This window comes from Podarcis vaucheri (assembly GCF_965113315.1).
Source record: "Podarcis vaucheri genome assembly, chromosome: 10".
Lineage (NCBI taxonomy): Eukaryota > Metazoa > Chordata > Lepidosauria > Squamata > Lacertidae > Podarcis > Podarcis vaucheri.
Genome location: NC_138748.1, coordinates 8,728,434 through 8,850,329, shown reverse-complemented (window position 1 = coordinate 8,850,329; position 121,896 = coordinate 8,728,434). Strand labels below are relative to the sequence as shown.

Genomic DNA, 121,896 nt, shown 5'->3' with positions numbered 1-121,896 from the left:
GTCCATCTGTGGCATGGCCATCTGTGTTCTATGGGGAGGGAGTTCCATAGCTGGGGGGCCACCACGGAGAAGGCCTTGCTCCAGGTTCCCGGTCACACCACTTGGTGATACTACAAGCAGCCTTCCACCCTACCTCCCAATACTAGGACTTGGACTGGTGGATATGGAGAGAGGCATTTCAAGAAATATGTAAGGGGATAATAATAATGTTTAAATTACATCTTTTTCTAGGCTGTGTGTGTGTGGAGGACCAGTTTGCCCACGGGAAAAATAAGGAAAGGAATGGACATACATAAGCGACACACTGGTGAGAGAAAAGGAGAGGCACATGGAGGGAGAATTAAGCTCTAAGAGAATGCATAACTGCAAGCCATGTCCAGACTTTCACACAGTGCCCACACTTGGATAACCATAAATCAGCTTAATAAGATACAAAAGAGCATCTTAGCCCTGCACAGAGCCCCTTTGCACCTCTCTCTGCACAAATCAGCATACAAAACAGGAAGTCTTTCATTAACAAAAAAATTTGGTCCACACAACTGGAAACAATTCAGTTTTATTTATTTGTATAAAATAGCATACTGCTTGTCATTTATACATACATACATACATTCACACATACAAACATTGCATACATAATTTGGTTAACAACTTTGGAACAAGCCAGAATATTAAACCATAGATTGCATTGGTCTTAATATCCCGCCTTGTTCCAAAACTGCTAACCATAGTTTCTTGGAACGGATGAACTAGGAAAGTATTGTCTTTGTAAAACCTAGACTGCTAGCTCCCACTCTGAAGGGAGAAGTCCAAGAGACTTATTAATAACTTGGTTTATTAAGCTTAGACATGACCCTCTGAACTCTCACAGTACAGAGTGCCTTTGTGGCTGTGATCTTACAGTTGCCACTAATTCAGTGTAGCAGCTCTTCCACCACCAGACCAATTAAACTAAAAATGACATTAAATATAATTTTGGCTGATGTCTGCCTAGTTTATCTGGTGCAGTTTTAGACCTACATTTTTGTTCCATCAATGCCTGCCTTTAGCAACAAAAAGGCAGGCATTGATGGAACTAAAATGTAGATCTAAAACTGCACCAGATAAAGTTAGAATCTGATGAAAATTAATTCTTAGTGTCACATTTCATATTTAGAAACACTAATAAGAGATTACTTTGTTTTGAAAGCACAGAAGTTGCTGTAGGAGTACAGAGAATTTTCAATGCCTGGAGGCAGAGAGCTGCTGTTTTCCCCAGTTATGTGAAACTGACTAAGTTCATTCATAAGTGATCTTTATAAATACTTAAAAGAGGATTTTTACTGCTTATGAACGCACAATAGTTAGATGTTTTCCATTCTAAAGTTTAGTTGCAAGGCCTCCTCATTTATATACTAGATGTAGCTGCAGTCACTGTCATGAATGGCATGTTAATTGACTGCTCCTGTTTGTTTATACATGTATCACAGTAACTGGTTTATATTTGAGTTAAATAAGGTTGCCCTGATTTGATAAGCCAAAAGTAGACTTTGAGAGCCAAACTGTTGGACACGTGTAGGAGGAAAAGCATCAGTATCCAGACTGTTCAGTAAATTAGCTTGAGATCTTGATGCTACAAGGGCCTCTTAGCTACATGAAATGGGAAACTATTTGATAGGTGAAGTTTTAATGAGAAGTACCGGTAATCTTGTATTTCTCTGAGCAAATGCAAGGTTTGTTTCTTTTACTACTGTTATACCAGCAGCAACACTATAGCCAGATAAAGTAGGCTGAAACCCAGGAATTAAGAATACTTCATCATTTGTCTCTGAAAGCTGAACCTACAGTTCAATTCTATGCATTGTAGTTACCATGGCTAATGCCCCCTTTTTGAAATGAGGAAATGTGGGCTCTCTGTGTGGGTGCTCCACCCTTTTGCATCCATCCACTCCTGCTTAAAATAAGATAAAACCTTAGTCTGCAATTGTATGCTCACTTATTTGAGAGTATGGGCTGTGTTACTTAGCACAGGCAGCAGTTGAAACCAGTTACGCAGATCCCATTAAAAACTCGTGCTAGTTTTTGAAGAAAACGCAACTCATAAAAGTTACTTGTGATGTAACATTGATGCTGTTATTTTAGGGAGAAGGTTGTATAGTTGAGAATTCGCATGCATCTAGATCGTGTAGCTGCTGCACACATTTCTTCTATATATCTTCTTATATATTGGCTTAACTTTTATGGTTTAATTTTGATGTGGTTTAAACACTGGAAAACATATAAGCAGTCTTTAACCTTAACACTTGCATTGCAACACGTAAGGTTGCTAACAAGACTATATTTAAGTGCCCTCAACCATAACTGATATACCACTTTTATTTCCGGAAAAATGCCAAATGTTGAGAATTAGGACATGTTTTCTTCATACTGCACGCTACATTACAGGTCACGTTCTGCAGAGATTACTCTTTTTTTAAAGGATCTACCGCTAGATCACTGTATAAAGCAGCAATTTTAATTGTACAGCGTCTCCACCTCCATCGTTCTACCCGGACACTGAGGTCCAGCACCAAGGGCCTTCTGGCGGTTCCCTCACTGCGAGAAGCCAAGTTACAGGGAACCAGGCAGAGGGCCTTCTCGGTAGTGGCACCCTCCCTGTGGAACGCCCTCCCACCAGATGTCAAAGAGAACAACAACTACCAGGCTTTTAGAAGACATCTGAAGGCAGCCCTGTTTAGGGAAGCTTTTAATGTTTGATGTATCACAGTATTTTAATATTCTTTTGGAAGCCGCCCAGAGTGGCTGGGGAAACCCAGCCAGATGGGCGGGGTATAAATAATAAATTATTATTATTATTACAGCATAGCACTTGAGCCACAGTAGCAAGCGTTGTTGTGCCCCCTTACTTACAAGTAGGCCCCATCTATTTATCTACTTCCATTTTATTTGTTCTTTAAAAACATTACTATAACCTGTAAGCAGCACTAAATAATTAGGAGCACATGTCTCTCATCATAATACATTTTTCCAAAATCATCCAAGTAGCCTTTCAGAAGAGCCACAATACCACCAGCAAGCCACTGTAAGCTTTTTTTAAAACAAAACAAAACAATGTATTGTTTTACTATGGTGACATCTCATTAGAATCCCAATTCTGACTCTTTTCATGCCTGCACAGATACAATATGTTACATATGTGCAATGGAGTAACAAAGTCTGTCTCAGTGCCAAGTACAAACGGATTTTTAAATTGTTATATTAATTGCAGCCTTTCACCAAACTTGTTGCAAGAGTTCTTCAAGCCAGGTTGACATAGAGTAACTGCAGGCATGGAGCTAGTCACTGGGAATGAAAAACTGCCAACTCTTTGTACATATAGAAGCTCTTTGTCACCACAGATGCATACAATAGGCATGGAAATGAGCAAAGAGGGAGGCTGTGGAAGAGAAGGGTGTTGGACTGGCATGCTAATGAGGATTTTCATTCCTTCATTTAGGAAACTCACATTTGTACTTCACATCTGATCACCTAGTAAATAAATACTGTGGTCAAGATCCAAGCAGTCCCTTGATGTTTGCCCAAGGATTTGCGCAGAGTTTCTCTCTTTGCTTTTAGCCGCAGCCCCTTCGGAAAGTCTCCTGGGGCTCAAAAACAGTTTCCTAAAGGCAGGATACATGGAGTCATGTGACTCTTTGGATCGGGACTGGCATCAACAAAGTTTTGGTCAGGCCAGGCAACAGTTGAAAATGCATTTGGGCAGCATTTTCCATGGGCAAAGTATTCGCTAGTCACCAAAGTCAAGTTAGGCAACACTTGAGACTACAGTGGTACCTCGGGTTACAGACGCTTCAGGTTACAGACGCTTCAGGTTACAGACTCCGCTAACCCAGAAATAGTACCTCGGGTTAAGAACTTTGCTTCAGGATGAGAACAGAAATCGCGCAGCGGCAGCAGGAGGCCCCATTAGCTAAAGTGGTGCTTCAGGTTAAGAACAGTTTCTTTAAAAAAAATAAATGAATATTTATTAGCGTTCTCATAAAGAACAAAACATATAACAACAAACACAAAAATAAACAGAAAAAACAAGAAAAATACAAAAATCTAAAACATAAAAAAGAACAATTAAAAACACCTGATGGTTCATATACCTATTCTCTTTTACCCTGTTTCTCAGACCTCCTCACACCTCCCCTTCCTGTATTCCAATTTGAATTATTGGTTCAGCAAATCCTTGATCTACTTCTCCATTTTAACTTAATTTAATTTTATTATTATTTAACTTTTCTTCTTTCCTCCAATTCCTCAATTTATATTTACTCACTTTATTTTCATTTAATTTAGACCATTTTAAAAATAAAACAATTTCAACTTATTCAATTTTACCCATCATTTTCCTAAGATCAACCAAAAGTTACCCTTCCACGTCTTTCCCCATTTCCATGTCAGTAGCAAAACAAAATAAAAATAAAACAAACTATATTTATATACCCTTTGGATTCCCAAACTCCACCCACCCTTTTCCCAGTTTCAGTCCCCAGGTTAAGAACAGTTTCAGGTTAAGAACGGACCTCCGGAACGAATTAAGTTCTAAACCCGAGGTACCACTGTATTACTTTTGATAGGCTTTAAACATGTTGGATGTTGGCCCGTTATGTTGTAACTCCTCACAAATCCTGTGCACTTTACTGAAGACAAGGAGTGGATGTTGATATTTATACAGTTTCAGCCACACAATGCAGTAAACCGTGACAGTAAAAAACAGTGGAAAACAAGGACACACTAGTTGGCATTACAAGCAGATTGCAAACCAATTTAACAGTTGTGGTTGTCCCTAAGGAACTTAGGACACTATAGTTTTGTAGATGTTAAACATCTGTTAGACATCCCAGGGCCTCACATATAATAGTGATTAAACTGCTTTAAATATGCAGTGTCTTCAGGTTCTTACAGAGTAAACAGGGTCATTATTGTAAATGAAGAAAAGCAGTGTGTGGGAGGAGCAATCTTATTCATCATGATGCTTTAAATTTTAAATGTTGGACTGCAGTTATCAGTTCACAAATCCAGGAAGGATCTACTGAATTTTGAATTTAATGGGGCAAGCCTGAGTTACTTAGTTTGAGGATTATGCTTTAGTTTCTAGCCTTCATGGATCTAGAAAAAAGTGCTGACCCATAACCTAAAAACTAGGTTAATGATCCTGTGGGGGTTTTTTGGTAGCACTAGTTTGAAATAGTACAACTTTAAAGTTGGAGAGAATCTAGGACAGTCTTAAGACAATTTAGATCCTTTAAGAATAAAGAAAAATGTGTTCTTAATTGGACTGTCCTGTGATAGTGGATTTAGGATAACTTGGTTGTTCTGGCAGCTGTGGCCAGGCTGCTTATATATTCAATGTGGCCTTTTGATGTGTCCTGTTTTAATCACTATGGCAGACCATAGCTATGTATTACAGTTCAGTTAAATATGTGCTAATGTGGCTTGTATTATATGTATTATATGACACCAAAGTAACTGAAAGTGTTTAGTTCAGGTTCAAACCTCACCTCCACTATTAGCTCACTGGATGACCCCAGGCAAATCACAAGTGTTTCAGCTCCTGAGTCCTCACTCCTCATATGGGGACAATTTATTATATGTTTGTTGTAAGAACCAAAATAATGCATCTTAAGCATGTTGAACACTTTACACGTGCTGCATAAATGCAGGGTATGATCACACTGTATTAGTACCTATTTTGGGATACCAATAGGGTTGCCACTTGTCCCTAGAAAAATGGGATTGTTCCTTTTTTGGACAAAAGTGTCCCCTTTTCCATCTAGACTTCAAACAGAATGCCTTTCCCACATTTTTTAGGTCCTCCTCCTCAAAACTGCAAAGGCAGAAGGTGGGTTGGACAGCTCTTGCCCTTTTCATGGTTGTGATGAGTTGACAGACCCTCCCTAAACTCTACAGCACTACTTGTCTTCCTTTTATCCTTGCAGTGGTGCCAGCCTTCCTTTGTAGGTGGGCCATCATGAGCCCTGAGAGAGGCGAAGACTGAGAGAGAAACGTGGGGCTACCAGGACCCCTCCTCTTCCACCATGCAAAGTCCACTCCTTAGAACATTAAAATTGCTTCTTGTGTTTTCAAAATTCAATTTTCAGCTGTCTTAGAAGGATGTAGGATGTAAAAACAACTTATGGAGCTCTTCGGTCATTCCAATTAAGCCTTGGGCCAATGTTGGTATTGTATATTGATGTCCAAACTAGACTAGATGATGGGAAATGGGTGACTTGATCTCCTGTGGGTTTCCCCAAAGCTAACAGGGAACATGGGGGTGGGGAGTTGGAATGACAATTCAGATCAGACCACACATAATTAGGGAGAGAAGCCAACCCTTTCCTCACATGTAACTTCCCCTCATGGGGCAAACAGCAGCTCTAGGAGGCAATTTATTTTGGGGAAATGGCATTGGTGATTCCTAACCTTCGTACTGTGGTCCAAAACCAAATCAAGACATCTGCACCTGCTGTTGTACCTTTGACAAAACTCACAAAGAGACCCAGGACACTTCCAGGTGATCTCTTTATTGAATAATCAACCTGGTTTGTTTGTAGGGAGGTTGGATGATGTGGCATCAAAGCAAATGTTATTTCACACTTTACACTGCATTTCCCCGTCATTGCACAAGACCTGCCAATCAACTGTATATGAGCAAACTTACTTTGCCAGCATATAATGGAATACCACCTGAAAATAGCAACAATCTTGAAGTACCTGTATTCCCACTCATGGATCTTCTGGCATCTTAACTATTTTGACCCTCATGCAGGCGACAGCTGAGACTGGGGCCCTACTGCCATCAGGCAGGGTGGCATTCCTCAGGTAGTATGTTTTGGGGTACAATTAAATTGCAGCAAATTATGGTAATGTTCCATCCACATCCACTATTAGTGGCAGCAGACCTCTGAATACCAGTTGGGCAGATTGCTGTTGTGTTCAGATTTTGCTTGTGGGTTGACCACTTTGAGAAAAGGTTGCCGGACTAAATGGGCCATTGACCTGACCCAGCCGACTCTTATGTTCTTACGTATTTTAGTCTATTATTATTTTCTACCACTATGATGGGCGCCATTTGGATTTTGTCCTGGCACAAAATATGTTGTGGCAGTGACTCCTTCACCAAGGCAAGAGATCTTTATCTAGGGTGTCTGTACACGCTGGATTTTACTGTTTACAAGCCACAGGAAACTCAGTGACATTAGGTATTGCAATGGTGTGCAAAACGTATGCAGCTGTTCCATGCTTTTCACAACTAGGAGAAATTGCCACATGAATGGTTATGGCCCCAGAGTTCATCTACTACCATAGGAAGCTGCCTTGTGTCAGACCATGCTCTTGTCTGCCTCAGTGCTGACTGTTTTGTCTATTGGTAAGGGAGTCTAAGCAGAGATCATCTCAATCCTGCTACCTGAGATCTCTTTAAAACTGAAGGTAATGAAACCAAGGATCACAGGAATCGAAGCTGAGACCTTCTGCATCCAAGGCATATGCTCTGCCCACTGAACTATGAACCTTCTGTAAAGCCAAACATAATCCACCTGCAAACTAATAACTCTGCATATGTGAAAGCAGTGTTATAATTAAATGGAAGACCTACTCTCTGTTTTGCAGGGCTTTTTTATACCTGACATGGGAAGGCAGGACCCTGACTGACTTCAGCAATGGGCTGGGGTGTTATTTGAGCTGTTGTTTGTTGCTGTTGGCTTTTTGCATTTTCGATCATGTCGCGATATACAGTGGTACCTCGGGTTAAGTACTTAATTCATTCTGGAGGTCCGTTCTTAACCTGAAACTCTTCTTAACCTGAAGCACCACTTTAGCTAATGGGGCCTCCCGCTGACGTCGTGCCACCAGAGCAGGATTTCTGTTCTCATCCTGAAGCAAAGTTCTTAACCTGAAGCACTATTTCTGGGTTAGCGGAGTCTGTAACCTGAAGCGTCTGTAACCCGAGGTACCGCTGTATGTGGAACTTCTTCTGTTTGGCTGTGTTCTTTAAAATGTTTTTTTACCGTTCAGTCAGTAGATCAGAAGACTCCTAATCTCAGGGTGGTGGGTTCGAGCCCCGCCTTGGGCAAAAAGATTCCTGCATTGCACGGGGTCGACTAGATGACTCTCGTGGTCCTTTCCCAACTTCACGATTCCGTGATGTTGTCACGTTACTTTCCTTCCCCGTTGTGAGCCGCCTCGAGCATGCTCTGAGCAGTGGAAAGGCGGCAAACGAAACGAAACCATGCGCGCATATTCTTAAGCCAGTGGCGTAGCGTGGGGGGTGCAGGGGGGGGCCGGCCGCACCGGGCGCAACATCTGGGGGTTAGGGGGCGCCAGTGGCGTAGCGTGGGTTGTCAGGACCCGGGGCAAGGCAAGTAATTTGCGCCCCCTAACCCGTGCACTTGCGCCCCCTAACCCTAACCCCCAGATGTTGCGCCCGGTGCGGCCGGCCCCCCTGCACCCCCACGCTACGCCACTGGGGGCGCAAATCCACGGGTTAGAGGGCACATATTATTTGCCTTGCCCCGGGTGCTGACAACCCACGCTACGCCACTGTCTTAAGCGACTGCTTTCAAGAAAGGAGGACTGCCAACTTTTGCTCATTCCTGTCACTCAGCCCACGTGCTCAGGCACACCAGCGACAGAAGCAGCGCAGGTTTAATAATAAGCCAGCAGCGGCCGCCAACGCCTTTGCAAGGCGGGACGGCGGCGGGAAGGAAACCTCGGGGTTCCCTGGCAGGCACCTGCCGCCCTCTCTAGGCCTCCCTCCGGTTGCCTAGCGACCATCCCCCTCCGCCTCCCGCTCGCCCGCCCGCCCGGCGCGGGCCAACTGCGCATGTGCGCCGAGTCCGAGAGCTCCTGCTCCTCAGCCGGCGAGGAGCAGCAGCAGCAGCAGCAGCAGCAGCGGGGCCGATGTGCCGTGAGGCGCTCGGCGCGGCGGCCCCACGACGACGACGGCGGTGTCCTCGGCGATGAGCTCCCGGAGAGGTACCGTGGGCGGGCGGTCGTCTTGGTCCCCAGAGGACGCGGGGTTGGCGAGGCGGGTGGGTGGGTGGGTGGCCGGGGGTCTCCCCGTCCTTTACCTCACGGGGAGCGTGAGGCGCCGCCGCCGCCTCTCCGCTCACCGGCCTCTCTCTCTCCCTCTCTCGCCCCGCAGTGCTGGCCCTGCAGGCCCGGAGGCGCCGCGCCAAGCACCCTGCGCCGCCCGGCAGGAAAGAGAAGCACCCGCCGCCGCCGCCGCCACACAAAAAGTGAGTTTCTTCTCCCCGCGGGGGGAGCGCGCCTTTTGCGCGGCTGCGCGGCCCCGTCGCCTCCTCCGGGAAGCTGGGCAAACTCTTCTCCCGCCTCGCGGTGGGAGCCCGTACTTTTTTATTTTCTCGTTGACACGCGTTTTCCTTTTCCTGGCGCTGTTGGGGATCTTTGCGTGTTTGCGCCGTTTCTCGTCCGGGCGGCCGGATCTCAACGAGGATTTTCTGTGTTTGTGGGTCAGGCTAGCTAGACGAGTTGATGCTGGGATTTCCAGAACAAACCCTTTCTCCCTCTTCTATACATATTGGCTCTTGCAAATTGTGCATGCATGTTCCTTTCTTGCCCCGGACAACTACTTTTCTCATGCTGCTCCTTACAATCGGATGCTACCCTTCCTGATACAGATAGGTAGCCGTGTTGGTCTGCCATAGTCAAAATAAAAAAAATTCCTTCCAGTAGCACCTTAAAGACCAACTAAGTTAGTTCTTGGTATGAGCTTTCGTGTGCATGCACACTTCTTCAGATACACACTAGCTAATGGCGTGTATCTGAAGAAGTGTGCATGCACACGAAAGCCCATACCAAGAACTAACTTAGTTGGTCTTTAAGGTGCTACTGGAATGATTTTTTTTTTTTTTACCCTTCCTGATGTTATTGCATATATGCATTAAGGATTGATGCATATGCCACCCTGCATCTGAAATCCTAGGGTGGTTCATAGCACAAAGTACAAAATGGGAAAACAAAATACATAATAAAACAAAAACAAAGCAATAACACCCCCCTTCGGACATCATGCTGTACTTATACCCAGCCCTAAGGCTGATGACCGGTTACAGCACTTCCTTATTTCAGTCTGAAAACAATTCTATGAATTAGGTCACTGTTTTTGTGGTGAACTAAGATGGAGCAAGAATGGCTAGCCTTCCAAAACAATCTGTTGTTGTGCTTGAGACTTCCCAGTTTTGAAGTCTAGCTCTATATCCCATTAGTCAAGTGGTTCCAAAACTTCTTTCCCATGGACCACTGTGTGAGCTGTGTTAGATACAGTATAATTTTTGATTATGTTTTTACTGCTTTTAGTATATATGTATTTTATTGCATTGCATTTACTGCATTATAAATTGAATTCTATAGAATAAATAAAATAGAAGACACAGAAGAAGCAATAAAATACAATTAAAATCAGTATTTTATATATATATATATATATATATATATATATATATGCAGGTTTTGGTGTCTTCGGGTGTCTTCCCGTGTAAGACACCCGAAGACACCAAAACCTGCATTCCTGTACCCGTGAAAATCTACGAAAGCATATATATATATATATATATATATATATATATATATATATATATATTGCAATAGATGTGCTGTCTTCAAGCAGAATTAAGCTTGTGGAGCATTCGGAATCAGTTTAGGAACTCCTTTTCAAGTGCATGTTTACCACACAGCTGGCTGTACTGCGCAAATTTTTTAGTCTGCTTTAATTTTTGTATCTTTTGTATTTGGATAGAGGTGTTTCATAGTTATTTTCAGTAGTATGTATTTATACACTAATTGCTACATTATCTATGTACCTTTCAGTCAAATAATTCAAATAAGATACTCATTTTACTAATAGGATAACTTTTCATATTGCTGTGGCCTAGTTCTTGCTGAAGTTGTCAAGTTGTATCCCGGCTGCACAACTTCAGACACTATTGAAGGGATTCAATTACTGATTGCTTTTTCTCCACAGAGGGAGAGGTGCTGTAGCCTAAGTCTTCTCGTTGACATTATAGCTTTTGAGATCAATCTTCCTTTTGTCTATAGAAGCATTCAGTAACATCACCCCTTTCCTGCAGTTTTTGTTTATTTCCTGATGGTGCTGGTAGAATTTCTTTTTTGATACTGGGTGTTGCCTCTTGGTATCCCGTCTTGTTGTTTCAGGCAAGTCAACATTTGCATGAAACTTCTGTCTCTCCTGTGCATCTCAATCCAGGGAGATTGTTGTAATTGTGTGCCTGGAGCTGATAATGGACTGGATGTGAGCAAACAAATTGAAGTTTATCCAGACTACCAGAACTTTGAAATCTTCCATATAGGCCTTTCTCTGACCTGCCAAAAACATGAAAGGGCCTTTTCAGTGGCTGCACCTGATATTTTAAACTTTCTTCTTTCAATAGGTTCTTTAAGCTCTCTCTCTTTTGTTGATTCCCAACCGAGCAAGGTCATTTTTATACAGACAAGCCTATGGCCTAAGGTTAGAATGGTAGAGTTGGAAGGGACTCCAAGGGTCATCTAGTCTAACCAGGTTAATCTGCCAGCTGTACTGTTCCAATTTTAGCTGCTGTTTTATGTCTTGATTTTTAATGTTTTGACTTTTTGGATGGCTTGCGCTTATGTTAAATTTTATTCTTTTAAGCTTTGTACACCCAGTTAATATGTACATAGTGTACTTCTATCTCTGGTTGGGGGAGTGCTGTATACACATTAGGCACAATCCATATCTATCCTGTATCATTTCTATTTGTTTCTTATGAAATATGGCATTCTTACGCTTCCCCCTCAGCTTCAATCTGAATTGAGAAATAGAACATTTTATGTGCATTTTAACCTAGTAATGTGTACACAGCTTTTCTATACTGTTGAGTGCTATTTCCAGAAATCAGAATAAATAAATCTCTGTCTTATTTTATAAGGAAACTTTATTTTACATAGATGCCTGATGTACCGTCTCTCCTTCTGGTTATTCTTTACCATCTTTCTATCCCTTGTCTCTAGGGTTCTTTTGAGATATTTCTATATTTGTATGAAATATATTGTCTCCCTCTTAATATAAGAGGACTTCTGCTTTTAGGAAAGAGTCATTCCTCTTGAGTGCGTCATTTTTACATGATTGACGTTTTTGTTAATTTATAATCCTCCACTACTCCACATCAGAATGTTTACAACTTGTTCTTTGGGGAAATTTACTTGTCCTCAATGTAACTGTGTTTTCCCAGGACAAATTCTGCTGATTAATTCTTCCTTGTTAGATGTTCCACAAGATTTGGAGTCCATTGGGTGGTCACCTTATAGATTAGTGCAATATGTTATCACAAAATTTGTATTCTAGACAGTTGCATTTTGCTTTTTGAAGTTGTAGTTATTATCCGTTATGCTATAAACAGTACACATATTATCTTGGATTTCTTTCCTTTTTCTCATTGTCCCAGTATATAGCATTTGTTTTTGTTGTCTTAGAGTACCATATCTGGCTATACTACCCTTGCCAGTGCAACTGTGGCATAGAATTGGCCCTAAATGTTTTGCTCAGCATAAGTTACAAGAAGGCTGACTCCCATCTTCTAGTGAGTATTGCTGCTGAACTAAAGAGGCTTTGCAAAACACATTTTTTTCCTGAGAAAAAAATGTATTGATATTTAGAGAAAGACTCTTGCTATTGAATACACAGGACTAGCTTATTTCTTGCAAACAAAATATAGTTGTTGTCTAGAGGTCCCTGTCACAAGATCCATAGTAGGTTTTTTGCTTGTATTACATTTTCATTTAAGAGATTCCCTCTACATGATCCTTAGTTTGAAAAATCACATTAGCAGATTGAATCTGACCCAGTATTATACCAGTATAAATGTTTTGACCACAAAGCAAAATACAGTGGTGCCCCGCAAGACGAATGCCTCGCAAGACGAAAAACTCGCTAGACGAAAGGGTTTTGCGGTTTTTGAGCTGCTTCGCAAGACGAATTTCCCTATGGGCTTGCTTCGCAAGACAAAAACGTCTTGCGTTTTTTGCAAGTTTGTTTCCTTTTTCTTAACACCGTTAATACAGTTGCGACTTGACTTCGAGGAGCAACTCATAGAACGCGGTGTGGTAGCCTTTTTTGAGGTTTTTGGTGATTTTTGAAGCTTTTCCAAAACTTTTCCGACACCGTGCTTCGCAAGACAAAAAATTCGCTAGACGAAAAAACTCGCGGAACGAAGTAATTTCGTCCTGCGAGGCACCACTGTAATAGCAACACTAATGTCCAAAACAAGTTTTCTTGTGCAGTTTTGTTACCATGTGTCTCCCGCAACATGTTCCGTTAATAATGCCTCTCAGCTTCTGTGACCTTGCCAGAGAATGTATAATTCTAAGGCTCACTCATATAATGCTAAATTATGGCAGTACATGTGAACATGGCTATTAAATATCTGTGCATTGTCAATTATTTTATACATTTGCCTACTCATTTAATACATTTAGTTGTGTAATTTGTTTTCTTGGATGCCCTTCTATGGAATGTTATGAGGTTTCATTGGAATACTTACAATGTTTATTTTTTAAAATTCTTTTATTTTAATGTAATAACTCCCTTTATGAAAATTCATATACCCCTTTTAATATGAACTATCTTAATAGTGTTTGCCATGTTTTGAGATAAATTATTATTCTCAATAATCAGTTCCATTTTATTGACTGAAAATCACTTTAAATTATTTACCTGTATTTCAAGAACTGAATTGTACTTTGTCACTGCTTTGTTCAACCAGTTAAGTTCCTAGGGCTTGTTCCTGTGTTCTGTTTTGCAGAAGCGGAAAGCACGTACACGCAGGTCCTGCTATCTGCACACTATCAGAAAATTCACTTATTCATACTTATAGAATTCTGCCCAAACTTCGCTATAAACTCCACTGATTCACTTATCTGAACAGCTGATTTCCTTACTCCCTTTTTTTGTGCTTCGCTAGTTGGCAGCAGCCATTTTTGGACAGAAACCACAGAGTGGGGGAGCAAGATTGGACAAATCAGAGAGCAGGAAAAATCAAACAAATCAGGGAGCAGTAGAGAGAGGACAAATCAGTTTCCCCCTCTGTTGCCTCTCTTTTGCTGATTTGCTGCAGCCATTTCAGGAAGCAACCATGGAGAGAGGGGGAAAGAGAGCAGACAAATCCCCGATTAGAAAATTTTTCATAGGAAATAATGGAAATCACGGACTTGTTATGTGAACGCTTGCCTAACAAAATCATTTCCAGGGAAAACATTGTATTTGGTAAGCGAGATCTATGTGTATTACCAATAGGAAACTTTGCAGTTTTTCTGCAGTGTTGGCAGGTATTACTGTGTGTGTTCATGGTTCAGGGCTCAGTATGCCTACAAATCTTTAAACATTCATCAGAGGCAATAATAGATTACGTGTATATTGAGCTCCCATGTGATATATATCAAGCAATAGTGAACATAAATTGAGATACGTGCGATCAAATCCTTTTCTCCCTTGCTCCAAATGTTGTGAGAGTGCATAGAAAATGAGGCAAGGATTAGTGGTGAGGATTCCTGCTGGGTGTATTAGTGGAAGGATTAAACTGCAAATGAGTTGATTCAACATATATTAGTATTTTTTCTTCCTGCCTCATCTGCACAGAAGGTGCTGCCTGTCTACTGGAAAACTGTTATTCATGGGTCTGACACTTGGTTTCTCCATCTGAATTCTAATGCTGTGTGTAAACAGAAAAGTCACTTTCTATGTTTGTTTACACCACTGTTTAAATAATGCTGGATGTCTCAATTTTGTGGTATTGCTCTGTAGTGACTGAGAAGATTCTGGGTCTTGGACAATGTTTAAATAAATTTCTGGTTTAAACACTAGAAATTCAATGTAATAAAAATCTGAAGAGATGTGATTTTTAACATGCATATATATAACTGTTGCTTGCATCTTGAAATCTTGTCGAATCACTTTGATTGCTTTGTATTAGCTAACAGGTTTAAATTAAAATTCTGATTAAATGGGTTGAGCAGTAAACATTAAGGAAATAAGTGTTTTAGTTACATGGGGAAAGATTGAATGGGTCCTTTCTTAATGGAATGAGAGTGAGCTCTGTTGGCCCAGTTTACACTAAAAGGTTGGTGAACTGCTGTTAAGTATATTTTTCTTGAACTATGCCAAAATAGTTTAATTCAGCATAAAACAATGTTTTTATGTATTTGTTAGCTATTTAGAAGCCAAATGGAATACTTTAATATATTCAGTAACAAGAAGAAACAGCTCTCTGTAGCTGTTTGAGACTTTCTTTTAACATGAATTTATTTTTAAATATCCTATTCCTTTCACATTACAGTTTGGGTTTTAAAGTGAAACCTGTTATTTATAACATTGGCTTACTCCTGCTGAGTACTGACACATTTCTTAGAGTGCATTTGTATTAATGCTATTACATTGCACTTTTCTTGTTTCACATTAACTCATTACTAATAATGCTATGGCTTCTGCGTAGGATTGAAGATTTATTCTTAATAAATACTGCATTGGGGCAAATACCCACAGGCATTCTAGAAGTTTGAGCAGATCAAGTTTCCACCGTCTATGCTACTATCTGTGTAAATGATCTAACTCTGTGGCATTTCTCCTCTAATGCAGGTCAGCATTTTAAATAATTAGGCAGTTATACATCCTCTCTCCTGTTTACCCCCATTCTCTTAGACAACACTACTGGAGACTCAACTTCTTCTCTGTTTACTGACCTTTAAAAAACAAAGAGGGAAGGAGTTAAAAAGAGGGTCTGATGCACTTTGTGCTTCTGTGGAATATAGTAATCCAGATTTCTAGTACCTCTTTAAAGCTAGAAAAGAGAATGAAAGGGTGCTGTGTGCCACTTTTATTTAATACAGGTCAACCGTAAAGAGCAGTGCCATAGGTGTGAGTGTGTACATTTAACACTTCCTACTGCCAGCCTGGGACGCGGGTGGCGCTGTGGGCTAAAGCCTCAGCGCCTAGGGCTTGCCGATCGAAAGGTCGGCGGTTCGAATCCCCGCGGCGGGGTGCGCTCCCGTTGCTCGGTCCCAGCGCCTGCCCACCTAGCAGTTCGAAAGCACCCCCGGGTGCAAGTAGATAAATAGGTACCGCTTACCAGCGGGAAGGTAAACGGCGTTCCGTGTGCGGCTCTGGCTCGCCAGAGCAGCGTTGTCACGCTGGCCACGTGACCCGGAAGTGTCTGCGGACAGCGCTGGCCCCCGGCCAATAGATGTGAGATGGGCGCACAAACCCCAGAGTCTGTCAAGACTGGCCCGTTCGGGCAGGGGTACCTTTACCTTTACCTTTACTGCCAGCCTACGGGGTCAATAGGGCAGCCTTGTCATTTGCAGGGTAAGTGACTAGTTGAGTGTTACATTAAAGTTAAAATTTTTTAGAAACCTGCAAGGTAATTCAGACTTCACCTGGCTATCTTGAGATGTATTTGCTTTAAAAGCAGTTATGGTCCCCTTCCAGCCATTTTATTGAGACAAGTAGTATCAAGAAGTCCACTGAATTTTCTCTCTCTCTAAATAGTTCTAACATTAAGGTTAGATTTTAATTTATATTATGATAGTTTAAGCAAGTTCTCATTCTGTTTAGATCTGTTTATGTATGGAGTAAACAAAGCATTTATTGTCATTGCATATACTTTTGGAACATCTTCCAGGAGTGTAAATGTGGTTTTTCTTTTGAAAGGCAGTAAAGTGAGAAATGTAAGACATACATGCTGGAACTGGATTGCCTTAAGCCACTAAAGCATTGGTCTTAGACTTGCATGGTGTTGGACCAGAATGATCAAATTATTATTATTAAAAAACCTATCAATTTATCAATAGCTATCAATCAGTCAATATACCCATATATTGTTGAAGTCAGGCTGGAAAGATGAATCCTTCTTTGGTACTTCATAAAATGCTGCAGTTTCCTGTTTTCACAATTTGTTTTATGGTTCTGACAACAATGAAGGCAATTGAGGCCTGTTGGGCTAATATAAATATTTTATCCAATTAGTATGGGAGGTGTTCAGCAAAGTGCTTTTTCTTGTGCAAGGATTTCCACTTGCACAGTGGAACTGCCCCTCCCTCTCCTCTCTTCATGTGTCCCACCCCCTGGCACCTCCCCAAATGTGCTTCATAGGATTGGGGAAAGCCAATGATTTTAGGCGATGCATGAGGAGAGGGAAGGGAAATTCCATCACTCAGCCAAAAGTCCTTGCACTGGTTGAAACACTTCATTGGATATTGCCCAATATTTATCTTCATCTTCCCTGTTTGGCATACAGATTAACAACTTTTGTTAACAACAACAACAACAACAATTTTATTTGTACCCTACCTAGTTGACTGGCTTACCCCAGCCACTCTGGGTGGCTTCTAGCATATACAGAAACATAATAAAATATCAAACTTCAAAAACATCTCTATACAGGGCCACCTTCAAAAGTCTTCTAAAGGTTGTACTGTTATGTACTGAGAACAATAGGATCCAAATTGCAGCAGTCTGATTAGTCCTAGAACAATAGGATTCAGAATGCAGCAGTCTGATTGGTCCTAGAACAATGCAGCAGTATGATTGGTCGGCAGGAACCACCCAATCCTGCTGCAGATTGAAGTGAATCCACAACCTGATTGGCTTACAGTAGAATTCCGGAATTAGCCAATCATGTGCAGCCCATTGTGTAAATAATGTATATAAAGCAGATACTGTGAGGGGACATTCATTCCTCCTCACCACTATGAGCTGAATAAAGAGCATGAAATCACTTGCGACTCTGAGTATATTTCATTACCTATCTCCTTGATGTCTGATGGGAGGGCATTCCACAGGGTGGGTGCCACTATTGAGAAAGTTTGTGAAGTTGATTATGTGTAATCAAATGAAGTAAATATATTGAAAATGAAATGCTTGTGCCAAGAGAGTCTGCTTATAAGAATTATTTCCTGATACGCTTTTGTTTTAAAGAATAATGAGCAGCTTAATCTGCTTATTTCTCATTTAAAATAATACACTATATAAAAGTGGTTCTGAAAACTAGGCTTTCACTGCAACTACCGTACAGATTCACATCTCATTCAGGTAAGTAAAGAAAGCCAATATTTCACTTGTTGTATTAGGAATCTCTGGTGGCAGTACAGTGGACGTTTGGGTTGCTAATGTGATCCATGCGGGATGCACGTTCACAACCCGCAGCGGTGCGTCTGCGCACATGCGAGTTGCAATTCAGTACATGCGCAAAGCACGATTTAGTGCTTCTGCGCATGTGCGACCGCCAAAACCTGGAAATAACCCGTTCCGGTACTTCTGGGTTTCGGTGCGTCCGTAACCCAAAATAACACAACCTGAAGCTTCTGTAACCCTAGGTATGACTGTATGTGAAAAACGCTTTGGTGCATATGTAATGGATTGCCACCATAGTGCTTTTGGATACACAGACACCCACAGAGGTTTTTCCTGGAATCTGCAGGGTCCCATTTTCCCCACTCTTCCCCACACTGAAATTAGGCTTGGAAATAAGGCTTGTGCTGTTTCCACTAGAAGTCTTTTTTTCAAAGCTTAATTGTTGTGATGTGGGCTGATCTTCATAGAGATTGCAACTGGGAGGGAAGGTTAACTCTTGCCTCTCCAGCTGCATTCTCTAGGAATATTTCCCTATGTCCCAAAATTAGGCTTGAAAAAGCAATTCAAGAGAGAGAGAGAAAACATTTGCTGGTGGGGTGAAAATGTGTGCATATGTATGGTTGTTGTAAGTGTGTGCACAATCGCAGAGGGTGCAGGATACGCACAACCGTTTCCCCAGGTTTCAAATGACTTCAACAGGTTGGCAACTTCCGGCATATTAGCATGTTTGGGATTATAGGAGCCACCTTCCGAAGAAGAATGGGGGGCTGGAAGCGCGTAGCATGCGAAGTTGTGTGCATGATGTCCTGACGTGTGTATGACGTCAGGGCATCTGAGGAGCTGGGGGCGGAGCCAAACGTGGCAACAGCACAGCAGCAGCACAGCTTTAAAGACTGTGGCTCTGCCTCCTTTTGCTGCTGCCACCGGCCTAGGGCTGCTTCCCACCTGCTTCCCCTCTGTGGCAGTAGGAGGAGGAAAAGGAGCCTTGGCTCAGCTTGGCCTCCTCTGAAGGATCGAGCCCTTCAGCAGCCCCATGCCGCCTCCTCCTTCCTCCACTGGCCCGGGGCTGCTTTCACCACCATTTAACTTTTTTGTGGGGAGGGCTCCTCCCAGAAACTACAGTGGTACCTTTAGATGCGAATGGGATCCGTTCCGGAGCCCCGTTCACATCTAGAAGCAAACGTAACCTGTGTCTGCGCGTGCACGGGTCACGTTTTGGTGCATCTGCGCATGCACGTGACGTCATTTTGAGCGTCTGCACGTATGCAAGCGGTGAAACCTGGAAGTAACACACTTGCAGATTGCCTCGGAGCGCAACTCGAACGTGCTCATCCCGAAGCACATTCAACCCGAGGTATGACTGTATTGGAGCCCCAAAAAGGATCAGCCCCTAGGAGATGGTGTCCCTGTTTGGAAGAAAGGTATGTTGGCAACCAGTATGTTGTTGTCCCCACCCCCTGTAATATGTTGTAGTGTGTAATTGGATGTAAGTACTTATTTTTCTTGCTTTAATTTATTTTTAACTGGGATTCAGGGAAGGCTTGCTGTCTGGAAGGCAATCACTTGTGATGGATCTGGTAGTAAAACTGGCAAGCTTTTTTTCTGTGGTGATTTTTTAAATCTGGGAAACAAGCTCAAGTGTCAAGTATTGATTATATTGGTCATACTGTCTTAGTGATGCTTTTGATTTCCTAACTTACATATTAGCCTTCCTTATGAGCTACTGTTTTTCATTCAAGACCTTAGAAAGAAAGTAACCCCCAAGCGCTTAATGTATTTGAAATCTATATGCTATCATATATTGGGGATTTTTAAAATGCTAGGTTCAAAGACACTTATTTAATCCCCACATTGGTCTGATGCAGCAGGACCAAAAATAAATTGATTTGAGGAGTAGCAGTGTAAAGATTTGAAGACTTCGAATAGGCATTCTGTCTGTAAATAGGCACTGTCCTGCTTGTTTGGATAGTAGATGTCAAAACAAGCCACTAGGTGGCAACATATTAATTTGAAAGTCACTGAATGAGATTGAAAAACTATTAAATAAAACTAAGCCAAACCCTCTTGGAATGTATTATCAAATCCCTGGTCACAACAAGACTTTTGCAGCATGCTCCTGCATTACCAAATCTCTGAGAGAGAGATTGGGGGGTGGGGGTGGGATTGGCATTAGGTTACCAGATTTTTTTCAATGAATCCGGGGAACACTTTAAATAAATAAATAAATACATACATACTACACGTTTGTTCGATGGTAGAGGGGCAGCCACCGCCTTGACCTCAACTGCCACGTTTCCCCTTCCTCCGAGGCTTCTATCTCCTTTCTCCGTGAGCCTGGGCATCGCCTGAGTTGTTCGTTCTTCGGTGGTGGTGGTGGTGGGGAAGCGGTTTGGTGGGTCAGGCATGGAAGGCGGAGAGAAGGAGGGTCGAGAGCAGCGGCAGCGACGAGGCTTGGGCAGCGCAATGCCTCCCTTCCCATCAGAGCAGCCCCAATCCCATTCCTACTTGCGTGCAAGCAGCAGGGGGGCAGGGATCCCTCATCTGGGAAGGGAGGCTTCCCCTTGCCTAACTGAGACATTCCCGCCCCGCTGCTGCTTGCATGCAAGTAGGAGTTGGGAGGCTGCTCCGATAGGCAGCATGAAGCCTCCCTTCACAGCTTAGTTGCTGGGGTCAGGGAAGGCAGAGGCAGCTTGGAAGCTGTATCTTAGAGTCCCTGCACCGCCATCATATGGGGACTTCAGAGCAGCTTCTGAAGTCAGCCAGAGCCAACTGCTCTGGGATGCTGAGACTGCCGCTGCTGCGTTTCCCGGGGACGTTAGATGAAATCCGGGGACATTTCGGGGATGGAATTTGTCCGGGGACTTATTCGCAAATCTGGAGACTGTCCCCGGTAAACGGGGACGTCTGGTAACCCTAAAGTATCATCAGTGTTCTAATTTGGTTATTCATGTGCAAAGTTTTTTATTTTTTTTCCAAAATAGTGCATCCCTCTGCATGTATGTAAATGAGCAATCAGTCTTCTGAGTGCAATTGAGGGATTGATTTGGTCCAGGAGGAGGTCTGATGGGTCACTTTGAATGAATTGACCTTTGCTGCAACCTGAAAAGCATGAGGGATATTTTATAATCCAAACTAGCCTCAGCCTCACCTCTAACCTGCAAAATTAACAGTGGCATGTGCTGCAAGGCTACTTTCTCTCAGCACAACCCTCCAAATTTCCATAGGGGTATAATACTGAGTAACACTACAGGAGTGTTCTGGACTACTCTCATCCCAGGATTGCAGGCTGGGCTAAAAGCAATGGATAATATTCCAGGGTTGTTGTACTCCCTAATCTTCAGGCCAATCCCCATTGTAATAGGAGTTTGTTACCACTGAACAAAAACAAAGTGCTGTAAACTACCCAGAGCCAGACTTGCAGTATTCTCTGTAATTTATACTACACGGTTGCCTGAAGACACTCTTTCTGAAGCCACAGTGTCTTTCAGCCCGCTGTTCAGGGACAATTAATTGCACTTGCTTTAAAATTAGCAGTATTTCATTTTCAGGTGTTTCACACAAAAAAGATAAATGAGTTAGAAAGAGCAGGAACTCTTTTCTTTGCTTGCTACCTTTTAGGGTCCTCCACCCTGGGGTACTCAATTCCAGCAACATTAAAATATTGGATTTCTTTAGTGGTGTCTCTAGGCAGCTCTCACTGTTGTCTCTGGGGATGTATTAGGAACTGACCTGTACAGACAATGGTTCTTTCAGCTCTGAGTGCTGCCCTCTTGTTCCAATCCAACCACTTGTTCTCATTCATTCTCTCTCTTCTCTCTCTCTCTCCCTCTCTCTCTCTCTCCCCCCATTCCCATTCAAGTTGTCAGTTTTCTCCCCACTTAGCCTCACACCTCATGGTGCAGAGATCTTAATTGGGGTATTCATGCTTTTTTGTAAGACGCTTTGTACCTTGCAAACTTTGGGGTTCCCTCCAGTTTAACAGTCCCTTCCTGTTCTGGGCTGGTGCTGCCATTTTGGCTACTTAATGGGAGGCATTACCTCCTGAAGGTCAGAAAAGTGAACAGTGAAGGATTTTTAGGGGAAGACTTTAATCACGTTAAATTCATTACCAGGTAGTTAAGATGACAAATAAATATGCTTTCTTAATGTGTAGTAGCGAGTCTAAACACAGTTGAATGAGCTTGAGAATGCCATCAAATAGATGTTCAGGGTGGTATTCAACTAAATAGTTGCACCAGCACAAGGATTAGTGCTAGCATAATGGGGCTTCCCCCTTTTGCATACATCATGTGCTGTCTCTAAATCAGTTACAAAGGGTTGGGAGAATCCTAGAACAGATTTAGGGGGTGCATAGGAGAGGAGAGGAGAAGTATGCTCTGTTGCACAAGGAGAAATTCTTGCGTTGAAAGAATGATCTGCTTAACCCTACATTTAATATAACTCAGTTTATATAAAGTTATTTCTTAGTATAACATTAATGTGCCTTCTGATAAAAAGACACTTCTGATTATAGTAAAACACACACACACACACACAGAGAGAGAGAGAGAGAGAGAGAGAGAGAGAATTACATTCCGTGATATTATGGCAGTGAACAAAGCTGTATTGTAACTTTTGAATAAATGATTTAATTTTTTTTTAAAAAAATTTACAATAGGGTATCTGTTTTCAGTCCAGTTCAAGACAGAAAAAAGATCCATTTCAAAATATATTGAGTGCAATAGCTAACCTCAAATCCATAGACGTTATAACCTTACCTAGTTTTTTACTAGCATTCTTGTCAAAACATGCCAGTATCAGTCATTTGCAGACTTTAAACAACAACAAAAGTCCTGCTTTCCGTAAATTTTCTTTAGCTGATCATCTGGAAGTGACTGGATAGGTTGAATCTCTTGAACAGATAAATAGTCTATAAAATGTAAAGTGATTTTAATTCTTATTAGTGCCTGAAAGCTGATTGGGTGATATTTATTATAGATTTCTGAATATGAAAAGACTAGAGAATGATCTCAAAATGCTGCCCCATAGAGAGAGTGTGTACCTCTGATTACAGAAGTCCTTACAGTGTTCTACAGTGTGATCCTCCACATGTCTGCTCAGAAGTAAGCCCCCAAGTTGAATGGGACATGCTCTTGGATTGCTGTATATAGGATTGCAATAATAAGCTTGGTTTTCCTTAACTAACTGGAGCTTCATTTGTGCTGCTTATAACTGGTATTTCCATTGAAACATCTCTTTAAGCCTTTCTGGTTTCTGCTTGTGCTGCAGAGGAAAGTGAGGGTCAGGATTTCTTGTCAACCTGGGAAGGCAGCCCATCTGATCCTAAACCTCTGCCGTCTTTTGGGAAATCACCAGGAGTACTAGTCTAGGTATCAAGTGGTACAGAATAGCACCTGTTCCAATGTGTGATCTCTCATCATTGTTCAAAATACAGTGGTACCTCGGGTTACATACGCTTCAGGTTACAGACGCTTCAGGTTACAGACTCTGCTAACCCAGAAATAGTACCTCGGGTTAAGAACTTTGCTTCAGGATGAGAACAGAAATCGTGCTCCGGCGGCGCAGCGGCAGCAGGAGGCCACCATTAGCTAAAGTGGTGCTTCAGGTTAAGAACAGTTTCAGGTTAAGAACGAACCTCCAGAATGAATTAAGTACTTAACCCGAGGTACCACTGTATAACATTTCTTTCTTTCTTCAGACTGTAATCTGTCTCATTCCTACTTTATTAAGCTTCACAGTAAAGGAAGAAATGCTAGATTTTGTGCTCTTGCTTTAAAGTAAATGCACAGTATGGGGTTTTCTTTGGGTGTGTTCTGTTTGTTACTCCCCTCTTTGAAATACAAAGGGGGTGAGGTTTTGCTGATTTCATTATCTTGAAGGACCAGTTTGATGAGTCAGATGTGAGATTAACTGAAATATGAACTTAAAAATAGCTGCAGAAAAGCCAGGGCAAGAAACCTCTCCCCTCCATACTTTTGCTTTGTGATTTACAAAAGCCCATGTTTTGATTTAATTATTTGTAATTGTTTGATTCAGAACTCATTCCAGTATTATGTTTGGTAAAATGTTTACCTGTTTGCCAGTTTGCCATGTTTCCCTGTGAAACATGACTTGGCTGTTTTTGGAATGGGGTTTTCTACGAGAGAAGCCTCAGAGCTGGCCTATGCATTACTTCCCTGATAGTAATGGTCAGACCTCACCTGGAGTACTGTGTCCAGTTCTGGGCACCACAATTCAAGAAGGACACTGACAAACTGGAACGTGTCCAGAGGAGGGCAACCAGAATGGTCAAAGGCCTGGAAACGATGCCTTATGAGGAACGGCTAAGGGAGCTGGGCATGTTTAGCCCGGAGAAGAGGAGGTTAAGGGGTGATATGATAGCCATGTTCAAATATATAAAAGGATGTCACATAGAGGAGGGAGAAAGGTTGTTTTCTGCTGCTCCAGAGAAGCGGACACGGAGCAATGGATCCAAACTACAAGAAAGAAGATTCCACCTAAACATTAGGAAGAACTTCCTGACAGTAAGAGCTGTTCGACAGTGGAATTTGCTGCCAAGGAGTGTGGTGGAGTCTCCTACTTTGGAGGTCTTTAAGCAGAGGCTTGACAACCATATGTCAGGAGTGCTCTGATGGTGTTTCCTGCTTGGCAGGGGGTTGGACTCGATGGCCCTTGTGGTCTCTTCCAACTCTATGATTCTATGATAGGTTATCACAATATGTCATATTGGGGCTCATCCTAGCCTTTTCTAGTGGGAGATCATATCCAAGGTTTTTACCCGAGACTTCTTGCATCTCAGACTTGTGGTATTCTACAGATCTAGGGTCTCTTGTGGAAATCACTTATGATCTAAGTGACACAGTGTTTGTCTGTCTGCTATCATGGCTGAAGGGTTAGAAATCTATGTGAAGTGTGGGTTCTAGTCCTGCTTGCCCATCTTCTTCTGACTCAGACTTTGATGTTGCTTGACAGGTAGTGAAGTGGGACAGAACATTTTCTGTTTATAAAAATGCATTGTTTCAGTAAATTAATTAGTAACAATAGATAAAATACCACTCAGATTGGGCTGTTTCAAAGTTGTAATTACATGTTTTCAGGTAAATTACCTGTATCAAACATGCAAGACTAGCTGAGTGGATTGTGGGAGTGGTAAATGCCTCCTTATGAGAAGGTGAGGTCTCAGCAAGTTTGAAAGAGGTTATGATGATAAATTTATTGTAGAAACTCCCTGAATTCCACTGTATTGGAGAATTTCTGGCCTGTCTCTTAACATTCTATTTTTGGGCAAGGTCTTTGAACATGTCGTGGTCTTTGAACTGCAGGTTTTTCTGGAATGATATGGACTATATATCAATTTCAATCTACGGGTGACTCCCTGTTTATGCTGGGGTTCCGTTCTGAGCCCCTGTGCGCATACGTGAAATTGCAAAAAAATGGGGAGCACCCTGGAGAGTCTTCCTCAAACAAACCCTGCTGTCTCACGGGATGGGAATGCAAGCAAATATACACCTTTATGCAGTGGGACGTGTTCCCGAAGGGAATGACAGGCAGGCAAGCCTTTGTACACCAAAATGCACTAAAGAAGAAGCAGGAGGGGGTAGCAAGGCCATTCCTACTATAGTGATGGGAAGCCTGTGCCCCCACCAGATGCTGTTGGACTTTAGTTCCCAGCAGCCTCTGACAGCAGGAATGATGGGAGTGGTAGTTCAGTAACATCTGGATGGTCACAGCTTCCCCATCCTTCCAGTAAGGGAACCTGCCCTTCTGCTTCCTCCTATTGCTTCTTTAGTTGCTGGGCTAAAGAACAGAATTTCCCTCCTAACCTGACCCCATCCTATTTGCATACTGAGAAAACCCCTTCTCCCCTTTAAAAAAGATTACCCTGCCTGCTTCCACCCCTTGCTTCCTTTGCTGGAGCATTAAGAAGCAGAATAACACGCACACACTCCCCGCTTTCTATATGCACAGCAAATTGTTCCATTTGAGGTCTCTCTATCTCTGTTCATCTTCTTCCTGTTACTGCCTTGGGAAGCACAGCTTCCTTCTCAGTGCACCGTTCAGGCTGTTTTTGCTGCTGTGGTAGCAGCTGATAGTATGAATAATTAGGTGTGCCAAGAGAGAGTTTAGGCATATCTAACTTTGTATGCGATCTGGCTGCAAGTCTCGCAAAATATAAGCCATCTGATCGCCAGACATTTTTACTTGCTTGGATGAAAGGCATTCTCTGCCATCAGAGGCTGTGGAAGGTTGGTTAGAGGGCACTATAGTGTATCACAGCCTGGCAGTTTGTTCTTTGTGTGGCTGCCCAGAGCAATTCAGAGGTTTTTTCCCCTATCGCCATATGTGAATTGTCTCTCTCTATGCTAATGTGGGGGTGCTATCAGCATAGTGCTATATCATTGATGGGAGTTTTAAAATAAGTAGGCCAGAGGAGCATAAATGTCTCCCTAGAGATTACCATGGCAGTGCAGTGACATCATGCAGTGTCCCATGGCAACTACAACCTTTACTTATCTTAGCTAATCTGTTGTTATTTGAGATTAAGTTGTTGGTTCAGGCTTTCTCTTCGAAAATTTTATGCAATACAGATGGCAGGTTTATTTAGTTGAAATATTGTATGAACCACACGTTCTTTTCCTGAAGGCAGCTGAGATGTTTTACTACTTTTTAAAATGCGATGCAGATATGAAGAGAATAAAAAACACCCAATAAAAATCCAATAAATCAGTGGTGAAAAATGTTAACATCAATAGTCCCCGATAGTCAGCTCCTGAAATTACTATCTGGCACATTTCCACTCAAGCCTTGGCAAAGCTTTTTATTTTTAAACTTGACTGATAAAGTAATGCCAGGGAAGTAACTAGGCTGAGCTCCCTTGGGGAGTACAGTGCGAGTGTAGCAACAGACAGTGAAGTGACGTATGGGAGAAAATGTCTCCCAGATATGCCAGATGTGGGTTTTAAAGCAGAGGTGGGGAAGCTGTCATTCCCCCCCCCCCATGTTGTTGGCCATGCTGGCAGGATTTTACAGATGTTGCATGACATCTAGATAGCCTGGTGGATAGTGCTAGGAAGGAGTCAGTGGTCATGGTGCATTTTAGCACCAATGATGTGGGGAATTATAAAGTCCTGGAAGTGAAATTTTGACTATTAGGAAGGATGTTGAAAGCCAGGACCTTCAATGTGGCTTTCTCTGAAATGCTAGCAATACCATGTGCAGGGCCAGCTAGACAGGCACAGCTGTGTCATCTTAGTATATGGATGAAATGGTGCCAGGAGGAGTGGTTTGGATTTCTTAGAAGCAGGGGAACATTTTGGGACAAGCTAGGTCTGTAGAAAAATGACAGGTTCTGCTCAAACAGGGTTGGAACTGGAACGTTGATGCTGATTTATTTATTTTTTAAGTTAGAGCAACTATTAAACTGATTGCAGGGGGTAGGCAATGGGAACTAAGGAGCAACCAGTTTAGAACAAATGATCCCCCAAGAATTAGAGGGGAAATGAAAAGTGGAGAGGGGTAAAACTGGGCATGGAGGGTGCAGGAGCACATTGTAGCAATTATACCTTAGGGTAAAACATATGTGCTGAAAATGTTTGGCGAAAGAGGCTGTTTATATAAGCCACAGAGCCAAGACAGGTGAGCTGGAGTGCTTGGTCTTAGAGGAGAGTATATCTATCGTCAACATAATGGAAACCTAGTGGAATGGAAAGAACTAGTAGGACATTGCTATCTCTGTAAATCCAAAGGCTTTTTCTAAACTGTCAATCATCTTGAGTGACTGCGTCACAATTTTTGGTGTGAACTAGCTGGGCTAGGTTGTCCCCTCCCATTTTGCCATCTGAGGTGAAATGGAAATTGCTTCCTCCTGTGCCCCACTGCTGCCACACTCTGGCTCTTGCTGAATCCAGCAGGAGCCAGGTGCTCCTCAGAGTGTTGCCACTCACTTGGCTTTTCCTCCCGAGGGTGAGGAAGATGAGCAGCAATGACACACCTGGGAATGCCTCCCTCTCAGTGGCAGAAGCAGTGGAATGGGCAGAGTGCTGCCTCTTACACTTCTGCCACCTGAGCGGGTGCTTCATCCCAATTGTCGTGGGTGGCCTGGTAAGTTAAAATTGGTTTACTTACAAACTCTTTAAAGGTCAGGTTCATGTGCTTTTTTAAAACAGCATTTGGAAAAAGTTACACAGGCAGTAAAACTTGAGAAAAAATTATTGTATATATGAGATGGATGTCTAAATACTTGGGGTTCTGTAGGGTTGCTAAAAGAAAAAAAAGTCACTTGTGGCTATAAACAGGACTTTATTAACTTCCTTCTTTGGAAGAAGAAGAAATATCATGTTTCTGGATGGTTGTGTCCATTTGCGTAAAGGTACCCTGATAAGGTAAGACATAATAGCCTTCACAATCGAAAAGGAACCCTACAGCCAACACATCAGTCGAAAGGACAGAGAGAATATAAGAACTTTGGGGTGAAGACCTCTGCAGCACCGCAAGGACCAATGTGAAGCTTCACTATCACCCTGCTTCATCCCTCTGCTACTAGACTGGCCATCTAGTTAAGACAGAGCAACTATCTTTGGTAGCTGTATCCCTGCAGAGTGTGTGTGGACATGTTGTATGATTGAGAAGTTGTGAATAGATGAAATTAAAAAGGCACTTTTGAAAACTGGTGCCATGGCCCTCTTTGCCCTCCTCTGGTTCTGGTTTGCATTCTTGACACTACAAGCCACAGTAGCTGAGTTCTACTTCTTCTGTTGGAGGTAGTGTGCCTCTGAATACCAGTTGCTGGGAACTGCAAGTGGGGAAAGCGCTGTTGCACCCAGACCTTGCTTGTGGGAATCGCATAGGCAACTAGCTGGCCACTGTGAGAACAGGATGGGCTAGATGGGCCTTTGTTCTGATGGAGCAGGGCTCTTCTTATGGAACCCTAAGCAAGCGAATTTACCAATTTTTTCCGTGTATAAGACTAGTTCTTTTAAACCAAAAAAAAAGCTTTAAAATTGAGGCTCGTCTTATACACGGGCAGTCATGAGGGGTGTTTTCTTAATTTGGAGTCCCCCCAAATAGGGGGTGTCTTATACATGGGGGTGTCTTATACACAGAAAAATACGGTATTTTAGAAGGAATATACTGCAACTTTTTGTTTCAGTTCACACTATTTATGAGGTAGAAAAGGTCAGTATTTCTTACTGCATGTTACACATAGCAAGATGCCATATATCACACATCTTAAAATACAGACATCTCCAAGAACTAATGATAAATGATTGGCAGAGAGAGAGAGAGAGAGAGAGAGAGAAGTCACTGTGAAAAACATAGAGGGAGAAGTGAAGGGTAGGCCAGTCTAGATTTAATAGAAATACACAAGCTTCATTACTGGAACAAATCCAGAGATCCCCACCCCCCAAATAAATATGTTTTAGGAATTTTATTTCTATTATATGAACTTTCTCTTGCATGCTGAGTTCCAGAATTCCTTTTACTCTCTTCTGATCAAAGTAGGAAACAGGCAAGACACCCTATGTTAAAAGTATCATTTCCTTTGACACCAGTGGAGCTTGCTGAATCCATAAAATAACTTTTAAAGAGACCTTCCATAAGGACGTAGCCGAACAATGAGAGAAAAATGATATAGAGCTAGACTCACCAATATTAATACAATGCTCCAATTCATACAGAAATCAGCAACCTTAGGGTAGCTTTAATACATATGCAAAAAGCCTGCATGTGAGGGCCTACATCTTCATAAACTGCCCCCAGCACCTTCTGATGTCACAATATGTCCAGTGAACAAAAGGGTAGTTTGTCAGTTAAGTATTCAGGCAAGGTAGTAAGTTCAGGAAGAATTCACATGGTTACAGAACAGTGAGAGAGAAAATACATGGAAAGAGGGAGGAAGATCGAAGGAAGAAATGGCTGGGGAGAAGGACACCCACAACAATACAGACGCACGTTGAATCCTCAGAGCCCAGGAATCATGGAAAATTCACAAAACAGCTCTGTATTCCTTGATATGTTCTTAGGTAAAGCTAATTATCATTATCAAAATGTATATCATCAGCAACAAGGACTCAAACTCTCCCAAGTTCTCCTATAACCTCACTACATATTACGTATGTTTCTCCATCTGGAGATAACCTTGGATGCTGATCTAGTTACTTTTTTTAGCTCTTACAGACATTTGAATGCTTTATTCTGTGCTTGTTACTCTTCACTATTGAAAGAATGGTTCATGCATGCACACGTTAATTATTTGGGTGGTGAATTATATGTGTAAATCAGCTATCAAAGTTCAGACACGATTATAAATTTGTACAGTATAGCCCCATGTTCGCAGCCTTTCCCAAAAACCCACAAGAACCCTGTTGGATCAGACCAAGATTCCACTTAGTGTAGCATTCATTTTCCAACAGTGGAAGCTATTTATGACCACTGATGTAGTTTCACTGTTAGGTGAAGGACACGCTTCTTTGCCCAGACTTTTTGAGCAGGGTGAGGTGTACAGTGGTGCCCCGCAAGACGAATGCCTCGCAAGACGGAAAACTCGTTAGACGAAAGAGTTTTCCATTTTGGAGGTGCTTCGCAAAACGAATCTCCTATGGGCTTGCTTCGCAAGACAAAAATGTATTGCGAGTTCCTGCGGGTTTCTTTTCCTTTCCTCCCCTTTTTCTAAGCCGCTAAGCCGCTTATCAGCTGATCCGATAAGCCGCTAATAGCGCTAATAGCGCTAATCCACTAATCCGTCAATGGGCTTGCTTCGCAAGAAGAAAAAAGCGCTAGACGAAGAGAATCACAGAACGGATTCTTTTCGTCTTGTGAGGCACCACTGTATTGTTATGCATTTGAATTTCTGTCACTGCTGCTACTTTATGTCTGAATTTTGTTTTATGCTGTTTTAGCTTTACTGTTTAATTGTGGTTTAGATCAGGGGTAGCCAATTGGATGGTTTCCATGTGTTTTGGAGTATGTCTCCTGTAACTTCTGAGCATTAGCTGTGCTGGCTGGGACTGATGGATCTTAGAAGGGCACCTCGTTGCCTACTTTGGTTTACACTGTGTATATTCTGGAACTTGCATGTTAAGGGTAGACCCTCCTCCTATTGTTTTTATTTATTTGTGCATTCAATTGCTTTCCCAACCCTTCCTCTTGCTCAGGGGAGCAAGCAGTGAAATAGTCAAACTATACAAATAAAAACAAACAGTAAATCAAACAAAATATATATTTTTAATGCACCTCAGTGCCATGTTGCATGGAGCTGCATTATAAACAAGGGACTTACAGTGTGGTGTTCCATACATTGGACTTCATGAGCATCATTAGCTTTTGCACCAGCTTGCAAATGTAAGAGGCTGTAATGTGGGTCCAGTCCTTGAGATCATTGCTTTGTCTTCTATCTTGATTATGTCTATTAGGTACTTTTCCAATTTGAAGGGCAGGGAACAGGAAGTGGTTCCTGGGATGGTGGTGACACTGGGAAAGAGATGTGAGGGTTCTGAAAGGATCCTAGAGCTCTTCTACCTCCTTTCTAAAGCTGGAAAAGTGCTAAGTAGCCTTTGGGAAAGAGGTGAGAGGACTCTGGGACCCTTTCAGAGCCTTGATGCTTCCTTCCCAATGCCACCACCATCCTAGGAACCACTATTTCCTGTTCCCTGCCATGTCTGGGGCTACCAAGAAAAGGCCATGTGAGGTTGGACCACCCTGTTTTATTATATGACATGAACGTGACAGCCTATGTCCCCATAAGTAAACCCTACTTTTTTCATTGTGTTACTCCCAAGTAAGTTTGTTTAGGAATGCAGCCACAGTCTTGAAAACCAATAATAATTTCTCTTGGGTCTTCATTCTGCTTGAAGGAGAAATGAGAACACATAGGGGCTCGGCCAACCAATGTTAATGCAAGCATTGTGTTCTGTCTCTTTTCCCTGCATGCATCACCTAAATTTTATTCTGAAAGAAGCCACAATTCGTTCACATGAGCAGCCTTATCCATATGGCATTGTGCTCTCTACCTATTCATTCTCAGCATAGTCTCCTCCTTAGATTTAATTTTCACAACATTGTTCTTATCACAAACTTTTTTGAATTGTTTTCTGTACCCAAGTGTTTGACTTACCAATAGATCTCAATTTTACTCAAGAGCTCCATAACTAGCATTATTTTCCTCATCCATTTTTAAGGTGCTTCAGTAAGAAAATGAGCATGATTGTGACAGGCTAACCTCTGCTTATTTCTACCTTTGCCAACTCTAAAAACGTGTGGATCTTATCTAATGATAAATGCTTTTAGTAAAAGCAGTCGCTTCTTCATCTATTCCATATTGCTTCAGGATATACCTTTTTGGAAGTTGGAATGCTTCTTTCCAACATGTTATTTTCTTCTTTATTTTTCTGTATCTGTTCCTTAAATATCAGTGCCCCTTCTCTTCAGATTGTTTTAGCTGAATGTGTTACAGAACCATAAACAGCACCTTACAAAAAATGAGTCACCATCACCTTTTCCTTACGGATAAGTCCTTATTTTCAGATCTTATTGCAGAATTGTTGAAACTGTTAAGCATGTAAGAAACTTCTGGGTGTGATATGCATGAGGTGTATTTAAAAATAAATAAATCATGATCCTGATAATTTGCTAAATGCTTATTTTGAAGTTTTAACTTTCTAATTTCCCCCCAATTCTGTTGGAGTTGTGGACCATTATCTAGCCAAAATTGAATACCCTTAAATTCTAAGCATACTCACCTGGGTTTGAAGCCCATTAAATTGTGGTATTTCCAAGTAAACATAGATCATGGATCATAGAATTGTAGAGTTGGAAGGGACCCCAAGGGTCATGTAGACCAACCCCCTGCAATGCAGGAATTTCAACACACAGTCCCCCATCCAATTTGAAACCATGCCAAACGCTGCTTAGCTTTGCAAACATGCTAGCAGTTTTACTGCTGCACCACTAGGGTTATTATGGTTGTGATTGTGCTGGTTCCAATTGGAGAGGTGAGGTGAGAATTAAATAGATGAGATTTTAAGGAGTTTTAGGTGAACCATGGAAATTGTTTGCGACTCCAAGCAACTGCTACCTCATATCTAGCTGAACCACCAAAACAGTAGCTGCAATTTTTCCTCTGGCATTTTCTTGCTATTAAAAAAAATAGTTTTAATTAAAAAGGGTAGCTAAGATCAGGAAGTCTATAATGAGATGATATAATTATGAACTCAATATACACAGTTTTTTGTTTTTGTTTTACTTCTTAGACATTCTGTTTGGGTTAACTATGCACAATCGATTGCTTAAGAGGAATAACAAGGACTATACAAAATGCCCTGTGGGTTTGCTCCAGTTACAGTTTTTGGTCTGCTTACTAGAGAAGCTAAACCAGAGAGGCAGAGGCACGATGCAACCCAAAGCTCTTGGGAGGTGAAGGGCAAATTAGTTTTTCTGCATGGAAAAATGTCTCAAACTTTTATGACATTTCAGTGTCGTATTAAGCCAGCATGTGTTGCCGCTTTTTGTAGTTAATTCAAATGAATAATTTTGTAGGAGCCAGGCTTGTAATCCAAACAAACATCTGCTTCCAATAAAACATTGACATTGTCAGATATTTCCTATTTGTTTATCTAAATAGTATTTATTAATTAATTTATTAAATTTCTATACTGCCCTTCATCCAAGGAACACAGGGTGGTTTACAATATAAAAACAATAAATACATACCATAGGAATAAACAATGTCTGTACAGTTTTAATTAGCCAAAACCTGCAAGAATAGGAATGTTTTCTTTCTGGAGGTTGTTTATGTGTTCTTCTTGTAACTTTTCTCTCTCTCTCCAGAGTGGAGAATAGGAGCGTTTTTTTCCTGTTTAATGTTTAATATATATATCTTTAGGTAAAGTACTTACTACTTACTTACTAATGCTGTCAGGAGCTTTCTGTGGCCATTTCCTGTTTGATTTGTGGTCTCATGTATAAACAGAAGCTGCAAAACAGGTCCAGGCATGGTTATCAGTCATTATTTTCTAATAGCCTGCTGGAAATCCTAATTCCACTACAGTATGGCATGCAGCAATAAAATTGGGTAGACCTTATTGTCAGAAGCAAAAGCCAAACCCACAACTTCATATGCAGAGTTTGGTTTGTACCAGAAAATGTACATATATTTTTGTATTTGAATTTTATTAAAAGCTATATAATTACTGTACAAAAGGCCAGAATGATGACTTTAAAAAAGTGAATCTGCAGTAAAACGTTGCTGTGTAGAATTCTGCTACTCAGGTTTATGTCTGTCAGTATTTCATGTCCACTGAGTGTTTTCAGTGCTCGTTGTGGTGTTTTGGGCACAGGGGTTGTACTTCTACAAACCAGGTTTCCTTGTGTCTTCTGATACCTATGCAGAGTTACATAAACCCTGTTAAATCAGTGGGACTTTCTTCAGAGTCCATATGCACAGGATCCCGATCAACCTGTTTCTAATTTAAGGGAGCTTGCTGATTAGGAACATAAGACTCATGTTGCTGATTAGACCAGAGACCCTCCAGATGATAATAGACTCCAGTTGCTATCAACTCTAGCCAGCATGGTTGATTCATTCTTGAGAATGATGAGAGCAACAAATCAAGAGTCTTAGTCCTACCTTCACAGTAGCCAACCAGATGTCTATGGGAAGCCCATGAGCAGGACATTTGTATAAAGTAGACCTAATATTTGCAGATAACCTGCAAATGATCTACCATAGTCAATGCTACTGTTCAGAGATTTAGGCTTTTTCCTTGTGGTTGCTTATTTGGGAGCAAGTACCATTAAACAAGACCCTGATGTTGGGAAAGATGGAGGGCAGAAGGAGAAGGGGACGACAGAGGACGAGATGGTTGGGTAGTGTTCTCGAAGCTACCAGCATGAGTTTGACCAAACTGCAGGAGGCAGTGGAAGACAGGAGTGCCTGGCGTGCTCTGGTCCATGGGGTCACGAAGAGTCGGACACGACTAAACAACTAAACAACAACAACAAACCATTAAGCTCATCTGGGTATCCAGTTGTACAATTGAACTGTATGTGAATTAAAAATCTACACCAGATTTGTTATTCAGGAATTATTCAGGACACCAGCTAAGTGGCATGCTATAGCCCTCCTGATAACTTTTTGGCTGTCCCCTGTGCCAGACATGCAGGCAGCTTCTTGTAGTGGGCCTGCTCTTCTAAAGAGCATTATGGGTTAGCAACCATATGTGTTCTGTGACACTTCATTCTCAGGGTTTTGCTTCCTGCCGGCCAGTGCTGGGATAAATGGCACAACCTGTCTCCTCAGAGGACCCATCTCAACTCTGAGCATGCTGCAAAACCCTCAGTTATAATATATAACTTATACTTATAATATATATGGCTTTGTAGTCTCAGATTATGCTGAAAAAATAGCTTCCATCAGCATTTTGTATAACTATCAACCACTTTCAAACTATTTTCTGCTATTCACTGATATTCCTGTTATCTTAAATAGTACAATTTGTAGATAATTCATAATCTACATTATGTATTCATTTATCTCATTCTCTATTTGGACTCTTAAAAAGCAGTCACACTGTATATCAAACCATATAACATGTTTGAGTTCAGTATTTAATGGATTCAAATAATCATTGCAGAAGGTAGTAGCTTGTAAAGTAACAACTTGAGTTCAACCACTGATAGGGTACATAAGACATTGACTTATTTTGGTGTTCCCTTGAATGATAGCTGCAGTTTGAGTTGTTTCAGGAAGTGTGAATTTCTCCCCTACTCTTTAAGATACCTACCACAATGCTTTCTTCTTTTTTTATTTTTTAAATGCATCCTAAAACCTTTTCAACCTATCTCTGAAAACTAAGAGAAAGTTAGATATGTTACCCGTCTTTCTTTCTTGGTTCTCCTACTGTTAGATTGTTTTGCCTTGATCTTGAGACTGAAAACTGGTTTTTACATGCATGTTACTACTAGGTAAATAAAATGCCTTTGTAGGTTTCCAGAACACATGTATAATGGGACTACGGAGCAAGTTACTGTATAGGTATTACTTTTTCTACAGTGTTGCTCCGGGGGTGTTTAGATGATATGATCAGTAATGACCAAAAGTTAGGGATGAGCAATGAGGTTGCCAGGTTTTATGATCCCCCCAAATTGTTCAAGGTTGTTGAAAGAAAAAGAGATTGTGAGGAGGTAAATGGGCAGTAAAATGGCAAATGAGATTCAGTGTAAACAAGAATGAAGGGTTGCACACTGTGTGTGTGTGTGTGTGTGGTGAAGATCCTCACTTCACATATACACTCGTGGTGTCTGAACTGGGGGTGACTGACCAGAAACAGGACCTTGGGGTCATAGTGGATAGCTCAATGTAGTTGGAACAGCTGTGGAAAAAGGTGAATTCCATATTAGGGATCATTAGGAAAGTGATTGAAAATAGACCTGCCAATATAATAATGCTGTGATAAAAAATCTATGTTAAGACCACTCTTGGGAATGTCTCATCTCATAAAGGACATTGTAAAGTTGGGCAGAGTTCAGAAAAGGGCAACCTAAATTGTAGTGGAACAAATTTCTTGTGAGTAAAATTGAAAACATTTGGGTTGTTTTCTAATAGAAAAAAGGCAAATAACATGGTAGAGGTGTAAGATTATGCATGCTGTGAAGAAAGTGGATAGGGAGATGTATTTTCTCCCTTTTTCGTAAAACTAGAACCTGAGACCATCCAATAAAGCTTATTTCTTGAAGATTCAGAAGAGGCAAAGTGAAGTATTTCTTCACACAGTACATAGCAAAAGTATGGGATTCATTCCCATAACATGAACTTGGGTCCACTAACCTGGATGGCTTTAAAAGAGGATGAGCCTATCAGACGCTTCTAGTTACGATGGCTATATTCTGTCTCCACTGTTGGAGGCCTTATGGTGCTAAATGCCAGTTTCTGGGAATCACTAGTGGGGGAAATGCTTTTAAACAGGACCTGCTTATAGTCTTCCCACAAACTTCTGATTGGCTACTGTGAGAACAGAATGCTTGACTAGCTGGGCCCTTGATCTGATCCAATGGGGTCTCCTTATGCTCGTTCCTTTATTAGGTTAGAAATCCACTTTTGATTAGCAGTTCATAGATTAGGGGAGGGCAGACCAGACCTCCAGGACCTGCTTTGTGTGGTGTTAAACCCTCAGGAGCCATCAGCTGGGCCGAGGCACAAAATAAATTTCGGCAAGAGAATAATAATCGATAATTTCGGGAAGAGAACCCATGGTTTCTTGACTGCTGGGATAGCTCAATCCGTATAGAATGAGACTCTTAATCTCAGGGTCGTGGTTTATGTATATGCATTGTAGGGGTTTGGACTAGATGATTCGCACGGTCCCTTCGAATTCTATGATTCTATTTTTAGTTGCCCTTGAGGAATAAAATTCAAAATGTAAAGGGTAGTGTCAGGGAACTGACATCAGAGGAAAGGGAGGTGGTAGGGCTCCCAGAGACTGGGAGAGAGTCAGCAGCTAAAGCAGGGACAAGGAGGGGGAGCGAGGGGTCTCTGGAGGAGGATCTCAGTAATGCTGAGAGAGACGCAGCAGCCCAGGCAGGAAACAGCAGGGGAGAGAAAGGGGTGAGAGACACTTCCAGCGAAAATAGCGGGGAGGTGTCAGAAGCAACTGCAGGGAGACCCATGCTTCGCCGGAAGCTGCCACGTCGTGAGTCCAGGAGACGCGTTTCCGTTAAGGAACTTCTTTGCTGGAAGCGCTTCCGCAGGCAGCCACTGTCAGACTCTACTAGTGACTAGAGCAGACATGTCTGAGGAGCTCTGTCACACACAGAGGTTTGTGGGGCCGCACAAACTCTGAAGGGGCACAATTTTAAGCACAAGCAGCTAATCATCCCCTGACAGCAGTCTGACAGTCTTTGTACGCTGCCTGTGCAGGAGAAAGCATCATGAGCAACCCAGCCGGAACCGGAGAGGCAGGGGTTGGAGCTGGTCCAAGCTTGGAAGAAAGGTATCAAGCTCTGGAGGTCCAACTTGCGCTGCAGACGGCGAGGCTCGAGGAGAGAAGGGCTCAGGATGCTGACAAAAAGGGGAGAACCACTCAGTTCCCCAGAAAGGTACCAGGATTGGTGCAGAAGTTTGGGGGGGACCCCAAGGATTACCATGCCTTTAGGATTGAGATGCAATATGCCCTGAATGTGCAGTTTGATGAGTTCCCTGATGAGGAATCGCGAGTTGCTTTCGTAATTGGGCATCTTGAGAAGGGGGCGCGGGACTGGGTTCGACCCCTGATGGCAACGCACAACGATATCCTAAAGGACACTATGAAATTCTTTCGTGCAATGGATATCATGTTTTCCAGCGATATTGAGGAAGGGGTGGTGCGCAGACAGATAATGGCTTGCAAGCAGGGAAGCAGATCTGTCCGTGAGTACTGGACTGAATTTACCATGCTGATTCACAGATTGGGGTGGGATTTATCGGCAGCACCCATTCAGATGCTATTTGAAGAAGGTCTTTCTTCAGCTGTGAAAGACGAGCTGGCCAGGAGCCCCAGGGCGGTGTCTATGGATCAGCTGACCAAATCTGCGCTGACCATTGGAGCGCGCCAGGAGGCAAGAGCCTTGGAGAGGCGGGAAGGGAGAGGGGAACGTTGGAAGGAGCTACGCATTCCAGACATTCCTGAGCCAGCTTTCCCGCCGGCAGAGCCGATGGAAATCGGAACAGCCCGCGCGCGCGCAGTTTCAAAGCCCAGTGAGGGGGCGAAGAAGGAGGGAAAGGGAGCCCGGAAATGCTATCTCTGCCAACAGCCAGGCCACTTTGTCAGAGTCTGCCCCCAGAGGAAGGAATGGCAAGGGATGGTGGGAGCAGTTGAGGGGGGAGAGCAGGGAGAAACGGAGCAGGTAAAAGCCAACGCCTGGTTGCCAACGTCAGGGCACTGCAGCCAGGCCAAAGAGCAGTGAAAGTGCCCGTGCCAGAAGCTCCTCGACCTGCTCTAGTGATTGAAGTGTCGCTAGAGCTGCAAAATGGACACCCCCTAAAAATAAAGGCGCTGTTGGACTCAGGCAGCTCCTGCAATTTTATGAGCAAGGAGTTTGCTGCTGAACATCAGATACAGACTATCCCTTTAAGCAACCCCCTGCAGGTGACCACGATCGATGGCAGGGAACTGTTGGGAGGAGGAGTTAGCTTGCAGACCGTCCCAATGATAATGAGGGTGGCAAGGCACACAGAACTGATAGCGTTTAATGTGGCCACCTTGGGAGGCGCTCCCATTATTTTGGGAATGAGCTGGCTAGCCTTACATGATCCGCTGGTGGGCTGGCATCAAAGAGTGGTTTCCTTCGGTTCAGCACATTGCTTAGAACACTGCAGGGGGGAAAAGGGGTCAGCAGGGGCCCAAGCCACCCTAGCAGGGACTGAAGTAATGGGGAAGGGGAAGGTGCCACCACAGTATGCTGATCTCAGCGAAGTGTTCAGCGAGAAGGAAGCTGACCAACTACCCCCGCATAGGCCCTTTGATTGCCAGATCAATTTACTCCCTGGAGCACAGCTTCCTGTAGGCAAGTTGTATGCCATGTCAGACAGGGAAATGCAGGAGTTGCGAGCGTTCATTGACAAGAACCTGAAGAGAGGCTTCATCAGAGAGTCCAAGGCAGCGGGGGGTAGCCCAGTGTTTTTTGTGGATAAAAAAAACACGGACAAGCCGAGGCTGGTATGTGACTTTCGGCGCCTAAATGCAGTGACAGAGCCGGCGGCTTTTCCTATGCCCAGGATTGATGATATTTTGACCAGGGTGTGAAAAGGAAAGATTTTTACAAAGCTGGACCTAAGGGGGGCGTACAACCTGATACGTATAAGGAAAGGGGATGAATGGAAGACCACCATGTTCACCCCTTTGGGGGCATTTGAATACCTCGTTATGCCTTTTGGATTACAAACAGGCTCCGCGTGTTTTCAAGCCTTCATGAACCACGTACTGGGGCCTTTGCTCTACAAGAATTGCGTGGCCTTCTTAGATGACGTGTTGGTGTATTCGGAGAATGAGGAGCAACATGTGAGAGACGTCAGAGAAGTGTTGAGCAGGCTGCAAGCCAACAGACTGTGGGTGAAACTGGAGAAGTGTCAGTTTCATACCAAGGAGGTGGAATTCCTGGGGTACCGCTTGTCAGACAAGGGGTTGGCCATGGACCCCGGCAAGGTTCAAGCGGTGCTGGAATGGAAAACACCCAAGACCAAGAAGGATGTGCAGAGGTTCCTAGGGTTTGGAAACTTTTATCGTAAGTTCATCCGAAACTTCGCCCACCTGACGGCGCCCATCACGGACTGTCTCAGCAGTAAAAAAAAGTTTGTTTGGACGGGGGAGGCGGAGCGAGCGTTTGAGGAACTGAAAAGGGCCTTCGCCTCTGATGAACAACTTCTACATGTGGATTTACAAAAAAAGCTGAGGGTCGAAACAGACGCTTCTGACAGAGCCATAGGGGCGGTGCTTCTTCTGCAGCCGGGGAAGGAGGGGTCAGAGTGGCGACCGTGTGCCTTCTTTTCGCGAAAGCTGAACAAATCTGAGAGGAACTACACGGTGTACGACCGGGAACTTCTTGCGATTCATGAGGCCTTCCGGAGATGGAGGCACCTGCTAATTGGTGCACAACAGAAGGTGCAAGTGTGCACGGACCATAAGAATCTAGAGTATTGGAGAACTGCGCGAGTGCTCAACCAAAGGCAGTTGAGATGGGCCCAGGAGTTCTCCAAATTTAACTTTGAGATTTGTTACGTACCAGGCCCGGAGAACGTTAGGGCGGACGCTCTCTCACGCAAACCTGAATATTTGGAGGGAGAGGGTGCACCCGAAGAGACCCATGTCATTCCCGAGGACCGCTGGGTGTGTGGGGCGGCATTGGTGGGGCAAAGGGAACTGGTAGAGGGAACGGTGCAGGATGAATACGCCCAGGACAAACTCAGGGGTCTCAGGAGGGAGGGAGACAAACCCGGGGGTTTTGAGGAGAGAAATGGGGCGTTGTACTACAAAGGAGCGTTATACATACCTGAAGGGGAATTGAGGGAAAAGGTACTCAAGCAACTGCACGATAGCCCCACAGCAGGGCATTTTGGGCAACACAAAACCATGTGGCTGGTTACCAGGGAATTCTGGTGGCCCAAGGTCAGGGAAGATGTGCGGGAATATGTGAGAGGGTGTGACCGATGCCAACGAGCCAAGGGGGAGAGGCGGGCACCGGCAGGTTTATTAGAACCACTACCCACGCCGGAAAGGCCATGGGAGGCAGTGGCAATAGATTTCATGACTGATCTGCCCAGGTCCAAAGGGAAAACAGCCATCATGGTTGTGGTAGACCTGTTAACCAAGATGGCCCACTTTATAGCCTGCTCACATGCGGTCACAGCGGAAGAAACCGCTAAATTGTTTGTGGAAAATGTGTTTAGGCTGCATGGTGCCCCCTTGAGGGTGGTTTCTGACCGAGGGAAACAATTTACTTCCAGGTTCTGGAGGAAGCTCATGAGCTTATTGCATGTAGAGGTGAATTTCTCTACTGCCCGTCATCCAGAAACCAACGGGCAGGCGGAAAGAGCTAATGGTGTCCTCCAGCAATATTTGAGGTGTTATGTGAATGACAGAGAGAATGATTGGGTGGAGAAGCTGGCGTTGGCAGAATTTGCCTACAACAATGCAGAGAACGTGTCCACGGGGATGAGCCCTTTTTTGGCTAATCACGGGTGTCATCCCCGAGCCTTCCCAGGGGGGGAAGGGGAGAACTGGAGCGTTCCAGCCGCAGAACAGTTCGTTGAAGAAATGGAAGCGATCCATCGCCAGCTCCAACTTAATTTAAACAGGGCGAAGGAGGAATATAAGAGGCAGGCAGACAAAACCAGAAGGGAAGGGGAAAGCATTAGGGTGGGGGACCAGGTGTGGCTGTCCACCCAAGGGTTACCATTTAAAGGAGGTTGTAAGAAGTTAAGACCCAAAAGACTGGGCCCATTTGAAGTCACGCAACAGGTCAACCCAGTGGCTTTCAGACTCCGGTTACCGAACCACATGAAGTTGCACCCAGTGTTCCACAGGTCGTTGCTGTCACCGTATATAGGGGACAGAGAGGGGAGGGTCAATAGGGGACCAGCTATGGAGGAAAAAGAACACAGCTACCATGTAGCGGAGATTCTCGATTCCAGGTGGAAGGGAGAGCAAGTAGAGTATTTGGTAATGTGGGAAGGGGAGCCGGAGTCGGAAAACACCTGGGTCAGGGCAGAGGATGTAGATGACGAGGTTTTGATTGAAACTTTTCATCAGAGATTCCCTCGTAAACCCCAGCCAGTGGCGAGGTTCCGGAGGGAATACTTCGCCACCACCGACGAAGAAGAAGAGTTGGAGGGGTTCTCTGATTCCGAGGTGGAGGAGGATTCAGCGAGTCGGAACGAAGACCGATGGAGGGAAATGTTCGAGACGTCTGAAGATGAAGAGGATTCTTTTCGGGGTTTCAGCTCCTCACCGCCCAGAGGAGAGAGTAGGGGCGGGGGAGAAGGGGGCCCTGGAGGGGAGGTGGATGTCAGGGAACTGACATCAGAGGAAAGGGAGGTGGTAGGGCTCCCAGAGACTGGGAGAGAGTCAGCAGCTAAAGCAGGGACAAGGAGGGGGAGCGAGGGGTCTCTGGAGGAGGATCTCAGTAATGCTGAGAGAGACGCAGCAGCCCAGGCAGGAAACAGCAGGGGAGAGAAAGGGGTGAGAGACACTTCCAGCGAAAATAGCGGGGAGGTGTCAGAAGCAACTGCAGGGAGACCCATGCTTCGCCGGAAGCTGCCACGTCGTGAGTCCAGGAGACGCGTTTCCGTTAAGGAACTTCTTTGCTGGAAGCGCTTCCGCAGGCAGCCACTGTCAGACTCTACTAGTGACTAGAGCAGACATGTCTGAGGAGCTCTGTCACACACAGAGGTTTGTGGGGCCGCACAAACTCTGAAGGGGCACAATTTTAAGCACAAGCAGCTAATCATCCCCTGACAGGTAGTTTCCTGTCTTTTACTGAATGGAATAAATTATTATTACCTCTTTATTTCTCCCTCATTTCTCCTTCTTAAATATTTCTGAGCTGACAGAATTCCTCCCCCCCTCAAGTTGGATCAGCAGACTTTGTTCATTCAACTTTTGCTTGAGTGGATTGAAGCTAAACCCATATGTGTAGCTTTTCTATTAGTGTTTTCCAGCTGTCTATCATTTTAAATGTAGCACTTGAAAGTGAACACAGTAGAGTGGTAACTTGGTTTAAGAGCAGCTTAGTTTATGAACTACTTGGATTAAGAATGCTTCAAATCCGTAAAGTGTTTTGGTTTGTGAACTTTGCCTTGGAATAAGAACATGTTTCGCTTCCTGTTGAGTGTGTTCCATTTGTAAATTGAGTCCCCCGCTGCTGTGGGAAAGCACGCCTCAGTTTAAGAACACTTGGGTTTAAGAACGGACTTCCAGAACGGATTAAGTTTGTAAACCAAGGTACCACTGTTCTCACAATGAGGCTTGATAACTGTTGAGTTGAACAGTGCTTTTTGCTGAATCTTCGGAACTGTACTTCTTTGAATGTAATCTAAAATGTCTTTGAACTTTTGCACGTCAACAATTAGTTGGTGCCTACTAGATTTCTTAAATTTTCTTTAGAACTGTTGCTACCTAGTCATTTATTCCCCATCTTTGGTCCAAACTGAATCTTACCTTAAACAGATAGGTTACTGTATGAATGTTTTTAACTTTTAGAAAAGGGGCTGTGGGGGGAATCAGGAGTGGCTTGAAAACTCTGATCCTAATAGATTCCCCCGCCCCGTGGGAGGGATGATGCCAGTGGCACCAGTAGCGTTCCCTTCTAGGCTAAGTAACTTCAGGGTTGCAGAGGGGTGTGTGTGTGTGTGTGTGATTATTTGTTGGGACTACCACACAGGAGAAAATAATGGACCTCGAGCCCTAGAGTCCTAATCCCAATTGTCCTCCCTCGGGCTTCCATTTTAAAAGTAAAAAAGAATTGTGCCATGTCAAACTTATGTGCTTAACATAGGTCACAATCATACCATGCATTTAAAGCTCTTTAAACAGTCATGGGTTTCCCCAAAGAATTCTGGGAGCTGTAGTTTAAGTGTGCATAGAGCTGTTAAAGGTAAAAGTAAAGGGACCCCTGACCACTAGGTCTAGTTATGGACGACTCTGGGGTTGCGGCGCTCATCTCGCTTTACTGGCTGAGGGAGCTGGCGTACAGCTTCTGGGTCATGTGGCCAGCATGACTAAGCCGCTTCTGGCGAACCAGAGCAGCGCACAGAAACGCCGTTTACCTTCCCGCCGGAGCGGTACCTATTTATCTACTTGCACTTTGACGTGCCTTTGAACTGCTAGGTTGGTAGGAGCAGGGACCGAGCAATGGAAGCTCACGCCTTTGCGGGGATTCGAACCGCTGACCTTCTCATCGGCAAGCTGTAGGCTCTTTGGTTTAACCCACAGTGCCACCCGCATCCTCTTAGAGCTGTTAGGAGACCCCTATTCCCCTCACAGAGTTCAAGTCCTAGAGGGGTTTAATAAACAATCTCTCTTTGCAAGGAATCACAGCTCTGTAAGGCAAATAATGGTCTCTTAACAGCTATCACCCCAGTTACAAAATACAACTCCCAGAATTATTTGGGAGAAGCCATGACTGTTCAAAGGGGTATCACTTCCAATAAATGTATGGTCTCAATGTGGCCATAGTTGGCACTAAGATTGGTTCTCTTCCTCGCTGAAATTCATTTTTAGTTGTTATTTTTCTAGATATCTAGCATATTGAGATGTTGCTGAATGTTTCCGTATGTTTTGCAGGAAACCTGTTAACATTTGAAGCATATTTCATACATATTAAGTGTGTAGTTCAATGCTGCAATTTTCATACAGTTGACATAAAACTAATGAGAAACCGCTTAGAAAATAGAACATTTGAAAACATTAAATGTATAAGCTTTGATTTTGACATGGAAATCACAGATGGTATGGCAGTTCCCTTCCCCACCCTTCCCAGAAAAGAGAGTAAAATTGATTATCCTTTTAACATCTAGTTGGTGTTCTCAGGCAATTTCAGCTTGGGGAAATATAATATGCCAGCCCAGGTCTGAGGGTGTTGCTGTTCGTTGGTTGAGAGCATTAGAAGGGGGAAGCTTCAGAAGGGAGAAAATACTTCTTTTTACTTTCATGATTTGGTGCCCTGTGAATCTGGAAATGCAGGTTATTTAATACTGCTCATATTTCCAATCCATATATTAACATGTAAACATCTTGCTTGTGACAGCGATTCAGTCCCCCTCCCCCAACCTGGAATCTCTAGAAGCGATGGCATATTTCAACAAAAAGATTTCTTGCTGTCTCGCTGTGTATCTCAATAAACCATTTGTTGGATTTTTCGTAGTAGCTGGTATGTGCCTCTGCATGCAGTCTGTTCTCAGAATCATCTGGTAAATGTCTGTTCAACCTCAAAAGAGGAAACACCCCTCTGTGTAAAAGAAATGGTACTTCCTGCTTTCATAAACAGTCATGTGCATAGTTTAGCAAGGCCTGATGCCTCTGGAGCTTTTTCTTTTATAGCACCATAGAATCTGCCTCTGCAGAAGTACAGTGAATCTTGTGGCTTCATTTGGAACAAAGGGGATTATTAGGGGGAAAGATCTCTCTCGAATAAGGCATTGGAAAACAAGGGCAGGCAGTCTTTGGTTGTGAATATTTTCTGATTTTTCCAGAAATCAAGCAGAAGATTGAGCTGCTGATGTCAGTTAACTCTGAGAAGTCGTCCTCTTCAGAAAGGTACAGCTACATCTCCTGCATGAACAATTAATGGTGTAGTAATGCTAAGACGCAGTATAGGGTATTTTTCCTGTCCAGTGTGCCAATTGTGTTGATGTATTGCATGCTTGCCATTGTAATCTATTAAATGAATCTGTTGCTGGTTAAGCTTTGCGACAGTGGCAAATGCTTATTATTTCATGTTTTTTTTAAAATGAGGGCTAATCTGTGCAGCATGCAAATCCATAATACATCGTCTGGTACATACGTGTTTATACTGTTGCTGCAGTGTGTGTGTGTGTGTGTGTGTGTGTTTCCGTGTGTGTTTCCACCCATGAAAGCATCTTGATTTTTAAATCTAGATTGAGAGATGTTGCACACACACACACACACACACACACACACACACACACACGTACATACATACATACATACACACACATGCATATATCAGATAATGTCACTTAAAAATAGGATTGTACTTGAATTTAGGCTAGGAGAAAATAAATTCTGTTAAAAGCAGTATGTTAGGTTGAAAGGGAGTGTCCTTTGCTAATAGCTTAGGAATTGCAAACCTATGAATTAGTCACATTCCGTGTGAGAGATGTGATGCTGCTTCAAGTCTGTGCTAGGAAATGGAGCAGTCACTGCATGCAGTAATGGTTCATGCCTGCAGGTAAGGACAAAATGACTCAGAAGTGTTTTTAGAACAATCATTTTGTCTGTCAATCTGCTTCTAATATCCATTAGTAGTTTAATTTTGCATTATTTATGTAACCTTTTGGTTTTCTTGGTATGTAGCCGGGGTATCAAGCCTGTTCAACCATCTTTGCTGTAAGATTAATTTTTGACGCTAGAATGTATACTAAATAAATTATGTTTCATATGTAGCAACACTAGTTCTGTTACTAAACCTACATTAATCTTTCCATCTCAGATCTATATTGTGATATCCATTTCTTTTATAGGAGACGATGGCATAATTACTGATTCAGTAAACCTAAATTCTGATTTTATGTTGAATATTCATCAAAATAGGCATAAGAGAGCACAGTTCCAATGCAGTAGATGTATCTCAGCTAATCAGGAGGATATAGGGCATATAATTAAAACAGAGCCTCTACTGTATGCTTTGTATAGCTTTACAATAATAGGCATTTAATTGGATTTGTAAATTTTAAAAGGGAGAGCAAGCTACTGTAATCAACCAGGATTGCTTTAATTTTATCATAGAGATGCAAGATATTCTCAGCAAAGAAAAATGCATAAAATGGTGTGTGGGGTGGAGTAGGGGATCAAGGAAGGCACATTTTCATTTTGGTGATTTTTTTTTTAAAGGTGTATTTTCAGAATTGAGAAATGTAATGAAAGGGTTTAGTCGTTTTGCTGTAGAAATAGAAACTCGGAATTAAAATGCTAATTGGGTTGTGTTCAGTTTTTCCATCCCTAACCTGGTTCTATATGAGCTATAAATGTTATGCCAATAAAATGGAGGTGATGACGTTAGAGAAGAGGATGGAGATGAAAATAGCACAGGCAAAGAATGCCAACTATGATTTTAGGTTTTCTCTTAAAAAGAATGGCACTAATACTGGGGTGAAATCAATGAGAACATTGTTGTGTTTGATATTTATGTGTGTGTATATATAATATATATATACACATACATATACATAATGAAGGAGCTGATAGCTCATGCTGTTCAGAAATACATTTTAACTGTGAGATGAAACTGGCATCTAATTGGAATTAATCTTCTTCCTTAATGCATAAATGCACATAATAAGATAGGGAGGAAGTAAATTTAAGGGCAGACATTGTGCTAATGGACCATGAGAAATGTCCTTGATTGGCAAGGAAAGCAACAGCATATATCATAATATGAATATAAATGAATGTACAGTATAGATATATTTTTACAAACTGTAAATTTTAAAAACCACATTGTGGATTAGCACATGGTCAGACAGGAAGTCCTAGATATTTTAGCCTTTTGATATAATTTCATAGACATGTACTTTATAAAAACCACGGAACTGCAGAAGTATGTCTTTCTTGCATTGCTCCCAATGTAGGGAGACTTAGTTACACCTAAACGAGACCAACTTTTTCTAGATTGGTCCTGTGTAAGTTAAAAATATATATTTTTATGTTACTGACTACAGGAGATAATAGTATTTCAGAATCTCTGTGTCATTTTTTAAATCAATTACTTAGGAAATGTAGATTAGCACTATTATTACTATTATTTATTTATTTTGCTAGCAGGTAGGAAATCTAAAGTTTGGGATTAGTGTAAAGCGAACATAAGCCCTGAAAGCTGCAAGCTCAAATGAAGGTGTGTGGAGACTCTGTACAAACTGACAGCATCAATAAGGATAATATTTGTGGTCTGTGTGTCAGAACTCACATGGAAAACCCTGCTCCTGCACTGAACATCTTCAGAGCATTCCAGAGCGTGGTTGAGGAACCTGTGGCCCTCTAGACCAGGGTGGTCCAGTGAGCCGCCATGGAGACCTTTTTAGCTGGTCCTCGACAGCATTTTATGCCCCCTGCCAAGCCCTCATTTTGGCTACCCAAAGATAGATATGTGAGCCACTGGGGTTTAGGAAGGCAGTGTGAGGGTCATGACAGGGTCCTAGAGTCCCTCCAACTCCTTTCCAAAGCCTAGTTACTGCTTTCCCAGCTTTGGGAAGAATGTGGGAGGGCTCCAGAATGCTGCCAGAGCCTCAGTTCTCCTTCCAAAGGCCAGTTATTTGGCTTTTGGAAGGCAGCACAAAAGCTGGGTGTGTGTGCGTCAAATTTTGGCCTTCCCCGTGCCTGCATGACAAGGCAGTGTATGACGCACAGGTTCCATGTTGAAGTACTCTTGCGACCCACTTAGTATGAAAAATTGGATGCCCTGCTCTAGATATTGTTGGACTTAACATCCGCCTTCATCCATAACCATGGATCATGGTGTTTGAGGGCCGCAGGTCCCTCACCCTTGTTCTAGACCTAGAGCTAAAAATCTTTGACTTATGCACATTCACGACTATTGGACAATGTGTGAAAACCCGCTCATGCTGTTCACACTGCTAGTTTGTGCATACTCTCCATTCTTTCATGTGAATGCTTGCAGTCATTGGTGTTGTTCACACATTTATTTAAACTCTCATGAATTGGAACAGTATACAGATGTCTGATCATACAGTGATGGGGTTTTCCAGACGTGCCTTTGATTTCCTAAATCAATTGTGTTTTAGGCTCTGATTTAGCATGTTTCGCTTATATTTAGTAAACAAAATGTTAAAATACACCACGTTAATTTTACACGCTGTATAAATATCTCAAAGGTTTTTCTAATAGCTGACATTGAACTGATATTTTTCATTTGGATTTTTTTTTAAAAAATAAAGCACATATAGGCCCAATTCACATATCTTGTTAAAATTGTGTCCATACTTCTATTCCCAAGTGGGTGGAAACCTACAAACCAGTGCTTGTGGTTCATTTATCTCCAAATTAACTATGATAAGAAGCTGCATTTGATAGTTCACATGTGTGAAACCAACACTCTGGTTTTCTCTGCACTCTGGGAAAAGATATGCTTGCTTGTTCACAGTAAGCCAGAGTTTGACTTACCTGTGCTGTGCAAATCAGGCCCTGATGTGATTTATTTTGAACAAATTGATACTATCTTAATTGGAATATTTGGTAATAGTTCAAGAAATGCAGATAAATAACATACACATCTCAAACACATTCTAATTTTTAACAACAACGAGTACATGAATTTTAGCGTGTACTCAAAGCGGTAATGTAAATGCATGCTTCATAGGGATAGTCAGCTGAAATTGCCTGGTTTTACTGGGATTGTGTCCATTATGTTACCTTTATAAAACAACACATTTTTTAGAAATGGATTTTTTTCTGTGGAATATAGTGTTGGGAAAATTTCCATCTTGAAAAATGTTCTGCCCAATATCACTGCACACATGGTTGCCACTTTGCAAGCTTTCACATTTAGGCTGCGTTTCTATGCATACTTTCCTTGAATTAAACTCCATGAAACACACTTGGATTTTCTTCTGAGTGAACATGCATAGGATTATGCTATTAGTTATGCCGTAATAGGAAAGGGACCTAGTAGAGTAATGATAAGAAGAGCATTGGATTTGGAAGGCTTCGAATTTGTTAGAGTTGAAGATTGTAGTGCTGGAAAGCAACTAATCCATGTCATCCAAAATGTTGATAAACACTCTGACAGCACCTATGTTCCTAGAGAAAATGACTCATCAGGATTGGCTCTCTAAGAGTCCCTTCTCCATCTATCTATTTAATTTTTTTGAAAGCCATGTTTACACTTACACTCTAGTGTTTAACTTGCATGATACTCTTCGCTTCATTTGATCATGCTATATTCTGGTTTTAAAACTGGGCTTGATCTGTTTGTCAATAATGGGTTTTGCTTCCTTGTTTTGCATCAGCTTTTTGTTTGGTTGATAGACTTAGTGAAATGAATTATATATTTTTTTAAAAAATTGAAAATACAGACCTTTGGACTCTTGCCTGCCAGCCATTCTATAAAAGGTGTCCACAAAAGATGATTAATACCTTAGTGAGAATTGATTTAGTTGAGATTCCTGCATTGCATGGGGTTGGACTAGATGACCCTTGGGGACCCTTCTATGATTATATGAAATAGAGGATGAATGCTTCAGATAATGGGGTGGGTGGGTGTCCAATACAGTGGTGCCTCGCAAGACGAAATTAATTCGTTCCGTGAGTTTTTTCGTCTAGCGAATTTTTCGTCTTGCGAAGCACGAAATCCCATAGGAATGCATTGAAATTCAATTAATGCGTTCCTATGGTCAAAAGAAGTCCAGACAAAGCCAAATTTGGCACAACAAGAGTTTATTAAGTGCTCTTTAAAGTCACACATACTGTAAAGAGCATTTCAAAAATTGAAGGAACAATAAATTAAGTTTCTAAACATGACAGAAAAACATTTAAAAATCAACAAAGTGTACAGTACATTTTCTAAGACTCTGGGGGACAACTCGAAGAAGGTTCCTCTTCCACTCTTTGCTTCTTGCTGAAGAACCCCCTCCTCAACTGTTCCCCCAGCCACCCACCACACAGAAATTCAAATCCAGATTTTTTTTAAAAAAACAGCAGAGTGGCCCAATGGTCACAGAAAATCATAAAAATGCAGAAAAAGCCACACAAGCTTCCAGATTCTTGCAAACCCCTCCTCAACTGTTCCCCCAGCCACCCACCACACAGAAATTCAAATCCAGAATTTTTTTAAAAAAACAGCAGAGTGGCCCAATGGTAACAGAAAATCATAAGAATGCAGAAAAAAACCACACAAGCTTCCATATTCTTGCAAACCCCTCCCCAACACCAAGTCCTTGAATTCCAAACACCCCAACCCAAAATCCCAAAACCCCCCAAAAAGTTTTAAAAGTTTTAACTTACCAAATGGCTGCAAAAGAAGTTTTGGAAAAGCTTCAAAAATCACCAGTCTTCAAAAACCTCAAAAAAGGCTACCACACCGCGTTCTATGAGTTGCTCCTTGAAGTCAAGTCGCAACTGTATTAACGGTGTCAAGAAAAAGGAAACAAACCTAGCAAGCCCATAGGGAAATTCGTCTTGCGAAGCAGCTCAAAAAACGCAAAACCCTTTCGTCTAGCGAGTTTTTCGTCTTGCGAGGCATTCGTCTTGCGGGGCACCACTGTATGTTTCTGTATTTGGGATTATTGTGGTGGAGTTTTCTTTTGGCATTTCTGTTGGAAGTTAGTAGTAAATCATCCCTTCAGATAAATACAGACTTCCCAGCTCCCCCAAAACTTTACCAGTTGGCATTCATGCATGTACCTAAATATGGCAAGACACCTTGAGCAGTGATCTGGAAAACGCTTGCAGTTACTCACTCGCCCCCAGGGAGTAGCACAGCTAGAAGCAGCCTTAATGTCGTCCTCTCTATGCAAATAGATTATGATGTTGGCTCCCTGAAGAATGCACCCATCGTAGATCTGCCTCCTCCAAACATAGGGAAGAGGATTTCTGGCTGTTAATGTGGCTTGTTGCTTTCCCAGGGCGGGTAAGAGTGAACCAGTGTGGTGTAGTGCTTTGAGTGGGAAAGAGTTATGTACAATACCGTGAGCTCCTTGGAGGAAGGGTAGAATATAAATGTAATTGACTGACTGACTGCCCTGGGAGAAAACATCTAAGTAGCATGCAACTTCCTCTTCCTGATATTGCTACCACCCACCCTCTTACTGTTGCTGGGACCATTGCCTGTCTCTGCACTGCTGTTACTTTCCCCACTGTTTCTTAACAGAAAGGTATGATAAAATGGCAAGGGATGGATGATGGCTGCAGCAGGAGGCTGTGGAGTTGTAGAGAAAGGAGAGTATGGAGAACAGGGAATGTGAATTGCCTGCACCAAGGGAGCATTCATTTTGTTTTCCCATCCCAAGTTATTTAGAATTCCAAATTATTGCTGAATCAAACATAAAAATAGGCTGAGTAGGGATTTGCACCTGGATCTCCCAGATAAAAAACCAAATAGGGACCACTACACTATCCTGGGTCACAGAGTGCTTTGATGTTGTGCTACAAAACTAATTGGTGGTTCAGACCTGAAAAAATACTCAGACCAGTACTCAAAATGAGCAAAAAGGTAGGGATTTCATGGTGCAGGACGGGCTATAACTACATATAAATGAATAATAATAAAAAGGAGTTTGAGAGAGTACTTTTTCTCTGCTATATACATTTACTTACTGTCAGTGTTCCCTATATGTTCCATATTTTCCCCCATTGGAAGTACAGTGGTGCCCCGCAAGACGAAATTAATTCGTTCCGCAATTTTTGCTGTCTAGCGAATTTTTCTTCTTGCGAAGCACGGTTTAAACGGTTTAACAAAGTCGCAAGACGTTTTCGTCTTGCGAAGCAAGCCCATAGGGGAATTCGTCTTGCGAGGCAAATCGCGAATGAAAAAACCTTTCGTCTAGCGAGTTTTTTGTCTTGCGAGGCATTCGTCTTGCGGGGCACCACTGTAATTGATCTTTCAGAGCAAACGAGATGCTTGCTTTCCTTCCTGCTTCTACAACTCAAGTGATTGCCCCATCTTGGGGCTCAAGTTAAGAAAGAGCTAATAAAAATGATGCTAAAAGAACTCTGAGGCAGTTACTTCAAGATGCCCTGTCCGTGGTCCAGTGTCCATGTGTTCTTATTAGTATCTAGAGCTCCACTGTTGAACCTTGTGTTGCAGGAGTTGTAGAGTTGTAGCTGCTGACCATTCTCCAACATGGAAGCAAGTGGAGCAGCTCTTCTTATGCAAAGTTTCCTCTGCATTTAGGAGCTCCTGTGTGGTGTGCAAGTGCATGCACCAGAATTACTGGTTTAGGATATGCTTTTGAAACCAAGAAGGCATTTCATACCCTAAAAAGGTAAAAGTACCCCTGCCCCTATGGGCCAGTCGTCTCCGACTCTGGGGTTGTGCACCCATCTCACTTAAGAGGTCTGAAGACACTTCCAGGTCACGTGGCCAGCGTGACAAGCTGCATCTGGCGAGCCAGCGCAGCACACAGAAACGCCATTTACCTTCCCGCTAGTAAGTGGTCCCTATTTATCTACTTGCACCCGGGGGTACTTTCAAACTGCTAGGTTTGCAGGCGCTGGGACCGAACGACGGGAGCGCACCCCGCCGCGGGGATTCGAACCACCGACCTGACGATCGGCAAGTCCTAGGCACTGAGGTTTTACCTACAGCGCCACCCACGTTCCTTTCATACCCTACTTCTTCATTAAATTGTCTTTTAGGTAAATATACATAATCTTTAATCCTGTAGCAGCAGGCATAATTTAGTTACACTATATATTTGGGAAGTATGGTATAGGTGTATGAATATAACTGTGGCGGAAGGGATGCAAATGCACCCACAGATTTGGGTGGTTTTCAAATGTACAGATCCAATTGCCAAATAAGCAGCTTTCAAAACTGAGCAGCACCTCGCTTTGCAGTCTGCTGTGGGCACCCCAACTGGTTAAACTGCCAGTAGTCCCAGCTGCATGTCTCTTGCTCGATTCGATTGTGGCTTGAAAGAGCAAAATACATTTTTAGAAAATAATGGCCTGTTACTTTTTTCTTTACATTTTACATGATTTAGCCTAGCTTACTTTCATTATTCCCTTGGCCAGTAAAGCGAGATGAGTGCCGCAACCCCAGAGTCGTCCACGACTGGACCTAATGGTCAGTAGTCCCTTTACCTTTACTTTCATTACTTTGACTGGATGACACTTGGGGTCCCTTCCAGCTCTACTTTCCTTGATTCCCCCCCCCCCAGCCCCCAATTTCCCCCCTCAGCATTTATAGTAGAAGATAAATTCACCTTTTCAAAACAGCTTTCTATCTTCTGTGTTTATTTCCACTTTGTTTTGGGTGGCTTTTTAGTACAGTACTGCTTATTTTTGTAATTTGTATAATTATCAGCGCTGAAGAAAATACCTACTTTAGATATACAGCTATCTTCTTGTTTTTTATTTCTCCTTTTTAAAATGGCCATATTAACAGAAATTTTCATTCCTTTCTGACTTTCTGCTCTGTTTAATGCTAACATAGAAGCTACTGTGAAGATTTTGATGAATGAAAAGGAGTAATTAGTATCTCTGAACCCAAATTCAGAATCTGCAGGATCTCTTCCATTGAAAGGAGTGGGGTGGTACACATTCACACATGAAGCCTTAACAATATTAGGGATTCACCTCCTTGAAACAAGTGATATGAACATATCCATATTTGAAGTGTTTCCAATCAATTAAATATGCAAATATAAGCAGTATGGTGTGTATATTCAAAATAAAAATTTACATGGAAAATACTAAAGTTTTGGTGATTAATGGTGTAATCCTATGCACATTTGTTTGTGAATAAATTGTATTGAACTTAGTCGGATGTCTGAGTAAATCTGCATAAGATTGGACTCCCTATGTAATTCTACCCTCAGGAGCATAATTTCTTGCCATCTTTCCCTCCAATTTAGGTAGAGAAAGTTCCCCAAGTGTGAGAAATTGAAGCAATGTCTTTCACTCCTTTCTCCCTCCTGAGACTTACCTGTTCCATGAGTACTTAGCACTCGAAAACTACAAAACCCTGAGCCAGAGCACGCCTGCTAAGGACTAGGAATAACACTGCAACATTTTGTTGTGGGGAACAGGTTCCTGTTCAAAAACTCCTGTTCTCCTTGGTATTTGAACAGCCAGACTTAAAGGGTTGCATGATGTAATAAACTTAGATTTTCTGTAAACATTTAACACTCCCTAAAATGGAAATAGTTCATGTAATCAGTTGGCATATAAGTTAACCATTATTTCCAAAATGATATTTTAAAAGAAGTGAACATTTAAGCAGGGTCTTCAGCAATTGTGTCTACACCGTCAGCTTCTATTAATAGTATTCATGAGAATCCACAATGTGAGGTGGATTCTTGCTCTTTCCTTCTGTGAAGGAGAAATTACACAGATGATTCTCCCATTATTATCACAGTCATTTCCCTGGTACATTTATTCTTGAGCAGCTGCTGAGTAAGTGATGTTTTCACAGTTACTTATGGATGCAGCAATTACTGAACCAGGACTAGTACTAATACTTGCCGCATATTGTCATATGTTGGGATTTGCATTGATGGTCTTCTTCCTGGCCTCTGTGTGGTAGTCCCACAGTTGAGTTCTGCTTGTAGTAATTTGTATGTGTGTATACAAGGACTGGCTTTGATAACTTTTATGTTGCTGCTATCAGTTACTTGTAGTGTTTAAGGTGTTCATTTTACGTTGACAAATATCAAATGCCTTGTTGGCCTAAAGTGAAACAATACGAGAATTAGAAGTTGCGGTGTTGGTTGGCATTATATTAAATTTAAAAGGCAGTCATTTTCAAAGTGTCATGTGGATCTTCTTAAGGCACCATGGCCTGTCTATCACGGTTTTCAGTTGACCAGCTTAGAATTCTTATCTCAGGGCCAGACTAGAAATAAATAAATGACGCAGGATATTGATCCGCAGTCTCTCCCATAATAGCAGCTGCATGAACTGGGGTTGGGAGAGATCTTGACTGGGGCTGAAGGAAGGTTTTTGATCCCTTCAGGGGAGCCGAGCCGACTTGGGTGCCCGGTGTGCATGACGTCATGATGCCACTTTGTGTCGTGATGTTAAATGCACCCGCCCCCCCCCCCAGCCTTAGAACCCAACTTCTGGTACCACTGAAAGTTCCAAGGTCTCGGAAGGTCTTAGACAGCATCTCCAATGCCTTGTGACACCTCGGACAGAATCTCCGAGGCCTCGGAGATGTTGTCAGAGGCCTTGAGAGACCTTGGAAATTGCATTGGGCGCCCTGCGGTGTGGGGGCTGAGCACCCACAACAAATTTTTATGGGTGCTCAGGCACCCAGAGCCTCCTATAGTTTGAGGCCCTGGACCTCTTCCTGTCCCATGTTCCAAATTTAAATCTCTCATCAGTTGCTGTTTACTTGCTTATTGAGGAAAAGAGTTACAGATAGGTAGCCGTGTTGGTCTGCCATAGTCAAAATAAAAAAAATCCTTCCAGTAGCACCTTAAAGACCAACTAAGTTAGTTCTTGGTATGAGCTTTCGTATGAGCTTTCTCATCTCAGCTATCTGCCAATCTCCCATTCCCACCACCCTTCTGAGTAATACCCCTCCCCACCTTCTCACTATATAGAAGGATCTGGCAACTTCTGTTTCAGTGTATCTGAAGAAGTGTGCATGCACACGAAAGCTCATACCAAGAACTAACGTAGTTGGTCTTTAAGGTGCTACTGGAAGGAATTTTTTTATTTTGAGGAAAAGAGATAATCCAAGGGGGGCCACTTTCACTTTCACTTAAGACACGGTAGAAACGCTGCGGGGTGCTACCCAAAGTGCCGCAATGCGAAATCCTGATTTGTATTGAATGCACAGAAGTTCATTGGAAAGAGAGCCTCAGTTTCTCATACATGTATAAACTCTTGCGTATCTGGCAATGGCCAGGGGACAACTGAACAGTATCTTTGGTTCCTTAACATTTGCCTTGATTGGGTTCAGGGGCATAGGAAGGCGGGTGCAGGGGGTGCGGTCTGCCCCAGGTGTCATCCTTGATGGGGGGGTGACAAAATGGCACCCTGTGGGGGTCGGCACTTATTGCAGGGCCTGGCCTGCAGCGCACCCGAGCCACGCATCTCTCCTGGGAGTGTTGTGGCGGCTTGGGACCCCGCACTGCCTGAAACGGCAGCATGGGGCTTGCATCTGCCAGCGGACTCCGTGGGCAGCTCACCACGCTGCCACCCCGGGCAGATCGCCACCCCCATGGGTGGCTCGTCCTGCCCCTGCCACTCTGGGTGCTGGAGCAGCTAGCTATGCCCCTGATTGGGTTAGGCAGAATACTCTGTCATTACTTCTAAAGAGGTACACTGTACAAGGCGGCCTGTCTCATCTTCTTGATTGAGTACTGGGGTCAATGAAGCAACTACTTATTTTTCCAATAGCTTTGCTTTTGTAGGATTCTTTCCTCCAGCACTTCATGCAATGCATTCATGTGTCCTGACTTCTTCTTTTTCGTTTTTCTATTTAATTGCTTGCCATGTAGCTGGGGGATGAAAATGAACAATGACAGCTCAGTTGTCTTCTTCTGCTTTAAAGTCAGTGTTCACTTTAAATTTTGCAGCTGAACGCTTAATAGAAGGCTTCCTGTGTAGTATATAGGGAGCAAATATTTTGAGATGCCTCACTTAAAAATACTTAGAAACTAAGGGTCAATTCCTCAATACTCTAATAAAGTATTTCAAAGGGGTGTGTACACACTACCTTCATACTGGATAGCTGACTCCTATATCATGTACTCCAGGATCCAAATACAGAATATAAAGTGAAGTGAACTTACTTTAATTTAATAGAAGCTTCAAAGTTACTTCCTGGTTTGGGGAGGCCTGATGTGAGACAGCTTTAAGAACATCTGCATTAAAATGTAGTAGTTTGAAGACCTTCCATATTGTAAACCCAAGAGCAAGGACTGTCTGGTTTGTAATGATCTGCATGCCATTCTGGGAGCCCTTCTTTGTGGAAGAAAAAAATGAATAAATCTGATTAGCTTGGTTGGTTAGACATTGGTACTGCTAATGCCAAGGTCACAGGTTTGATTCCTGTCTGGGTGCATATTCCTGCGTGGCAGGGGTTGGACTAGATGATGCACGGGGTCCCTTCCAACATAGACTCATAGTCTATGAAAGAAGCACAGATTTCTGAATTAGCACAATTACAATGAGCTCAGTTTCCAAACTCAAAAGAAATAGCACAAATGGAGAATGGAAGGAGGAAACAAGCAAACTCAGGTATGAGATATAGAGCACTAAAATAAATATAGCTGCTTAGAATTGTGGCTGTTAAATCTGGGTGAAAGCAAGTCACCAGCTTTGACTGTTTCAAATAAAATAGCAAAGTAATTGTTCAGAGGGAGGGTTTGATGGGCACATGAAAACAGTTGAGAAATGAAAGTAGGTTGGCCATGCTCGATATTGATCAAGGTCAAATAGCTATTTACAGTTATGATATAACTTTTGTTTGTGCAAGCTACATTTAAACCTCTCATCAAGGAAACTGCTTAATTTTGAGGGACTAGGAAGTAGTGATTGTAAAATAAAGTATAATCAAGATGTTCAGAGGTCAGTTCGTATGAGTTGTCTTGGTTGGCTGATTTCCAAGATGTTTTACTGAAATGTTTTATTTGTTTATTGAATTTATTTATTGCATCTTTAGACTGCCTTTCTTTCCATGGAATCCCAGGGCAGTGTAGAAAATATATAAAAACAATCCTCTGTATCCCAAGACACATACAACACAATTTAAACCCTGCTTGCAATGCCTGGATAAAGAAGATGTGTCTTTAGATGATGCTAGAAAGTCAGTACAGTCATACCTTGGGTTGAAGTAGCTTCAGGATAAGTATTTTCGGGTTCCGCTCTGCGGCGACTCAGAAGTAACAGAGCGTGTTACTTCCGGGTTTCGCTGCTCGCTCATGCGCAGATGGCCAAAATGACGGCATGCGCAGAAGCAGCGAATTGCGACCCATGCATGCACAGACGCAGGGTGTGTTTGGTTCTGGATGTGAATGGGGCTCCGGAACGGATCCCGTTCGCATCCAGAAGTACCACTGTAAAGTTGGATTCAGCTGTACTTTCATGTTGCAGTCCTTGTGATCTTACAATGTTCGCATTACTATGCTTAGAAAACAGTGCAGTGAAAACAATTAATGGGCTTTCAGTGTGCCACTCAGGGCACAAGTTTTCCAAAGGTCAGAAATGTTGGCTATAAAAACAAATGTGCATTTTTTTGCTTAGTGCTCAAACATTCACGCTTGAAATTTTCTGTGCACATTGTAAGTTCTTAGGAGAGGGTTTACAGAAAAGTGAATTATAAATTATTATGAAACATAACAACATCCTGACATCCTAGGGCAGATGAACTCACATAAATTTAGGGTTGGCATTTTAATTTGGAACTTTCTAAACCAACTCTAACCAGCTGTAAATGTAGCAAACATACTGCATTTAATAGTTCTGTACCAGAGTGTGATTGATTTTTTTATTTTATTTGCTCATTATATTCCGCTCACCGTAAAGGCAGTGAATCACTGTCCAACGTAGTGCTGGGTTGTTCCCTCTGGAGCTTATCAGTGCTGTGTTTGAATTGTCTTGAGGGCTTTCTCTAGTGCAACACAGACCTGCTCTCCGTACCTGACATCCCAGGAGCTGTGTTTGATTGGAATATTGTCTATTGTAAGCTATGTTGTGATGTTTTTGTTTTTGAGGAGTTAACGTGAGTTGGGGTAGCTGACGCCATTAAACAAATGAGACAAAAACATGAAACTTAATTGATTAAAAATAAATTAATCAGCTGCAAAGGGGTTTTCCCAGTACTTCTGCAGGATGTTTAAGATTGGGCAAGCTCCTCTAGGAGAAGGGAGTTCAGTAGTTGTGGAGTGGCTACTGGGAATGCCTTCTTTGCCTATATTGGCTTAAGGCTCATTGAAGTTCAGATGTCATTTCCCACTGTCGTTACTGTGTATTTGGTCTATCCTTGGGTTGGGGTCTAGGATGGTGGTGTCGGATAGAGTCTGGGGCACCCACATTTTTAGGAGAGTTGTTAGGTCTTGAAGAGAATCAACCAAGTAAGAGTGGGTGGGACAGAAGACAGTTGAGCAGAATCATGGAGAGCTCCCTGTAGGCCCCAACTCACCAGGAGTGAATTGTTGCCTTGGCAGCATGGTTCAGTCTTATGAGAGCTAGCTGACCTGACTCCCTACCCTCTCTAAGGAGCTTTGTCTTGTTTTAACAGGCCGTTGCCCAACTTTGGCTTGAGGATGAGTGCTGCCTAGAAGCAGTGCCTTCTGAACTAGAGGAGTCAAGGAAGGGCACTCCTTTTGGCCTGGATAGTCTGGGCATATGGCTCCCCAGGCACTGGCTCCTCTTCCTCTGAGCTGGATTGTGGCCCAAGAAAACGACACTGTGATGAGGAATATAAGAACCGATGGTGTTCCAGATAGTCTTGCTCAGGTCATTGCTACCAAGAAAGCAATTGAAAGCCAGTGCAGTCATGTAACATACATATATGTGTGCCAAGATAGCTATCCCTTAATGTTAATGTTTGACATGTTTGTGTAAAAGCCTTAACTAAAATGTTCAGAGGTGCAGGCGGGGGGTGGGATACTCACCCCAGTAGCAGGTAGCTGTTAACATTCTGCACTAGTCACATTTTACAAAGCTTTGGAAGACAGTCCTATGTACTGTGAACCAGGATAGTCAAGAATCAAGGTTTAGAATCCATAAATAGCAATTGCTAGATAGGCCTTCATGCCAGAAAGTACTGTTGAGAAATAATGTTAATGCGCTGATGAGCTGGCTCCCAATAGTTTTTAACTTATTGTATCTCCTGTGACATTCTGGAATGTATGGGTTATCATCCCAAGCCTGGATAGGAGGCTGGTGTGTAGAAAAGAAGAAAAACTGTTTGTTTGTTTGTTTGTTTGTTTGTTTGTTTGTTTTAGAGAATTCCCAAGCCACCTTTCAGCAGAAACTTCCAGGGTGGTCTGCAGGTTCAATAATGAGAGATCGATTCATTCCTACAGTTTCCTAGCTGACTTTTAATGAAGCATACTATAACATTCTCTACCTGCAGAATGCACCTGTGCTGCTTCTAATCCGACATATTCCTTAAAATCTGTCCTGGAGCTGAGGACCTGAAATGGCTTGGCCAGGCCATAGGATGAGCATCAATTTGATCCCATGTGTCCTTGTCTACACAAATATTCTGCTTCAAATGTATACCCAAGGAATGTGTGTTAAGTATTAAAACCAAGAATTATGATGTGCCATGTCAAAACCTATATTTTCCAAGACACTATTTTATTTATTTATTAAGTTTATATCCCCCCCCAAAAAGCCCAAGGAGATGATGAATCAGAGTTTAAAGTACCGTATTTTTCGCTCTATAACACGCACCAGACCATAACACGCACGTAGTTTTTAGAGGAGGAAAACAAGAAAAAAAATCTTCTAAATGAAACAGTGGATGTATGATTTTTGTGGTTCATGCTGTGGCCACAGACATGTGATCTGACAGTGAGTTTGGAGTAGCCCAATGCAAAAATCCTGAGGATCCATGTGGATCCATGCTTTGTAACCACGTTTTAAGTGGGAAGGGAAGGAAAAGCACTCAAGGGACAAGGAGCACGCATGGGGTGTGTGGAGAAGGATGCTGCTAATAATGCTATTTAGCGAGCTGAGTGGGGAGGAGAGAGGGACAGAGAGCCTGCTTGCTTTAAAGGAGTCAACCGGACAGAAGCCGCTTACACTCATGTAAGCGGCTCCCCTCCCCTCCCGCTTTGCTCCTTTAAAGAAGCAGGCTCTCTGTCCCTCTCTCCTCCCCACTCAGCGGCTCTTCTCCCGCTTTACTATTTTAAAGCGAGCCACGGAGGAGGGAAGGAAGGGGAACCATGGATCCTCTGCTCACGACTGCAGCAGATCCCCCTGCCACCCGTAGGCATTCGCTCCATAACACGCACAGACATTTCCCCTTACTTTCTAGGAGGAAAAAAGTGAGTGTTATGGTGCAAAAAATACGGTAATTAAATATTCATTTTATTACAAAATACACATATTAGATACATGCACAGCAATCATATTGGACTGATAATTGCTTCACTAAATCTATAGAAGGAGGAGATGGAAAGGACTGAGACAGAGCAGCAGGTGAAGAAAGGAGATGGGAAATTAATGTTAAGCAAGAAAATCTGAAGGCAGTGGGCACCACATACACATATGGAGAGCTGACTCAGGTTAGAGAAAGAAGCCAAATATAAATGACACTGCCTGGGGCAGTGTTTGTGACATGCTTGCCTGGAGAGTTAGAAAGTGACAGGAGGCCCGAGTGGCAACATGATCTATTTCTGGGTTCTGCTTAGATCTTGAGATCTTCCTTTGCGCTGGGGCACTATAGTTGCTTGGGTTGTTCCATATGACTTCTCAAAGGTGTAGGCGCCCTTAGATTACAAAGTGTAGCATGCTGTCAAGAAATATCAAGGAAAATACTGTGATGGAGAAACGGGGCTAGGCAAATCCTTCCCTTGAGCTTCATAACGTTTGGAACTTTCCTTGGGAGAAAGTCATGGAGGTTGAACAAAAGCACTGGTAGGATACAAGGTCCCTCAGAGACCTTGGACAACAGAATACAAAAATAATGAAGATGGAGGAGTGGGAAAACCAAGGTAAATGAAGGCCACATGCAAAAGACTAGAATAAAATAGAACCTTTGCTCTAGCATGAGGAGTCCTCTTAAAGCTTCAATTAACTGGGAGGGGGCTTTTTCCTAAGACAAAAGAGGAGAAAGGTATTGATAGCCCTTTCCTACCACACCTACAGCAAGCAGTGAATGCTCAAGTGCGATTGGGACGCCAAAGGGTTTTCGTGCACATCCTTTTAGGTGTGAGTCCTAACCTTAATGGATGCTCATGCATTTATTGTATTAGCGGTATTCTACGGTTGGGTTGCTCAGTGTTTCCTGTACGGTTCCCCCTCTCCTGCCCTCTTAAGGGCTGTAAATCAACAGGTATGTCATCAGGCTGAATTGATTGGAATCAGTTAGAGAGTAGGGTGTGTACACACTCCAGAGGTCTCAGGCCTGCTGACTAGAGGATAGGAACACTACCCTTGTCCATGTTAATTATATGGGAGGTTGAGAAATTCAATCCAGTTTGCATTTAAAGGTGAACCAGACTTTACAAAACAGTATGTGAACTGAAACAAGGACATCACAGTCCCATATATTGTGCTTCCTCTCTCCTTTTTATGCTCACAACAACCCTGTGAGGTAGGTTATGCTGAGATTGCTTTACTGGTCCAAGGTCACCCAGTGAGCTTCATGGCTGAGTGGCGATCTGAACCCTGGTATCTCAGGCCCTACATCAGCACCACACTGGCTCTCTGCCCATGAATAATTTTACCCTTGACATCCACAAAACAAAGGAAGCCATGTAGATCCATGCAAAAAACCCCTATGGTCTGATTTTTTTATGGTCCAACACAGCTTACTTGCTTTTTGTGTCCTTAAGAATACAAAGTTTAGGCATTCAGGATTGAGTTCCTAAAATGGACTGATGATCTGTTACTTCAAGATGTTATTTTTATTTTTTTGATGATTTTGTTATCTCCAGCCACAGGGTATTGCTACTTGGCTTCTGTCAACCTTACTTTTTACCTTGTTCTCTGCATAAAATTTAATTCCTAGCTTTGCTGCTATAAAATACCTCCGTGTTTCTCTTTGTTTTTGTTCTCTTTCTTACAGGGAACCTGACTTCTTTGGTTAAGGCTAGAGACAGATCTGTGAAACTGCTGGATTTTATAATTTCAGCAATTTATTTCTTTACTGAATTTATATCCTACTGTTCCTCCCGAAGGAGCCATGTGGGATCAGCTGTTTTTTCTTCTTTGTCCCATCAGTCCCAGGTGCAACTTGAAACCTGCATGACACCCACTAAGTTCTCTCTCTTCCTACATACATGCCACACTATAATTGTGATTAAATGCAGCTTTTTTCACCCAGCCAATTTTTCTCAGTGCCTCTTTTGCATACTATTAATTGTCGTGTAGGTGCTGTTTGATTACTGGTTGAGCCAGTACAACTGGGGTGTGGGTGTGGTCCAGACCTTGCCCTAGGTGGTGGGATCATCCTAAAGGGTTCATTGCTTTAGGTCAACACTTCATGGAGTCACAGGGCAGGGGCTCCCCCCCCCCCCGAGTCAGGATGTAGAATTGTAGGCAGGGGAGACAGGTCTCTGACTCTCACCTGGGGTGAGTTTGGTTTGGTGAGGTTTGGTTTGGTTTGCGTATAGGAGTAGTGTAATGCATTCTGTTGTCATGATTGGACCATTATCTGGTGAGGCTTGGACTGTTCAGAATCCATATGTCTTTGAGGAGTATTTCCCATTCCAAGGGAAATCTGTGTAGCCTGCCTCCCACTAGGCTTGTCGAAGGAAGCGGGCCTGTGCACAAGTCAGTTGTTGAAAGAGCATTGAAACAGCATTGCCCCTCTGGGGTTCTTGTGACACTAATAAGTAAAGCAACTGGAGGAGCAGTAGCTATCTGGCCTATTAGGGGCACAAAAGGAAGGGGCCTTTTATTTTCTTCTTTTCATCTAGCATCTTTGGGGGTTTAACTAAAGGATCCTTAAGCAACTACTTGCCTGTTTATGCTGTCCAAAATGGAACAGGCAGTCTGAACCAGGAGAGCATCCTAGCCAAAATACCTACACAAACATTGCATGAGTAATCTAACAGAATGCTAGCCAGTGTAGGAACATGTAAACAGCAGCCAATAATAATTTTGTCTCTTTGAAAGTAAGCTTTGGCAAAATAACGGTTAGCTGTAGCACTTTGAATGAAGAAAAGATGCTCATCTTGTCGCTAGAGAAGGGGGAGAGATTGAGTAGATTTACAGATCCTGAGAGATTTAGCTAGTTTTTTTTTCCTTTTTCCTTTTAGTGACCGTCTCAGCAGGGTCAAGCGGAAAGCCAGTTCATGTTTGGAAGTATACAATTCCTTGTTTCTGCTTGGGAGCAAAAGGAAATATTTCAATCCTTTGAAGTATGCAACATGTTATTATTATACTCACACATTCTTGTTCCATAAATTCTCCCAAATGCCCCTGGAACTAAAAAGTTCATTATTAAGATCAGAACGAACTGTTTATTGGCAACAGGTAGAACACATTGGCAAATTTAATGTAAAGATAAGTATGCCCTGCATTGGGGTATCAGACTAATATACAAGGGTTTTAATTAAGCTGAAGTAGGTATTTGAGGATGCAAGAAGATCCAAGATTATAGACAAAGTGAGCAAGCATTTAACCAAAACTAATTAGAGCATTTTTTGTTGTTGGTGTTTTTCTGTTAATCACAAGAATAGCTGGAGGGGGGAGTTTTTAATGTTTGTAAACAGTGATAATAGTGTGGGAGTATGATAATTAAAGCCCACTAAAAGGCTGAAGTATTAAGTGCAGCTTAACACTAATGCAATGTAGTGAAGAATTAATTCTGAAGAAAGTAGTCACTGTAAAGTAAAACTGAAAAGTAAAACTGAAAAACCAAGGGAAAGGGTTATTTTCACCCATAAATTTTATGGTTACTAATACAAAGTGGCAAGCTCTAAAGATGTCCACCTATATGAGCAGTGAAAATCAGCTTGTACAGCAGAACTTACCATTTCTCTATTTCCTCCTTCAGTCCATTGTGCATGCCCTTATCCCCCAGAGCAGGTTTTGGAGTCCACTGGGCTGTAGGAATAGGAGAGAAAAGGAAGGGAAAGTGCCATTGCGCTAGCAAGTGCCTGCATATGCTGTGCTGGATGTCACCCAGTGAAGCTGAATTACATTGTCCTGTTTGCTCCTTAAAACATCCATTTATGAGATGGTTGGCTGCAGTGACTGACATTTCTCCTGCAGACATGTACTTATGCTTGCAATGTGTGCTTTGGTTTTGAAATGTAGTTTAGATTCAATTTCCCTAGAGAATAAGGCTTTTCCTAGTCTTATTTTAATGCAATTCAGATTCCAGCATGTATTTACACTACCTGATGTGTTTGTTTGTTTGTTTGTGTGCGTCTGTCTGCACTGGTGGAAAAAATCATTACATTTTAAAATGTTTTTAATATTGTGTTTTAATGTTGTAACCCACCCTGATGATAATGGTCAAAAATCCTGTAACATGTCAATTTTTTTGATTTGGAGTTTGATGATAACAAAATACATGGGAACTTCAGAAAAGTCCTTTATCTTTCAAGACCCAAAATTCCAGAGCTTTCATTTTTAACTTTGCCTGGTAAAGTTTTTCTGAACAGACACACTTAAAGCCATTTTTCTCCTTACATAGAGTTGTCTTTGGCAGTTGGTGATGGGAATAGAAATCTCAGCCAGTTGCCATAGGAACACTGGAGTATAGCAGGCAATATTAATACGGTATTGCTATTTGGATATACTATTACTCCTGCTTTTGTGCACAGAAAAAATTCACACCTTCTTAAAATACATGGAACAGCAACTTACTGAAATATATTAGCATTATTATGTAAAAAGCATTTTAAATATGGCATTATATATTCTTGTGAAAATTTAAGTTTGTGAGGTTGTCTCCTGTGTTATGCAAGATTGATTAAATCTGAAACTGAGTTTTTATTTATTGGTGGGCTGGGAAGAATTGTTGAGCATTTTTTTCATGTAGTCATTTTGTTGGTTGGTGGGATTTTATGAATGGGTGTGTACATTATTAATGAGTTGATTGCTTCCATAATCTATGGGAAGTTGCTGCCATTGTGCTGTTTTGGCTATATCTTCCTTCTAACAAACTGATCACTTCAGATCCTTCCTCAGGCATGAGATGCTAAGATGGAAGTGGAGTAGGTAGTTGAATGAAGAGAGATTTGTTCTGTACTCAGCTGTGATTTGCCCACAGTTGTAGCATCAATGAGAAAGAAAGGTGTTTCGCACTAGTCTGCTCCAGGCCTATATAAAGAAGAACAGGCATAGGCAAACTCGGCCCTCCAGATGTTTTGGGACTACCCATCATCCCTAGCTAACAGGGCCAGTGATCAGGGATGATGGGAATTGTAGTCTCAAAGCATCTGGAGGGCCGAGTTTGCCTCTGCCTGAGGAAGAACTTCCCCCCAAAAGAGTCTTCAACTATAGTTTGCCCCAAACTAGGATTAGAGTGAAGGCATCATTGGTAACATAGGTGGCGTCAGTCAAAGGCTCCTTGTCATCTTGCTTTGTGTGACATCTGAAACATAACTGGCCTGAGCATCAAGATTCCTTCTGTGCTTTCTACCCTCTGTCCAAATTTAAGAAGGAACCAAGTTGTGAATTTATTAGAAGGCTACAGTTGCAATTGAAATCATTCAAGCCCCATTGCAAATCAGGTTTAAGTTGCCGTATAAGTTGCATTTTCAGCTGAATTTGAGGAAACCACTTGAAGCATCCTTTGGGTTGACCTATTTCAATTGCTTTTGCTTGATTTGCTCATTGCAAACAGCTGAAAGTCTGTAAATTTTGATAATAAACCTGATTTGTATTGGGGGTTGAATAATTTTCATTGCAACTGTATACTAACATAGATTGTCTTTAATCCATTGTCATAACTGAAGAATAAGATTTGGATACTCTAATTCAATTGCAATGTGTTTATATTCTAACATGCTCCTCAAGTCCTCATCAGGTTTGTCAGGCAACACCATAGAATATGCTTTACTTTCTAAAATGTATAGTTAATTGTACAAAATAGCCTTCAGTACCACTCAGCAAGTTTTGTTAGTGTTGCTTAATTGCTTTTTAAGGAGATCCTTGTTTTGAACATTATCTAAGAAAGCAAGTTTGACTTGGCTTTATCTTTTTCATCACAAAACTTACTGAAACTTACTGTATAAACAATATAGGAAATCTAACATGTTTTGCATATGGGGTGCAGTAGGTCCATTTGAAAACATGACTTGCTGTAGATTTCTTCTCATATAAATATTTGGCTGATTTAATAAAGAATTCTGTATTTGAAACATTGCACAGAAATCTTGAGTCTACAAAAAAAATCTTGAGGGTTTTGTTTCTTTTTTGCTGCTGTCTTAAATATTTGGCTTATTTGGTTTTCATTTTGCTGGATGAATCTCTTAATTTGCTAGCTTGGTATTATAAAAATCTGTGAAGGAAATCTATGAATTAGATCCTCTTTTAGATTTAAAAATCTGCTATGCTGATTTCTAAATATTGTTAATGCCTTGTTCCTTTAACATACTCCTCAAAACTTTGTAAAAATGAAGATGGAACTCATCTTCAAAGGCCCTTTTTTATCCTACTCTGGTGTTTGTAACGGACTTTTCTTGTACTTACACTACATTTTGCAATATTCCTTAGCATTGTCAGTGCCATTGTTTGTAGCCAATATGCAGTAAAATAGTGGTGCTCACAGCCAGGTTATGTTAAATCTATACTAGTTCTTGCTTTTTCTCATCCTGGCGGTTAGATGGATTTGGATTTTAAGAAGTTTCCAAATGCCGACTCTATTGAATTTAATAGGACTTACTTCTGAGTAGCCATGGTTAGGATTGCACTGTTAAATGGCAAGAAAGGAAATATAAAGTGCTCAGAGGGTAATTTTGGCAAGAGTATTATTTCCTGAATGTACCATTTTGCATTTGCAGGCCAGAGCCTCAACAGAAAGTTCCCTCTGCACCTCCGCCACCACCCCCGCCACCTCCTCCACCACCTTTGCCAGAGCCAGCCCCTCCAGAGCCAGAGGAGGAGATTCTGGGATCCGATGATGAAGAGCAAGAAGACCCTGCAGATTATTGCAAAGGTTAGTGTGTGTGTGAGCAAACTGCACAGCCTGAAGAGAGTTTATTATTTTTTCTGTCAACTCTTGTCTTTGCTAATGTTGGTCCAGCTCTGGGGATGTCTCCCATTCATCCAATTCACAAAGGCAGGAATTTCCAGCACTTGCCAGCTAAGAATACTGGTACATTCATGAGATGCTCTGGAAGAGTAATTTCTGCTTTTTCGATTTCTTTTGCTTCAAGAGCATTCAGTCATCATATGAAGCATCACATTATTTTCAATACAGAGCTAAATTGCACAACAGCTCTTTATAACCTTTGGAGTGCCAGAGACACTTTCAGGTTACCAATGCTGTTGTTTCCAAACGACTCATTCCCCGTACCCCCTGGTGCACAATCTGCTTCTTTGTATGCTTTGTAGGAGCATAAATTCTACACATGAAGTAAGATACGAATGTGAAAAATGGCTCTTTAGAACAGATAGCCAGAAATTAACATGGTGGGTAGTGTAAATAGAATGCCAGCACTTGAAGAAAACACAGTGGTATAAAGAATGGCCCAGTGTAGATGCAAAAATTAAATTGAGATTGGAAACTGTGCCACAGGATTATGCACTCCCTACACTCTGTGTCTCCTCCCTTGTATGTGAATTCTTTGGCTTCCCCATTACCTGGGTTTAGTATTGTTTAATAAGCCCTTCACCAGCCTGGATTAAAATGAAGCCAAGGAACCCCAAAACTTTTATTAAGAATTTAGGAGTATTTATGGAATCATTTTCACTTGGATTGGCAATGGCAGCACATATTGGCAATCTAGGGAGTCTCGGGAATTTGTAAATAAGGCATGGGGATATGGAGTGCTGTTGCTTGTCTGTACATCTGCAAGGTTTGGTGTTACGTGCTGCAGCAAAGCATATATAGTGAAGCAATCAGTGTAAGACGTCAGTTGTGTCATGTGTAATGCTAGGCCAAACCAAGAACAAACCTGATTCATGGTTAAGGAGAGAAAGCTTAATTTTGAAATGGGATTCAGATGACACTTTGTCCCGCTGCTTTCCCCCAGGAAAACCTGTGGTTTAGCACTGAATCGGAACAAACAGCAACTAGGTTTTCCACGGATTGCTGTTTGTTCCAGTTTAGCACTAAAGACCAGGTTTTCTGGGGGGAAGCAGCGGGGTACAGGCCAAACTGCTGTGACCTGTGCCTAGAAAGCACAGGACAAAGCCTAACTTTGCTGCGCCATTCTGAGATAAAAGGACTGTGGGGTAACAAAGTGGCCGCAAGCTGTTCTCCAGGAGCCATCTTGTTTGTGTGGCCCTGGTAAGCCATAGTTTGGATTAGTTTACTTTAAATGTGATCCAGGCCGCTGTGATGTGTGGCCAATGCGTTACAACTGGGCTTCTGAAGTGTTTTTTCTTGGAGGTAGCTGCATCTAGTTCAAGAGTGGGAAACTAGATCCACCCACCTGTTAATCATAGTGGCATTAGGTGAAGTGTTTTCCTTTGCAAACTGGCTTGCTAAATGTTCCTCTACCCACATGGCTTGGTTTAAAACTATGTTGGCAAAAGAAGCAGTTTTCGCAGCCACTGCCAATTGGCTGTGGCTTCACACCCCGCTTTTGGCAGAGATCGGCTTCAGTTGGGAGCTCCTGAGTGGAACTCATCCCAGCAGAGATTTCTTCTTCTGCTAAATTTAAAGGCCAAATACAGTTTCTGTTTGCCAAGGAACAATGGGGAGCATACTTTAAGGTTCTTGATTGTTCCTTTATAGCCACATCTTTAATCTGCTCCACACCCAATATCATAAATGATGTCTGGTGTGGGGCAGCTGGACCCCTTGCTGCGTCTAATCAGGCCTTCAGGCCAGAGGTTCCCCACCACTGATCTAGGTCCTTGATCTGTATATTGAAATCCTTGTACTTTTTCAGATTCTGTTCTTTTTCACGGTACCAGGCACTCTAAACCCATAGTATGTAACAGTGTTCAATTTAGGCATTGTGCCAAATGTTGGTTTGAGGCTCCAAGCATACATTGTTCTTTGTCTCAGTTCCGTCCTACCAGAGTCCCTGGATGTGATCAGAAAGCACTCTTCCTTACTTTGCCTGACTGCTGGCAAAGTGGTGACATGTGTACTACCGTGTTATCATTGGCTAATCTACTCATGAGAGCAGACTAATTGTCTCCTGAAACACTTAGGGCAGCTGTCAGCATGTTCCTGTTTTTTTAGGCACTGGTCTCTGGAAGGTTTCTGCCCCTCTACCTTAATTTCTTTCAAAGTCGCTGCCTTTCCCCATTCAGATAGTGTAGCTGCGCCCATTCATAGCTGAATCCTGGCAGAAACCTAACTTGTGTATCTATTCAGGCTAGTAACAGATAGATGATACCTGTTGAACTATTTAAAGACAAATGGCATCAAGCTAAATTATTTTATCATCGTAACCCCATAGCTTATAAAAAAAACCTTTCTCATTAGATTTCCCTCCCTCTTAACTGTGGGAAAGAGCAGTGTTTGTAAAAGCAGATTGACATTGCCATGGATAATTGCAGAGCAGGGTGGATAAAAATAAAATATTTTGGATTTATTTTTTTAAAATTGGATTTTTAAAATAAAATGCTTTTGGAGGAAAAATCTTTCTAAAGATAGTTTTCTATTTAAGTTACATTATAGTCCAAAGGCTGTTCATCAGGAAATAAGGATTTGATTTAAGTTTTTCACCTGTGCTAAAACTCAGTCTGGTGGTTGTTGTTGTTTTTTAAACCATTTAACCACATCAGTTAACCATCATGGATACATATGCTATAACGTTTAAGTTGTTACAAGTTGTTTAAATTGTTATTAAGGAAATGATTTTTTTCTCTCCTTCCAATAAAGTACAGCAGAAAAGTTGTCCAAATATAAACAATAATTTAATAATTGTCTATGTATTTCTAATAGTATATCCAAATAGTAATTTTTGGTATAACTGTAAAAACTACACTGAAAATTTATTATTCCAAAAATGAAACCTACATCTGGTTGTAAATATTAAGATTATACCAGCAAGAATGAGTCTTTCTGTAAAAAAATGATTTAAATCAAGTCTTACTGTTTATGGATGGCAGCAACTGGCATTGAAGTATGAATATGGCTCTCTGGTAAAGGGCCTGCATGCAGAAAATCCCAATCCATAGCATTTAAAAGGCGTTTAGGTAGCAAGTTTTGGAAATCCTCTGCCCTCTCTCACTACTGTCTCACCACAGTTGCTAACTCAGAATCCTAAAGTCCCTTTATGCAACCTTTGAACTTGTACTCAGTTGAGGGCTGGATAGAAAAGTGGAATTAAACTCAAGAACAGTGGTTCACAGCTGAGTTCATCATGAAAAGGCTTGAGCAGAATGGATTTAGGATTCCATAATTATTATGCATGTACCTTTTCTCAGTCTGCATGTGTTGGTAGCAAACATGTTGGCATTGTGGCCGTATAGTTTGGGGTCTCTTTTTATTTTAATTTCTTTCTTGTTTACTGGAAACCTTTTTGCAGTGTCTGCCATGCAGAAAACAATCAGTAAAAGCCACGGCTATAGCAAGATTAGACTATTGAAGATGAGTTGTGTGTCGGGGGTGGTGGTGCTTTATGCTTTTGTTCTCCATGTACTTATCATTGATGTGTTTACATTGCAACTGCCTGTGGAGGCGAGTGATGGCCCTAACTGTGGCTTTTGAATTTGGATGTCATGTCAAACCATAGCTTGCAGGCATGATGTAGAATTGTGGTTTTTAATTCTGGCTTGTCAGCTAATAGTAAACCATTGTATGTTTTACATTACTCAGACAAAGCTCCAAGTTATAGATAAGCTTCGCCAAACTATTGTTTGGTGAATTGAGCTGCTGAAGCTTTGGACATCTGAAGTAGTTAGTTTAAGGGCTCGACCACACTTTGCTTGTCCTGCTCCTAGAAAGCACGGGACTGAGAGGCTTTCTGTTCCCCTGGATTACCTGCTCTTTACTGCTCAATACTGCAAGGAACACGGGTGGCACTGTGGGTTAAACCACAGAGCCTAGGACTTGCTGATCAGAAGGTCAGCGGTTTGAATCCCCACAACAGGGTGAGCTCCTGTTGCTTGGTCCCTGCTCCTGCCAACCTAGCAGTTCGAAAGCACGTCAAAGTGCAAGTAGATAAATAGGTACTGCTCCGGCGGGAAGGTAAATGGCATTTCCGTGCGCTGCTCTGGTTCGCCATGCTGGCCACATGACCCGGAAGCTGTACGCCAGCTCCCTCGGCCAATAAAGCGAGATGAGCGCCGCAACCCCAGAGTCGGTCACGACTGGACCTAATGGTCAGGGGTCCCTTTACCTTTACCGCTCAATTGGAGCAGATGTCAATCTTTGTCAATTACTCTGATACCATGGTAAAGAGCAGGTTTTCCCAGGGGAGAGTGGTGGGACAAGCAGAGTTGTGGACGAGCCCAAAGTCAGAAACAGAAATTCCTTTCAAAAAACATTGGCTTGAATTATACTTGATTCATTGTTGATGTAATTTAATAAAAGTGTGATCTCTGGTGAAACTTAGTACTGAACTTTGGATACAATATGTTCTGTCCTCAAAATTGAGGTGGTGCAGCAGAAAATCATCTTGATAATTAGGTTGTACAACAGGGATGGCCAATTGGCAGTCTGCTGGCCCACTCCAGTTCCTGGTGCTCTGCCAAATTTTACTACAAATGGGTGTGGGGAGGGTGGTGGTGGTGGAACTGGCTGCAGCTTGACTAGCAAGGAAAAGATTTTATAAAATATATGAGAGATTCCATACATTAATATTATAAACCTTGTGAGTGCAATATGTCAATCAGAATTCCTGTATGTAATGGAATGCTTGGGAGCATGTGATTCAAAGTTGGGAAGCCCAGTGCTCTTAGATGGTGCCAGTTTTATTATGACGCTTGCACATAATTAATTTCTGGACCACTGTTTGGGCCCTGATAAAATTGTTCATCCCAGTTGTAGGAGAAGAAAATCAGGTTTAAATGCAGCTTTAAACTGGAACATTGTTCTGAACGCAATACTCTTAGTTGAAACGGAGTTCACAGTCCTATTAATTTCCTGGTTCCAACAGAATTTTCTTCTTTTTGACGTCTTTCTATAGAAGCAAATATAGATTGAACTATACAAGCAACTTCCTTACATATCTGATATTTTATTTCTAAAGTTGAAGAACAAGTTTGACAGTGCAATCATATACATGTTTACTTGAAATCAAGTTCAGTGAGACTTGCTCATTAGGATGGTATTCAGCAATGTTTTACTGAAATTAAACCTATTGAAATGAATGGACCTACCGTATTTTTCGCCCCATAAGACGCACTTTTTCCCCTCCAAAAATGAAGGGGAAATCAGGGTGCGTCTTATGGGGCGAATGCCTGCAAGCCTCGCGCGCCCGGCAGGAGGTCCCACCGGGTGCGCGAGGCTTGGGGCGGCAGCCTGTCGCCCGAAGCACGGGGAGCCCTCGGGAGGGCTCCCCCTGCTTCGGGCGAGTGTCTGCAAGCCTCGCGCACCCGGCAGGAGGTCCCACCGGGTGCGCGAGGCTTGGGGCGGCAGCGGACTGCTTGCGCGCACCTAGAAGCTTGGGGCTGGCTGAGCTCAGCCCGCCCCAAGCTTCTAGGTGCGCGCAAGCAGTCCGCTGCCGCCCCAAGCCTCGCGCACTCGGTGGGACCTCCTGCCGGGTGCGCGAGGCTTGGGGCGGCAGCGGACTGCTTGCGCGCACCTAGAAGCTTGGGGCGCGCTGAGCTCAGCACGCCCCAAGCTCCTGGTGTAGCGCAACGATCCGCTAGCCCTGGGAGAGCCCCGCGGCTCTCCCAAGGCTAGCGGACTGCTTGCGCCCACGCAGAAGCTTGGGGCGCACTGAGCTCAGCACGCCCCAAGCTCCTGGTGTAGCGCAGCGATCCGCTAGCCCTGGGAGAGCCCCGCGGCTCTCCCAGGGCTAGCGGACTGCTTGCCGGCATGCAAAAGCTTGGGGCGCGCTGAGCTCAGCACGCCCCAAGCTTCTGGATTAGCGCAGGGATCCGCTAGCCCTGGGAGAGGCGCCCGGCTCTCCCACGCTAGCGGAGACCTTGCCGGCACGCAGAAGCTTGGGGCGCGCTGAGCTCCGCACGCCCCAAGCTCCTGGTGTAGCGCAGCGCACCTGGGGGGGAAATAATTTTTTTTCCCTTTATTTCCCCCCCAAAAATCTAGGTGCGTCTTATGGGCCGGTGCGTCTTATGGGGCGAAAAATACGGTAACTTAGTCATGTTTATTACGTAATTTTAATGGGCCTACTAACGGGCCTGTTAATTGCCATATTGGACACTACATCTTGTAAGTACGTTTAGGATTACAGTGGTACCTCTGGTTACATACTTAATTCGTTCCGGAGGTCCATTCTTAACCTGAAACTGTTCTTAACCTGAAGCACCACTTTAGCTAATGGGGCCTCCTGCTGCTGCCGCGCGGCGGCGGCACGATTTCTGTTCTCACCCTGAAGCAAAGTTCTTAACCCGAGGTACTATTTCTGGGTTAGCGGAGTCTGTAACCTGAAGCGTATGTAACCTGAAGCGTATGTAACCCAAGGTACCACTGTACAGCTTAAAGCTTCTTGGAAATGCTAAGACACTGTTGTATAGGATAGGTAATCAAATTAATGCTAATTTTGCCCCCCACCCCCCACTCTTTTTTGAAAGGTGGCTATCATCCAGTGAAAATTGGAGATCTTTTCAATGGTCGGTATCATGTTATCAGGAAATTAGGATGGGGACACTTCTCTACAGTCTGGCTATGCTGGGATATGCAGTAAGAAACAACAACTTTCCTCCTTTGCATGTTAGCTCTCTAAAGCAGCAGTAGCCGACCTGGTCTCCCCAGATGTTTTAGACTACAGTTCCCACCAGCGATCAAGTGTGGCTACAGGCCAAGGATGATAGGAATCATAGAACCATAGAATTGTAGAGTTGGAAGGGACCGCAAAGGACATCTAGTCCTACCCCTTGCAATCCAGTGATCTTTTGCCCAATGTGTGGCTCAAACCCACGACCTTGAGATTAACAGTCTCATGTTTTACCAACTGAATTATCCCATCTAGAGAGCACCACGTTGGCTACCCCTGTTCTAATACATGTAAATAATGGCTTTGGTTTATTTTGAATAACTAATGGGTTGGAGTCTAGTTGAGGTTATATAAATGTTTCTAGTCTATCTCCTATATTAGTACCATTGTATATTAATGCTGTCTTTGCTTTGAGTCAAATGTGTCTTTAATAACCCTTAAGAGACATTGCTCTCTAACTGTTTGAAAGATAATAATTGAGAAAAAGGTTAAATTTATCATTCACTTACCTGAATATTATTGCAATTTGTCACAAATTGTTTTAAAGTTGTACTTATTCTCCAGTAGGACATTGGATGTCTGTCTTAAATAGGGAAAAAAGTATGTGCTCTGATAGCTTGTTTACTTCCTGTTTTAAAGGGGAAAAAGGTTTGTTGCAATGAAAGTTGTGAAAAGTGCTCAACATTATACAGAGACAGCCTTGGATGAAATAAAGTTACTTAAATGTGTAAGTATTATGATAACACTCCCAAGCTTAGTGACTGAGTGTAAATGAAATTGTGTGTGTGTTTGTGTTTAATTTTGTGATTCTGTAAAACATAGTAAGTAAAATTGTAACTACCAAGTAATATTTTTTAGCTGCAGTATCTTTAAAAATAACTTTTTCAAACAATATTTTTAATTTAAGTGACTTGTTTCATTTCTTTTTTTAGGTCCGCGAAAGTGACCCTAGTGATCCAAATAAAGACATGGTTGTACAATTAATTGATGACTTCAAAATTTCTGGCATGAATGGCATACGTATCTTTTTTTCCCTTGGTGATTGCCCAGTGTCTTGATTTTAAAAGACAGGAAAACCTTTATGCTTTTTCAAGTAAAACACTAGGCTAGCAGGTAATTTTTTAAGACATTGGGTTGGCTCCAGATATAATATTCTGCAAATGGAAGGACTTCTTCCATTCACATAGGGGATTCTTATTCAACACAGCCTTTGAACTGTAGGAAATGGGTATCTTCAATTATTTTTTATTCCAATGAGAAGTGGGAATTGGCAAAAATCTCACCCTGCCTCATTCCTCCAGCGCTAATGGAACTTGGCTGAGTGCAAGTCTGGATCCAACCCAGAAATATTGATATTATTATTAGTGCATAACAGTGAAGGAAATACTGAAAATATTATATGGATATTTAGAATAAGCTGTTGTGGTAGACTTGAAAACAATGTGTATTTGAGAGGTGCTTCGTGTTTGTTTATAAACCTGCAAGCTGTTATCTTTATGGGTGTTTTTTTAAAATAAATGAAGGCGTACCTGTTCTTTCTGTTGCTTTTATAGTAAGTTATCTGTATATTTTTGTTGGTTTGGATTTTAAAAAAAACATATTTCAGGTTATGATCTGAACATAAGTTCAAACTCTAGTCTAGGATATTTGGCTTCTTCTGACAATGTTGACTCTGTGAAATTCGTATTAAATAAATTTTCCTTCCGCTCTGTAAAAATGGCCACCACATTATTTTAATAAATAAAAAAGTTGACTACAACCCAAAAATCTTCTGGGCTTCTCTATTTTGCTGTTGCAGTTCCATGTTAAAATTAGCTGTAAGAGAGTTGAGTAGACCCACAGAAGTTAACGGTCAGCTATCCGTGACCTGCTTAATTTTAGTGGGTCTCTTTTGAGAATGAGTTAGCAGGCTTACATTGATTTGGTTTTTCTGTTGGGTTCAAAGTGGAATGACTGACCACTGCTAAAATATGTAAAAGGTCAGTAAAGACATTGTGTAAACTGGGATTAAGGAAAAGTGGTTGGAACTGAGCATTCCCCCCCACACCCCTTTCATTTCTCCAGGACAGTTCAGTGTTACACTAGACCATTGCCTACCATGCTCTGAAACAGAGGGTAGGGAAGAGGAGCATTTTCCTAAAATAGGCTCTGTCAAAACTGGACATGCTGATTATCTGATTCAACTGGTTTATGTATGCATAGCCCACCCATCTAAGGATTGGTCGGACGATAGGAGATTCCCCAATTGCTAGTAGAAGATGGAAACCAAAATGCTTGAAATATATTCTTGGAAAACTGTCATTACACAAGAACAAAGGATAATGTTCTCAGTTGAAATGTGAAATATTTTCTTGTGTAGTGGGCTTGTAAGGATGGTTAGAAAGTCATTAAATTACTTACGATTTATCCTTAATTGAATCTCAGATGTCTGTATGGTTTTTGAAGTACTTGGACATCACCTTTTAAAATGGATAATTAAGTCCAACTACCAGGGCCTTCCTATCCGTTGTGTGAAAAGTATAATTCGACAGGTAAGATGTTTAATGCAACAAAGCTACAAATGTGCTAATACTTGGGTGCTGCTTGCAAAATTGATAACTACCCAGCTAGGTTGATAGGACTACATTTTTTTAGAAATCTCTCTAAATCCGCTATTGCATGTGATGCCTTCAATTACCTGCTTGATTAAATTGTTCAAGTCTGAACAATTCAAGTAGCAATTGCTTTAAAATATATATAAAATATATGTCCATTTCATCTCATCACTTAACAGCACATAGCTGAAATGAAAAATGCTTTTTCCACAAGAAGTTAGTTGCTGAAAAAATGCCAGTTATTTTACTAAAACATACTTCATCTGATTGAAAGAAGAAAAAGGTGCCCTAATATTTTTATTAAGAATATTTTAGTCATAGTTTATGTGCACAATCCAGCAAAGGGGTATAGTTAGCAAGGCCAGTGGTCAGGGATGATGGGAACTGAAGTTCTGTGAACTAGATTAGTCAGTTCTCTTCCCAAGTATGTATGTATTTTCAAGTGATGTCCGAATGTAGTCTTTTGAGTTCTTGTGGCGCAATGAGTGGAAGAGGCTTTCATTGTAATGAAATTATTCTTCCTTTTATTGGTTTGCAACCAGGTACTGCAGGGTTTAGATTACCTCCACAGCAAGTGCAAGATCATTCATACAGACATCAAGCCAGAGAACATCTTGATGTGTGTGGATGACACCTATGTGCGTCGAATGGCTGCAGAAGCAACGGAGTGGCAGAAAGCAGGGGCTCCTCCTCCTTCTGGCTCTGCAGGTACGGCCGTACTTTTAAACGCTCAGTAAGTAAAAAAAGATTGTATAGTTGCTGCAGCAACATTTAATTAGTTTTAGTTAATGGGAATAGTAAATTTAAACGTGGTTAATTTGAATGTTTAAGAACGTTATTAGAATATGAATAATGTATAAGAAGTGTTCATTTTAATGTAGCAAAGCAATCCGAGTGCTGCAATTCTTCATATACTTCTGCATTTTTGGTAGGCAGAGAAACCTTAATTACAAGCTTTATTTATACTGGTTTCCTGCTGTTAATGCAACATTCATATGAGCTAACGTGATCTGGAATAGTTCCCCAGTTTTAAGTTTTAAACTGTGTTTTAGGTGTGCACTTTTATATAGTGAAACATTTTTAAAGACATTGCCCTCTGTATCCTACTTCCTCATACATGAAGGGGATTTCTTATATGTGCAGAGAGCGATATGCGCATATATATATATATATATATATATATATATATATATATATATATATGGCTACATGCAAATGAGACACCAAATAAGTCCCTTAGATTGCATTGCCTTTGAGCTGTGAAACTGGGTTCAGTCCTGTCTGAAATGCATGAAGTCTTAATTAAATAAGCTGAACAAGCTGTACTGGTTTTCTTACTATTTTGTGTATTATTCAGGACATCAGTCAGTTATACTTTAAAAAGAAGAAGCAATTTCTCAGTTTGTCAGTGCCACCTTGCAATGCCCATCTCATACTGTGGACCTTATTAACTCCTCACACTTAATATATTATAATGTATCATGTGGAGGTGCTAGTCTCTCAGAAAAGGCATGCATTCTGTAACATCTAAGTGTAATGTCAGGGTGTGTGCAGCCCTTTAATGTCTACTGGTAGCGCTGTGCTCTAAACCACAGAGCCTAGGGCTTGCTGATCAGAAGGTCAGTGGTTTGAAGCCCCGTTGCTCGGTCCCTGCTCCTGCCAACCTTGCAGTTTGAAAGCACGTCAAAGTGCAAGTAGATAAATAGGTACCACTCCTGCGGGAAGGTAAACGCTGTTTCCGTGCGCTGCTCTGGTTCGCCAGAAGTGGCTTAGTCATGCTGGCCACATGACCCAGAAGCTGTACGCCGCCTCCCTCGGCCAGTAAAGTGAGATGAGCGATGCAACCCCAGAGTCGTCCGTGACTGGACCTAACCGTCAGGGATCCCTTTACCTTTACTACTTATTTACTAAACTGAAGCCCCCAAAATGTAGCTTTGACTGGTTTGTAAGTGGAATATTTTAATAATACAGTCAGTGGTACCTCAGGTTACGTATCCCTCTGGATATGTAATCTTTGGGTTGCAAACACAGCAAACCCGGAAGTGTATACTTCTGGGTTTCACCGCATGCACAGAAGTGATATGCAGCACACATATGCAGAAGCGATCTGTGCAGCAAGGGCGTGTGCAGAAGGGTGCCTCTGTTTACAGACTTTTCGGGATACAGAGGGCCTCCATAACCAGAGGTACCACTGTGCATTGTTTCCATGTGGTCTTTGGTAGTATTAGAATCTTGAAAAGTTTTTGTAGTCTGTATCAGTAAAATGGATGTACTAGGAACTGGATTACTTACAAGCAAATAATTTAACATTGTAAGGTTGGAAAAGATTAATATTTCAATATTTTTCATCTTTTGTTAGTTCATGATGAAGAACTTTCTTAGGGCTTAAAACCTAAAACCCATTCACTGGCCCTAACAAGGTTGTAGAGTCTCATATAAATTGTGCAGATTTTTCTTCTTCTTCTTCTTCTTCTTCTTCTCCTCCTCCTCCTCCTCCTCCTCCTCTAGACACTTTAGGTTGGATAAAGATGATCTAAGGTAGTACCTGACCATCAGCCTCTCCATAGAAGATGTTTCTGATTATTGCACAGAATGTACACATATCACTTTATAAATTTGACTCTTAAGTGTTTTGTTTCTTTCCTCTTTCGTTTTCTTTCCTTTTTTAGTGAGTACTGCCCCTCAGCAAAAACCCGTAAGTAGTCTTGTGTTATTCTTCTTGAGTATTCAGGGCTCCCGGTTTAAAGAGTTGAAAGTTAAAATTGTTAGCATTTTCAATTTCATCCACGATCCTTATTTAACTACAGTTTTGGTTTATAAATAGGATCTTTTGTCTAAATTAATCTTGCATTACCTTTTCCTCCTGTATAGCTGGGGGGAGGAGTTCTGAAGCGTTCTTCTTTGCTTCTGCTTAACCATGTGGGTTGCCATTCCATCCAAACTGACAAACTAAGGAAGACTTTAATTATGGTTAGTTTAAAAGAAGCCAAGTTCAAACCATGGTTTCTAAACCTCACTTGTTTAGGCTATAACATAGGGTTTTTTTAAAATGATAAAATGAAGTACAGTCTTCCCTGCCTCACTTCATTTAGTGGGGGCGCCTAGCGAAGAGCCCCTGAAAGTGAACTTTAGGGACTGGGCAGGGAGGAAGCAATCCTTCAGATGGTCAGGCCCCAAGCCAGTTATTTAGCAAGATGTATATACTACTTTAAGGGACGCGGGTGGCGCTGTGGTCTAAACCACAGAGCCTAGGGCTTGCCGATCAGAAGGTCGGCGGTTCGAATCCCCGCAACGGGGTGAGCTCCTGTTGCTCGGTCCCTGCTCCTGCCAACCTAGCAGTTCAAAAGCACATCAAAGTACAAGTAGATAAGTAGGTACCGCTCCGGTGGGAAGGTAAACAGCGTTTCAGTGTGCTGCTCTGGTTCACCAGAAGCGGCTTAGTCATGCTGGCCACATGACCCAGAAGCTGTACGCCGGCTCCCTCGGCTAATAAAGCGAGATGAGCGCCGCTACCCCAGAGTCGGTCACGACTGGACCTAATGGTCAGGGGTCCCTTTACCTTTACCTATATACTACTTTAAAATGTTTATAAATGTTTTACCATGCTATAAACTTTTCATTGGGGGTTTAAAGGATAATCCTAGCACATTTAATTGCACCTAATAACTAACTTGTCTAGTGCAGATGGCAGTATGTTCCATTTGTAGCCTAAAAGATAGGTATGCTGTGCTTGCAGTGGTTTATATAGTGAGAAATAATGGGGGCCCTCTATTCAGCTTGTATATCTTATGTCAGCAAAGCAATTATAGCTTGAGGCTACTTTATCCTTTGAATTGCCTCTTGAGTTTCAATTTTATAGAAAGTCAGTTGTGCAGTACTCTGCATTAGTGTTCTCAGTTCACAGATGCTAGACTTTATAGGGTAACCTAACCTTCACATTGGATGGCTGTAAGGATCAATAAATGGTAATGTTATGTTAAATTTCTTAGATTGGAAAAATATCTAAAAACAAAAAGAAGAAATTGAAAAAAAAGCAAAAGAGACAGGCTGAGCTACTAGAAAAGCGCTTGCAGGAAATAGAGGAACTGGAGCGAGAAGCTGAAAGGAAAAAAATAGAAGAAAATGTAACATCTACTGTATCGTCCAATGAACAAGAGGATGAATACCACCCAGAAGTCAAGCTAAAAACTGTTGAGTTAGAGGAGGTAGCAGATGAAGAACTTGGGAATGAGGATGGTAAGTGTTGGGTCTTCTTAAATTTTGATATAAAAGATGCAGTGTGTCCAGAGATGCTGTTGCAACGATGCTCTGAGCACCATCTGTTATGTAGGCTGCCATCGGTCAGAGCCAAAGAACCATGAAACTCATTCCATGAGCTTCAAAAAGCTTTGCATGTCTTTTCTGCAAAGAGCAGACCCCCAATTCCATTCTGCAAGTAGAGGATGCTTTTGGATACGGAGGGCGTAAGGAACATGGAAATCAATAAGTGCCATTACTATTATGGTGCACCACCGGCTTAGCCAAAATAAAATGCTGAAGAGACATCTTTGTTGGCGAGGGCAACTGTAGAAGTAACCAGCCATTGATATAAAAAAAGTTTTCCCCAAGGTAATAGCTCCCCTCCAGGCAAAAGCTATAGAAGACTATCTGCTTTACTTATATAAGCATAAATTTATGCAGTCCTTTACTTTGCCTTTGCTAACTCAGATGAAATAGTATTGTTACATAACATGTACTGAAACTGAAAATTCAAATGATACTTCATAATACTTACCCCACTTGGTTTTAAGAGGTCATAATTTTCTGAGAGAAAGTGTAATCTAGTAAAGTGTAAAATATAAAATTTATATTTTCATCCCTAAGGTGAAACGGAAGATCAGGATGAAAAGGAAGATACAGAAAAAGAAAACACAGAGAAAGACGATGATGTTGAACAAGAACTTGTCAACTCAGAATCTGCAGATCCCACTTGGATAGAATCCCCCAAAACAAATGGCCACGTTATAAATGGTCCTTTCTTGCTGGAAGAACAGATTGAAGATGAAGATGATGAAGAGGAGGAATGCCCAAATACTGAGCAATATAATCTTGATGAGCCAAATGCAAAAAATGATTACAGCTATAGTAGCTCCTACGAACAATTTAATGGTGAATTGCCAAATGGACGTCATAAAATTTCTGAGTCGCAGTTTTCTGAATTCTCGGCTTCCGTATTCTCTGGAGCTTTAGATTCTGTAGCTTGTGGTTCAGCTGTTTCTGAAGAATCAGCTGTAACTGAAAGAGACGGAAGTACTCCATCTCATGATAGGAGCAGGACAGTTTCAGCATCCAGTACTGGAGACTTGCCAAAAAGTAAGTGTTTTGCTTTCAGAAATTTGTGACCATTTATCTAAAGCGTTACCCATTTTTAATTTTTGCATTGCTGTACTTGGCAGATATTTATTCACTGTAAAACAAGAGGGAGAGAGTAGAAAACACGTGGTCTTAAAAATATTTCTGTGTGCATATTGTTGAACTTTGCATTACATAACTGTTCTTTTGCCATTTTTAGAAGTGAGTTGCTCTCTTATTAGCACAGCACTGCTTGTTAAGCCTGGGAGCCACAAAACCATTTGTTTCCTGTGTACCTGGGCTGCCTCTTGGGCTTGTATTTCTTAAAGAACCTACCAAGTCATGTGGCAAATAATGGAGGGGGCATCGAGAAGCAGTGACATGATGTGAGGGCCTGCTGTGGAAATAATAAAAAAGTAAACAAATCTCACTGGGCTTTTCCAAGCTCTTGGGCATGCCTAAAGTAGCTCTTTGTTTGGATCCCATCTTAGCGTTTGAGAATATGTCAGACAATAAGCTTTGCTTCTGCTGGTCTCCCATGATGTTAATTGGTTTTGCTGCTTTGCAGGCTCTTAAGTTTTGTTGTTTTGAGATTCCCCTCTTCTACCACTGGAAAAATATGCCACCTGTGATTCTGGTTCACAGCTATTTTAAGACAAGGATATGCATTTTAGGCTGTTTCTTTTCTCCTTGTTGTTTATTTCTGTCCTAATCCTGACAAGTTTCGCCAGTGTTAGATATTGGAACCATGCTAAAGAAACAGTATTTTTTAAAAAATAAAAAATTGGAGGCAGTAAAGCGAGCATTGCTGGGCAACAGAAGTGGTCAGATGTGGACGTCGGAACCCTTAGTGCTAATTGGAGACATACAGTTATCTATGCACCTTGATTTCCAAAAAGAAATCCCATTCAAAAAAATATCTGAAATGCTGAGAAGCAGGATGTTTGCCAGATTACCAGACAATCCCAGCAGAAGGCTAAGAATCTTTGAGTGAAATATCAAGCTGTGCAGCACAACAAGACACTCCAGGAATTTCCAAAAGGCTTGCCTTGTGATTTGCACGCTATTCTGGATGTAAGTGCTTATGTGGTTGCTTTTTTTGGGATAGGAGGAAATAATTTTTTGTGTCCCTCCACTCCTACAGAGAATTCAGAGCCACGATTCCAGTCCCAAAGCTTGAAAAAGAGTTCTGGACACAGGGAAGTCCATATACTTAATTTGCAACCTCAGTGCTTGACAGTTAGAGTCTTCCTAGCAAAGAGTATCCTTAGCTGCACCTTGATGCCTCATGCTGGATGGATAATGTCCCCACTTTTTAAATACTCACTTCCAGTCTACAATTACAAAATAAAAGGATTCGAAGTAGTGAAAACATAAGAAATGTAAACAGTTGTTCCAGTGATTTAAAAAGGCAACCAGTGTGCCTACCTCTTCCGTTGATCCCTACATTTATCTAGTACTCGGGACAAGGATGTACATTTGTCTGCTAATGTCCCTATAATTGACCCTGACACAGATAAATGAGCAACATAGTCCTGGATAATCAAGCCAGCCTAATCCCAAGCACTGACTCAAATCTGCACTCCAGCGGGAAATCTAGGTAAGATCTTGTTTTTCAACAATTTCAGTTCCTCTTTGGTAGTGTTATACTTTTTGAAGGCTAGGGTCTTTGACTGGGAAGGGGATTTCATTGGGGAAGTGGAGATGTTGCTAAAAAACGATTGCTTGGGGAGCTATTAAATATTTCCCCCTCAGAGTTTGAATAAACGTAATGAGTACCACTCTGAATAAGAGACAATAGAGCTGTTTTCTGTGGCTAGAGCTGGGATGAATTTACCTTTGAGCTTTGTTAGTCATGTAGGAGCGCTCTTGAATGTGTGCTGTGCTTTGTTTAAAAATAATTGGGCTGGAAAAGGATGGTGGGGGAGGAAGAATGCTTTAAAGATGTCTCAATAACTATCTTCATTACATCTAACACATGCCGTTTTCCTTTTTCTTTTCCCTCCTACATGGATCAACAGGTTGTTCAAAGGATATTAGCTGTATGTAAAAAAGAGGAGCCTGGGCTGGCATGAGAACTGCAGTGAGCTAGCTAGGAACTGACAGAAGTCCTCTACCATGGAATAAACAAGTTTCACTAGCAACCCAAGGAGGAGTGTTGAGAACCGTTGGTCAAACAAAGGAAGAGAATAAAAGTAGAAGGAGACCTGGAACATGGATAGCCAAAATGAATGAAGCAGCAGCATAGTTTATCTCATTGTTTAAGGACCTGGGGACTTGGTTTACATTCCACCAATCTTTCTTGGATCAGATGATAGAGGTCTGTGGCAAAGTACCTCCCTGCCCTTTGCAGCTTTAATTTTGGAGATGTGAGGAATGGATAGCCCTAATGAGAACACTAGTCACTCCATGTCTTCATATTCTTGTACAGCTGAGCCTCTTCGTGGGATTGAAACTGCTCTGGTAGCCCAGATGTTGCTCCACTGCTTTCATAATCGGCCTCCCCAAAAAGAGATTAAGGATACTTGGTGAAATACAAGAAGCCAGAAGAAAAGGGTGGCATGGTCTTCAACAGTCGTGCATTTCATTCATTCAAAACACTTGAAGAATTATAAACTCCTGCCTTGTAAGCCACTGTTGCCTCAAATCAGCACGGTGCTAATGGTACATTTGTACTGCAACTTCATATCTATGTGTTTGTTAATGTGAGCTTAGCAGATATCCTGAATTAATAAGGTGTTTTTTTAAACAATGGTTGAAATGTGCAAAAAGTGCATAATATGTGGTCTTTGTTTGGACTTTGTATAACCTGATGGTAAAAGGGAAGCTACTCAGAATCTTGTCTTGAGCATGAAACTTTTTTTTTATTCAAGTGACAGACACTTTAAAAAAAGATGAGATAGCCAGTAATGCAATATGTAATGACTCAGGCTTAGAGCGCTGTCATCATCCTCATGCATTCTCATCCAAGAGACAGAGATGGAGATGGGTTCTTTAGAACCCATTCTATCAACCCTGGTATGGAAATGAGAGCCGCCTGTAGACAACAGTGGAAAATTGTAGGAAAACCTAGACATAGGAGATAGCAGCATAGAGACCAGTTTGTGCAGTTTCTAACTGGAGTCCTATAACATATAAAAACGTGGTTTTAAAAGTGCTCACATATTTTTAATTGCAGTACAGCTGCATGCAATTCAATGGAGCATAAAGTTTCTGCAGGCAGGTTAGATACTGGAGTTGGACTGAAAATGTAGATTATTATTTGTTATTATTTTGGGCTGCAAGGTCAAATTAGCTTCAAATCCATCTCTAACTTTCAGTATTAACAATGGAATAGATTGTTGAAAGCTACTCTTTCACCCACAGCACTTGTCCCAGCTTGTAATATGGAGATTAGGGATTTTGGGAGAAGGAAGTTTTCGTACAATTTTTGTGACACATCTGTAAAACTGATCCGCTGGTAATTTTTAGGATTATTTTTACTGTTGTTGTTTTTAAAATCGGGTAAATAATATTCAAGTTCATACCTTTTGATATTAAACTTGTGTTCTTAATTACTGTAAACACTTGGGCCAGAATAGGGCCCTACCAGTACACAAAATTCTGGTACAGCTCTGGTGATAGTTAAGCCTATGATAAGCACACTATCTGTTGTTGATAATGAGGTAAAGGATTGTGTTTGCATTTGTTAGGCAATTTTCAGAATGTTTGTAATTTCACCAAATTTAGAGGATATCTCATGAGGCAAGGAAAAGAAAAAAAGAGAGGGGAGAGAAGGAATTTGCCTTATAAAGCATCTAACCCAGCCTTTCTCAACCTTGGGTCCCTAGATGTTGTTGGATTACAACTCCCATTATTCCTAGCCAGCATAGCCAGTGGTCAGGGATGATGGGAGTTGTAGTTCCAGAAATCTGGGGACCTGAGGTTGATAAAGGCAGCTCTAACCACTTATGGTCATGATACCAGAACAGGAGATTGGGAGTGGGAGATGCACCATGGAGTTTAAAACTCCCTTCCTTTGCCAGGATTGAAGAAGGACATAAATGAGAAAACATACCCCCTCAATTGTCCAGAAACCCACCCACCCCTCTATATAGTAGTCGATGCGTTCAGATTTAGAACTGGCAGCCTGGTAGGATCAGTTCTGCGTTATGAATAGTTTTGTATGAATAGCTGATAACTGGGGAGGTTTTAGAGCTTGTTTGGATTTTGTCTTAACAAGCTTTGCTTGAAAGGTGTATGTGGGCGTTGACAGTAGCTGAAAGTTTGTGAATAATGATTACACACATGTGTGGGTGTGGAATGTAGTCGGGTTTTGCAGCCACTGATAATAATTGTCAGTGAGCAAACAGATTCTGAAAATAGGTATCGTCAGATTGATGAATGATGAGAATTAGAATAATCAGGGAACCGTGGATCTAGTGTTAGGTGATAGAAGAATCCCACTCAGAAGTAGTTGCTCAGCAAGGGTAAGACAGTTCAACATTGTAAGTTTAGAAATTTAAAACTCGATGTTTTCTTCAGGGAGCAGGGATCACCATGCCAGGGATCACCAGATTCTCCTTGGCTAAGATGATCAGAAACTAAAGTTCTCTTTCTGTAAGCTCCATCCCAAGCTATTACATTCTCCTTAAGAGTTTTGCCCCAGATGCCCAAGAATTTTACTGAGAGGAGCACCCGCATGGTAAGGGGCCTGACAGAGGTCCCATTCATCTCTTGGGTTACCAGTTGGTTATCCTAAACTTAGATGGCAAAGAGAGAGGAAAAACAAAGAAATCCTTCTCACTCTATTCTTTATATGTTGCCTTAATTTGCACACAATGTAGTTATTAAACAGTTGCTTGGTTCTATATGTGAACTGCTCAGTATCTTAACTATGGTTTGTTTGCTTACTGCCAACAAACTATGATCTGAAGCCATTGTTTGCTGTTGGCTTACAAACATTGGTTTGTTTGAACTATGGCTTGGTGATATGTGGGAACTTTACTTACCCATGGTTTGTTTGGCCATCCTCTTCCAGAAGCTAACCAAGCTAGAGATGCATGAGGCAAGAGCAGCTTGAAAATGAATCAAACTTTGAAGAAGCAAGCCATAGTTTGCTTGATTGTCTAAGGGACAACTTGTGATTAACTGCTGGTTTGTTGAACAAGCTGTGACTTAGCATTACATGTGACCCAGGCTAATATCTACTATACTGAATGACAACAGCTTTCCAGCATTTCAGATATAACAAGTCTTTGCCAGTCTTACCTGGAGATGCCAGAGTTTGTACCTGGGACCTTTTGCATGCAAATTACGTGCTCTACCACTAAGCCACCTGTGGATTCAGTATTACCTTCTCTCTTCTGGATTCCTAAAACATCAGGAGTTGCAAGTCCCCCCCCCCCTGCTTCAGGGTGTCTTTTCATTCCATGGATACTTCAGAAATATGAAACACGGGGGGCTTAACTTTTGTCCTTGCAGTAATCATTTAAAGCTGACAAGTTGCGGAGCAAGATGAACGTGTCGTATCTTGTACAGGATATTGCTTGCCCCTAAATCAATTCATACGCTGAGCTCTGCTGTAGCAGACTTTCAGGATACTAGTGTGCTATATCTGTGACTAACGCTTACCTGATTTTTGCTTAATAAATTTTCCCTTGAATGCTGTGTGTTGGTTTACTTTGTAAGGGGGGGTGGGACAGTGTGAAATACCAAGCAATATAAGTGTTGACATAAGAGGATATTCTAGGCAAGTTTTCATTCTGCCAAATTATATAAGTTACTATCCATTTTGAAAGTGTCTTTAATATTATAATGTATAACAAGTTACCACTCTGTGTAAGTATGGGATGTAAACAGTGAAATTCTCCTTTGTACAGGCATAAGTGAAATTTTAGAAATTAGCTGAAGATATTGATTTGCAAGTGGGATAGAGCTTCGTGGCTATTTTCCACTTAATGGCATAAATTGCCACTTTGGCTGTACCTGAAGAGGCCCAGTAGAATCACATTAAGGTGGAAACTGAATTACATGCCATTGATGCTAACTCTTGCTACTTCTTTGCTTGTAATAGCAAAAACCCGTGCTGCCGACTTACTGGTGAATCCTCTGGATCCAAGAAATGCAGATAAAATCAGAGTTAAAATTGCTGACCTGGGCAATGCTTGCTGGGTGGTAAGTGTAACTTATTTTGTGTGTCTTAAGACTTTGCTCTTTGGTCTGCCACCTACATGCTAATGTTTTCTTACCACTGCTGTCTTTTCTGTTCTTAGCATAAACACTTCACAGAAGATATCCAGACACGACAGTACAGATCAATAGAGGTTTTAATAGGAGCAGGTTACAGCACACCGGCTGATATCTGGAGTACGGCATGCATGGTAAGAATGAGATTGCCCTGCCTCATTTGAAAATACAGCGAGATTATTAGGATTTCTGAGCAAGTTGTTAAATGGAAAAAGACACGATGGTAATAGCGCAAGTGATCATAATTGTGAATTGCTGACTGGTTATGTTCTGAAGCATTGGCCTGGATCTAAAGAGCTACTTAAGGTGTGCCCAGCTGAATATTTCAAATGTCTGCTGTGCAGCGGATTCCCCTGCCCACATTACAAATGACATTTGAAAGCCCTCTTCCGTTTTTGCTTGGTTTATGCTGCAAAGTGTCAAGTCCACAGGTGGTGCTTTATAAATAATTACACTGGCTTGCAGTGCAATAGGATTATATTGGAGTGTAAGCTTATATTTTCAAAGCTAAATGTATAAATTAAACTGCAATTTGTTTGGTTCAGAATGATTCATAAATTGCATTTCATGTATTGTTCTGTTCCCAGTGATTTCAGTGTCACCTATAACAAATGTAGGGTTGCAGCTAAAATTATGTAAGTGGATTTGTTACCATATCTGTGTTCCCCAAATGTAATGTCTGGTAGGCAAATAAGCACAATTGTGCTAAGTCAGGCTGGACAGATCTAGGAGTAGACTTAAGGCCTTCCATTTATGTTAGGCCTTACCTGCATAAGTTTTGCTTTTTTACCCACAAGTGGCTGTTGAATTTATTCCGTCTCCTTGCATGGGATCCAACAATCTATGTAAATATGCAGTGAGAAATGTGCCCACCATCTGCTGCATAACAAAAAGATGTGTTGTGAGTTGGACATAGGGCAGGTATAGACACAATGGCTAACCTTTGCTCACGGAGTGGAATCCGGCTATAGTCTCCCTCTTTTCTGAAGTGTGCTGCGTCACTGTGAAGAGACCTGATGCTCTGAAAGCTTCTCTTTTGACAGGGTTCTTCACAATAGCCGAAAAGTCAGCACATCAGTCCGCAGACTCTCAAATTCTTCTGTTTACCACAGTGTTGCCCTGTGCTGTGATATGGATGCCAATTTTTGTGCAAAGTCGGAGCCATGCTATCCGTATAGCACACTAGATTTTTGTGAATGGTTGTGTTGCCATTGGAAATGCCTAGATGGAGATTTGTGGCAAGCATTGCTTCGTCTCTCCTAGTTCATTTCTCACCCTCTTAAGAAGGAACATGGTTTACCTGAATGGGCCCTGGTTACAAAAACCTGTTCGGTAACTGGGAATGCGCGTAATATTGGTTTGTCATGATATATGTGCAGGCTTGGATCTCTTCTGCTGTTTCTACTCCGTACATGTGGTATGCGCCTTGTGGATATTACTGAGAGCCCCTGTCTGCTTAGTGGTCAAAGCATAGGCCATTGATCTCTCCCCACCCTGTGGGGGAGGAATATAATGGCAACCGCTGCGACAAAAGAGCAGAACTGGGCTGAATGTGTCAGAAACTACACTGTCATTGACTGAGTCCCCGTTATTTTATGAAGCTGTGTTTTGCTCATATGAAAGAAGGGGAAAGAGGTCTTTCCCTGGGGAAAGGACTGCACAGTCCTGTGAGGTATGTCATTACACCAGCTGGAAATCCGTGATGTATAGGAATTCGCCACATCTGCCAGTAGTTTGCCTGTGCCACTGCTGGGAACAGGAGTGAGAACTGTGATTCCATTAATTGTCTTTATTCAGACTCCTTGGAGTGAAGCCAGGGCAAACGATTGTGACGATCGCAGCTCCACCCTCAGACTCTAGTTGGTGCGTTAATGTATTCATTGGCCATTGAGAAAGAAGATAACGTACATAGCTATTTTTGCTGTTACATTTGTGCATCTGCCTTGGCTCATATTTCCCCCCCCCCCCCAGATAATTGAAAGATAACTTAAAGAAGCTAACACCACCACCCGTGTTAGGGTATATTTGTTTATTTTTAAGTTACAAACAAAACACAGTTTAGGCATTCACCAGTAAAGAAGATACTAAATTGTGTGGCTCAATTCCAGTCTGCCAACGGGATGACCAGACAAAGGGAGAACGCTGTTGAATAGTGAATTCGTCTCTCTCTCTTGTTTTTATGTCCCCAATACTTTGCATAGCCCTTGCTTCACAGTAACTGCACAGAGCACATGTGTCTCAATGGCTGTGCTCAGGATGATGTTGTGAGATAGAAAACAGCCGTGACCCCAAGACTTCTGGAGGTTTCTGGTATTTTAATAAATGAAGAGAAGGAATGCTTAATTCTAACCTAATGAAAATGGTTGCTCTAGCTGCTGTTGTTATTTTCTTTTAAGGTGGTTTAAGTGTGCTTGTTTCTCTCATAGACTCATAGAATTGTAGAGTTGGAAGGGATGCCAGAGGTCATCTAGCCCAACCCCCCTGGAGTGCAGGAATGAGTTCCTCCAAAGAAACTGTAGGAATTTTACATCTTTAAGGGGGCTACGGGTTTGTGGCAGAGGAATCTCATAACTTCCACAAAATAGCAATTTTTGTTTGGTTCCTTGATACTAATATTATTACTGGTGGAACACTCTGTCACAAGAGACCAGGGCCCTGTGGGACTTGACATCTTTCCACCAGGCCTTCGGCCAGGGCACAGCCTGACTCCCTCCCTCGGCAATCTTCGCGGAGCTCTGGCCCAATGGTTGCCAGTGGCTTGAATTAATTAACTTTAGAATGAATGATTTTAGAGTGTTGTTTATGCTGTACTTTTGTACTGTTTTATTGTTGTTAGCCGCCCTGAGCCCGGCTTCGGCTGGGGAGGGCGGGATATAAATAAAATTTATTATTATTATTATTATTATTATTATTATTATTATTATTATTATTACTATTTTATTACTATTATTTATTAATTTATGTACCACCCTTCATCCAAGGATCACAGGGAGGTTTACAATATAAAAACACAAAAATATATAACATAGCGTATGCAACAAACAAAATAATACCCCCCCAAACACAGTTTAAAAGGACGCAGATTGTTTAATTAGCAAAAGGCCTGGGAGAAGAGAACGGTTTTTGTCTGGTATCTAAAGATATGTAACGAAGGAGCCAGGCAAGCCTTCTTGGAGAGAGCGTTCCACAAACAGGGAGCCACCGCAGAAAAGGCCGTTCTTGTGTTGCCACCCTCCAGACATTTTGAGGGGGCACATGAATAAGGGCCTCAGATGATGATCGCAGGGTCCAGGATGGTTCACATAGAGAGAGGTGTCCTTGATACACCAAACTGGCAGGGGTGGCTAACACCCCAGAGGACAGGATCACACTTCAAAACGACCTTGACAGATTAGAGAACTGGGCAAAAACAAACAAGATGAATTTTAACAGGGAGAAATGTAAAGTATTGCACTTGGGCAAAAAAAAATGAGAGGCACAAATACAAGATGGGTGACACCTGGCTTGAGAGCGGTACACGTGAAAAGGATCTAGGAATCTTGGTTGACCACAAACTTGACATGAGCCAACAGTGTGACGCGGCAGCTAAAAAAGCCAATGCAATTCTGGGCTGCATCGAGTATAGCATCTAGATCAAGGGAAGTAATAGTGCCACTGTATTCTGCTCTGGTCAGACCTCACCTGGAGTACTGTGTCCAGTTCTGGGCACCACAATTCAAGAAGGACACTGACAAACTGGAACGTGTCCAGAGGAGGGCAACCAAAATGGTCAAAGGCCTGGAAACGATGCCTTATGAGGAACGGCTAAGGGAGCTGGGCATGTTTAGCCTGGAGAAGAGGAGGTTCAGGGGTGATATGATAGCCATGTTCAAATATATAAAAGGATGTCACATAGAGGAGGGAGAAAGGTTGTTTTCTGCTGCTCCAGAGAAGCGGACACGGAGCAATGGATCCAAACTACAAGAAAGAAGATTCCACCTAAACATTAGGAAGAACTTCCTGACAGTAAGAGCTGTTCGACAGTGGAATTTGCTGCCAAGGAGTGTGGTGGAGTCTCCTACTTTGGAGGTCTTTAAGCAGAGGCTTGACAACCATATGTCAGGAGTGCTCTGATGGTGTTTCCTGCTTGGCAGGGGGTTGGACTCGATGGCCCTTGTGGTCTCTTCCAACTCTGTGATTCTATGATTCTATGATTCTATGAGTTATTGTGGTCCTGAGCCATTTAAGTCTTTTTAGGTCAAAACCAGGACTTTGAATTGTGGCCGGAAACTGATTGGCAGCCAAAGCAGTCAGGCCAGGATTGGTGTTATATGCTCCAACTGCCTTGCCCCAGTGCGCATTATGCAGTTAAGTGTGTTGTGTAAATATAGTCTTAGCAGGCAAAGTGTTTTACAGACTCTGTTGTTTTGGTGTTGGTTTTGTTCTTTTGCTATACAGAGACAATGGGGATGAGTGAGTGTGTTTGTGTGTCTTAGGGAGAGCTTTGCATCACTTAAAAGTACAGAGTGGCTGTTATGTCCATATTTCCATGCTAATGCAAGGGAGACTCCCAGAAGGAGATTACAGTATAGCAAGATACTTGCTTTTCAAAGGGAATTCCCCCTCTCCCTGTTCTGTGCATTTAAAATCATTATCACCTGTAGAAATAAGTCTGAGGCTGTCTCACCTGGATCTCCCATCAATATCTTGTTTTATTGTAGGCATTTGAGCTCGCGACTGGCGATTATCTGTTTGAACCGCATTCTGGTGAAGACTATTCCAGAGACGAGGGTATGTATCTTTTTAACGTCTATGTATTTCCCTGCGCCTCTTTATAGACTCAGAAGAACGTGAAGAGGCCTTCGTTTATTTGCTCAAGTAGTCTACTGACAGAAATGTCTCATTTCGGAATATAAACACCACATTTTTTCTCTTTAGTTTAAAGTCCCGCCAGTAGCAGTAGGTGGGCAGTCTCCCCGCAGCAGACACAGCCCCTTTCCCTAAGCCTTGGAAAAAAGGGTTAAACTCTTGTAAGATCTGCATCTGAGTGTGGGACTTTTGAAACACGATTGCAGCATTTTGGAAACAAAACTGACGCGTATCTGTTTGTGAAAGCTGATTACTAAATGAAAAGCAAGGCAGCAGCTACAATTAACTCCGGCTTCCATCTGTGTACCTGTCCATTTTCCACGCTTGTTTGCTTGTAACGTCCTTTGCAGCAGTAACAACACTGGCATCAGTTACTTGGTTTTCCTTTCAAAGTGCTACGAGCGATGTCAGTCTTTTGCTGGCCGTGAAACCTCTGCATGGGTTTTCTGCAAACATTGTTGTGTTCGGAACTTTTTTTGGAATTTTTAACTAATTCCAGTTTCTTTCCTCCTCTTTTTACCCCATCCTCCCCCTTGCCCTTCCCATTCCTGTGCCCTTTCTTCTCTCCTTCATAGACCACATAGCACACATCATAGAGCTGCTAGGCAATATCCCAAGGCACTTTGCTCTTTCTGGAAAATATTCTCGGGAATTCTTCAATCGCAGAGGTAGTACCTCTTCTTTTTGAAAGGTGCCGTGATGCAGACAGAAGTGGACAGACAGTTGCTCAGTGTAGCCTGTACAGCTGACATACACTTTGCAAGATGACACTGCAAACAATTACTATTTGCAAAACAAATGCTGGAAAAAAGCAGCAGCGTTGACAAATTGTTTGTTTCACTTTGCGAAAAACAAACAGTGCAGTCATCTTGTAATTTATTTCTTTTGGCAAAACGAACTTTCCCCCTAAATTGTCTTACAAGGGAATAGCTTTCCCCCTCACACCGAATAGCATTTCTGCTTTCTTTCAGCAAGAACTTATCTGTTTCTGTCTGTACCGGGCCAGTGTTGGTGTGTGCATGCAATGTATTGATTAAACTGTTGTATGTTTCTGTTTTGCTGGAAATGTTCTCCAATGCAGATCACATAGCATTGATCATTGAACTGCTGGGGAAAATCCCTCGAAAATACGCTATGTTGGGGAAATATTCCAAGGAGTTTTTCACCAAAAAAGGTAACCCTAATTTAAACTGTTGCTCTTTTCAAAGAAGACACTGAACACTTTTTAATGGGTAATGAAGAGTCTGGCTGCTTTTAAACATCATGTTAAAGAAGATGTGTAAATGTTCTCCATTTTTTAAGAAGAGCAGGGAATTCAGATTTATTTATTTTATCAGGTATGTTTAATATCCAAAATATTGGGCTTATATATCTGCTTAGTATTCCATTTATTCTATCTGAAATCAATAAAGGAAAGAATTTAGTTTCCTAGCATCACTGAAACAAAAAGAAAACATATTTAAGATGCCCTGTTGCCTTCTTACCTTGAATACTTGAATAGCTGTAACAAGTCAAAATAATAATAAAAAATTTGTTCAAGCTCTAACCACAAAAGATATACATTCTGCTCATATCCTGAAAATACTATATCTAGAAATGATATAACCATTTGAGAAGTCTGTGCCCAAAGCGCTGTTGCTTTTCCACAAGAACAACAAGTATTTTGACATCTTTTGCATTTTATGTTGTCATTTGGATGCTTTTGGTTTTAGAGGTTCTGATGCCCAGGAGGTACAAAAGTCAATAGAGGAAGTTTAGCAGAGGAGAGTCAAAAGTTCAGCCTAGGAATTTGGCAATTAAATACCAGGACTCCACTCTCTGATTGACTGGGAGAGGGAAGTAAAAATACTTTAAAAGCCTTTTCTCAAAAATTGTTCAACTCAGATTTTAAGTAAAATCATAGTTGTTTGCTGTGACAAAATACCGATACAGAAACGCATAGGCCTTTGAAGGATACCAATGCATGGCCCTGTGTAACCCTGGGCTGAATTATCGGTTCTCAGGTCCTCCACATCTGCATTGTGTACGTGTCCTACATAAAATCAGGTTACATAAGACATGTGAAGAATGAATAATTTCAGGGAATTAATATTTTTATTATCAAACTGTAGTGCTTCTTATATTTCTTTCTGGCAGTTCTTTGAACAAGAAAAGGCAATCTTTGGCACAATCCACTGGGAACTTGTACATTATATAATTGATAAAGAGCATAGATGGGCTTTGCATATATTGCTTTGCTCTAGAATTCAGCTGTGTGGAAGGTGGATGTTGCATAGTGAAAACTAGAGGTGTAAGAATTCATGTGGTAAACATTCAAACGGGCTCTCAGTTAGGCAAGCAGGCAGTGCCTGATTTGATTCTGGGAACATAAGGGGCAAGGGGAGGCCTGGATGTAATTCTCTCTTCAAACCGGCATCAGCACTATCAGATAAGGTAAAAAATAATAAAGGACCCCTGGATGGTTAAGTCCAGTCAAAGGTAACTATGGGGTAGGGCACTCACCTTGCTTCAGGCCGAGGGAGCCGGTGTTTGTCCACAGACAGCTTTCTGGGTTATGTGGCCAGCAGGACTAAACCGCTTCTGGTGCAATGGGACACCATTTTGAGTGCCAGAGTGCACGGAAACTCCTGTTTACCTTCCTGCCGCAGTGGTACCTATTTATCTACTTGCACTGGTGTGCTTTCAAACTGCTAGGTTGGCAGAAGCTGGGACAGAGCAACGGGAGCTCAGCCCGTCATGCAGATTTGAACCTCCGACCTGCTGATCAGCAAGCCCAAGAGGCTCAGTGGTTTAGACCACAGCGCCACACTCTGTTAAGTGTGCTGAAGCAGATTATATTGTTGTAATCCTTAAAACATTCTTCTTGCAAAGCAAATTAGTATGATTATCTCAATATTGTTGATGTGGGGGGAAATGAGATCTATCGAGTTCATGGCAAGGCTTTTAGTTTGGGGCTTCCTCATTTGTAGTTTTATCACTTAGCCACTGTGCTGGGCTAACGCTTATGATGCAACACCCCCCCCCTTTCCTGTCTTCAACAGTGTGTTTCCTCTCGCTCAGTTACACTGCATTCTGCAGTGACATGGCGGATGAGAGGGGTGGTTGAGAGGAGAGGTTGTGAAGCCTGTGCAAGGTCATGCGCCATACTTAGAGATCAAAATTCAAATGTCCTTCTGGGCATACCGTACCTCGAGAATAAGCTCTGCTGAAACAAAAGAATCCGTTTTATGAACAGAGCTGTTTCAGCTTTGAACCAAGAATTTCATGAGTTTCATGGGTAGTTCAGACAAATTTGAACCAAGAAAGAGGGTGGAAAAACAGGTGAACCACAACCAAGAGTATTCTTTGCTACTTAGGTAAATGGGACCTTCATTTTCTCCAGAGAAAAGTAAAAGAATGAAAGAGATGTAGTTTTCTTGAAATAAGTTGAAGGCAGAAACCTGGTTGTATGTTGCCCCCTTGTGGCTTTTACCTTTTCAGCAAACTAAATGCTTGAAATGCTTTTCGCTATAGCTTATTGTGTAATTGAAACATGCTATATACAATGACGCATTGCCAAGAATGCCGAGTTCCCTTGTATAATTGTATCCGGAGGGATGTATACCCAAAGGTTATCCTGTTCGTTACACTTCCTTAACCTGTTGTCAAAGAAGAGATGAGCAACAATACAATACTGTCTTTCCAAGGGCCTTGATTTGCCCCTGCCACCTAAGGAATGGTGCTTGGCTCCCTTTAACCATGTCCCGTCCTTTGTTAAGGTTTCACACCAGTGGTGAATCCTTCCCTGTAATGGAGTCCTGAGATGCAGGCAGGTGGGCGGGGTATAAATAATAATAATAATAATAATAATAATAATAATAATAATAATGCTTTATGACACTGGTATTTCCTACCAAATCTTACTTGTTAGCTTAATAAAATGAGTTAATGTTACAACAACAACAACAACAACAACAACAACAATAATAATATAAAGAAAAATATATTTTGAAGGCCATGCACTTACTCATTCAAATGCTCTAACCCAGACCGCATCCTGTTGCCTCCTTGGCTCTTCCACTGCAGTCCTCTGCTGTTTATATTAGTGATTCAGCCTCTCCTCCACCACCAATCCGAAACAATCTAGTTTTTCACTTCTTCAGCTCCTTTAGTTAAATAGCACGCGGTAGTGAGCATTGGTACCCAGGGCTGACTTGAACCAGTTTGCAGCAGCCACTTCCAGTCCCTTTCTTCAGATTCATCCCCTTTCCCTTCCTTGATCAAGTTTCCTACTTCACACATTGATAGGTTGACTACAAACTGAGTAAAAAGTTTTGCTAAAGAATTTTGAGGATGACGGCATAAGACAAGTTTGCTATACAGTACAGACAAGTGTGATTAGTCTACCAGCTTTTATATACCTGGAGTGGGGTATATGTGTAGAGGGGAGAGGTCAACTCTAAGACATGCTCAGTGCCTGCAGAAATCATTTCAATTCGAAACAAAACATTTCAAATTAGTTTGATATTGTTGATATCTTTGATTGTTGATTAAACAGAATCCAGCATACATAAACTGGAAGAAATACACAGAATACACAGGACCTTACCAAATTATTGACAGACAATACATGTGCTGTTGTTACTTGTTTCCTTGTCTTTCAAGACATTGCTTCCTTATCGTTCAAATAGCAACATTTTGTGTCTGGTGGATCAGATTCCCTTTCCATCCAGCTGTTGCGTATTCTACTTGGTGGAATGTGAGTTCCAGGGGAATTTTGTCAGTGCCTGTGACATCACTAGAGACAAGTAACTTCTCGGAAGTTTTTGTTGTAATTAATTCTTTAGAAGCCTTAGCTCTTTACCGCACAAGAACACCTCCACCTGCCATTTCTGAAAAGTTGCAAATTCAGCTACACTCCCCCAGCTCTGGTCCAAAGACCCTTCCATTTTGTGCCTCTTTTTGCTTTTAGATTTTTATGCTTTATGCTCCTCCTCTCCACTGCTCCAGGGCACACATTTCCTGGTTGGTTTCTTTGCTTTTGAAAGCAAAGTTATAACACACACACTCTGCAGCGCAGCTGTTCCTCCAACTTGCTAATGACTTTTGATGTTACCTACTGCAGGACCCCCTTTGGCCTGCCAGGGTGTCCTTTTCGGCCCACGAGGCCATTTCCCCAACCATAGGTGCCTGTCAGTCAGCTAATGTTCTCCAGTGTTTGATCTTTTTGAAGTCTATAGCTTACACCTGGGTCAGGCAATTTTTGACTCTAGGCCTAATTTCAAAAGTTCTCTTCAAACAATAGAAAAATCCAGGCTTCCTCAACTTTGGCCCTCCAGATGTTTTTGGCCTACAACTCCCATGATCCCTAGCTAGCAGGACCAGCGGCCAGGGATGATGGGGAGTGTAGTCTCAAAACATCTGGAGGGGCGAGGTTGAGGAAGCCTGGAATAATAGAATTGTAGAGTTGGAGGGTCATTTAGTCCCACCCCCATAAGCCATACACTCAATAAGATGAGTCTTCTGGCAAGAGCGATCTGTCCTTTCCCCAGCAGCCCACTTGGCAGGCAGGAAGAGTGGGAGAGACAGAAGAGGGCTGGTCCTAGCACATTCATGGATCTTAGCCCACCCATTAATGGCTTTGGTCCTGCCACAGTGCAGATTTCACAAAATGGCCTTGAGGAAATGCAGTCCTCAACAGAAGAAAAAGAATGTCCTCGCATGTTCATAGGTTTGGGTAAAAAAAATCCATTCAAAGGTGTGTATGCATCAAATATGTTTTTGATCAAACGTTACCTAACTTGATTAATTGTATATAGGATGGTCCCAACACCCCAAATGAATGAACATATGTACAAAAGCCTCTTTATTGTTGTTGCCTACTGAATAAAATTTCCATGGCCAGGCTAAATCTTCCTGGATGTGCTTCCTGAGAATCGAGACTAGTTATCAGCAGATCTAATTATTTTTCTTCCTTTCCCTCCCTACCTCTTTTTTTTTAAAAATAAAAATACAGGAGAACTTCGACACATTACCAAACTGAAACCTTGGAGCCTCTTCGATGTTCTCGTGGAGAAGTACGGCTGGCCTCAGGAAGATGCCGCGGAGTTTACAGATTTTCTGGTTCCTATGCTAGAAATGGTTCCGGAGAAGAGAGCCTCGGCTGGCGAATGCCTTAGGCACCCTTGGTTGAATTCGTAGTAAAATCTCCAGATACCACGCTGGGCCAGCACCCGCTCCCCCCTAACATCAGACTTAAATGGTGACTGTTATAAATTCACTTAACAGGATCATAAATGAGCTGGCTTCAACCCAGATCTTTATTTTGCTTTGAGGTACTGTTCGACATTTTGCTTTTTGTGCACTGTGCTCCTGGGAGGAGGGTAGTCTTTTTGTCTTCAGCTAGTAGTTTTACAGACTCTCTGCAGAAAGGAAAAAAAAAAACACTTACTAATGTGTCTTTAAGCATTGTTTCTTGTGTTGTGTGGCATTCAGACATCAACTTTTTCAACAGAACATCCTTTATTCTCCCTTCATGTGTTTTGGCAGGTTTTGTAACTATTTATGGAAAATATTTTAGCTGAGTATTATATAATTTACAAGTGTGAGACATTATCAAGTCAGAATTGAGAAAAAACATACAGTTCTTTGGGCAAAGGGACATTGTTCTTGTAAAATAGTGTATGTAAATGCACCTTGTAAATGTTTATTTCCATTAAAAATGGGACGGGGACACAATTTTCAGAGTAAAGCTATTAAATCGAGAGTGACTTGTACTGTACAAATTGCATGTAGTGGATTTCGAACTGCTTCGGGAGTTTCAAAAACTTTCCTTTCTATAGAGGTGACCACATTTTACCTGGAAAGGAAGTGGCTCTAATCTGCAAGATTTCATTCTCCAGGAGACATCTTGAAGGAAGGCTAAAACTTTCAATTCAAAGGACAAATGGACAAAATATATCTAAGTGCATTTTAGAAGAAGTGTCATTTGCTTTACAGTTGTGAGGTAAGGGCATGGAAACTTGGCACTGTTGTTTTCATAAGGATGGTTTTTTGTGCTAGGCTTAAGAATTTGAAGAGCACATGTACAGCATTTTCCGCGCAGAATTATTAACATTGGATGAAAAAAGGTGCTCCGCTTGAGGAAAAGGGACAGAATAAATGCAAAACCTACATTACGGTGAAAGACCATGCACCTTCCATACATAGCTTTACATGTTTCTAAAACAAATTGCACTAGCTTATTTCCCCCCATGAATTGACATACCGAGGAACTAATATTCCTTTGTAAGTTGCACACAAAATTTTAAGTGTTTTCATACGAAAAAGCTAAGTAGATTCCAAAAGAGAACTCATAGGCAATACAGATTTTAGAATGTAAAATATGGAGGGGTATTTTAGCCTCTTTTAGAAGTCAGTGGAATGAATGTAAAATTATTTCTGGTTTTACACTTTGATTATGGTGCCACTTTTTCTTGACTTTGTCCATTTTAAATTTATTCACATGCCTTTGCAATAACTAGATTGTGAGACAATACCCCCGTGTTGTAACAATAACCAATTGTTTGAGGTGCTTGCAGTTGTCTTATTAAAGTGGTTGTTTTTCCAGAACTGTGCTGCTCCCTGGAATGTTTTGATAGCCGTGAATTCAAATGGTTCCCTAGAGTCATCTATTCCCTGGAAATGTCCTCCGGTGCCAGCTGCTGCATAAGATTTTCCCCTTTGCCTTTTCAAATGCTTCGTTTTGAAGAAAAGAGCAGCCTAAAAAGATAACAGGCATGTACTGCAAAATCGCTCCCCAAATCACATGTGCCAAAACCAAAGAGCAGTGGTCCACAAGGCTGGCCTTGTTTAATGCAGTGGCTGTATATGCGTCACTAGTAACCAAGGGATACTTTCAATTGCAGAGGTCATTTGCAAAAAGCATTTGTGGCAAGTCTCTTAAATTATTTCAGGTTACAGGACAAGGAGAGGCAAGGCTGTGCATAGATGTTCAAAAAAATGGTCTAATTTAACCATTTCATATACAGTGGTGCCCCGCAAGACGAATGCCTCGCAAGACGGAAAACTCGCTAGATGAAAGAGTTTTCCGTTTTGGACGTGCTTCACAAAACGAATCTCCTATGGGCTTGCTTCGCAAGACGAAAATGTCTTGCGAGTTCCTGCGGGGTTCCCCCCCCCCCTTTTCCTAAGCCGCTAAAAGCTGCTAAAAGCGCTAATCCGCTAATCCGTCAATGGGCTTGCTTCGCAAGACGAAAAAACCGCTAGACAAAGAGAATCACAGAACGGATTCTTTTCGTCTTGCGAGGCACCACTGTAATGTAAATCTGCAGAATTTAAAAGTAGATCGATAGCCCTACAGACATTCTTCTCAATAGGTGGAAGAAATCCTAATCGGAGAAGTCAACTCTATAGAACTGTTGACAGAAATAACAGCACTGACTAATCATAGAATTGTTGCAAGGAACCACAAGGGTCTTCTAACCCAACCCCTACAGTGCGGGAATCTTTTTGCCCAATGTGGGCTTGAAACCACAATCGTGAGATTAAGAGTCTCATGTTCTTCCAACTGAACTTCCTTCAGTGTTAGGCTCATATATGGGACACAAGCAGGAATGATTTATTGGAGAGCTGCTTTACAAAACCTCTAACATTACATTCTGTATGCAGCCCCATATCTATTTGCATCCTGTACAGGATGGTGACAACATAGCTCCTGTAGACACTGGGGTGGAGGAGGAACTTGTTTAGCTTGCAGTCTCTTCCATATCCTCATTATTAGTTTGCATAATATATTCTGCTTCTCCCAGTATGTGCATTGATGCATAATTAATCTTTGACACGGAATCTGAATTAAGCATAAAACATCCCCAATCACAGCCCCTCTTCCCTTGTTATCTCATATGTGAGAGCCCTACACTCGAAAACACACTTTGAACCTATAGCTGCCCTCTCTCCTATTGTTGCAGTCAGCTGGAAGGAATTTTAGCGTAAGCCCCACCTCAAGCCCATTACTGGGATCAGCTCCAGATCGCACAATCAATTTCAGAATCTTTGCCCTACTGAGTTTTTGAATTGGAAGTTAACAATTCAATACATTGCTAAATCTGTAATTCCAAATCCCTAAAATGATCATACCAAAGAGTACTCTCATTCTAAAAGCCAGTGTGATGCTAAGCTAATGCTGTGATAGGTGTGGCTAATGTATACCAGTGGTGGCCAAACTTGGCTTGCCAGCTGTTTTGGGACTACAACTCCCATCATCCCTAGCTAACAGGACCAGTGGTCAGGGATGATGGGAACTGTACTCCCAAAACAGCTGGAGGGCCAAGTTTGGCCACCACTGATGTATACTGCAGCATTATAAATGTTTTGTGTAGTCTTCCACTTCCAGCTGTTTGCAGCTGCTTCTTCACTCCTTTCTATACGAACTTCCTGCTCCCGGTTTTTCTTCTTTTAAAGGGCTCTGCAAACCAGGTGGGGGCTGCAAGAGTGTCTTCTAGCATTAACATGTTAGCCCTACAGCATGTGTGTGCATGGCACTGTCTCACTTAAAGGACAACTTTGTAAAGTGTGGAAAAAATACCACGCGGCCTCTAAAACTTGGTTCTGTGGTACAAAAACTGACTGATGGGCATGGAGTTAGCAGGGCTAATACTGGATTGAATCCGTATGTGGACGAAAAAACACCTAGAAGTAATTTAGTTGCTTTCAAAGCAAGATGTTTTATATTGTTTCATCTTAAGTTACAGCTGTACTATCGTTGATATTTATGTGCAAAATATTTAAATTTCTGGGGCATGTGACGTTACCTTGTGTATAGCAAATGCCTTTAGTCAACTAGATTCAATTCTTCTCCTGAGGATTATAGGAGGTACCCAATATAGGAATGTATAGATCAGTGTTTTACCAATGTCATTGGAAAAGAACTTGGGTTAAATTGAGATTTTATTTTTATTTCTTAAAGGCTGCTAGTGTCACATGCCTCACATTGTATGTTGCCTAGTTCCTCTTATCTGTTCAAATCGTTGAGATTTTAATATGCTGGAAGCAGGGTCTTAATTATTCAGACTTTTTCCAAAGCTATTTTAAAATACTTCCAAAGGGCAAAAATTGCAATCAGCTTATTGGTCTCACAAGCTCAACTTGTTTCACCGAATTATAAAACAAGTGAAACTGAACATAGCTTCTGAAATTAGGATGTTCCACCTTGTTAACTGTAACTTCAGATTTTACAGCGTAAAACTGGAATGCATACAGCTTCTTCATTAAAGTATTTTTTCTTATTAATTTGCAATCATTCTTATAACTGCGAGGCTTATCACTTGCTAAATCTTGGGCCAAGCAGTATTTTTTCCATATGAACATCTGTCTGCTCTTCTGGGGGCGCTATAGGCTGCTGTGTAAAAAGAAATCTTGCCTTTAGTCATCTGCCTGCATAACCTGCATTTATTCAGAAGCGCTTTTTCATGTTCATCTGTTGGTGAAGCAAATGAGGGGACAAAATCTTCATCCTGCATTTGAGAACTGATCATGGGTGAGAGCCATTTATGTTCTATATTTTATCAGCATCAGGATCTCTGGACTGTGGCAGGTATATGAAACCTGTGTATTATTTGTTAGCTTGCCCATTACTATCTATGGTGTCTCTCTGTTAGTGCTTGTTCCAGTAGAGCAAATGTGGTTAAACTTTGTTCCTCCGGATATTGAACTACAACTTCCATCAGCCCCGGCAAACACAGCCAATGCATTGCCTGGGATTATGTGTGGTGTAGTTCAGCAGTATCTTCGAGGCCAAAGGTTCACACCTGCAGTAGACTATAAGACAGGCATGGGCAAACTCAGCCCTCCAGATGTTTTGGGACTACGACTCCCATCATCCCTGGCCACTGGTCCTGTTAGCTAGGGATGATGGGAGTCGTAGTCCCAAAACATCTGGAGGGCAGAGTTTGCCTAGGCCTGCCGTAAAAGTACTGACAGCAATGAGACATGGAACAGAGAACAATGGCCGGCAGTCTGTTTTGTAAAGGGCTGATGGTTAAACAGGTGTGGGACTACCCATACTACTTACATTTTCACAATTGCTCCACTTCCACCACACTGCCCTATGAGATGGCAGTAGATGCAATGACCCTGGGCCATTGGCCCTGCCTGTTAATATGGTAGTGTGGCAAGCTGCTGATGGACCCTTTGTGTAGCATGGTAATGGGGATCTTAGAGATGTAGGAATGGCCAAGAGGCTTAGATAAATGGCTTCCCTGGCAGGATGAGACTTTATCCTGTACTAAGAACATCAAGAGTTTGCTGGAACAGATCAATGGCCCATCTAGTCCAGTATGATCTCATGGTGGTGTGCCAGATACCTGCTCAAAACCTGCAAGCAGGATTCCCTACCTGCAGTTTCCCTTTCTAGAGTAGTGTTTCCAGCAACTGGTATTCAGCACTGCTGCCTCCAAATGTGGAAGCAGAGCAAGCCATCAATAGCCTTTCCCACGATTTTGTCATACCCTGTTTCAAAGCCATCTAATTTCATGGCCATTTGCTGTCTCCTGTGGGAGCAAGTTCCATAGCTCAACTTATGTGCTGCACAAAGTACTATTTTTCTGTTGTGAATCTTTCCACGTCCAGCTTCTTTGGATTTCCACAAATTCTAGTGGGCGGGGCGGGGGGACTTGTCTCTCCATGCCACGCCTAATTTTATTAACTTCTATTGCTTTGCCTCGTCTTTCTTCTCAACTAAAAAGCCCCAAATGCTGCAGCCTTTCTTCGGAGGGGAGTTGCTCCACCTCCTTGATCGTTTGAGTTGCCCTTTTCTGAACCCTGTTCAACTCTACAATATCCTTTTTGAGATGAGGTGACAACTGTACTCAGTATTCCAAACGTGGTCACACTATAGAGTTGTATAATGGCACTTTGGTATCAGCATTTAATTTCTTGATTCCTTTCCCAATGATCCCTAGCATGAAACTCATCACTGTGCATCGAGCTCTCTATTATGGCCCAAAGGTCTCATTTCTGGTCCATCACTGCCAGTTTATACCCCATCAGAGTATATGTGAAATTAATATTTTTTTGCCCCAACATTCATAACTTTGCACTTGTTTACGTTGAATTAACATTTGCCATTTTACCACCTATTCACTCGAGTTGAAGAGGTCTGTTGGAGCTCTTCACAATCTTTTAAAAATAACCCTGAACTATTCCATGACACCAGCAAACTTGGCTACCTTAGTGCTCACTCCCAATTCTATATTGTTGGAAAAGCACGTTCCAGTACCAATCCTTGTGGGGCTCCACTTTCTACTCTCCTTTTGGAGAACTGTCCATTTTCCCCTACTGCAACTTAACCAATTCCTGAACATAAGAGCAGGATTTTGGGCAGTTGTGTAGAGAGAAGCTTCTGTCTTATAGGAATTGAGGTTCTCCTTGGATTAGTGTTCCTCAGAATGTTACTTATCACAATGGTCTCGATATCATTTTTCTTAAACAGCAAGTTATCAGGAACTATTATTAAAACTGACATAATTGTGATTTATTAACATGAATTAAAATGCCCAACCAGTGCTGCAATGTGACAGTATATTAAAAAAAAATTAAAGTTCATATACTGTACTACTTCCACAAAGATCACACGCTTTTGCAAAAGACTCGTATGTACAATACTATATCAAATGAGAAGCATAAAGCAGTTTTACACGCAAAAGAAACAGTATTTACAGCACTTGTCAGAGACATTAGAAACAATCTATACATTAAATTACAATGTCTGCAAAGAACTGTTGAAATAAGAGCCATGTCCACACCAAACTATAAAAATCTGTATTGCATCTTCTATCTATATGCACACAAAAACTGTTTGACAGATGGAAAACCTGTTAGTGCCATCACTTAGCTGTGTACTTTAATTACATATGTATAAAAAGTAAATATAGAAAACATTCACTAAATGAATTTAACTGCAACAATAAAATTTAAAGTTACGCAGCATCAAATCTACTGCCAGAACGAACAGCTGGAATGTTCACATACAAAATAAAAAATGCCTAATACTGGCTCAAGGGCACAGTTTCAGGAATTTTTAAAAGCAAAAATGGAAAGAATACAATGAGAGTGCGCGCACTGGTGTTTGCTTTTATACAAAGTATCATGTACAAGCTTTAAAAAGTACCTTCAACAGGTACATATGAAATATACAGTTTTTTACAGAACATTTTTAAAATGTTTAGAAGCAAGGGGTCCATTTTAATGCCACCCTGACCCATGATAATTGTTTTGAAAAGTTGATGGCACCTGTGCTCTGTGAATAGGTATTTGCCCAGGCACCGGAGACGCCTGCTGAGGTCCTTGCACACTGTGAGGAAGGGATACAGAGCCAGGATGAGGGCAGAACCCGGAAGCGGTCGGTGTTGGAATACTGCTTGGTCCTTGAGGCTGGATGTGCGGACCCTGACCTGGGAGTGGGCAATGAGGTCCCGTCCCAGCAGGCTGATGCTGAGGTCCAGGCCCCAAAGGGGTGTGATGAGGCTGCGAGGGGTAGGAAGTGACTGTTGAGTGAGCGCTGGAGGGGAAGAGTGGGGGCCCCTGGTGAGATGCGTGGTGCAATCCTTGCGCCGATGCCGTGTGATGCCCAGAGCCTAAAACGGTGGCAGGTGGCGGCGGAGGAGGAGGCGGCGGCGGAGCCGAATTGACTACGTGCTGGTGTTGTGCTTGCAAACCTTGGTGACCTGTGGTGGGGTGAGTCGGATGGTGGTGAGGAAGGGGACCAGGCGGTGGCGGAGGCGGCGGCAGATGGTGACCGGCAGCTTGAGAATGGATGTGTGACCCCGGAGCCACCACGTGGGCCACGGGATGCTGCTGATGAGAACTTGGCTGCTGCACAAGATGGGGTCCCGGAGCAGGGGGCGGCGGTGGGGGCGGTGGCGGAGCCCCGACAGCTGGAGTCTGGTGGTGAATACTGGGGTTCGGAGATGGCAAAAAATGCCCACTGGTAACATGGTGCCCTGAAACTGGCTGCTGGCATGTTGTGCCGGCAAGTGCTTGGTTTGGTCCAGAGGGAAAGGCAGTTTGTTGGGGGGGTATGCTACTTTTTAACGGGCTGTAATTTTGGAAGTTTCCTGAGGGGGCTTGCTGGTTTTGATAGTAAGTAGAGGAAGGGGGCGGAGGCGGGGGAGGAGGCGGGGCGCTCGCGTTCAAATTTTGTTGGTGAAACTGGCTGTAAGAGACGGAAGAGGTTTGGGGGAACAGCGTTGCGCTGGGTTGCTGCTGGGTGCTGGGCTGAAGGCTTTGCGTCGCCGCATAGAAACTTCTGTGAGTGTCCCTTTGAGGCGTTCCCACTTGAGGTGACTGAGGATGATGAGGTCTGCATGGCGATCCTAATTGTTGTGAAGGGGGCTTTGGTGAAAGGTAGCCGTGTTGAACAGGGGTGTGGGGAGTCGAGGGTTTGGGAGGGTTCTCTACCTGGGGCGAAGGGGGACAGTGTAGCTTCAATGGTGCAGAAGGCAGCTTTTGCGAGAGCTGATCTGCTGCGCTGCGCGAATGGGGCTGGGACGGGTGGTTTTTTGAAAGTGCTTCGGCGTTGTTTGCCAGCGGTTTCTGTGGCTGGTCAGGTTTGGGGTGAGTTGTGTTCTCTGCCTCTGGAGCATCTGCAGTGGTCTCCCACTGGGCATCCTGTTTTGTGGGTGTTTTCCCAAGTGATTGGACAGGAGCTACAGGACTTGGCGAAGAAGTCTACATGAAGGAAAAAGAAAAACAAGCATGTAACTTCAGTTTAAAGCATATCCATATCCTTATCTTCAGAGCTATGGACGCAATGCAGGCTTGTTCAACTAGTGAGGTTTACGGGGTTCAATGCAACACTTCTTACTCCTGAGGATAGCAGACAAACACAAACTTTGAAATCAAATTTAAAGAAAAATGGGACTTTTGTGGTGCTTAATATAAATAGCAGCAGAAGCAAGTGACTATCCGGCTTGTAAACAATATTGTGTAGTTACTCACTGGATTAGCTACTGTTCCTCCTTTAGATGTGCATCAATGAGACAGATGGATAAAGAGTCACTTTTAAGCTTTTAAATGCTTATATTAATTAATTTCACAAACATGGATTCTTGCCAGCATCTGGCAGTGAGTATATCTGCATTCAGGCAAAATTCAGAACATCAGTTTTAAGCTATAGTGAGCAGGAAAGAAGCAGGGACATTCAAGCCATGTATGTGTGGATTCACTAACGTGAAAATATTTTGTATAGTAGTACCTTGCTCACTTTTAAAGGACTCTTGCAAGCCTTCAGAGAAGTATCTGGGGACGGACATTCACTTGTGGGCTCAGGATTTTCAGGATCTGCAATAAGAATTACTGTAAGTCTATAGACAGAAGTATACAACGGTCATGAAGATGTCTGACTGGATGGATTAAACTTTCAAGTTTGAATTTTAAAAATCAAGCTTGAAGCATTCTTAATAAAATGATATGAATACAAGATCAGATGGTGACCAGTAATTACATTTCTTCCTGCTCAATAAGAAGCAGACCAAACACAACCACGAAATTCCTCAAAGTTCAAAGGAGCACTTTCAGGATCAACCAAATGTTTTCTTACCAGAGTCCTTGTCTTTCCTATGATCACTAAGAAGCAAAGCTCGCTGATAACTTCGTTCCCTCACTTGCTCCACTGAAGTTGAAGCAGTCCTTCAAAACAAAAATGAATGAAGTCTTAGTTTGCGGGATAATTTTTTATTGAAAAAAATGTATCTCCCTACTGCTCAGGAGAACACTTAGTTGCACGGTACACGTTGGGCGGATTCGAACTGCCGACCTTCCGATTGGCAAGCCCAAGAGGCTCACTGGTTTAGACCACAGAGCCACCCACATCTGTTATTTTATTTTTATAGAATGTAGTACTCTTAATCTCTCCGCAAATCCATGGGAACTAAGGAACATGGAGTACTAATACAGCCTTTTCCAGCTAAACCTTCCTTTAAAAGTAGTTATGACTGGTGCTTTAAGGGGGAAAGGTCACAGCAAGCACTTCCCATGCAAGCACGGCTTGTGTTCTGCCTATTCTACTACACAAATTGTGTGGAAGATGCCCCCCCCCCCAGTGCTCAAACCCTTAAAGGCCGACGCATACATTTCTTATGGTAGCAGAAGGGCACCTTGTTAAATTTTAATCAGTCTGAAATTTCACCACCCTATTTTGAGGATCTGAACACCTGTGTTACTCAAAAGTCATCTTTTCCTTTGTAATAGCCCTCAGTTTAACAGCAACTTATTTAGAGGAGCTTACCACTGAACCTCTGGATCGTTCTTCTCGCTTGAAGCTTCTTTCGATGAAGAGGAGTTTTCTGTTTCTTCTGAAGTGGTGCTATAATCGGTGGCTGGCAATGGTAAAGGGAGGCTAGCCGTGTGCTCCCGCTCCACTGGCTCCCCGTTCTCGCTGCTGTTATACCCGTCGGCAGAACCACCGTTGTTTCCTCCACCAGCAGAGTGTGGCGATATGGTTAGAAGGGGAAAGCTTTCTGCCTTGGAGCCGCTTTTTCTGGCTTCTCGTTGCCTCTTGCGGTATTCTAGAAGCGACACCTATGGGAAAAGTGGAAAGAACAGTTGTGGGATGTCTCAACTCAAACTGTTTAGACAGTTCCCCCAGATTTCTTTCTAGGCTATTATAAAAGTGGAGTTTGCATAATCTTGAAGAGAAAATCCAACACAGAATCTGGTTGTAAAGTGGCTGGCATTAGTTTTGAGGATAACTCTTTTGCAAAAATGAATCTAAAATTAGAATGAGTAAGAGACTGAGCATGTTTGCACATAACGATGACCCAAACTTTCTGATTTATTGTGGCTGTTGCAATTTAGGAAGCAACAATCCACAGTCCTTAGTTCAGACATAGCATGAACCCAAGGCTCTCTGGTTGTTTATCTTGCTTGAGCAAGGAGTGAAAAGGGAGCAACGAGGCAGTGTGCACCAATACGCACCTCATCCCTGGCAAACCAGAAAGTGCAGGCAACTGACGGGCTAGTTCCTAGCACTGTTCTGCAAATACTTGTGTGAGTGTTTGCATGGTGATGGTAAGCGGTTAATTCTGTAACCGTTCTTCCACTTCCACTGGTGCAACCAGAAAAACGTATCTGGCTGCATTTTACTTTTATAACACAATGCTCCAGTACAAGGTACCAAGCACTCCTTCGGTGGGCTGAAGAGGACTTCCACAAGTGAAATTGCACCCTTTTGATCCAACCTAATGACCTGCAGCAATCGTAATAAAATAATTTTGGGACACTGCATACTGGACCTCCTACATTAGAACAAACGGTGAAGCAGAACTACTGAAAATGTCCTTTTACAGTCTGAGCAATTCCCCTCGTTTCAGATTAACTGGGGCAGTAACAGTTTTCAGAATCTTAAGTATATGCATCATAACTATTTGGTTTGTCTGTCTTAAAATACTTGCCCCAGCATTAATGGCTAAACTTTCTGCTAAAAACGAACCCTTTCCACATGTTTCCTTTTTATCAGGACACTAGTTTAGCTACAGGGAGGCAGCGCTCCCATTGCTCCCTTCCTACTGCAGCTTCCTTTGCCACCATTCCAGAGGGTTTTCTGGCCCTCATTAGCTTTTCGCGGGGCTGTAGCATGAAGGGGGAGGTTGGAAAACCCTGTTCCAAAAGTGGAACACTCTGCTCATAGAATTGAGGATCAAAGCCACTGCCTTTGTATTCATATCATAATCATACGCCTCTTTGGCAAATCTCAGAATGGCTTACAGAAGGTCACCTATCCAAGGCACTTGCTAAGCCTCAACAAGGCTGCATTTATGAGATGATTCTAGACCATTCCCTACTAAATTTCATGTCACTGGGAGATGTTTTGATCAAAAGGTATTATTTTTAATTATTCAATTATTTTAAAGGTATTCCAGGTTCCATATCTGCAACAGTTATGTATTGTACAAAGAATTTCCTCTAAGCTAAAGAAAATCAATTCTCCTCAAAACTAGTAAATACAGACTATAAATTTTATTTTTGTTCTCGAAGCTGAACAAACACTAAATGGCATGATCTAGACAAACGTAGGCACCCTTAACATTAATTTGATAACTTAGAACTTTAAATGCTCAACTTAAAATACTAAGGCTACAATGGTAAACCCATTTGAGAATGTCTCCTATAGTAAATAGAAGCACCTTATCTAATTTTGTCTTGGCAGAAAAGGTACAGATATAAAAAAATGAAAGTGTGAATTTATACTTAAAGGTTGTAACCTTTTTCTTTTGTGGAGGATTCTGGGGTGTGCAATTTCCGTCCATCAAGCTGTCACTACTGACAGTTCTTCCAAAGCCAGCTGCGAGTCCATCTTCAGAAGTACAAAAAACAGGTGTTTCCATGAACATGCCGCCTCTGGCATCATCTGGAATCAGGCACTTTGATTCGTTTATTCGGAATCCACCTCCTACCTCCAGCTGGTGTGAAGGAGTTAAGTCCCTCAGATTAGAATTCATTGAGAAATTTACACCTGTCCTGTCGGGACTCTTTACCCAAGTTGGATAAACTGTTCCCCGTCCACAGTGAGCAGTTTCCAGCTGGCTGCTAGCATCAGTCCTATCATGGCAGGGGTTGTCCAAAGTTTTATGCAGTGCACTTTGCTCAATTGCTTCAAGTCCCAACTGGAGGTCTGAGGCCGTTTCATTCTCTCCGGAGCATTGCCTGGCGCCATCAGTCCTATTTCTTGGACTGGAATATCCAATAGTCTTTATTTCTTGCAGGCACATTTCTGTTAGATTGGAATTTCTGAAAGGGTTGAGTGCTAGCATTGCTGATGAGGACCGGTCAAATCCCTGCACACCGAGAGAGAAGCAATTAAATGTAACACACAATGTCTGAGAAAAGTAAATGAAAATGATAGCCCCGTATGAACCTAGCTGAATGTTATTTCATTGATGGCTCCATTGAAGTATTTTTTTAATCTATCCATTTATCTATAAAATCCTAATGTGCCACTCAATTTTTGGTTATTGTGCCTTTAACACAGATGTGGTCCATATATGGAAGGTATGTCAATTCATAAAAAATATTGGAACTCAACACTGGTGTAGATTACAGGAATTAGAGAAATGAGACCCTGTAGTAATTCTGAGATATTTGGAAAATATGGACTTGAGGCAGGAGATTGAACTGCTTATGCCAATGAACATGGTGGGGTGGAGATTATTATTATTATTATTATTATCCTCAATATTGAGAAAGGATTTAAAGGATCTGGATTATTTAGTTTGGCTACAATGGTGGATTTATCAATATGCATTTTTTCATGTTCTATGCAGTACTACTGTACATGCTTTCTGTAACAGGTTTGTCAGCAAAATGCAAGAAAAAATAATTTTGTAATACTGGGAAACTGAAGAAGCTGCTTTGTGCCAAGCTAGATTAAATGCTCTGCATTGTCTACACTCAACTGCAGTGACTCTCCAGGGTTTCAGATAGAACTCTTCCTGTTTTGCATAGAGATGCCAGGGATTAAACGCAGGACCTTTTGTGCTCTGCTTCCAATTCTTCCCCAAACAATTATTAGCAGCGGTTCATAGCTGGGAGGAAGATTTGCAAAACACATATAAGCCTTTCCCAGTAACTTCTTACAGTTCTCCTTACCTCTTGATTATACGTTCGCCTCTTAACTTCTGGGGAACTTTCAGGTGAAGAAATATTCTGCATTAAAAAAGTTAAGCATGGAAGTTTTATTTTAATGCAAATCACAAATGAAAGCATCTCATTTTTTAAACAACATCTAAACTACCGTATTTTTCGCCCCATAGGACGCACTTTTCCCCCTCCAAAAATGAAGGGGAAATGTGTGTGCGTCCTATGGGGTGAATGCAGGCTTTCACTGAAGCCTGGAGAGCGAGAGGGGTCGGTGCGCACTGACCCCTCTTGCTCTCCAGGCTTCAAGAAGCTATCTGCAAGCCTTGCGCGCCCGGCGGGAGGTCCCGCGGGCTCACAAGGCTTGCAGGCAGCAGCCTGCAGCCCGGGCGAGTGTCCGCAAGCCTTGCGTGCCCGGCGGGAGGTCCCACCGGGCGCGCGAGGCTTGGGGCGGCAGCCTGTCGCCTGAAACATGCGGAGCCCTCCGGAGGGCGCCCCGTGCTTCGGGCAGGTGTGCGCAAGGCTTGGCGCAGCAGCCGTGGCTGGGGGGGAAATAATTTTTTTTTATTCATTCCCCCCCCAAAAAAAAACCGAGGTGCGTCCTATGGGCCGGTGCACCCTATAGGACGAAAAATACGGTACTTTGTTTTATTCTGCCTCCCTGAAATATATGCTAGGAGTTAAAACTTCTCTGAATTTTGTCTAACCCCCTTCTAAAGACTGGATTGGTAGCCATTACCACACGTCCCACCATTTGCTAAGATAGTTGGGGTCTTTTTATATTAAAAAACCTGTCAATGCAAGTTGATTAATCAGGTAATAGTATAGAATATACAAAAGCTCACCTCAAAGTGCATTGCATTTCCATGTACACATGGAATCACTGGCGTAACAGGTGAGTAAATGGGCTTATAACCATTCCTACAGGTTTCATCTTCTGCTTTTATTCTAGGAGGAGTTGCAAACAGCAATGGATCTGAGGCAGAGAGGTCAGCATGGGTTGGTGTGGCATATGGAGAAGGAATAGGTGTAGATGTTTCTGAATAGGCAGAATCCGACAGCTGATAGACTCTTCGTTTTTTTAGCGGTGTTGTCAGGTCTGCATGTTATGAAGGCAAACAAAAAACAACAATTAATGCTTTCTTGTTAAGCCATCAAGATTTGAACACAATTATTAGGTTCCATCAATAAACCGTTTTTGTCCAATCCCCTGCAATGCAGTAATCTCGACTAAAGCATCCAGAGTCCATGTGCACATTTGGAAACCTGGGAAACTGTCTGACTAGACACAAAATATAGCAACTTGCCCAAGGAACCTTGAGTACAATACAGAGATTCGACATGAGTCTCAATTGCCAAACCAGGTATCTACTCATTCCACAGAAGGAAAACTAGCTATGCTTGGAGAAACACACACAACTCTACCTCCTCCCACCATCCCACCAAATGCAGAACAGGCAAAACATTCCCAGTCCATCAAGTGGGTCCCTAAAACTTGAATGGTTGGCTAGAAATCAATACATCGGTTTCCAGATGCTTCACTCTGTTCTTTCCATTTCCACAAAGAATGCCTTTCAGAACACATGGAGCTCAGAGGTACTCTAAGGAAAGAGGAAACCCAGCCAGATGGGCGGGGTATAAATAATAAGTTATTATTATATTATTATAACTAGAGACCTGCAATTTACTTTCCAACAAGCCCAGTTCTCCACAAGGTGGTGGTGGTGAGGTATAGATCCTAGCTTGAGATAAAGGCATATATGTCAGATTTCATGAACTGATTGTGATGGCAAAATATCTCAGGGCAGCGCTCTTCTATTTAATCTTGGTCACACACACAGAGGGTACAGGGTGTTCTGTTGGTGGAAGCAACTGAACTTTCAAGCAGAGTGTGACTATATTCTCCAGCAGGAAAGATGCCACTAACCATGAACATTTAGTACAAAAGTAAGTAGAGAGAAGTGGTTGCCCAACCAGGTTCTTAAACATCAGATCCCCTGCAAGTTTGATGAAAAAGGTTAAATCACTTCAGAGGATGGCTTGCACCATATAACAAAAATCCTTACCTGATAAAGAACAACTGTCATTTAATAACAAGGGACTTCTACTTTCACCATTGACTGTGGGACTTCTAGATCTTTCATGAGATGGTGAATTAAACCTATCTACAGCTGTTGTGTTTTCTTCTTCCAGAGCTTGCTTCAACCAACGCTGGGGGAAAAAAAAGAATATAATTAAACTCTAGTCCGTGGGTACCAAGTGAGAGCCATTATAATTATTGATTTAAATCATTTCCAGGCCATGTGCAATTTTTTAAAAAAAACTCACCAGTCTGTTTTACAAAATAAGACATGACACAGCGTAAACTTTTACAAGGGGAACAAAAAGTGGACTAAGTTGTTATTTAACAGTTCATGGAAAATAAGGTCTTTATTTGACGACGAAATGAAAAGGTGAAGGTAAAGGGACCCCTGACCGTTAGATCCAGTCATGGACAACTCTGGGGTTGCGGCGCTCATCTCGCTTTATTGGCCGAGGGAGCCGGCGTACAGCTTCCGGGTTATGTGGCCAGCACGACTAAGCCTCTTCTGGCAAACTAGAGCAGTGCACGGAAACACCGTTCACCTTCCTGCCGGAGCGGTACCTATTAATCTACTTGCACTTTGACGTGCTTTTGAACTGCTAGGTTGGCAGGAGCTGGGACCGAGCAACAGGAGCTCACCCCGTCGCAGGGATTCGAACCACCGACCTTCTGATCGGCAAGCCCTAGGTTCTGTGGTTTAACTCACAGTGACACCCACATCCCTTCTAATGGATAGGTAGCACTATGCAAAAGCCTTTCACCAGTAGCCACCTGCCTTATCTAGTCTGTAGATATTTCACAAGATTTAAGAAATAGCTATTTGTCTTAATATCAAAAGGAGGAAAAACAAAAAGGAAACACTACCTTCTTGCAAGAGCCAATGTTTTCCACAGGTTCTTTTCTGCGCCTCTTTTCCGAAAGGAATGGCGATGTAAAACGAATATAGTGCTTAGGAGTAGTATATACATGTGGGCTGTAAGTGAGACCGGGCAAAGAATTCAGCTGTGTAGCCAAAACCTCAGGATCTGTCGTTATACGCAGTGGCCTTTCTGAAAGGCTGTCCGTCGGTTTTCCTGTCTTCTCGTTCTTCTCACTTAACCACTCACTCACCAAGTGCTAAACAGAAAAGGGAAAAGTCAACATAGCCCTTCTGCTGAAGGTAGTTATCAGCTGCACATTAAGACCATGTTCAGTACTATAGGAGAGTGCAAATACTAAAGTAACTAATGAAGCTGTAACTGCACACAGATACACCATTTATAGGTTCACTGGTAATCCAAGTAACTGACCAGGTTTGCACAATCAGGTTAATGGCTTCTAAACAAGCAAGTTTGTAAGCCACTTTAAACCCTTGGCTTTGCATCATATAGCTTGTTTGAAAGCCATTAACCTTAATTCCTGATCAAATGGGGAAACTGGGGCTTCCTTGCTCGTTTCCCTGCTCTCAGGAAGGAATTGTGAGTGGGTACCCAGAGCTCATGCGTATTCTGTCTTATTAAACCAGTATTTAATTGTGTAGACATGGCTGCTGTGTCAAGGTAAAATATACTAGACGGTAAGAGCTGATTTGCTGTCAAATCCTAGAAAGTGGTAAATTTGTGGTAAAATGCCACTGTTTAAAAGTTTTAGCCAGCGATGCTGATGTCAGCTTTTTTTACTAATGCTACTGAGAAACAACCTGCATTCTTAAACTAAGTGATGTGTGTACTACAAGCATCAGCAATTGTTTTTAATTTACTTGTTCCTAAGTTTTTCTGTCTAAATGCATGCAGGGTGGCGCGGTGTTCTTGCACAACAGGCATTACCTTGTGTGTTTTTTTCTAATGGGTGTCAACATTTTTACCACACACAAGCCCTGCCATTCTTTGCTCACTGAGGCAACAACCTAAAACACACTCTTAATTCAGTGAGACTTATTTCTGTGTAAACGTGAACAGGATTGGACTGTTTAAGCCAGATCAAGCGGCTTGTCCTCTCTGAAGTTCCAATCAATCACTTTATCTTAAGAAAAGTTTGAATTTAAAAATGGGACTTTCCTGGAGCTGTTCAGGTGGCAGCAGTGACCAGGAATAGACCACCCTTTCAATTTATCCAGTTACTCAAGCCTTGTTAATATCCACATTGGGCTACTGCGACATGCTATCTGTATGTAGCTGCTGTTGTAAACATCAGAAACATATTTCCCGGTTGTTACTGCAGGCTCTAGAACTCTCTCCTTGAGAAACCTGCCTGTTTCTCTCTGGTCTTCTGATGAAAGCCCCCCTCTTAATTCAGAGGCCTCTGGTGCTATGGCAGAATCCTTACCTATTATTTACTGGTAATATTGCATTATTTAATATTGCTGTGCTGCATTCACTTCATTTAACCGTTTTGTTTTTGTTAGTTGCCTTGGGTATTTTACACAGAAAGGCAGGATAAAAATAAAAATATTACAAACAATAAATCTACAGCTGCTGGCATGCACACAAAAGAATATGCCCGGCCATTATAGGGAATGGGAGACATACCTCACAAATTTGTGTCCAGCCCTTCCCATCCTTCTGGTCAAGGAATGTGAGCTGCAAGGAATGTGTTCCCTGAATGAATTGAGAAGGGAGAGGCTGGACTGGGATATAGGCTTCCCGGAATGCTCAGGTATGCTGAACATCCATGCATATGTACCACAGAGGAAGAGGGAAACCAGACTACTATAGAAACCCCTCCATAGATGCTCTGCATGCACTGAACTGGAGCAATCCCGCAGTTAAAAGATGGCCACAAACTTTCATTTCCCTTTTTAGGATTTTGTTTCTACTTAGTGGAAAAGAAGCACCGAAAAACAATGACTCTGGCTCTATTTCTGTGACACCTCGATCACTATTTCCTTCCAAGCTAGCAGCAACTGAAAGCAAACCCAACCCAAGAAAACTACTGACTGTTAGCAATGCCATGGCCTACGGTTTCACAGAAAAAGCCTAACATGAGCTCTTTCAATATCTTCATAGGGAGGCTATGCTGTGTTTTCTCCCTCTCAGTGGAAGGCAAACTCCAGACCTAGGAGTCCTCACAGGAGATGCATCCTACAGGACAAAATAAGAGATGTCAACTGTTCCTGCTTACAGACAGACACTCAAATCATGACGTAGGCCCCTTAAGGTGCAATAATTCAGTGCTGTGATCTTCCCTACCCTGAAAGTCATTGCATTCACTTCTCCTAGATAGGAGGGTAACTCCTGGGCGGTATCAGGAAGTATGGAGACCTTTTAGCCTTCCCTTCATTTTCTGACTTCAAAAATTAAGTCAGCATTCCCTGCCCAAAATCATTGGAGACGGAGGAGTAGTCCCACCACCCAGAGGTCTTCACTTAGGTTTCTTGGGCCTTTGTGCAGACCTACCTTAACATATTTTGTTGCTTTTTTGAGGTCTCTCCAATGTCTTGCACTTCTCCCTATTTACCCATCTCATGATGGCATTCTGGTGTCTTGGGTGGTGGGGTCCCCTCCTGTTAACAGGAGCCCCTGATCCTTACCCAAGGTTTCCTACCAGAGACTCTGTCTCATCTTCTGCCTTCTAGTATCCAGGTTCCTCCCTATTTTTCCTAGGGGAAGTGAGTGTACAAGAGGAAGAAAGCACGCTTGCCTTCTTTAAATAACGCATCTCGGAACCCTGCAAGGTCGTCTTGTGGTACCCCTGCATTACTGCACTTGCTCAAACAGGAAACCACTGCCACTCCCTCCTCCTCCTCATCCCAAAACAGAGCTGATAACCAGGATATTCCTGCTTAAATGCTGCCCTGAGCTGCTTTGCAAAGAACATCACAGCAGACATTTAATACACAAATGAAAGTATCCGTTTAAGCTTAGAAATACACTTACCTTTTTTGTTTTAGGATATTTAGTAGGGCATTTGTTAAGTGCTGGGGGTTCTGGTTCAGGAACAATTTCAGGAACAGTTGTCTCGGTTTCAGGCTCAGCTGAAAGTGCAGTGTTTTCGGGCTCATTGTGCTGTGAACTAACTTCCACATCAGGAGAGGATGGTTGAATATCTGAACACATGCTAACAGTTCTGTGCCTTCTCCGCTGCTGTCCGATATGAGTTCTGCTCCGAGAGAAACTTTTTCTCTGTTTTGTCCTGTTGACTTTGGCAGGGGTTGGCTTAGTGGCAGTTTCCTCTTTCGCTGGTTCCTTGTAAAATGCATGAAACACCAACGTCAGATAAACTGCATACCTTGTATAGCTATAAAGAATAACCGCTCTGTAATTTTTCCAATAGTAAGTACATATTTGAAAGTGATTTTTAATGTGATTTCCCCCTATCCCAAAATATTCATTTTCAGCAATGGATACTTGGGTATCACATAATGACAGTCTTCTTTTAAGAATATGTAGATTGTTCCAAGTACCATTTCAGAAGTCTTGAGTTTTATAAGGGATTTTGAAGGCACTCTTTTGGGTCAACACAAAGCCTTGATGATGTGAAAGAAAGCTGTTTATAGCAGCAAAGTGTTGCCCAAATCACATAAACAGAAAAGCTTAATCTTTCAAGTCAGCTTAAACTTAATAAAGTTATATGTCACTACCTGTACAAATTCTGTTTCGTTGATGATCTGCGTTTCCTTGCATTCAGGTTTAATTTCAGTTTTAGCTGTACTAATTCTTTCCAAAGCCTGCTCTCTTCTTTTTTCTCTTTTTTCTAGCCTGGCAAAAGCTTGAAGAATGGCTTCCATTTTCCGTTCTTCTCTGGTCTGAAGAATTAAGCAACATTAATTTTTAAGCAATGTATGCTGAAGATAAAATAAAAGTACATAAAACTTAGCCATGTTCCAACTGTTTCTGCACAACGGCCAAAACAAGCTACAGGATCAGCACTATCATTATATACGAGCTTATATACTGATGTTTGACACTCAGGCACAGCACTGTGGTTTTTTTGGAGCAAAAGAAAACAAATTAGGTACACACCTGCCAATAAACAGCTATGTATTAGTGCAAGCACCATATTTACTCATAAATTTCAGTCAATTCCTTATACGGTACAGAAAGAAGAATATTAACTAGAATTAAAATACAATAAACTTATTAATATTTTTAACAGAATAAGATGCAATGAAAGTATATGATGTACATTTTCTGTGCTGTTTCAAAACTATGTTACACCCAATTTTAAATCAATATTGCTATCTTCCCGTTTGAACCTGTGTTGAATGAAACAGTATCCATGATTTTTTAAAAAATACACTATTTTATAAACACCTGCTTATAATTTACAGTTAACAAAGTGTAATTTTGCTCCTCGTCAAATTCCGCTGAAAGTACCAGAGCCTGTACAGACAGACAACATTGATCTGTGATGGTGGGATACTGGGGTTTAGACTTCTTAGAGCATGAGAAATGTATTCATTTAAACCTGCTATGCAACATTTTCACATGTTAGTAAGGCATAAGGTGCCCAGTCAAAATGCCAACTTCTGTTCCTCAAAATGGTAAAAAGTAATGCATGGATGATAAGGAGCATTTTAGTGCACTGGCTGTTCTCTACTGTTGTGTAAAAATAAATTTTGTTCCAGAAAACCTTATCA

At 42.1% G+C, this 121,896-nt stretch overlaps 2 protein-coding genes and 1 long non-coding RNA gene across 8 annotated transcripts in view; 2 read left to right on the top strand and 1 right to left on the bottom strand.

Moving 5' to 3' along the window:
- The first annotated feature begins 8,855 nt into the window (after nucleotides 1-8,855).
- SRPK2 (SRSF protein kinase 2) lies at nucleotides 8,856-102,235 on the top strand. Of its 6 annotated transcripts, none has more exons than XM_082239625.1 (17): nucleotides 8,856-9,000; nucleotides 9,170-9,263; nucleotides 68,679-68,833; nucleotides 75,502-75,610; nucleotides 76,284-76,371; nucleotides 76,577-76,664; nucleotides 78,069-78,175; nucleotides 78,781-78,946; nucleotides 80,908-80,933; nucleotides 82,228-82,474; nucleotides 83,102-83,590; nucleotides 89,625-89,725; nucleotides 89,824-89,931; nucleotides 94,498-94,567; nucleotides 95,221-95,313; nucleotides 95,727-95,819; nucleotides 100,641-102,235. In XM_082239625.1, exons 1-17 carry the CDS (start codon nucleotides 8,985-8,987, stop codon nucleotides 100,823-100,825), a joined length of 2,235 nt encoding a protein of 744 aa, XP_082095751.1. In that variant the 5' UTR covers nucleotides 8,856-8,984; the 3' UTR covers nucleotides 100,826-102,235. The 6 variants fall into 6 exon arrangements, with proteins under 6 accessions (XP_082095751.1, XP_082095753.1, XP_082095752.1 ...); XM_082239626.1 differs by lacking the exon at nucleotides 8,856-9,000 and adding an exon at nucleotides 45,864-45,927; XM_082239622.1 differs by lacking the exons at nucleotides 8,856-9,000; nucleotides 9,170-9,263 and adding exons at nucleotides 29,971-30,168; nucleotides 45,864-45,927.
- On the top strand, nucleotides 83,597-89,213 carry LOC309541775. The gene is made up of 2 exons (XR_014223918.1): nucleotides 83,597-85,169; nucleotides 85,591-89,213. It is a non-coding gene; the product is annotated as an uncharacterized lncRNA (long non-coding RNA).
- A 4,896-nt stretch (nucleotides 102,236-107,131) lies between the features above and the next one.
- KMT2E (lysine methyltransferase 2E (inactive)) overlaps nucleotides 107,132-121,896 on the bottom strand; it is a 55,270-nt gene continuing 40,505 nt past the window's right edge. The window contains exons 15-25 of the mRNA XM_082241075.1: nucleotides 120,898-121,062; nucleotides 120,194-120,502; nucleotides 117,204-117,455; nucleotides 116,323-116,467; nucleotides 115,102-115,355; nucleotides 114,269-114,325; nucleotides 112,885-113,457; nucleotides 110,910-111,202; nucleotides 110,223-110,311; nucleotides 109,878-109,963; nucleotides 107,132-109,351 (exon numbers count right to left, since the gene is read on the bottom strand). Of these exons, the coding sequence (XP_082097201.1) occupies nucleotides 107,867-109,351; nucleotides 109,878-109,963; nucleotides 110,223-110,311; nucleotides 110,910-111,202; nucleotides 112,885-113,457; nucleotides 114,269-114,325; nucleotides 115,102-115,355; nucleotides 116,323-116,467; nucleotides 117,204-117,455; nucleotides 120,194-120,502; nucleotides 120,898-121,062 (3,708 nt within the window). The 3' untranslated portion in view covers nucleotides 107,132-107,866. The remainder of the gene's footprint in view (nucleotides 109,352-109,877; nucleotides 109,964-110,222; nucleotides 110,312-110,909; nucleotides 111,203-112,884; nucleotides 113,458-114,268; nucleotides 114,326-115,101; nucleotides 115,356-116,322; nucleotides 116,468-117,203; nucleotides 117,456-120,193; nucleotides 120,503-120,897; nucleotides 121,063-121,896) is intronic.

Excerpts from the sequence above, each read along its gene's own strand:
- SRPK2 (XM_082239622.1), top strand. The coding sequence starts at position 30,027 with ATGGAAAGAGGGAGGAAGATCGAAGGAAGAAATGGCTGGGGAGAAGGA. Across the intron at positions 30,169-45,863 it reads ATTCCTTGATATGTTCTTAG|AAATCAAGCAGAAGATTGAG; the intron begins GTAAAGCTAATT and ends TGATTTTTCCAG. Across the intron at positions 89,932-94,497 it reads TCTGGAGTACGGCATGCATG|GCATTTGAGCTCGCGACTGG; the intron begins GTAAGAATGAGA and ends GTTTTATTGTAG.